Raw genomic sequence first — 123,444 nt, 5'->3', positions numbered from 1 at the left:
CGAAAGTGTCCCTTACCTCCGAAATTACCGAAACTTCCGAAATGTCCCAAGTTTCCTCCTCCACCGCCACCTCCAGAGCTACCTAAACTGCCCAAACTACCCAAGTGTCCGCGTCCTTGTCCGCCGCCTCCTGCACCAAAGCCGCCCAAGTGTCCAAAGGTACCTAAGATAGAATGTCCACCTCAAAAGGAATGTCCACCGCCACCACCCTGTGAGCCTTGCCCTTGTCCACCACCCTGTCCGCCACCATGTTGTCCACCTCCGCCACCTTGTCCACCCTGTCCAATACCGATGCCGTGTCCTAAACCTCTTCCTTGTCCGCCACCTCCCCCGCCTAAGATCTGTCCACCATGTCCACCATGCGCGGAATGTCCGCAACCTCCTCCTTGTCCACCCCCGCCACCGTGTTGCCCTTGTCCTTGTCCTGTACCACCTCCACCTCCTCCATGCCCCAAACCTTGTCTAAACAAACAATACAAAAAATCTGTGGTGACCGACTGTCCCAAAGGTGTTCCGTCTTGTCCCAAATCTTCCAATCCTAAGAAGAACCAAAAAAATAAAAATATGAAGAAAAGAAATCTATCCACGTATCACACTCCATCCAAATTTCTTTCTCGAAGAATCATTTCTAGAAAGTTCCACGTGTTTTCCATGCTGTCCGAGGAGAAAAAAGATAAAAAGGATATAAAAGATAAAAAAGATAGTTGCGCGAAAATGGCAGATATCTGCGAAGAGCAAAAAGATGAATGTGCTGTAACACCTTGCGAGAAAGAGAAAAAAAAAAAGAAGAAAGATGTGTGCGAAGGTAGAACGATGGCAAAGATGGAAAAAAAAAAAGAGCTTAAAGAGCAAGAGGAGTGTATAGAGAAATGCATTCCAAGGGGGAAATGTGAATTGCCCGATGCTCCTAAACCACCGAAAATGGATTATGGACCTATCGATTGTCCACCTCCGAAATTTGCCAAACCCAAACCTTGTCCAGATGTCCCGGAAACCAAGTTTGAGTACTCACCTCCGTGCGAAGAACGTGGGAAAAAAAGGAAGCAAGCCTGTATGCCACCGCCTATTCCAAAACCACCCACGGAACCGGTAATACTTTGCCCCTGTCCAGCTCCGCCAAAGTTGCCCGCTGGACCGTGTCCCTGTTACGATTTTAAGAAGCCAAAATTAGCCAAGCCTAAATTTCCACCATGTCCGAAGAAGGAAAAATACGTTTGCCAAGAATCTATTTTATGTCAATTCGATCCGATTTGTAAGAGGAAGCCGACCTGCGATATGGACAAGAGAAAGAAGAAGAAGAAGAAACCATAGGTAAGAATATTTTGCTATTTTTACTTTACCATTCATCATATGATGCATATTACTATGAATAGTGAAATGATTTGTTCTATTATCGAGCGTATCTATTTGTATATGTATTATCGTACGTATTCTTGTATCAACGAAAAATAAATGTTACATCATGTTTGATACATTAATATATGATACGAAGACATTAAAGATATACGATGATATGATACATATTTGATGATCAATGATATGTTACAAATTGAATACATATTGTTAGTAGCAACCAAAAATCACGTAAAATGAATATTTTAAAATAATTTTTATTACTTACACTATTCAAACAAATATGATACGTTGAGTGGATTTTATTTAAGATTGATATTCATTGGCACATATATTATTATTGTAGATTTAACATTAATTTTTTAAAATAATTTTTTTTGGATTTTGTTTTATATTTCAACAAGTCGAGTTGTTATTTTATTAACTATCTAACCTCCAAGAAATTTCTTATAATAACTGTTTAATATTCTATGGAATAATACTTTTATTCCATAATGCATAAATACTTAGATATTTGACACTTAAATATTTTGAATTTTTTTTGTATTTCATTAAAATTTTTCTTATGATAAACACATATAAGATAAAAATTTCGTTCACACTTTTTGTTTCGTAAAGAAAATTCTGAAAATTGCCCCCTGTTGATAAATTAAGGAATTAAAATGCTGAACTTATGGCGAGGCGACTATATGGATGACAACTTAAATCATATTGGATACTGAATTAATAATATTATTAATATTAATTATTTAATATTTTAATTTTCAGAGAGAGAGAATTTCCATATGGACATCAGATGTACATAAAGATGTACAGAATTGCAATTTCTCATGAGGTCTATCAGAAATTGATATTTCCTTTCACGGATCGATAGTCGTCAACGATATTTTCGGTCGTTTCGTTCGTCAGCTCTCGATCCAAGGATTGGTCGAGCACCAATCGAAATTATCCAACACGACGTCTCATCTTTGTGAACCCACTCCAACGATCCGTGGAACGGGATGCAGAGGGCGAACGAGTCGACCTGTTCGTGTATATTCTTTGTCGTGTACCTGACGTCGCGCTTTCGTCTTAAATTCATTCGTTGTGCTGCCGAGTCTTGTCACGTAAAGGCCCGACAATCGTGAGAAAGGTGAAAAGCCGTCGTGGAACGTGGCAGACGTCTCGAAAAATTTTTCGCCTGTTTCCTAACCTCTCTCTGTTTTTTTCGGACCGAGCATTCGAAACATTAACCTTTTCCGATTCGAACGACAACGAAACGAGCTTTGTTGGGTCACGCGACACTCGATATACATTCGATTAGATTTTTTTAAAGAAGTCCAAGTCTAAATTTGTATAGACCTTGTGAGTTAAGGGATTTACCGATTGATTTTTGCGGAGAACGAAGAGGAAGAGGGATACGAAGAGGAAGAGAAAAGGGATAGGCTCGGGAAAACGCAGCAACAGAATTTTTGAATATTTATCTTATGTGATTCGATCAAAATTTCCACGTACTCTAATCGCAAGGTGAAAGTTCCGCTAACGAGACCAAAGACAAATTGTACAAACATATATATCATACGTCAATAAATCCAGTTGTAGTTAAAATTCTTGCTTGTATCGGTAATTAAATTTTGAAAAAATTATATTTTTATTCAAATGAAGTGAAACTGATTATTATTACGAAGAAGTAGAATACCAAATGTAATAACAAATGGGATTCGATAAGCAACTCAACATCGATTGGTAAGTTTTTACACGAAACATTAAATTTAAATTTTTCAATTATAACGTAACAAAAAAAACAAGCGAAAAGATATAGATATAGACCGGCAAATGAGTGACGAAACATCGAATCGAGATATCTCGACGCGTCGCTTTGGTGGTTCTTTCTGTCACGCACACGACGCGGAAACCATAAATTCCTCGGTCGATTCAACGAATTTGCGAGTGTCCGATCGCGTGGGCTCGTCTGAGCAATAGACAGCGCGGAAGGAGAAATTGCCATCAAAAGCGGTTCGTTACAATAATATCGACATTTATATACGAGTCGGGTCCGGACAGAGGAAACGATAGATAGAGGGGTGAAACAGGGATGTAGAGAAAGGGAAAAGGATACATCGGGGTTCTTATCATTTTATTATTGGGGTGTGCAGCCCCTCCATTCCAAGAACGACGCTTTACTTTTACCTTCCATTGTTTGTCTCCCTATCGTAAAGGCTTAAGGGCTGTTTCCAAACGCTCGATTCGATTATCATCCAGTGGGTATCTCTTTCTTGTACGTTCGAGATCCGCCATTACATATTTTTTGCTCGTTCGCGAAAACGAATAATTAACGATCCATTTTTTCGTTTTCTATTTAGTTTTTTTTTTTTTTTTTTTTTTTTTTTTAATTTAATCAACAGATCAAAGATTTCTTATGCATTGATAAAAGAATACAGTAGCAATCATGATTGTACAATATGCAATAATAATTATATTTTGTAACTTTTGCTATTTTGAATTTATTTCATTTTTTTCATTTTATTCATTTTATTTATATTTAATTTATTTATTATATTGTATTATATCGTTTATTATAATTATAACTTTACAAACTTTGTATGGTTATAACTTCATTATATCCACCATGAATATCCAGATTGTATCTACAAATCACATATACGATAGATCAAATATATGAGAGAAAATATGATAAAAGTCTTGTAAGCGGTACGTGTAATTTAATTCATTTAAAAACATTCCACTTTTGATTCCATTCATGATGATTCTATTCATTGAATCAGTGAATACTACAATCTACAATTTAATGATCGTTCTATCAATCAATTTCCCTTCTAAAATTGTTATCGTGTAAATAACGTTAAAAGTGGCCAACAAAACAATGGTCAAAATTTCTTCCAATGAATCCTCTCGATCGTACGCGATCTCTTGGAAAACAAGACGACACTTTTGCCGATGGCTGTACCACGGGCAAATATCGCGAGCATTATCACGGACGTTCACCGTGATTGGTCGGATTCGAGGGTGTCCTCTCTTTTTCCTCCCTTTCGTTCGACCAATAAGTGACGTTTCCATTGGAGAAAGGGCCCGAAGGAAGGGAGAGCGAGCGAGATCGAGAACAGTGGGGTGAAAAGCGGTGCAGGAGGAAACGGTGCAAGAGGAGGAGGAGGAAGAGGAGGAGGAGGAGGAGGAGTGGGTGGATGGCAGAGGCGGCGGAGAAGGCGGCGGAGGGTGTTTCGGGTCGGGGGTGGTCGCGAGGGTGGAAGCTGCGAGGGCAGAAAATTCTACCCCTTGTGGAAGTGAGTCGAACGGGTCGAGGCTGCGGATGGAAACGAGCGGGATGGATAAACTTCGAAGCGAAGCGAAGCGACTGTCCCCGTGGCTGATGCATAATTCAGGAATCGTCACCGGCGAGGATATTGCCAATTTGGCGTCGATGAAAATACGATCGGATTTGTCGGCTACCCCAGAATGGCTCGTCCGACGTACATCCAGTGAATTTAACACCTTCGCCCAACGTGCCGCCACTGTACCGTGCGAAATTGCATCGGAGCCAATCGCCGGATCGCTCTAATATTCTCCTTGCTTTTCACGCCGTTCTCTCCGGTTAATGGCTTCCTGTAGGGGGCGCTTATCTAAACCCCGTTCTTCGAGATCGAGATTCGGCGTTACTTTGAAATTTGACAAGCATCGAAGAGAATTTGCCACCGAAGAGGTTTTTTCTGGAGCGGGGGAGTTGAAATGGAATATTCATGTTGAAATATCTACATGAATAATATTATTAGGTTGTTGTAGAAATAAAGTATGGTTTCTTGGCAATTTATAATAGAATTGATAAAATTTTGAGCGTTATAAAATTTGATTTAATTTGATTTATTTAATGTTCATTCCAAGGCAGTGTTTCTCAATCTTTTCGAAGAAACATTCTTTGTCTATATAATAGTTAAATAAATTGAGAATGTATCATATGTGATATTTCTATTTTTTCATCAATATGAAACAACAATATATAATTTATTAACTTCTTTTATGCCATGTTAGACGGAATTTTAAAAAACATCATATCTCTTAATTATAATCTCTCTCTTTGTGCTCTAAAACAATTTCTTTATTCGTTAATGAATAAATTAAATCAATTGAAGGAAAAAAAAGTTGTCGCTGCGATTCGATTTTACGATAGGCCTGGAATCTATTCGTATATTTAGAGACAAATCTTTCATGCCTGTTACACTGTTAATTCATTTTTTCCCCTAAAGAAGATTTCCATTTTCGAGAAACGCTTCCTTCTATCCTCTCTGATACTGATCGATGGAAGATTATCGGTTCTTCATGGCTTCCTCGTGAAGATTTTTCGAGGGTGTGTAGTGGCGGCTGGGGGATGATCATTGAACGTTCTACGATTTTCCACGGACACGGGGACGCCCGACCGCCATGAAATATTTATGGCGAGAGCACCAGGGTACAGCCACGATGAAAAGAATATATTCGCCGCCGATTCAATTTGTCAACGCGTCGTTAATTACGTTATTATACGATCCTCTAAGATTCTGAAAGCGTCCGTTGTCATCAATAACTCATAAATACTCGTCTTGTTCCGTTGTCTAAGCGGAAAATCCGCTCGAGGAAAAAGTTTTGATAGGATTATCGAACGATTATAATTTCTTTTTACGTGTTAATAATCGAGTAGAAAAAAATCGCAGGAAAAATATACATGATTAACAAGATCATCTATCATTGTTGCAATCCTTTTTTTTTGTGTATATTGTATTTAAAAATATCTTATGCCTCTTCTTTTTCACATAAGGCGAGAAAAATTAAAAATAATTAATAATTTTTATAATTTGTCATAGAACAATTATTCTAATATCCTTATGAAATATAATTCATAACGCATCTTCTTCTCTCTTCATGGAATGAGAATATCACTGATTTAAAAAAGTGATCGGTTGGTATTGCAGAAATCCATTGCACGATCCAATGATCCACTGTCTGTTGTATCTACCGGAACCTGAAACATTGACAATTTATCATTATCATAATCACTCTTTAAAATTACTTTTATCACACAATCTTAACACAAACATAACTATTTAAACCGATATACTTTAATTTCAACTTGTCTGATCTTTAAGAAATTCTATCTATATATATATATATTTCCACAATATAGATCGATCGGTAAAGTAGAAAATATCGACAGATTCGACGGATCAAGTGTTCTGTTATGCGGCTGTCGATCACGAACACGATTCCTCGTCGCTGAAAAATCGATAGAACCGACCGATTGATCGAGAAAGACGGTGAACTGGAAAAAGGTTTGATCGCAAATTTATTCGTCGGACAGAGTGAGGGCTCGGTGACTTGGCCAGCGGGCACGAGAAGGCGGGAAGAGACCGAGATTTATAGCACCGGATGCGCGAATACGGTAGAACTTCCTTGTATCCGGTTTGGCGAAAACTTTTCTCTGCGTACGCCTGTTCTGTGCTTCCCTCATTTTTTTTCCCCCCCTCCCCCTATATAGAGAGAACGCGCTTCTTTTACCCCTCCCCCTCGTTCGAATTTCTATCGGGAACGACGAGAAAAAGTTCGATAACGTTAGTAAGTAAACGTTACAGAATCCCTTTTAGTGAAATAGCGAGGTAAATATTTTATTAGAGGAAGGGATTTGTAATTAGTGTATGCAAAGGATGTTTGGATAAATTCAGCTTATCACGAAATTTAATTTCAAATGTCATTTTTATTACATTCTTTTTTTTTTTTTTCTTTTGAAGAAGAAAGTTTTAAGGGTTAAAAAAAATTTAAATAGGGAGATTAATTGGTTCGATATTAAATTATGAACAGCTATTAAATATATTAACATAAAATATTCACTCGAAATTGAGAGGGATATTTAAATATTTATCGTTATCTCGTCGTCGCATCGGATAATTCATTGTTTCGTTATAACTGCACAAATGAAATACTAAGAAAAGAAATCTTAATTCATAATCAAATTTCAACTTAAAATCTTCTCGTTTGAATTGAAAAACAAAAGGTATACGAAAAACTAGTAAACGATCAAAGCTATTTCGTAAACTATACCAATAACTACGGTGAACAGAGTCGTGAAAAAAAAAAAAAAAAAAAAAAAAATTTAAAAGATATCCTTAAAAGATCTTTCTTCACAGAGTGAAACGTTCGAGGGAAAGGAATAGAGTGGAGAAACTAAGAAACTCTCTGCTAGCTCTGATAAAATGGAGGACGTTTGTCCACGCTTACCTCCTCTTTTAAGGTTCTTGTAGCGTCTCGGAAGTACGAAATCTAATTTAAACTCCCGCCCGATCGCGCCGCTTTTCCTTGCCTTGGAAAATCCCTTTCCACGGCTCCTCTCTCCTCCCCCTTCTGTAAGCCGGACGCCGGTTTAAAAAGTTCCACGATCCGAGGAACCGATCGAATCACCTGGGACACTGGAGCACGGAGAGTGCTTGATTATTTTCACAAAAGCGGCAGCAACGGCGTTTTAAATTGCGTTTTAAAAGTCGTTGCTGCTTTCCTCCAGGGGTTGGATCAGGGGATAAAGAAGGGAGAGAAACTTTGAAACGTTTGATCTTTGCTTCCTCGTCGTTCCTTACAATTAAACAATTATCGTCGATCATCTGTCAGATTTTTCTTCTTCTTCTTTACAGTTTGAGCTTAAAACTGCTTGTTTTTAACCTCATCCCCGATATTCACGTCATCGTTAAACTTAGATTTCAATCTAAGTTGTTGATTACGTTTTAACAGTAAAAGCGAGTATGTATCTTGGAATCTTTTCTTAACTTTTTTTCCGTTTCAAAATAACGAATAAATTGACGAGATTAAGGCGACAACTAAGGTAAAAGTTACGTCACCAATTGAAGGTTGAAGAACCTTCCCGCAAAATACATCACGCAATAGTATCGAATGGCCTTTCTCCACGTCGTAAATCTATTACCCACGGACGTAATACCTTGTCAAGGAGGCTCTCGACCATTGCACGCCCCTCCTCCTCTCCTCTCGAAAAACTCGAGGGGAGATCGCACCCTCGAAACGTAACCGATGCGAGTGTCGATTCCTCGTCGGTCGTGGGACCGGCGCTCACTTCGCAGTCCACGCGAAGAAAGGGTGCGTTCGCCAAGAAAATTTCAAGGGCCTTCGAAACACTGGACACGTTATTCCCTCCATGGACGAGCTTGGAAGGGAGGCCGAAACTCGAGCGACCTGGAAACATCGAAAACGAGTGATTACAATCATGACAGAAATACAATACTTATTAAACCTCGATTTACTTTTCTACGTCAATTTTTCTCAACATCTTTTCCCAAATTCACGTTTCTCTTTCATTACATTATCCATACGCCTATACTTATCGAACTATATATATAAAATTATACCAGCCTCCCTCCCCAAGGAATATTCATCCATTCCACCTCCTCTCCCCCCAGCCGAGCACCGAAATTCGGCGGAGAAAATTTTAGGCCGATAGAGAGAGAGAGAGAGAAAAAAAGTGGCGTGGAAACCGCAACGTGGAAACGATCTAGGTCCAACGATCGAGGAGGTGGCGAAGTAGACATAGCACGGTGTGCGGCCGTTAGTCGGTGGCGTAGGAGGGAGAGGAGGTTAGCCGGGTTCAGGGGCTGTACCGTGGGCACGAGTCCCAGCCCATGCATACCAATTGACCGGTAACCTAACAACGGTTAACCGCAACCAGTCGACCCGCTGCTAATCAGAAAATCACGCTACCGCGGAAACCCCCAGCGGAGGGGTTGCAACGGAGGCTGCGAACCGGTTCGCCACTCTCTCTCTCTCTCTCTCTCTCTCTCTCGTAACCACCTCCTCCACCCTCTCGAATACTTTTACTCGCGGTGGCGGGGAGGGAGGGGAACCATGTCGGTTCCACCGCGCTTCCGTCACCCGTGAAACACGAGGATTCGGCGCGACCAGACGCGGCCTCGCTTGGGAATAGCGGCGGGTGACATCCCGCTAATTACGGGGTTAAATATCAAGGGGAGCCAACTATCGATTATCCAAAACTCATTTTCCACGGCCACGGATTTTTCCACGCGATCGAGGATTAAGGAGACACGGTTGGGAAAAGATTTTATTGGCGACCAGATAATGCTGGGAACGAAAATAAGTTTTTTCTCGCAATCTCGTTCGATACACGGTTAAATAAACCTATGTTCTCGGTGACGAAGGATAATTACAACAATCTTTTTTTAATGGGCTCCGATTACGCCTAAGCACATCTATTTATTACAAGTTAGGTGGAGCGTAAACTATATAAGAAATTGCCTTTGCAATACAACGAATCTTATCGAGCGCGGCAAAAATCTATTTAATAACCGATAGAACCGTAAACCGATGTTTTACCTCGTTTTACAATCGTACGTACACGAGTGATAGATTAACGATGCGTCACGGGAACAATTACAATTACACACCAAGGCCCAGGTAGTTTCCCTAAGCCGATAAGAATTACGATTACTTACGAATCCTTCGTGACAAGTCGGGGCCATTTTTCACCGGTTGACTCCGCTTTGACACTCGTCGACCCTCGCTCGGCCAGACCGTGTAACGCGCGTTACAAGAGGGTTAGGCAGAGGTTTGCGTAACGACCACCCCTTACGTATACCACCGCTGGTATCGAACGTGTGTGTACATATATATATATATATATGTGTGTGTATATGTATATACATACATGTATATACATAGGTGCGACGAGGATTCGAGGAGGGGTCGTAGTCGGTTACGGTCTCGGGATAGAAAGAGAAAAGTATCGCGCGATACTGAATACGACGTGGCAAAGGAGTTGGAGGGGTTGGAGAGATCGGGGGTTACAATTTCCCATGGATAATGGCACTTTGATTACCCCGTGACGCCGTGCGTCCTGTCAAGTGGCACGCCACCCATAAATGGCCAACGCGGAGAATGAAGAATCGTGCGTTCCTCGCGCGTGTGTACGGGGTGTCCCCGCGAGTTCCTGCTCTCGGCGATCTCTTCGAATGGAGAGGAGGGACCGTGGCCTAGCCTCGAGCGATCCCACTCGTTACTTGTTATTACAAATGGATTTTAAGTAAACTTGAATTCTTGTTTAATTCTTGTCACGATTTTTTCGAAGTGTATCATCTTGTAAGATTTGTATCAATATGGTCGCGAGATTATTCAACGAAAAGAACGTAATCAATAATTCGAAGGAAAAGGATTTGAGAAGATTTAATAATATATAATTATAAATAATACGTTTGAAAGCAATTTCGAAAAAAGCATTCAGAGTTTCCCTTCTACCGATCAGGTAGAGGAATCAAACGTAAAATATAAATACATTTCCTCCTTTTCTTTCTTCGTGTCGATACTTGCGGATCACCCGTTACGTGGCCACCCATCAGACTCGACCCTGCACTCGACCCTGTTAAATACACTATCGAAGAAAGATTTTCATTTCACGAAGCTCGAGTGCTTTGCTCGACGGTCCTCGAACATGCAACTGGTAGCGAGCGATTTGGTGGCGCAACTCGAGTGCGCCTTTTGTCGACGAGAGGCCTCGTTGAAAGGCGGCTTGGAAACGGTTTGGAAACGATCTAGAACGCGACGGAGGACGTTAGAAGGCCAGAGAACGTGACCACGTTAAATTCACGTTAATAGAACGTCGTATCGAATTGAATATAAAAAAAAATTTGACGTTTTGATCCGATTCTGATTATCGTTACTTTATTTTTTTTTTTCTTCTTTTCTTTTTTCCTTTGCGTGTACGTAAATTGACGTAATTCTCGGGAGAACAAGGAGGAAGAATCGGATTGCAAGAAACCGTCAAGCGTCTCTTCCGCGTTCCATCTTAAACTCGATCGTTTCCTATTCCGCACCGATTCGTATACAGATCGAGTTCAGTTCCATTAACGTCAAAACCGACACGATCGCGCCTTTGAAGAAATTCGCGCAAAAAACGCGATCCGCGGAATATACGTATCCAATTAGTTGGTACCTGTTATCCATTTTGGATTTCTCCTCGTTTCCTATTAACTATTATTTATTCGTTTATTTTTTATTGAAAATGGATCGCGATATCCAATATTATTACATAGTGGAAATTTTATAGAAAATATATATATATATATATATATATATATATGTATATATGTATATGTGTGTAAATTGGATACATTGATCCAAGTTTGTAATTTAGAGGAATTTTTACATTTAGTAACAGAGTCCGGGAAGAAATCAATTTTATTATTTACATACTTATATAAAAACTAGCGATGAGATCACGGATTTAATATTACACCTGTTATAAATACACCTGTGAATTGTGCAATATACGAGATATGGATTAAAGTTAAGATAAGATTTAGATTAAGTGAAGAAAAGAAGAAGAAGAAGAAGAAGAAAAATATAAATATCAACAATCAACCTCTTTTATTTTCCAAGGTTGTTCTCCTAACTAACAAAATCATTTCCTTTTTTAACTACTTCTTACTTTTTGCTTCTTACTTTACTTATAATGATAAAATTCGCTAAAAGAATTCATTACCTTTAAACGAAAACGCGTAGCAAAATAAAAGACACGTCTTCTCCGATAGATCTTCGAACAATGACCGTGAAAAAGATACAAGATAAATTTTCCAAAGAACTCCCCTCCCGCGAAAAAAATCCCGTTTCCCGCGATTTCCATCAGGTTGAGAGAGATCGTTGGAACGCGCGGACCACGAAATGTGCAACGCGGTGGCACGTGTCGTCACGTGTCGTTGACTACGGTCAAAGCCCGATTTACTCCCTCCCCCTTCCCCCCCCCCCTCCCCCCTCCCCGTCCACGTGTCCAAATGAGCAACACTTTGAATAATACTCACGTTGGCCCGATCCACGCCCTCGAATCCCCCACGGGCTACGAGGCAGCGGTGTCTCCCGCTATATATATATATATTCTGTAATGCATAAATCAAGCACCGGCAAATGGCATTCCTCCGCCGATCGTGTATTACCGCAACACCTCACCGGGTCCCTGTCGAATATTGGATAGCGCGCGGTTGAATAGCGCGGCTGGCTGATCGCGGTCACGTTGCCACCGGCAACCTACCTCCCCTCCCCTCCCTTTCACCCTGGCCTCGCGTTGCTACCTCGAAAGTACCGCGACTCGCAATTACGCGCCTCTCTTTGCCTCTCTCGACTTGCGAAATTGATGTAGACGTAGATGTAGACGGGCGGCGGTCTCTTCGATTCTGAGAATTTTTCTTTTCTTTTCTTTTCTTTTCTTTTCTTTTCTTTTTTTTTTTTTTTTTTGGATCGAGAGGTTAAGAGAGGATTTATTGAGAATTTCTTTGGCAATTCGAAGAAGAGATCGGAACAGATTGTGGAGGATGGTTATATTATCGCGTGTAAATGTTTGTTGTATGGATGTTGTCGAATACGTTCGATTCGAAGATTCGCGAGGATGCATCGCGTTCTTCCAAAGGAATGTGAAAGTTGAAGGATGCATGGTCGGTACGATAATCGAGTAAATGATCGGTTGCCAGAAAACGGTAAACCAACGAAAATCTCGCGGCACTGCAAGGCCTATTATTGCAGGTTTTACACTGGTATTATAAAAGATCCGTCCAGCGTTAGAACTATCGCGGATGAATTACAGTGTTTCGAAAAGGGAAGAAGAAGAAGGAGAAGAAGAAGATCAGCGCTTCGAATCCTGGATTCGAATCATTTCGTTCGCATATACGTTTTCGTGTTTCTTCCTTCTTCTTTTTTCCCTCGTTCGAAAGAGAGTTGTCCTTCGATTCGCAGCTCTTCTTCTTCTTCGTCGAACAATTTCACGTTTAATTCGAAATATGCATATGCGAGAATACGATCTCGAGGAATAAAGTGATTCAATTCATTTAAAACGAGACTTACTTACTTACTTACTTTATCTCTTGCTCAACGTTTCAATTCAACGGAGCGATTGAAAAGCGGTAATCGATTCGAGAAAAAAAAATAACGGATTTCCAATTCTTTCTTTCTTTCTTTCTTTCTCTCCGCGCTTTTTTCCTATCGGAAATTTCCATACGTCGTAAACGCGTCCAACTTGACTAATCGTTCCTCTGTCGCCCATCGCGACAGACGAAAATTGGAGCGGAGATAATGAACTTCCGATCACGCACAGCCCGCCGTTTTGCACACCGTTTCGTTATCTGCAAATGCCGCGAACGGGAATCAATCATACCAGTTATTCGAACAGGTACGATACGCAATATATCGTAGAAATACACCGATCGTTATTTATTTACGATTTTCAAGAAAGGGGAAAGAAAGGAGAAAAAAAAAAAAAAAGGAAATTATAAATTTCCAAAGGAGATGCGTTATCGGCGACGAAACGGAACGTTAGTTAAGCGACGACCGCCATTGACGAAAATAACCAACTTGTGCGCGACACTTTGTGCGCGACGATCAACGTCAGTCGTGCCTGGTGGCTCGATGAAACGACGATCCCGTTCGTTACGCCGGAAGCGAGGAGCACAAGGCAAACGAGGTGCATTTCGATCGCGCCCGTCCTCTTCGAAAAAAAAAAAAAAAAAAAAAAAGGAAGCAGCCAACCCCCTATTGACGAGCCTCGATTTACGAGCCCGATCCGAAGAGAGCCTTTCTCCACTGTCACTGGAATTCATCAACGTTACACGAGCCCATCCACCAGTAAAACTAACTAACTCCTTTCTCTTTATCCTAATAAATCTCTCCCTCCCTATATATTAAAATAGAACAGAGAAATTTCCAAACTCGTGTAAAAACTTTGCACAATCATTTCTCTCTTAATTCATCCTCCAATCGATAATATTTTCGAAATATTGCTTGTTTCTTCCTCGAATAATCGTTGAATATTTCCTTCTCTCTCTCTCGCTCTCTCTCTCTCTCTCTCTCTCTCTCTCTCTCTCTGTCTCTCTGTCTCTGTCTCTCGTCGATCGCAAGATGATCGACACACGGGAATTAATAACCGAGGCTCGTTTGAAATGTATCACACAGCGCGGTTTCCAAACGGAAACCAGGCTACGTAGCGGGCGCGAAACCCGATAGCCTGATTTCCGGAAACCGACTCTGCGGACCACACCTTACGGGAATCGTCAGAACGTGACTAGTATGGGAACCGAGTTTGGTCAGTCATGATATTCATGGCCTGAGACCACCTCGGGGCCAACACGGCGACCCGATACCGTTCTCTCTCCCTCTCCTCCCCTCTCTCTCTCTCTCTCTCTCTCTCTCACTTCCCGCGGTTATTCGATCTGAGGAATGGAGAATTTGAATATTTCGGAAAAAGAGATTCATGTATATTTTATTCTCTCTCGGTTTGCCGAAGAAGGAGGCCGTGGAAGGAGGGGAGGGGGAGGAGGATGGTCGTGGCGGCGTGTTGCCGGACGACACGGGGATTCCCCTTCAAAAGGATCATCGACGAGTCAACCTATGAAATTCAACGTTGCCTTCCCACCAGGGAAACGCTGGGAAAATTTCCTCGAAAATTTCCTCCGGCCACGGGAACGCACACCCTTTGGCGAAATTTCAATTCCGATCATCCTTTAACGCGGGATAATTGGATCATTTCTTTCCTCCTCCCCCCCTTGTTTTTAAAAAAATTAATTAATAGGGGGTCGAAGTGTTTTAAGAACGAAGTTTATAATCTTTTTGATAATCTTATTACTGTAATCTCTCATCGATTCAAGTTCGGTTCAAATATTCAGAAAATCGATAAAAAAACTCTACAAAATTTTATCTTCGAGTGTACATTACACCAATATCTAGTTCCAATCCCCTCGACTCTATCTCCACAAGATCTTTTTAGATCACAGAGAAATTAAAAGGGGAAATATTCGCAAAAATGGAATGGAAACGAACTCGACTTCTTGAAAAGCCGCGTTTTGAGCGCACCACCACAAGTGTGTTATATCGCGTGATCCACGAGAAAACAGTTGCGGGGGAATAATCGCGCGTTGCGGTTCCTTCCTCCGTCATGTGTCTCGGATGTCCGGTGTTCTTCTCTTCGCCAACTCCCTTCTCCCCCTCCTCCCTTTTGAATCGTCCGAGAGGAAATCACCGACGACGCCCGGAGCGGAGAAGAAGAAGAAGAAGAAGAAGAAGAAGCGAGCAAGCATCGGTCGGCAGCTGGCCGACCACCGAGATCACGAAACGCGCCTGCTGCACACGCGTGCAGCGCACAATGCGCTTCGCAACATATGGAGAAGCGGAACCGGGGCGAAAGCGCGTGCTTCCCCGCGCGAACACGAATTCGCGGTTTCACGATTTTAGGGCGTCGAGATTAACGCCCTAACGCGACCGGAACCGTCTTTCGAACAAAGAAAGACTCCATCTTTTTCTTGAACGTGAACAGCTATCCAGATAACACGAGTAGGAATATAAGAGAAATCGAAAAGGAAAAAGGAGGAAAAATGTTTTGATATGCGCAAAAGTATGGGTTGATGATAGAGAAAAGAAAAATATGTGTATAGGGTGGAGTTGAAGGTTGTTAAATATCGATCGATATTCGGCCCGAGAATGATTGGATCGGGTGTCACGCGATCGATAATTACGAGATCTCGAGAGTTTCGCGCGTGGAACGAACATAGGCGACGAGTTCTGGTCCTGCTGAGGTGAGGATATTCGCGTCACGCGATTCCGCCGATTGTTCCTCGATTGTTCGGGGCAAAACGGTTTCACGCTCGGCGAAATTTGAAAATTTCACGCTCGTCACGAAAGGGAGGAGAAAGGGTCGCGATGTCTCTTGTGGACACAGGGGGATATCGATGAAAGGCGGTTATGACAGGCTCTTGTTAGTTTTTCTGCGGACTGTATCTGTCGACTCGCGTCACGAGATCACGCTACCTTCGAGGAAGAATCGCTTTTTCCATTTTTTAAAACGATTTCTTGTTATTGTTTGGCGAGGATCAGCCGATCGCTGATGAAGACGATTTGTTTCGGTGTCACGCGAAACTTTTTCGAGAGCCTTCGAGAGATTTTAGCGCCACTTTGAAGTCTCGAGGATATATTCAAGATTTATATATATATATATATATTTCTCTCATCATTCATTTCCTAATCATTCGCAAGAATTTGTGTTTCGTGTATTCGAGATCGATCGATTGAAAACTTTCGATTTGCAACAAACTCGAAACTCGTTGTTTAAAGGGGTTCCCATCGAGGCCGAAATCTTTCGTGGAAAACTTTGGGATTGAGATTGAACACAGATATACAGTTCTCGAGTTAGCGGGAACGAAATTAGTTTTCCGCGATTTGTCGGGCGGACGGAATTAAAATTCATACGACGAAGCTTCTCGGCTCAAAGCGAGCCGATATCAACAGCTCTGTTTCCCTCAAAGGCGGCGAAACGAGTTGATTGTTCGCGCGTTTTAATGGCGTTCGAGGCCTCTTCCATCGGTAACCCCCATTACGGATTCAAAGCGTCCTCCTCTCTTCCGACCGCCAATTCGAGCTTTCCGCTCTTTTATATTCAACCGTTGCGAGAGACGACGCTGGTAATTGACACGCCGGACCCTCCTCTCTCCCCCCTCCCGTCCATCGAATCCGTCGAGGACTTTACGAGACCCATTATCCGTCGCTATGTTCCTTCAGCAATATTCTTGTGTTGGTTTTCTAGCTTGTTTTGAAAAAAAAAAAAAAAAAAGAAATAGAGAAAAATAGCAAATTACTGCTACACGATCGAAGATTCGTCGATGGAGGTGTTCATTGCCTATTAAGCGAGATGGCGAGGAAAGGAATCTATCCGCGAGGATAATAGCGAAGGGATCGAGTCGCGGATAGATTTAATATATCGTGAGAAGAAGAGTAACTTAACAACACTCATATTATTTCAAATTATATCATCAACGTTTCGTGCATTGTACAAGTAATTTTTAAAAAAATATTTCGAAAGTTCGAAATCGATCGAGATCCTTTTATCGAAATATATATATATATATATATATTGAAATTAATTTTTCATTCGATTTCCAAGAGTTCGTTACGTTTCCAAGTGTTGCGTCGTATACTTAATCCCATCGCTAGAAAAGTGATAACTACGGAGAGTTCGAAGAAAAACGAATTAACCGAATGATTGCGTTGGAAACGTTTCGATATTTTCACATCGATCGTGTAACGTTCAACCTTGAATCACCATTTCTCACCGCGAGCCGAAAAATTATCGCGAAAGAACGCGGAAAGGAAGGATGGATGGATGGATGGCGGTCACAGCAATTTGCGATCGATCATCATCGTTCGATCGATGAAATCGGTGGAGGAGGAGAGTGGCGAGGAGGGCTTTAATAAATAAATCACTACGATTCCCTCGACGAGTCGAGTCCTTGATTTCGTCCCTCGATTAAATCTCGAAATAAAACAATCTCGGCCCCGAGAAGGTCGCGGCTGAGTAATTCGACTTGTGTATATCTAATGGTGGAGGCAATCGGGGAGGAGATCTAAAGCTCGATCGCAAGCCGGCACGTGGCCGCGATATCAATCAGAAAACGACTCGCCATTATCACGGTATATTCTCGAAGGGGGGCGCGGTTTTCGTTCGAAAAGTCACGTGAAACACGTTTACCAAAAACGTGTTACGACGGTCGGTTGATATATAAAGCTCGTTCCATTTTCAAACGATTCTTCGTCGAAAGAATTTTGCATGCTGATAGCGTCACGAGAAAGCATAATAGGCGAGATAATAATCGGTAATAATAAATGGCGTCGAGCCGCAAAATTTTATTTTACTTCTTGCGTGTAACGAATCATCTCGAAACCTTGGCTCCGCAATTATCTTTCTCTCGCGAAGAAAAGAACGAAAAGCAAAAATCTCCATTATTAATCTGACGTCCATCCGACGTCGTTTTTTATCGAATAAAAATGATATTATTAAAGAGAAAGTGAAGACGACGTGTCAACCTTTGAGAAAAGAGAAAGGAAAAGAAAAAGAAAGAAAGAAAGAAAGAAGAGTTCGTTCAGCATTAAAATTAATAACAGTTTCAGGCGTGCGTTATCGTGCGTTATTATACCTGTGGCCAGGTGGCCAGCCGCATTCGTACCTTACCAATAGTTTGATTTCGCGTGACCGGCCGATATTGAACTGGATACACCCGTACAAATACAAAACGTGGTACTTGGCAGAGTACAACGTGCCTTCTATGCATTAGCCTAGGGCCGAGATTGTCCGGATATCCGAATACTAATTCGATTCGATGCTCGTCGTCGACCGGTTGCTCCGAGATTGGCCGACGGATATTGGAATCTGCGCCACGGTTACAACGGGTCGTCGCTCCCTTCAAACACGAATACCAGAAGGAATATTCTATTTCCAAAGTGGCTGCCAACTATTGGGATTATACGCACGATTGGAATTGCGGAATCTTGGTTTTTCCAAATGGATGGGAATTTCGTATCTCTTTCGTTGCTCTTTCGTTTCAAATGCTGGTAGTTTAAGATCGTTGATGATTCCACCGGAATTACGTTTTATAGTATAGTATGATATCCTTTTACAGGAAAGGAGATGGCGAATAATATAATATTTTGTAAATTGCGATAAAAGTTACCATTGTTTATCGATTAAATATTAAATGTTAACACGTTTGAATTTTGATTTAGATAATTGTTTTGAACAGATAAAAAGAAATATTTTAATCGTGAAAAATTTGTGCACGAGTTGTGCACGTAGCAAACGTTTTGCTTCCACGTTATTTAGAAATCTTCAGATTACTGGCATCGTTTTCGAAAATTTGTAGCTGCTTCCCATTACCGTAATTCCACGTAATTCCGAGGTTAACAGCCAGTTATTGAAGGTATAGTTCTACGTAATTTAAAATCTACTGGTAACCTGCTGCTAACCGTTGTTCTACATCGCTTTACATTCGCTCGCCTTCAAATCTTATTACACGACACACCAATTTTAAGAATATAAATAAAACACATTATATAATACATAAAATTATACATCTCGTCCGAAATTTAAATATTTAATAAAATCGTAAAAAGATCTTTCCTTGACCTAAATTCTCATCATCGATTATGCTTGTAACGCGATAAAACAAAACAATTATATTTTCTATTCCATATATTTTCTACCTTTCTACTTACTTTCAACTATATTATACTATAACCCGGTAAAAATTCTGCTTCAAATTAAATCGAAAAGAATCCTCTTACCCGGTTTCCATTTTCATTCCCTTGACTCGATTCTTTGTCCAACGACGGGCAGCCGCAGCGATCGCCGCGCAATTACGATTTTGCGATCGCGAGCACGCTCCCTTCCCCTCCCTCTCCCCCCTCTGTTCACGATCGAAAATGATAGATAGGCCGATCATAGTGGCTGTGGTTAAGGGTGCTGGTGTTGGTGGTGGTGGATCAAGCGGATATCTACGCCCTAGGATCACCGGTATTAATTTTTCAGGGAGGAGATAACGGTAAATTGAAGTGTACGTACCTGTGTGCACTTGACGAAACACACATACTCTCTCTCTCTCTCTCTCTCGGATCGCGCCATCTTTCAATCACTCGAAAGGTAAGATTCGATCTCAAGCCGCGTGAAATTGACAAAACGGATTCAATCTGCCTTCCGTTCCTTCTGTTTCTTTACTTATCGACGATTAAAAATAATAATAATAATAATAATCTCTCTCTCTCTATTCCGCGAGAGGAAGAAGACTGGTTAATGGAATAGGTTATGAATTAAGATAGTCACGATTTTCCTTCCGATAACGAATTGTTAACACAATCGGGGAAATAAAATCTATATATATCCTTTTTTATTATATACGTATTAAAGTTTGGTTAATTTTTAAAAATCGCAACGATGATCGAACGGGATGATCGCTTTTCGAATTATCGAAGCGGTAAAATTCCGCGCTAGATGAAACGTATTCACGATCTTCTTCCAGAGATTTTCTTCCCCGCGAGGGAGGAGGGAGGATACGATTGTCGAGGATTGGATTTCGAATTGCGGAGCGTGGAGAGTGGTATGAGTAATTGGCCCATGCCCGTAACGATCATGAAGTATCGGTAGTTGACGTTAATGACGCGAGTACGTTATCCCGTGGGCAGAGGCGGCCGCGGGAGCGTAGCAATTTCAATTTCGAATTGATAGTCAAAGAGGAGCGGATGATTTTTATTGCTGCGATAACTGCGAAACGATCGTAATCAGTCGTTGAATGGATCCGGGGATGCACACGCTCCACACGCTGGGGGATACCGATCGACGACTCGGAATGACGGGGCAATCAGGCCGCGAGCCAACGAGGGTGAAACAGCCATCGGAAACCGTGCTCGCGGATGCCATTAATTTTATGGCGGCGATCGCGCGACCGAAACCGAAACCCCCTCTTAGATATCTTAAAAAATATCTTCGAGGCTTGGATTTGGTGCGATTCATCATCAGATTCGTTTGAGGAAACCTCGATTTTCCATTTTCGTTCAAAGTTTTCGCGAAAATTGTATATTTCGTTTAACGCGAATTCGTTCGAATTTCAGATTTTTACTTAACGAATCGTCGAAAGTAGTATGACTATTGATATTTTAATTTTTATAAATAACCTCGAATTGAATTTTATTTCACGGAGGAAAAGCTGAAGTTTTTCGTCAAAGCTAAAAAAAAAAAAAAAAAAAAAATCTCTGGGGAAGGGATTTTCGAGCAAAGGCCTCCTTTATCGCCGCGATATCGATACTTATTCACGAAACAGCGTAATCTTAAACGAGGAGGGATCGTATACATCCTATCGACAAACGTTTCACCCAAGGAACGACCTCTCCTTCTTTCCTTAGAAGGGGAGAGGAGAATATCCCAGTGCGAGGCTTTGAGGAAGTATCGGGGAGGGAAAAGGTGACGTTTTTAGTGGTCAGCAACAAATTTCGTACGATTAAAGAGTCGTAAAGCGAGCGCGTTCGAGTCAAACACGGATATCCTCTTAAAGGAGTCCCCCTGGATCTAAATAGAGCCATGATTAGGAGAGATTAAGGCGAGGCCACAACCCGTTCCCCTCCCTCTTGAGATAACAAGAATGCCTTATACTAATCGTGTCCCTTCCTCCCGAAGATAGAGCGTTTTAGAGGGGGCCCGTCGTGGAAGGAACCCGTCCAACAAGAACAACGTACGTCCCACGTCCCTCGTCCCAACCGCGAAACGATCGATTTACACGCCACGCTTTTATACCCTCTTCACCTTAATTATATCGATTTTTATCCCAACATTTGATTCATTCTCGAACCCCTTTGCGAACAGTGACACGATCGATCTCGAAAATATATCCTCTTGTTCAAAATCAATTATCAATTGGAAGATCCCTCCCAAATGTAAATCGAAATAATCGTGGATTAATTAATATTTTGATTTTATTTCATTTTATCTATCTCTAACAATTATTTTTTAAGTTACGTTTTCCGTGAAATTTCTGTCTACAATAAATAGAATCTTGTATATAGGATGTCGAGAAAACGAGCTTCACTTCGAAGATTTCCCTTTTGTGTAATTTTTCTCACTTGAAAATCGGATCTTTTAAAAAATTCACACTCGTTTCACAACTGTTTCCACGCGTTGTCTAATCTCCATCGACGAGGTGGAGGAGCAATAAGAAGTAGGAGGTTATCCGAAATTTACGACACCCTTTGTCGAGGACACCAAGTCTGGTCGTCCTTTTTGGAAAAGTGCCCCACCATTATACCCACACTCGTCCTGAAACTCGTCGTCGCGCCCGTAACTCCGTTTCATCTACCGATTTACGAACGCTCGCTCTCTTATCTGCTTACACGTCGATTTACGGCCGAGCTCGTACCACGAATCACCGCGCCACGAGAACGAAAACGAAAATTCTCGTCACTTACCCGATTTTCCGACCCCCCCTCCATTGCTCTCGCTTGCAACAGGATTTTCGCAATACAATAAGAAGAACGGAAAAGGAGGAGATATCGCTCCTTGAGGCGATAACGAAACGAGAGAATAAATACTCGAGTCGGATTCGTATGGATCAAAAGAAAGATCTTTCCTTTCCCTCCCTCTCTCGAATCGCCTTTGATTAATCGCGATCCAACATCGAGTCGATATGAAAAATATAGATTTCCCATGTTCGTCTCTTTCGTCAGAGACTCGTTTGAAAGGACGTCTCTTAAAATTTTCCATTCCAACGATATTCTCCTTCGTCCTTGGAACGATCATCGTCCAAGAGAGAGAGTTTAATCTCTCCAGAGAGAGAGAGAGAGAGAGAGAGAGAGAGAGAGAGGATGTAAGGATCTGATAATAAGTGGCCGTAAGTTGGAAGGTATCTGGGAACGGCCGTATCCCATTCCTCTCGCATGCGTGTCGCGCGAAACGCATTATCAACACGACAGAGTTTCGTAATCTCCGCGTGCAGCGTTTATACTTTATAACGGCTCGTCCGGCATCGCATCGTTTACCGGCATGACAAATGGTAATCGCGCTTTGTTCGTTCCACGTCCTTTTATCTCGCCCCCCCTCCACGTAACCCCGGCCTTATCGCCGGGTTCCCGCTGTAATATTATTTCTCTGCCTCCTACGATTGTCTTTTGCCTGCCTGCCTGCCTGCCTGTGAACCCATTCGGACGACGTGTTTTTTTTCTTTTTTCTCGAACAAATTATTTCCCCATCGCCACTTTCGCCGAAACGAAAACGTCGAGGAGATGGATAAATAAATCTCTCTCTCTCTTTCTCAATTTTTCGAGGTGGTCCCTCGAAAATATTTTTAAATATCGTAATAATATTGCAATTTGATTTTATCTCGTAACTATTTTTCAATTTACCGTTTCCGTTAACGCAATGGCTTCCTTTAATAATAATTATTCGATTGAATTCTATATGTATATATATATATATATATATGTACATATAATCATTGAATCATTTAAGAGGGAATTCCAAATCGATATAAAAGACGTAAGAAGCAAATAATAGAAAAGAAGTGTTGAATACCGCTATGATATTTATATTTTATGTATCATCGGATTTATTTACTACTCTCCACAAGCCTGCAAATAAAAATTTGCACAAACGATCCACTTATTACACGATACACACACACACACACACACGCGCGCGCGCGTATACGCGAACGTAACTCGAATCTAGGATAGAATCGACTTACGACCTGGATTATATCCCCGAGGCTAGGCGTGATTCGCGTTTATCGCGGCCGACTCCAATTATCCCCGTGAGTCAAATCTTTAGCAGAGCGTGGGCGTGACTCGAGTTTTTAATTCACCTCGACCTCGAGAGAATAATTTCGGCAAGATCGTGAAGAACGAACGATTCAACATCAACGACAAAGCCGAGGATAAATCTCCTCGAAGGAGCTACGATATATCGGAGCGTGACCGATTCCCGTTTAAACGCGACACGAGACGGTAAATTACGATGGTAATTTATGGCGTTTTTCTTCTTTCTTTTTTTCTTTTTTTTTTCCTTATTTTGTTTCGACGCGGCGATCGCGAGTGACGAAATCAACGCGAGGTCGAGAGCAAATTTGTACGAGGCAGCCTCGCATAAATCGTCCCCCTGGATCACGAGAGAGCTCTTATATAAATGGGAACGATTTAGTCTAGCGGCCTCGTCGCCGGATATCTTAATTTCGTGTACATTTACCTGTTCGAAGAAAGGGCGATCCGAGGTGGAAAGCACGCGTATACCGCTTTATCTGGCCGCGTGGTCTTGTAGCTAATTTATAAGGCGAGTTAAGGGGCCGATACGGGGACCTGTTCACAAATTAAACGTCTCCATCCACCGGTATCCCTCGACAACAGGGATTCGAAAGAAGAAAAGGGGGGAGGAGGGAAAAAAAAAGGAAATTTTCTGAAATTTACCGAATTTCTTATTATCGTATATTATCCTCTTTTCTCTTTTGGCATTATTTTTCCAAAAATCCAACATTATTCAAAAAACGCTGATAAAAATTACATCGGTTTCCTTTAACGGGTTAAAAAAGCAAGTTTCGCAAGTTACGAAACGCGTTTTGTACGATCTAAACCGTTACACGGTGTTGCTTGGAAAAAGGGGAAAAGAAAGAAAAGAAAGAGAGAGAGAGAGAAAAAAATTGTGCAAACAGATTCCATCGAGAGATCCCAAAGGTGTTTAGTAACACGCGTGCGACTGCGAAACGGTTGCGCGAGCCACTCTCATCGGATTCGAACGATTTGCAACGGATTGAATCGATGCGTCGCCTTATTCGTCTTACGTAAGCCGAACGAACCGCGAGAAAATACGACTTCTCGCCTGTGGTAATCGAATCTAACACCGTTGTCTCTTTCTCTCATTACCGTTATTACCGTGTCGCGAACACGAGCTATTTGGTATCGTTGACAACGTAATCACAGCGATTTACCTTCGCTCGCTTTACTGATTTTCATCGATACTCCTCTCTCTCTCTCTCTCTCTCTCTCTCTCTCTCTCTCTCTCTCTCTCTCTCTCTCCCCTTCCCTCTCAGTCTCGATCCAAGCTGGATCGCGGCTCGAGGTCGCAGTCAGAGGAAATTCCATCCGTTCGTACGACAATACGAGGAGAGTTACACCAGGCCAGACGTTTAATTAAATAATTGCTGTGCGGGTATTTTATCCACCTACGACTTTTCTATTTCTCCTCCATGATTGTCCTTGGAAAAAAAATTTTTTTTCGTTGTTGATATCACGGCTAACGCAAACGTGGTTTAAGATTAGGCTTGACCCGAATGCGAAACGCGATTATTCGTCGCGTTTAAATTGTGAAGATTCTCGAGAGATTTATATTGGATCGTGAAATTTTATTTAAAAAATAATAGATGAATATATATGTATTTTTCTGTTGCTCGTAGAGTGGTTTTTGGTTCACGTAATGCGAATTGAATCGATCGAGGATAAATGTTATTCGAGGTTTATCGAGGTAATTTTTGGCGAAGAAAAAATTGTTATATGATATTGATCAATCGCGTGAATAATTTATAATCATGGTAATTCGTTTGTAAAATATTTTTGCGCTTCGCGAACGGATAGTTCGCTTTTTAAACAATATTTAAAATTTTTTTTTTCTTTTATTTTCAACGTATCTTTCGAAGCTAGTTCCGTTCATTATATATTTGATAATAACCGCAAAGATAAAGTTATCTTTGCATTTATTTTCTAAGTAAACATATTAAAAATATTAAAAATATGAGAACAGAAAAGTTCAAAATATCGATAAAAATTAATATATGCACTTAAAAACGAAGTGGGTGCTATTTGTATCGCCTGCAAACTACGATTTTAAAATGTTTACACGGTCAACTAGTTCTTCTTAGTACGTACAATTTGGACTAATATTATCGGCAAAATTTACAAGTCATAAATGCTGGTAAGCACTTATGACTAATGTAAATACAGCTTAACTCTTCTTCGCATAGTAATGCATAGTTAAAAAAAAAAAAAAAATATTCCTTTCGATATACATATGCGCGGCAGAATATTTCTCGATCCATCCTCCATCCAATAAAATCCTCTTCTTTTCGATAAATAATCGTTGCTCCTTTCCTCTCCTCTTCTCTCAGGACACCATAAAGTTTCCATATTCGATCCATCCTCCTCCGGAATATAAACCGATCAAATTCCTCGAATTACAAAATTTCGTATTAATCGAAATACTAATTGAACGTAACGATTCAAACGTCAACGTTTCAAATCTTTCTCTCTCTTTCTCTTCTCTTAGGATACCATAAAGTTTCCATATTCGATCCATCCTTCTCCGAATATAAACCGAACAAATTCCTCGAATTACGAAAATATTAATCGAAATAATAATAACGATTCGTCAACGTTTCAAGTCTCTTTCTTTTTTTCTCAACCTCTTTTCGATAAATAATCGTTGCTCCTCTCCTCTTCTCTCAGGAGAAAGTTTCCATATTCCATAAAGTTTCCATATTCGATCCATCCTCTTCCGAATATAAATCGATCAAATTCCTCAAATTATAAAAATATTAATCGAAATAATAATTGAACGTAACGATTCGTCAACGTTTCAAATCTCTTTCTCTTCTCTTAGGATACCATAAAGTTTCCATATTCGATCCATCCTCTTCCGAATATAAACCGATCAAATTCCTCGAATTACGAAAATATTAATCGAAATAATAATAACAATTCGTCAACGTTTCAAATCTCTTTCTTTTTCAAATCTCTCAACCTCTTTTCGATAAATAATCGTTGCTCCTTTCCTCTCCTCTTCTCTCAGGACACCATAAAGTTTCCATATTCGATCCATCCTCTTTCGGAATGTAAACCGAACAAATTCGGTTTATATTCGAATTACGAAAATATTAATCGAAATATAATTGAACGTAACGATTCGTCAACGTTTCAAATCTTTCTCTCTCTTTCTCTTCTCTCAGGACACCATAAAATTTCCATATTCGATCCATCCTTCTCCGGAATATAAACCGATCAAATTCCTCGAATTACAAAATTTCGTATTAATCGAAATAATAATTGAACGTAACGATTCGTCAACGTTTCAAATCTTTCTCTCTCTTTCTCTTCTCTTAGGACACCATAAAGTTTCCATATTCGATCCATCCTCTTCCGGAATATAAATCGATCAAATTCCTCCAATTATAAAAGTATTAATCGAAATAATAATTGAACGTAACGATTCGTCAACGTTTCAAATCTCTTTCTCTTCTCTTAGGATACCATAAAGTTTCCATATTCGATCCATCCTCTTCCGGAATATAAACCGATCAAATTCCTCGAATTACGAAAATATTAATCGAAATAATAATAACGATTCGTCAACGTTTCAAGTCTCTTTCTTTTTTTCTCAACCTCTTTTCGATAAATAATCGTTGCTCCTCTCCTCTTCTCTCAGGACCATAAAGTTTCCATATTCGATCCATCCTCCCCCGAATATAAATCGATTAAATTCCTCAAATTATAAAAATATTAATCGAAATAATAATTGAACGTAACGATTCGTCAACGTTTCAAATCTTTCTCTCTCTTTCTCTTCTCTTAGGACACCACAAAGTTTCCATATTCGATCCATCCTCCTCCGGAATATAAATCGATCAAATTCCTCCAATTATAAAAGTATTAATCGAAATAATAATTGAACGTAACGATTCGTCAACGTTTCAAATCTCTTTCTCTTCTCTCAGGACACCATAAAGTTTCCATATTCGATCCATCCTCCTCCGGAATATAAACCGATCAAATTCCTCGAATTACGAAAATATTAATCGAAATAATAATAACGATTCGTTAACGTTTCAAGTCTCTTTCTTTTTTTCTCAACCTCTTTTCGATAAATAATCGTTGCTCCTCTCCTCTTCTCTCAGGACCATAAAGTTTCCATATTCGATCCATCCTCCCCCGAATATAAATCGATTAAATTCCTCAAATTATAAAAATATTAATCGAAATAATAATTGAACGTAACGATTCGTCAACGTTTCAAATCTTTCTCTCTCTTTCTCTTCTCTCAGGACACCATAAAGTTTCCATATTCGATCCATCCTCTTCCGGAATATAAACCGAACAAATTCCTCGAATTAAGAAAATATTAATCGAAATAATAATTGAACGTAACGATTCGTCAACGTTTCAAATCTTTCTCTCTCTTTCTCTTCTCTTAGGACACCATAAAATTTCCATATTCGATCCATCCTCCTCCGGAATATAAACCGATCAAATTCCTCGAATTACAAAATTTCGTATTAATCGAAATAATAATTGAACGTAACGATTCGTCAACGTTTCAAATCTCTCTCTCTCTCAACCTCTTTTCGATAAATAATCGTTGCTCCTCTCCTCTCCTCCCGGGGCACCGTAAAGTTTCGTCTTTATTACCAGGTGATGTTGAGGGCGGATGATGCGGGAGTGGGGATGATTGATGCGGCTCGGTTATCGGGGACACGGACCAGAGAAGATAGTCGATCCACGGGTCTCATTACCGCGACACGGGATGCTCATATTATCGTCATTTTTATTAAACACCGCTCGTACATTTTCGCCCGGGCCAGGCCCGATAATGCCGGGGAAAACGTTCGATGAAATATTAGTCGTGTTCGACGACGACCATTCGCATCCTCTCCTCCTTGGAGGAGTGGGGAGGGGAGAGGCGATGATCGTTTCGCCGCGAAATCCTTCCATCGACACGCCGGCCTTTAAATCGAGATCCCAGGTTTTACGATTTTTCTTGGAACTATAGAAAAAGAAAAGAAAAGAAAGAAAAAGGAATTTGGGTATCGCGTGGAACGACATCAGGCTAAATAAGATACGAGATATTATTAATTCTATATATATATATATATAGACTGTTCAAAAATTTCTTTCCACGTTTATTCCAATGAATGAATCAGAATTCGCGAGTACATAGAAAGGAATTTGAAAAGTGACAAGTGGTCGAAAAGAGTATGTCGAAGAATTATTTTTTTAAATATTACTTGGAAGAAGAAGAAGAAGAAGAAGAAGAAAGTTGGAGAGGAAAACATGGCGTATCCACTTACGTCCAATTACGTAGTCCCCCTCCTCTCTGTCTAATCACGTCCGATCAAATTACGAGGTTAATGAACCCGATCGAAATTTAACGAGGGTCATTTTCGTCACGCTCCCCTTTCGATCGTAACCTCGTGGATCGTGGAAGACGAGAGAGAGAGAGAGAGAGAGAGAGAGAGAGAGAGAGAGGGAGAGAGAAACCAGTTTAAAGCTGCCGAATCGAAGAGCTGCGCGCTCGCCACGCTCGCTTGCCCTGTAATAATTGACCCGGCAACGCGTACAAACCGCACCACGGCGGACGAATGGATAATTAACCAACAATTAGGCTTCAGGTGTGTATACATATATATTATATATATATATATATATTCGAGCGCGGTTAGAGGGGAAAGAAGGAATAGAGGAACGAAAGGGCGACATATGGCAACTTTGCCATTATTCGCCGTACGAAATTGACGATTCATTCGGGGGTGCCGTGCTCGACTTACGTCCTCCTCCTCCTCTTTCTTTTTCAATTTTTCATATGCTCGTCCACTCTCCGTCTCGCTCCCCCTCTGGCTCTGGCTGTCACCCGCTGTCATCAGTCTTCCCCCTCCCCCATACTTTTTTCCATTATTCGTTGATCGTTCGGCCGCGAAAACACGGCACCACAACCCGTAACCGCAACTTCCTCGATTCCTGCCTTTCCACCGGTCTAATGCCTCTCTCATCGCTGTTCCAACGATCCGTGATCGTTGGTTAGTCGCGACTAACGACCAAGTTGAAAAAAGGTAAAAAGAAGGAAAGGGATTCGCGGACGACTCTTGGAAACTCGTTGGTTTAATGAATCTCGAATGCACGACGGTGGACGAAACGTTGCGTAATCGATCTCGAACCCGTGGTGGAGGGGCTGGTGGAGGGATAGTTTTGCGGCCGGTTGCGCCACCGAATATTCGTTATATCGGTATGTGGAGTAATACAAGCGGATGAAATAGAGTGGAAGCGGGGTATATAACGATCCCCCGGGTTATTTGCAACGCGATCGAAATATCGGTGGATCGGTTATAACAAGGGACACACGTTTCGCGAAATTGTTGTTTCATCGTTTTTATCGATGAGATTCGGGGATGATTGTCGACTCTCGTGATAATTTACCGTTAGAAATATTTAAAATATTAAATTTTACGCGGTATTAATTAACCCTGGATAATCTCGAAATATTGAAAATTATGTTTCTTCCTTTAGAGAGGTGTTCGAGAAATAGGAGGAGAATGGTAATAACGAGTTTCCTTTCGTCTGAATCCATTTAGCTATCGCGAAACGCTCAATTATATCCCACGGCCACGTATTATTATAATTGTTTATTATAATTGTTTTGCGTCATCAGAACAATCCTTCATATCAACATCGCGTCCTTAAAAAAAAAAAAGAAAAAAAAAAATACACATATATATATATATATAATTGCAAGAAACTATTTATTCTTTTAAATACAATTCCTTATAACGACGAACGAAAAAATAACGACATGCATTTTGACAAAGGATATTTAAAAAAATACCACCACCCTTTGTATTGTAACAATATCAAGAGCAAAAGTTTTACCTTTTTTACCGGTGGACAAAAGGGGGCAGAGGGCAACAATTTACCGACAACGACCGTGAAAATTCAAATTCGGAATCGCCGGTTACTCGCCGGTTGATTGGCCACGCTCGATTCGAGGGCAACGATGTAACGATGAAAATTTGGCAGATTCACTTTCGAAGCGAATTTTCCAATAATTCAATATAATAGCGGGCCGGGGAGGGGGAGGAGGAGGAGGGGGCCGGTGCATGGTAATTGGTGTTAACGAACACGCTCTGTCATTCACGACATCGAGAATGACTGCGGCCGAGTGGAGCGTTTCCGGCTCACCGGCCAACTTCCGCGGCAGAACAATGGGAGCGCTTAACGCACCGGCGAAAGTCGTTAGTCAGTGTTATATTCCGCATAGGTATGCGCGACGTGGCTGCCAAATGCGTTAATCTAATTTTCTGGGCATCGATTAACGCCACACGGCCAACATGGCCGATCCACCGCTGGCCGCAGCGGCGGATAAACGATCACGCTGAATCGTTGGAGGGAGGAATGGGTGGGGGGAGAAAAAAAAAAAAAAAAAAAAAAAAAAAGAAAAAATGGAAATACGCGGCACGAAGATCGTTTTTCCGCCAGAATATCCCGCGCACAACGTTGAACAGAGGAAACTGGCTCGAAACTGTGTGCTCCCCCATTTTGCGATCGGTTTGGAAAAAATGCAAATAAATAAATAAATAAATAAAGCGGTATTTATTTTCGAGGGGTGGATACGAGGAATGGGGGTGTCTTTGGGCTGGAAAAAAAATATTTGAATTTCGGGGATATTTTTTTTTTATCTTCTTTTTTCTTTACGACAAGGTAAAGGAGTTTTATCGAAATATAATTCGATATTTTGAAAAGGGTGGGGGAAGGAATGTTTCTTTCCAATCTTTTCATCAGTTTGATGTATTTAGGATAGGAAGGATACCTTTTCCTCCTTAATGATTTCTTAAAAAGAATCGATTTATATAATCAATAAGAAGAAACATATTTTACTTCTTTCTTACACGTTCTAATAACGATGTAATCTCCGTATACCTAATAAAAATTGAAAAATAACTAAACTAAAACACTTTTTCCCCTGTTTAACATTGATCATGGCTAAATGAAATTAGTTCCCCTTATCCGTTGAAAAATGACTCTCTCACATTCGCGTCGTTATTCATCCAATATATTATTATCGATAAATACCGGTAATATTCCGAAATAATTTTTCTTAACGTTTCCTTATCACCGAGCTGCGAAAAGCGAACAAATGAACAGAACAAACGAGCAGATCGACAATCTATTTCCATTTCTATCAATCAGATTTTTCAGAAACATTTTTAAAATGTTTTTCTCTTAGGAATCGATCTAAACTCTAAACATCTCCAAAAGAAATCATTAAAACGCACCATCTGTCTCCAAGATGGTATATAATTCCTGCCGAATTATCCTCGAATAAACGGGCTTCTTCGAATTCAACGATTGGTACCATTCACACCGGTTTCGTTTATTCGTCGATCTCAGCGCCACGGGGGGGGGGGGAAATGCTGCTGCCTTTTTATTCCCCCAACAAATTATCGTCCTTCGCTTTCTTCACGAAACCCCCCCCCCTCCCCCAACTTTTGAAAATTCGAAACGAGTCCGCGCGTGGGTGATCGATTTTTCGAAGGGAGCGCCACGGGCGGTCGTGGAGGAAGAGAAAGAAGGACAACGTGCCCCGAAATTAGTCGAAATTAGCGAAAATCCGCCGGTACAGTTGCGTGGAAGGTGGATCCAATTAGAGTTTCGTGTTTCGTTCGACCGGTGATGGCCCTCTGGCAATCTCTTGAAATTTCTTTTTAATGGCTCGCTTTTCTTTCTACATAGACTCTCCTCTAGTTCGTGTGTTACGTCACATCCGGCACGATTTACGAGGGAATTAAAACATCGACACGTGTCCTACGGTGTACCGTCGTTAACGGAGTTGACCACGTGCTTGTTTCGAACATTGTCAAGAAGAAGATGTCTTCTCGCTCGTTTGCCCCGTGTTTTTCCTCCTCCACTTGTTCTCGAAAATGAAAATGTTATATATATATATATATATATATATATATACGACACTCGACTGTGCATCGATTCCAATCCGATTGGAACGAGACGAAATTTTTATAGCTCGTCATTTTAATGGCGGAGAGCGATAGACAGACATTTCTCTAATTATCGAAAAATTGGAATCCATTTGTCGGACAAAGGCAACAGATAGTTGTTGATTCAATTTTCCACTTCTCCTCCAACATCATTTCTCTACAGATCCATCGTTAGGCGAAATGAATAACGTGGGATAATGTGGCAAGTTGACTAATCTCCTCTTCGTAAATATTAAAAACTCGATCCTCCAAAACCTTTCCATCCAATTACCATTTCCCCTTGTTCTCTCTCTGTCGAGAAAGAGAGCTGCACCTGTTAGAATCCATCGAAAACCGGGGCTGAAACCTGGTCGAAGGTGGTGGTTAGCGGCGTTTCGTCACCGAAATTGCCGGCATTTCCGAGACATCTCGGCTCGAGGCGAGGAAAATGGAGGGGACGGATAATTCGACAGGGGGAAACCTTCCGGTTAATCCGAGTGGCCGTCCACTTAAGAGGGCTTTTCATGCCGGTAATCGAGAAAATTGGTAAAGTGGAGGCGCGTATTGGAATCAAGGTAAAGGCGCGGTTGACAAGGGATCGTTAATTTATCGATCGAAATAACAGGCTTGTGCGTAACAGGCAAATCGTTTTTCTTTTTTTCTTTTCAAACGCACATCGAAATTATAATTTTACTTGCCGCGAACAATCGCTTTCGAATTTCCAAATTTCATTCATAATTAATCTTTTATCAAAAAAAAAAAAAACATCTCTCGTTTCACTTTCCCCCAATTTCCCCCGATTTCAGTTTACTTTACACAATCTACGCTTACTCTCGACGCTTAGTCATCGCCTCGAACAAAGGGCTACCCTCCCCCTCGACAATGGAGGCCGTCCGGCGTAAAGATCCTCCGAAAGAGAACAAAAGACAGAGAGAGAGAGAAAGAGAGCAGAAATCGAACAAAAAAAAAAAAAAGAAAAAAGAATCCGTGAAAATCGAATTAACCGTGCACGATTACGAATAACAAATCCAGCCGCGTTAATGAGCGTCGCCGGAAGCGTACGCGTGCACGCGAAGAGGGGGAATTCCGGGTAAGAGAGAGAGAGAGAGAGAGAGAGAGAGAGAGAGAGAGAGAGAGAGAGAGAGAGAGCGACACCTGCGGCCGGTTCGCAGCTTCCGGTTCGCCTGTGGGGGCACACACAAGCGGCAAAGGGGACAGAATGCACCGGTGGCGCGGAGCAGCGATAAAATCGTCTAATTGTTTCGCTAAGCGTATGCGAATGTCCAGCGACACGCACCATCGTCGTCTCATGCTTTCGTGTCCAAACGTATTTTTCTCTCCTTTCCACTCTTATTCTCTTCTTTCCTTTTCGTTATTTTATTTATTTATTTATCTATTTATTTTCCTTTTCCGCTCCTCTTCCACTCCCACGACACAAGAGGATCCAAGAGAACAAAGAATCGTAATCGTATCGTCATCGCAATAAGAAGAATGGCGCAGATCGTCGAGCAAACGAAATCGTTCCTTTCCGCGGCTTCCTTCGAGATTAATTCGCTCCGCAGACCGTAATGCGTATTGCAATTAACGTAACTATGTAACCGAGAGTTAACCTCTCTCTTCCTCCCCCCCTCTTCCTCCTCTTTTTTGTACCGCGCCAAGAGTTGCAGAAAACAACAATGCGCCTCTCCTCTTAATGACGATAATTCGTCAGATGATGATAATTGCCGGAGATTATAATATATATATATATATATTCATAGGAGGTTGATACAATATAATTCAAAAAGGGTACGTTTCGATCGTAAATAAGTTATTCTTCTCTTTCCATGCACACGCATGGATGATATATCTTTCAGAACGTGTAACTGAAAGCACGTACGTACGTATGTTTTCTCCATCAGGAAAGACCAAGGTATCCCTTGATTTTTTTACCGATTTAAAATTATGCAATATGCGATAATGCAAAAAGATTATTACTATATGTAGATATACGAGAGTTGTTTTTTCAAGAGATCTAAATATATATATATATATTTATATTTCGCACACGATATTTTCTTTATTATTTCAACGTGTATCTCTTTGAATCATTCTGTATATATATATTTATTGCATATTCCGTATCAAGATCTTTAGATGGAAACTGAGGTACGTATGCGAATTCAGAAGTATAAATGTTTCCCGAGGCGGTTCGACGCCGATTCAACAGCGATAAAAGCGCAACATGTTTCAATCGCGAAACATAGGTGTGTGCGTACGTGAAAGAAACGTCGGTTTAATTACGTTAAATCTGATGTTATTAATCCAAACGTGTTGCGCTAGCAGCCGCGCCTCTTCGAGGGAATAGTAGTAATAATAATAATAATAATAATAATAATAATATTGTAATATTTTCCTGACCGGTAAGAAGAGTGGTTTCAACGCGTTGGTAAAGGTGGAGTCGTGGCGAATAATGGTAGGAAATTGTTGTGGCGTTCTTCTGACCGGACGTTGGAGAGCGAATCGACGCGTTAAGCTTGGCAATAGAACGGCTGAAGCGGTTGAATTTCAGCGTACGTAACACAGAAACGTTGTTATATGTATAGTTATCTCCGTTTGGGATTGGTTGGAAAAAAGAACCGGGCTCGATATCGAATCAATTATCTTGAACGATCTCGAAAAATATCGAGATATATTGAAATAAAAAAGAAATTGTATTAGTGTATATTCTAAGATTAATGGATCCTAGTAATTTGAATTAGTAGTTATGCTATTATTTGCGTTATTTGATAACGCTTAACGCGATGTTGAAAATACACGAAGGACATTGAATTTTATTTTTCAAACGGAACTCCCCTTCATCATCCCCTTTATCATCCCTAAAACGAAACGGAAGAATCTATTGACGATAATTTTATTATCCACGTAGAAAAAGAAAAATCTTACGATCAAACGTAAATAAAATTCCAAGTATCGTGTTAATTGCAGAAACTTTTTCTCAACGCTTCGAAACATTCATTCGAATAATAATTGGATTCAATTAAGATGAGCGTTTCGAATCGACCAATTATCACAGATTATTACAACGTAAAAGATTTTTCCTTTCCTCTCCGACTGCGTCAATCAACGCGCGATAATCAATCCTAGGGATAAATCGCGATTTCCTAGGGATACCCAAATCGAAAGGACGAAAAAAGAAACCGGTCGAAGAAGAAAGGGGAAAGAGAGAGACAGAGAGAGAGAGAGAGACAGAGAGTCACGAAGGGCTCTCGAAACATAATTAGAAGTTGTATCTCCTTCTCGTACGCGATAAAACGGACGGTCATTATTTCTGTGTTTAGATAATCCGGCTTGGATGGACTTTCTCCCATCATGGGATCAGCGTCCTCGTACGGGCGACAACCCGACGACGACCATTTAAATGGCGTCTTTAAGAATCGTCTCTTAAACAGCAATTTAGTGGACAAATTATGGGGAAAAGTTGGAGAGATGCTGGAACGAATAGGTCGAGCGGGATGCGACCGTCTCTTCGCGATAAGAAACGTGATACTTGGTAAGTACTTGATTAATTCACAACACGTGGATTTTTATCCGATTATATTAATTTGGTTAAATGAAACGTTCGTTTCTTCCTTTTTTCTTCCAGACGTTTTTTCGATTAAACGTGAAATATCTCGATGATAGTTTCCAACCAACGACGGCTTGACAACCAATTTTATTATTCCACGCTACATTTGTAATTATCTTCGTTTGCTTCAAACGTCTTATCAACAAAAGAAATATAAACGAGACTCAATGTATCTTCCTTTCTATAAATGATAAATACAAAAAAAAAGAAACTCTATTATCTATCCAAATTTTTTTCCCTCCCCTCTCTCCACACACCAACCTCTTCAACAATCAATTTTTCGAAACGAAAAATTCAAAGATTTCTCGTATCGTTTCGATAGAATTACGATCCCTGCTCGAACGGGTTCTCTCGAAAGCAGCCAGCAGCAGCCTTTCATCGCGAGCAGACGCATCTCAGTTCCCATGCGATACATATATATATATATATAAAGGCGGCGGCGCGTTGTATTGTAAAAATTAAACGACGTTCACGCGATTGATTATCGAAATTACATGTCTTTCGTTCGGGGCGGATTTTCAATGGACGACGACGACGAAGCGGGGAGAGAGAATAGGCACATCTCGATCGCACGTAATTGTACGCGATTCAACACGGATCGATGGGGATGGATCCTCCGCTCCGTGGAGTCCGCTCGAGGGAGGGCTTAATAAGTCGTTTTCGAGAGATAATCCGAGGCGGGTGTGTCATTTCATTTCTTCTTCGTAATTTCGTGCTCGGTCGCGGCGCGGAATGCCGCGTAGATGAACACTCTCGGCCATCGTGCATCGTGCACCGCCTAGATACACCCTCCCCCCCCTCCTTCCCTCCACGTACCCGCGCGAATCATCTCTATTTCTATCCTCCCCCTCCTCTCTTCCCCAGCGATTCTCAGCTCCAACAATTCTCGATAAATTTCAACGCTTTCCTCCGATTCAAACTCGAGGATGAATTATTGCGTCGATTGTGTATTGTTAACAGCCTTCTTTCGATATCAAACGTGTATCTCTTCTCTCTCTCTCGCCAACGAAGGAACAGAATGACATCGAAGGTTTCCAAAGCAAACTTTTTCCCAAAGAGGAATCCTCGAGGTTTGAGAAACGCTGGCCCCCCGTTTTTCCCTCGCCCGGGGCAACGAGATTACACTCATTCAGAGATTTCGGACGGCCCGTCTTTTTTCCCTCCGCCGCTCAATGGGCCGCGGTCTCTCGGCTGGATTTCCGTTTCTGGCCGGGCGACGAAGCGGCGAGTCGCTCGTGCCCGCGGGGAGTCTTTCATTCACCTTCCACACGCGGGAAGGGAACCGGCTAACCCAGGGCGGAAGGGGCGAGAGGGAGGAACCTGCGGCCAGGCACGGTTGCACCACGAAATTAGCTCGTCGTGTACCTGTTTTGTCCATCCTCCGTGCGTGGGACGATTCCACGATTCTTTACCTGGCGCCAACCGATCCTTTTCCGTCCTTGGACGGAGCGCGCGCCTTAATTGACAGGATGCAACTCCGATCGTGAAATTCCGCCTTCGATTTCGAAGAGATCAAGTGTCTTGAACCAATGTCTTGTTTGGGTATCTTCGATCGTAGTAACGTAATACCTAAATTTCTTTTCAAACTTCAAAAAAGAAGGAAAGGAAACGTTGCTTCGATACCTTCAAAGAGAAACCTTTTGAATATATTAATCTTAATATCGTGCGTATATAAACTACTGCTCGAATGAGATATTCTCGCGAATAAACGGTATTCGTCTACGTGAATATTTGAATTTTTTACGATGCGAGATTCTCGTGCGACGTTAATTAATAAAATAATTTTCTTTCGAGAATCGAGTCAATACATGTAATACGATGTTCGAATCGGAAGATGGAAGCGGGAGAGGACAATCCTCCCCGGCGCCTAATTACTCGGTCGTAAAACGAGCAAATTATTACATCCACGCGTTCCCGCGTCCATCGAAGGAACATCCATTACCGGAGATCCCCCGTAATAACATGTCGTCTTGGAGGATGAATCGTGGTCAGTCGGATAAAGCAACGGGTTTCGGTCTCGCGGGGCGAACGGAATAAGAAGGCGAGAAGGGAGGAACGATATCGAGGAGAGGTTGTTCGAGGAAGAGATAAAGCGGCCGAGCTTTCGAGTCGGAAAGGAAAGGAACGCGAGAGAAGATGGGGGGGAGGAGGAGAGGCGGATAGCGCGGAGGAGTGGTGAGGGGGAGGGGAGAGGGGCGATTCAAATTAAATGCCGTTGAAACAAAAAATGATCGAGTAATGACAGCGCGCCGGGCCTTCAGCGCGGTGGCTCCGGTATCTTTGAGGCGAGGTGGAGAGGAAGGGAGGACCGTGTGATTACCCATCGACCAATAGCCGTGCTCAGAGCGGCCATCATGGCCCGTGGAAGACGTGCAATCACGCGGTTCTCCAGCATCTTCCACGGCGGCCGCGGGATGGGATGGGACGGGATATTTTTCGTCTCTCCGTGTACGGCACGCGTGAATCTTCTTCGATCTGGCTAACCAACAATGTATCACCCGTGCCTCCGGAACGATAATACTTGGCCTCGAGAGATAATGGAGAAACGGAACGATTCGAAATTATAAATTGGAAATCGTTCCGAGTTTAAAACTCTCTCTCTCTCTCTCTCTCTCTCTCTCTCTCTCTCTCTCTCTCTCTCTCTATCTTTATCTCTTTGTCTGGAGAACGATTGCTTGCTTCGAAGAGAGAGAAAGAGAGAGGATGGAGGAGACGAAACGAGATACGAAGTTTTTTTTGAAGAAGAAAATAGGATAACACGGGAATGCAAAATGTTCGAACGCGTTAATATAAAGATAATCGCCGTTTTCTAAATCTAGAAAATATTTTAAAAGCGTTAATTTCTATAATAATGATCGACGAAAGGAACGAATTTTCTTTCGTGACAAACAAAAAAGTGTTGCATGGCGATTTATAATCGGTGTACCGTTGCGTCACGGTAAGGATAAACTAGGCCTCGAGAAGGGGACGACACGTTTTGGTAAAGGTGTAACACAGTTGCGCAAAAGCAAAACTAGATAATGGCCGCTTTCACGTACCGTAGCCTCGCACGGCGGTTCGGCGAACGTATGTAATTTAACAAGTACGCCTTATCCGACAGCCATCATTGATGAGCAGTGAGCCCTATAACGTTAATTATTTTCACGGTTCTCAAACTCGTCTTTTTAAAAAACCCTCTCTAACAGGCAACGCTGGTTCATAGAAATTGGTTCGAGGTTGCTCGGTAATTAGCCTTGCCTCCAAAGAGAAGCCATTGCTCTCAAAACTACTTCTGCTTACGGAGAGAAAAAGGAAAAGAAAAATTTAATTTCATCGTATAATATAATATCATAACGATATCAAACGTTACGAAATTACGGGCACGCATACACACGATATATAACATATCGTAACATCTCGACGACGTAGCAAAGTCACAGAGATCGAAACAACACCCGCAATTAAACTCGACTCGATGAAAACACGCGGTAGCGTCTCAATCGGGAACAATTAAGTGTAATGAATTCCAAAGGTACGAGCATGAAACTCGCGTATTTGCATGATACATTGCCGTGGCACGATGCGCGTCGACTGAGAACCGGCAATTTATGACCGCATATTTTTCTTTTAACGATAACGCTTAAGCTCCTCTGTGTAATTGCATCCTGTACGCTTAAGCCCTGTCCACACACGCGGATCAGCTGTTCGTCCAAGCGGCGGCCATATTGCGATGCGCGCGCAACGCGTTTCAAACCCTCGGTCCTTCTCTCTTAACCTCCCGTAAACTCTCCTTGGTCCCCTCCTTGTTCCCTTTAACGCGATACCCTTCTTTTTTCTTTCTTCTTTTTTCTTTCCCCTCCCCCCACTATCTACGAATGATCGGCCGACGATTTCACTCGGCTCTCGTGTGAAACGCGGATAATGACGAGCAACCGTCGAAGGCAGGAATAGCCGCCGCTTAATAACTCGTTAATTATCGTTTTAGGAAATCCGCGCGCACATCCAATTACTTTACGTAACTCCCGCGCCTTCATTTCTCCGTTCTGGTCGCGGTAATTGGTTTAATTGCGTTTCGCAAACGGGAGAGGGAAAAGAGAGAGAGAGAGAGAGAGAGAGAGAGGGAGGGAGAGAGAAGGAAATCTGCTTGAACAGATCAGAGAGGACAAGAAGAAAGAGGACTTTTATCGCTAGATTTCCATTCTTTGGATATTTAAAGAGAAAAGTATGTAACAGAAGATTGCTTTTTCGATTTCCTCGGATGATTTTCTCGATCGATATCGACGAGTGGATATATCGATCGCGCTCGCACACTTCCGGTGAGCGTGTGATTCGCTAAAAATTCGTTTTGCCCGCGATTAATTACGAATGGAGCAATGCGTTCGTAGGAAAAAAACTTTCTCCTTTGATTTCTCCTCGATAAAAATGGAAATGGAATCGCTAATTATCGCGTGTTGTAACGAAAAAAATTAGTAGAATGGCGAGGCGAATTTTTTGAAAGGCGAACGTTGTGGAAATATCAGAGTTTTTGTTTATCTATAATTAGATTATTTCTAGGTTTCCGCTTCTGTTTTTTAATTGTTAAAAATTGTAAAAAAGAACAAAAGTTCTTAAATAACGACCCAATGCTACAAAGATACTCTACTCGATAAGTAAATTTATTCAATAAAGAAATATTATAGATATTAAATTTCCATTTTGTAGCATCAGGTCAACAATTATTTTGATTGTACTCTAAAACAAAAGAATATAAATCAATCGAATTAATTCGAAGCAACGAACGAAGTTAACCTAATAATTATTATAAGAAATTTCGTTTAATTCAACGTAACATAATAACACGAGAAAATCAGATCGAAAACTGTTTCAGTTCCAAACGTGAATAGATGAATCGAATTGATAAGTTGATTACTCGAATCAACAACGAAAATTAAAATGAAATTATTCGAACAAATACCGTAAAAAAGTGTAGAAATTTCGATCCAAACATAACATCTAAAATAGAATAACACGAGAAATCAGATCGAAAACTATTTCCACTGTTCCAAACGAGAACAGATCGAATTGATAACTATTACTCGAAACAATAACGAAAATTAGAACGAAATTAATCGAACATACATTATAACCTAAAACAACAACGCGAGAAAACTGCACACGTCAAAACAGATCGATCCAATTGATACGCGAATTAACGAAATTAATCGAACATAAATATTAATCGAAGAAACTTCGTTCAACATAACCTAAAATAACAACGCAAAAAGTTTCCACTTCCAAACTTCCAGAATAGATCGATCGAATTGATAGCCGAAATTCGTTTCAATTACAGCAACGAAAATTAGAATTTAAAAATTATTCGAATGAACGGACGAGAGGAACTCGGTGAACGTAAAATAAAACAAATCCTTCTCTACCACGAGTTTCCGTAAACGAACGAAACGAAGGAATACACGCGCGCGCATGCGCGTGCACTTTACTCTTTACTGGCGGGCAATTAAGAATCTCAAGCCGCCTTTTTTGATCGCGATTCGCCGATCTCCTTCCTCCTCCCTCGACGCATCACGCGATCTCCACGCGGATCTCGTGTTAAACATCATTTCAATATATACATATATATCTTCTCCTGGAAAGGTTTTTTTTCGTTAAATCGTTAAGTCGTTTTCTCGTAAGAATTTTTCATATCACACGATCCTGTGCGATCGTGGTTGACGCGTGATCGTTCTCTCTCGTAATCGTGCCCCTCTCGACTCGATCGAACCAACGCCACCAGAGAGTTAATTGGCTTCCAGGAATGGCCGCCAAGGGGTGTGCGGGAGGCGATACACGTTATACCCGGTTGGAAAAAATATTTCAATTGGCGTGGCGGGCAGAATGTGAAAGCGACTCTCATTCCATTCCGGGGAGGAAAAACTGCGGGCCGTCGTTCTTAAATTTCGAATGCGGGGACAGTTATTACTTGCGCCCTGATTCCATCCTGGAAAACACGTACGATTTGAGAATTTGCAACGGATGTGTTTGCAAACGATCTTGGATCTCTATTATTTTCCAATGAAATAACGGGATGAATAAATAATAAATTTCGATCGGAATGAAAGATCGAAGCGTTTTGCTCGAACAATTGTTGTGTTACTACGTACGAGAATCTAGTTCGAGGAGTTCGTTACGGTGATTTCTATTTTGAGATCGATTGAAAAAAAGTTGTTATGAACGAAAGATTCATGAAATAAAAAAAAAAAAAAAAAATAAAACACACGTGTCGTATCGTTTTTAACGCATCGGAACGTTCAGAATTTCGCCCATCCGTAACGAACGAATATTATTTTTCCAACGCTCACTTTTGACTCTCGTTCCACGTAAGCGTATCTATCCTCGATCGCAATGGAAAGTTTCGACAAATAATCGGATTAGAAATTTCTAAAAAAAAGAAAAAAAAAAAATAACAACGGAACCAAGAAAGGAGGAACAGAAATTTCTTCTGCAAATTAGCAACTCTATAATAGTACTTGGCCTCTTAATTAAAAAAAAAAAGGAAAAAAAATACAGAACATGTCAACTCGTGTACACGTAATGGGCATTGCGGTTGCGTTATTATTATTATTATTATTATTATTATTATTACTATTATTATTACTATTATTATTATTATTATTATTATTATTATTTCTTTTTTTAATAACTCCTCGATCCATATTCATGGAGAAAAAGAAGGAATGAGAAAATAAAATTAAGAACATACTTTATATATACATATATATATATATATAAATATGGCCGTGGTTGGATAAGATCACTCGTATTTAGCAACAAAATCGGCGTGCAATGCGAAAAGTTTTTCACGACTGCCGTAGCATATAATGAAGTATAGTTACTTCCTGACATCAAACTAATTCGCCGCCATTACGGTGATTTATATTATATGAAATTGCCCGGCCAAGCTCTTACGCCAAGCGCGATTCAATTCGCTATCACGCATTCACCAAACCATGAACGCACGAACGTTCGATAATGACGTGAATCTGCAGCTTTGACCAGCGAGAAAGAACACCGATTGCCGTGAATTTATTTCAGTTTTCGTTCGAAACGAATCAGCCCTCCCCCTCCCTCCTTCGTTCGTTCTCATTTTTTTTTTTTTTTTTTCTTTTTATAAATACTCGATTAATCCCTTTATTTTCCATTCCTAGAAAAAGTGTTCGACCAACACTTCGAATGGAACGAGTAATACGACGAGTTTTACAAGAAATTGTAGCATTATTGGTATTATTGTTATTACTACTACTATTTTTTTAATGGACGAATAAAAAGGAAAAAATTAGAAAGGAAAGGAAATGAATTGATATGAGAGTGTAATTACCGCGTAAATGAAAGCTATATAAATTATGAAAATTATTGCAATAATTACGGGAAACAGGAAAGCTCGAATTATAAATATGAGAACCTCTAATTATGATAAATATAAAATTATATTTATAGACTCGTGTATGTACCGTGTTATTTTGAGTAACACTCGCCGCGATGCGCGAATAATTATTACCAAATCGTTCGATCCGTTTCTTCTTTAGATAGATATATTTATTCCATTTCAGGAAATTATTTCGAGGAAATAGAAGAGAAGAAGAATAAGACAACTTCCACTTCTATTTTTTTCCCCTTCTTTTTCACGTGTCACGAATTACAGAGAGAGGGAAAGAGTCGATCCTGGGTACGAAACGGAGCGGCGCGAGGAGGGAGAGCGGAAGTCGGGCGACGTCTCGCCAGTTCTTTGGACAATGCCTCGACGAAGGAAGTAATTCGCCGAGGACTTAGCCCGTGGCGGTGTTCAGACTCGGCCTGTTCGCGGCCGTGCTACGCGCGTAGGAGGCATTGTCTTGACAACTTAGCGGTTATTTTACACGCTGTTAGCTCGGTAAGCTAGCCACGAGTTTACCGCTGTTTCTATGCTAATCAGCCGCTATCCAAAGACGGACGGACGGAGCCGAGGCGCTCGTGTGCTCGAGTTAATACGGAAACTCTTGGGCCAAACTTCGCCCAAAAGGGAATAGTTGCGCGCATCCAACTTCGCCTCTCCGAAACCAAGTCGTCTCGAGTCGTCTTCTTGTTCCCCGTATTAAATTTGGATTTAAACATGGAACTCGATGAGGAGGCGAATAATTTCCTTTTTTTTTTTTTACCAAAATAATATCGAAATATAACATTTAAAAAAAGAATTCCACTCGACGATCGGTTTCTCGATTTTCCTTGAACATCGTATAAACGCAAAATGGTGGATACAGGATGATTCACCAGACGATATTATCACGTTGTTATTTAACGGCAAATAAAAAAAAAAGAGAAAAAACAAGAATTTTCTTCAAACAAACTTGAACAGTTTGGAAGAAAGAATTATTATTAACAATTAGTATCATTAGTTTTTTTTTTTTTTTTTTTTTTTAATAACTCGTCGTCGAGAAATATTTTTTTAATGCCTATAATAATAACAACGATGCATCCGTGAATCACTCTGGGCACACGTATATAAACACAGGGCACGTATTGGTATACTACTCGTTTTACACCGGTGTTACAGGTAGATAAGTACAAGCAAGTTTCCTATATTAGTTTAGTTGGTCGGGATTAGCTGGCTCACCCTTGCGAGCGGCATACCTATAAGGTTGCCGCGTTTCACCGCGCCACAAAGGCAACTTTAATTGCCACAATAATATATGCGCGGGGGCATTTGCATCTGTACCGTGCCGCTGCCTCGTAATTGTATATTGCCCTTCCGTTTAATTTCCACTTTTACGCCAACCCTTGACGCGCGCTCCAACCACTAATAATAATAATAATAATAATAATAATAATAATAATAATAATAATAATAATAATAATAACGATATCCCCGCTGCACTTTTCTTTCCTTTTTCTTCTTTTTTTTAATCCGTGCGTTTATCAGATCGAACAGATCGAAACCTCCAGTTTTTCCAGTTTTATCCAAGGGGTAAATTTTTCCGTATCGTCGAAAAAAAAAAAAATTGCTCATCGATATGCAACGTTATATAACCTCTTCGAGGCATCGCTTCCTGGTACAGATTGCGCGCGCACGATCCAACGTGATCTTTTCCCTTCAACCTTTTCGTGTAGATCGACGATACGTAGGATACGATGGCGATGGGCATGCGGCGGAATAATGGTGGAATCCGATCGAACACAACCGACAATTTGCATGTGTTGTGTCTTGAGGCTGCTTTTTAAGGGAGCAACGCTCGGCTCCTCGGCGCAAACTGACTCCTCCACTTCGAGAATCGCGTGCAGAGATCGCGAACGATGATGGAAAAATTGGGATGCGTGAAAAGAAATTCCATCTGTGCATCTGACTCGACCTCTGCATCCCTCTCTCCATTTCTTCATTCACATTTCAAAATAGCTTCGAACAGCTAGTGATGTTACCGAGTTACCCTCGAATCGCGTCACTTTTGGAGGGGGAGAGGTATTGTTACGAGTTCGATACAAGGAAAATGTTATCGACTCTTCGTCCAAGATGACATTGTGAAAATTCTTCGTTCGATTTTTATTTTTTTTTATTTGGACGAAAGTTTACTCGATCGTTACTTTATCAATGAACGATTTGGAGGAGAGATGATAAATCTTCGAGCGTGAAAGTTAGTAATCGATCTTTACTTTCGATCCTTCGTCGCAATAAAGTTGATCGATTTGATTGCGTTTGGAGAAAAAAAATTCCTTCTCCCCCTCTCACCTTCCGATCACGTATCGATCCGTTACCCTCGTTATTCCAATATTCCAATCCCTTCTTCGTTAAAATTCCCTTCGAGATAAAAAAAAAAAAAAAATACACGAAAGGTTGGAGGCCAAAGCATCCGAGGGGAGGGAGGGGAAGGGAGGTGAAAAAAGGCCGGATCGACGAGACGCGACAAGTAACAAATAATAATCTTGGTCGAGGAGGGAGGAGGGGAGGGGGGGGGGGAGAGCCGCCGTTGTTCCTTCCTTTTGTTTCGAAAATTTCCCGAACGATGGATGCCCCTCCCCCTCCCCCTCCCCCTCCCCCTCCTCCTCGTCAAAGTGCGGTGCCGCCACCGGACGTGCGTGTCCCGCGGGATCAATGGATTTCGCGGCCGTGGAACAAAAGGCGGAATGGAGGGACGAAAGGAGGAAGGGAGGGAGGGCGAAAAACGGGAGTAGATCCGTCGAGGTAGATAGAGCGCGCCTGGCTTGTTGTCGTTGCGGACGTACTCCCCCTTTCTCTCTCTCTCTCTCTCTCTCTCTCTTTCACTCACTCTGCCCGGGCACCCGTGAAAAATAACGAAAATTCAGGCCGGGCCCCGCAAACCGATTAAGCCCATTATACAGTTTTTATCAGCATGAGAAAGATCTAATAGCCCTCCCCTCCCTCCTCGTGTGCGTGTGTGCAGTGGGTGCACGCGCCAAGGTGTAGAGACACATACACACACACACACACACACCCTCCCCCTCGATGTGTCATACCGGCCGCCGCGACGAGCCTCTTCGAATATGGCGAGGTTCATGGGGAGGGGGAGAGGTATTGTTACGAGTTCGATACAAGGAAAATGTTATCGACTCTTCGTCCAAGATGACATTGTGAAAATTCTTCGTTCGATTTTTATTTTTTTTTATTTGGACGAAAGTTTACTCGATCGTTACATTATCAATGAACGATTTGGAGGAGAGATGATAAATCTTCGAGCGTGAAAGTTAGTAATCGATCTTCACTTTCGATTCTTCGTCGCAATAAAGTTGATCGATTTGATTGCGTTTATTAAGATTTCTCTTATTGCGATCCGAGAATCGACAGGCGAGTATGGATATTTCCAACGCTAGAAACATCGATCCTATAATATCTACGCGCTTTAATACAGTAATAGTATCGACGAATAATTAATTATCTATCGTTAATTCTATCGAAAGCTCATAGATTTTTCTAGCTTCTTTAATGTTATATATCAATTTATAAAACGAGAGGAGTGTGAAAAAAAAGTTTCTTTCGTACACAGAAACGTTGCAATAATCAGCCCTGTCCATCTGTATAATCCATCTGTATAATCCATCCATATAATCCATCTATATAGTCCATCTATCGTTAATTCTATCGAAAGCTCATAGATTTTTCTAGCTTCTTTAACGTTATATATCAATTTGTAAAACGAGAGGAGTGTGAAAAAAAAAGTTTCTTTCGTACACAGAAACGTTGCAATAATCAGCCCTGTCCATCTGTATAATCCATCCATATAATCCATCTATATAGTCCATCTATATAGTCTATCTATCGTTAATTCTATCGAAAGCTCATAGATTTTTCTAGCTTCTTTAACGTTATATATCAATTTATAAAACGAGAGGAATATGAAAAAAAAAAGTTTCTTTCGCACACAGAAACGTTGCAATAATCAGGCCTGTCCATCTATATAAAACGCGAATATCGCATAAAAGAAGGGAGGGTGGGCGAACGCCTGTACGTAACAGGCGGAACACAGGGTATATATAACTAACGAGAGCCCCCCTCAACCCTCTTTGCTTCGGCAACACCTGCAGGAAATCACAACCCCCGAATGCAAATATTATCTTAATTGCTATAGAAAAGTACCGCCATTACGAGGAAACGCTTTTCTCTTTCTTTCATTCTTTCCTTCTTTCTTTTCAGCTTTCAGCGGTCGCGTAATAACGACCCCGTCGAGATTAACTCTGGGCAAGGGGGCCGCGCACCTTTCGAAAAGCAAACCTCCCCCCTCTCCCTGAGAAACCGCCCCCACAGAAACGATGACTCGGTGGAAACGAACGGTGCGAATAATAACGGTTTCGATAATAAATTAATCCTTCGTGGGAAAAGTTGCAGATTTTTCCCTTTACCCTGATTAAATTAATAATAACGGTATAACAATATTTCGAAGGGGATATAATTTTATAATCGGGAAAAAATATATAGAAGTTCGTGCAATTCTTCTCTCCAAATGATTTTATATGGAAAAGTGGAGGAAAAGGCGTCGTTTCAAGGTATCATACGGAAAAAAGTAAAAGGAAAATTTTACGAACGATCACCGTTTCCACAACCATCGTTCCCTCGTTCGAGAGAGAACGATGAGGATGGATACGAGTCCTAGGGTGGGTTCGGGAGACGCAAAGTGGCTCTTACATTCAAGGTTTCAAGGTTATCTAGCTCGCTATCAATGCAAATTGCCGGTAATGGAGGCTCTTAGACGAAATCGGATACGTACGGGAATAAGGGAGCTCGCGTTTGTCGGTTCTCTTTAATCGTCTCACCTGCACGATTGTGTCGTCGAAGGAAAATCTCGAGATGTTGTCGAATGCGTTTGCGTGTCGAGTTTTAGAGGAGCCTTTAATTGAAAAAAAATAAATAAATAAATAAAAATAAATAAAAGAGGAGAAAAAGTGATTTTCTTTTATTTCCTGTTATTTCTTTCTCTTTCTCTCTCTCTCTGTTCGCTTATCACGATGCGATCGATGGTTTATTAAGTTTGGCGAATTCGTTTCAACATTCGCGATGACGAATTATCGTGGTATTTGGCAAGCTCTTTGGGCAATTTCCGCCGCGGTGTGTATCCTGTCGATACTGATTCTCTCTTGTCTTTAATTAATTTCTCTGTAATGCATACACCAGGGAAATACTTGGGCTCAGCTTGCGTGTATAAGTGAAGAAATTTGTGGCAACGTTTATTCTTCGCTCTTCGAGATCCTCGAATCGTTGCGGATGTAAATTGGATGTAAAAACGATTTTCTTCTCAATTTTTTTCTCAAGATCTCTTTTAATTCTTTAATTTTCAAACTATTTACTTTAAACATCGCTTACGCGAGGAATCTCTTCTATCAGAAACGATAAATCGTAAATTTTAAACGACCAAGAATCCCTCGTTTCGTTCAAACTGATCGAGCAACCGCGCGTATTTGCACTGAAATCGCAACACCGTTCCACTGATCGATAACCGCATCGTTAACCGTAATGTAGCAATTTTTGCACGCGATAAACTCGCGGGTTTCGAATTGGAAAATGGAACGTTATACTAAAAAAAAAAAGAAAAAAAAAATCCCGTTGAAAATCATCGAGCCGTTCGTGGCGATTCCCATCGGTAAAGACACGTAAACGTTCATGCGCTTGCACGCAATTTGCATAGGCGAAACGCGGACTTACAGAGCTTCACCTTCGATTAACCCACCGTTTAACTCTCCAATCGTCTCCAACTCTCCTCCTCAACGTAGTTTTCCTCTTTCGTGCGCCAAATTTCCTCTATCGGCACGGGAACCGATCACAGTTAACCGAGCAGTTAACCGTAACAAACGTGCACGCGCGCGATATACTCTTGCTTGCTTCGAGAAATACTTAAGAAAGAAAGAAAAGGAAAAAAACGACAAAAGAAACGCGACACGTAATTTTTTTGGGGAAAAAAATTTGAGAAAAAACTCGAGAGAGATTACACCGATACTTAAGAAGAAAGAAAGAAAGGGAATTCGAGTCAATTCGAGATAAGATAAAACTCGGTGGAAAGCAAAAAAAGAAGAGGGGGGAGAGAGAAAAAAGGCGAATCGAAGGACGAATCGAAGAGAGAAGGTAAATCGTACGCGATGCGCATGCGACTTATGGAAGTTTAGCCGTTAACTTAACCGGCGTTTACCTTAATCTAAGATCTCGGCTCTGGCCTGCCGCGTGCACCGCTCGCTCGGTATAATGTATGGCCGTATGAATATGCATCGGACACGGTACGAGCTACGACTACCACCACCACCACGCGAAACGCGTACGCGCGACGACCCTGCTCTGCTCTGCTCTCGTCTGCCAACGAGGAGAGGCCCGCCGCCTCGTCCGTTTGCTCACGCTCCGTTTCCACGATCCACGAACCCTTCCCCTTTCCCCCTTCTCTCGTGTGTTTTATTTAACACTCGGTTTACAACGGTGTGCGCCACGTTGATTACCGTGCGCGGCGAGGGAAAAGAAGAGAAAAGAAAGGAAAAGAGAGAAAGGCGAAATCTCGCGTCGAAGAGACACTCGAGATCGTGGCGAGCTCGACTCGAACGGTAAACGGCGGTAACGACGTCGTATCGGTAGGGGATCGAAGCTGGATTGAATAAAGTCGTGTTGATTGATCGTGGTTGCGGTGCTTGCGGTCGCGTTCGCAATTAATTCATTCGCTCGCCTCTCGGTTTAACGCTCCGTATCAACGTGCAACAAATCTCGCGTTGAAATATTCCTCGCATTCAATTTCCAAATTTTAGATCGATCTCCTTATTGCCGATCGAAAATTTTATAAATCGGAATGCTCATCGAGATCGAGATCGATGATTGCGATTCGTATGATTTTTCCTGCTATTCAAAATTTACCTTATATATATATATATATATATGTGTGTGTGTGTGTGTGTGTGTTTTATCTCATCGATCGTAACGCGTATATTTTCTAAACACGTCCACCACGGAGAAAGAAAATCAAACGTCTCTAAACACGACGTTTTCCTCGTCCCTTACCCGTCCTATCATAACTCACCACCGGGGACAGGATTTGATTTTTCTTTTTTTTTGCGGGCGGGAACACCGCGCCGGCTCGTGCTGCGCGAGGAGGAGGAGGAGGAGGAGGAGGAAGGCGCGCGCGTAGGAAGAGCGTGCAGGTTGCACAGCACGCGCGAAACACTGTTAACCGAGCGTGGGAGTAATTTGTGAGCTCGCGAGTACGTTTCGTTGCGTGGCGGCCGATACCGGAGGAAGCAAGTGGAAGGTGGATCCTTATCTCCGGCCGAATTTTACGACCGTTTTAAAGGATCGTTAATTTCAGACCGTTTATCGCCCGACCGCCCCGCGGGATCCCCCTCCTTCCCTTCCTCTCTTCGAGGCGATCGTCGTCGCGATTGTCGATACAATAAAACGCTCTCTCCTCGATCTTGGCCCCGTTTCATGCAATTAACAGAACGTTGACAATTGTTTTAACATCGTCAATACGATGTCTCTCGATTAATTGAACGTTGACAATTACGAGTTTACTATTTTAATCTTTCTCTCTTCTTCGCTGTGATACGATACGATACAATTTTTTGGATCTTAATCGCTCTTTCCATAGAACGTTGACGATTGTTTTGACATCGTCAATACGACGTCTCTCGATTAATTGAACGTTGACGATTACGAGAATCGTTAATCGAGTTTACTATTTTAATCTCTCTTCGCTGTGATACGATACTTTCAATGGCCTTTCCTTTCTTGGATCTTAATCGCTCCTTCGATAGAACGTTGACGATTATTTTGACATCGTCAGTACGATGTCTCTCCATTAATTGAACGTTGACAATTACGAGAATGGTTAATCGAGTTTACTATTTTATTATTTCTCGATACTCTAAGGAGAGAACGATCTTTTTCTCTTCGATACGATACGAGCCTTTCCTTTCTTAATCGTTGCTTTGATAGAACGTTGACGATTATTTTGACGTCGTCAGTACGACGTCTCTCGATTAATTGAACGTTGACAATTACGAGTTTACTATTTTAATCTTTCTCTCTTCTTCGCTGTGATACGATACGATACAATTTTTTGGATCTTAATCGCTCTTTCCATAGAACGTTGACAATTGTTTTGACATCGTCAGTACGATGTCTCTCGATTAATTAAACGTTGACGATTACGAGAATGGTTAATCGAGTTTACTATTTTAATCTCTCTTCGCTGTGATACGATACTTTCAATGGCCTTTCCTTTCTTGGATCTTAATCGCTCCTTCCATAGAACGTTGACGATTGAAATTGGTCAATCTCGTCGATATGATTACAAGAATGGTTAATCGAGTTTACTATTTTATTATTTCTCGATACTCTAAAGAGAGAACGATCTTTTTCTCTTCGATACGATACGAGCCTTTCCTTTCTTAATCGCTGCTTCGATAGAACGACTATGAGAATGATTATTATTACTCTTCTCGCGAGCTGGATGATTTTAGAATAGATTAATTTCTCCAAGTTCGATCCCGGCGAACGAATCGGAAGAAGGAGGAGGAGGAGGAGGAGAGGGTGCAGCCGGGCGTGAAGAAGCGCGGTTAGGTTGTTGAATTTTTTAAAGCCTCGAGAGCGAATTAACATGGATACACCATGTATCGCGTTAACAGGTTAGACAAGTGTACCCACGTGTCGGTTTATTAAATATACATGAGAGTCTCGCCGTCCGTGGTGTGGAAGGCCAAGTGAAAAGTTAAAAGCGTTAAAACTGTTTTCATCAACTTGCAATTAACCCTCGGTGAATCTTACGCCTCCTCCTCGGAAAGGTGTTTTAAAAAAAAAAAAAATCCCAAGCGAGTTCGAAAGAAAGGAAAAATTCACTTTTCGCGCGAATCAAACCTTTTTCTTTTCCTTTTTCTAGAGACCGCGCACACTTCTAATAAACTCTAACCTGATAACCCGATTTCAGATTGGGTTTCTCTCAGGGACGAAAAAGAAAACGTTTAATGAAATAAGTTCACAAATCGGTCGTGAAAGCTGGTTTACGATCGGATAAAAATCCTTGAAAGCAGCCACGCTTCCGGCAAATCGCGTCACGAAAGGTCGTTTCGTTCCGAATAACTCCAAACACCTAGTTGTCCAATCTTTCTCCCCTTCCCCCTCGTAAAACGCGATCGATACTCGATTCTTCAAAATCGTATTCCATTCGACCAATCCTTCAATCGTGCAATTGCTTAAGAAAACTTTTCAGAGTTTTTTCATTTCTCTCGATGGACGCGTATTTAAAAAGACACGAAGAATCTCATTTTCTCGCAAAAAAAAAAAAAAAAAAAAAAAAAAAAAAAAAACTCTCAACGTTGAATCGAGGGGCTGTAAACAGATAATAATAATAATAATAATAATAATAATAATAATATAATAATAATCTCTCGTCGATTAAGAAACACCGAGTTCGAGAGATAACAAACAACTCTTGACGATTTTTCCTCCCCCTCTTGTTGTCTGGAATCATGGAAAATGACGGAAAAGTCATTGTTCGCGTTCGGCCTTCTGTTCAACGAAGCCTCTAACCTCGTGACTAATTCTCATGTTCCTTTAATGAGTCGACATGAGGCGCGCCGAGAAAGAGGAGGAGGAGGAGGAGGAGGAGGAGGGTGTTGCACATCCGCAAAAGGGCAGTAAAGCCGTAGGTGCAAACCGAAGGGAGGAAAAGCTAAGCGTTCGCCTTTCTTGCCGCGGTGGCCGTGGTTTAAATCGTGTCACGGTTTGATGGTCTCATTACAGGCTCCGTTAACCTGTTTCTTTTTCTTTCTTCTCTCTTTTCTTCACATCGAGCCGACGTCGTTCGCCTTTATTCGTTTCGTACAAATGTGGGGGAGGAAAGGAGGAGGAGGAGGAGGAGGAGGAAAAAGTGGAAGAGGGAAAAAAAAGGAGAGAGGGGGGAGGACGTTGATATAACGTTTCGTTATTCTTTTCTACGGCGTGTAATAATCGTCGCTTAATGGTAACACGTCACGCAGCGTAGTTAGCGCGAATAGCTGAGCACTTAACGACGGGAGCATTTCCTAGCCCGCGATTCGGCCTCGTAATTTGTTCGATAAAGGGAGAGGAGGGGTGAGACGAGTTCGTTCGAAGCTCGCAATTTTTTCTCCCTCGAGGCTTATTCAAGCGCGATTACTTTTACACTTATTCAACTTATTTAGATATATTTATGTCGAAAACGGAAGATGGAAGAAGAGAGATTCTCTCGTATCTTTGTATTTCATCATCATCTCAGTGTTTTTTGGAGCGAGAAAATTGATTGTTTTAAAAAAATAAATAAATAAATAAATAAACGATCGAGCGTCAACGGATACGAAGAAAGAATCCTTACAAAATACTAGCTTTATCTATAAATACTATACGATACGTAATGTATCGATTAATTCGATCGATTTTTTTTATATATATATATATATACATATATATTAAACTCTTCTATCCTACTTTCAAACACACGGTGTACGTAATCGCGTTGTCACAGCACGCCATATGGGGGTCTCGTTCGCGTAAATACGCATCCGCCTATCGGCTTCCACCGCCCCTAATTAAATGATGCCACCCTAATTTCTATAATTCTTCCATTTCGATTCACCGCGGTGTGTCTAATCCGATTTCGTTCGTTCGTTCGTTCGTTCGTTCGTTCGTTCGTCGACGATACGAGGCGAGCGCTGTTATAATTATTCCTCGACGCTTGCGCTCATTGTTTCCGAGCGTGAACCGTATTTTCACGTTCGAAACGCTCCAATAGATTCCAGAAAGAGCATTCACACACACACACACACCGTACGTAAATTGGAGCGGGCATAGTTGGCAGACATCGAGAGGGAGAAGGAGAGAGGGGGGACGGAGAGAGAGAGAGAGAGAGAGAGAGAGAGAGAGAGAGAGAGAGAGAGAGAGAGAGGAGGCTTTGAAACACCTTCGAACCAGATGGTCGTTAGATCCGATTCACTGATCCACCGGTGGTGAAATTTTTGGTGGTGTTGGGAAAGTTTCGTTTTCCTTTCCTTTTTTCCCCCTATCTCGTTCCAATCACCACTTTTCTTTCGCGAAGACGACGCGAGAAGAATATCGGAAATTTTTCTTATTTTTATTTTTTCGCTCGCGAGAGAACATCACTTGTCTCCTTTTCATCATCGATTCTTTCGAAATTCAAAATACGTAATTAAAATTAAAACGTACGAAGAATTAGAACGAGAAATTAAGAAATTGTGCAAAAAAATTGTCCTAACCCATTCTTCTTATCATTACCTATACGTATCTACCTAAGTTATTAATCTTTGCATCGATCGAATCGCCCGATAATAATCGTTTCGAGTCAAATCGTAACGCGATATTTTAACCGATATTAGCCGAAAAGCATTCGAGAATCGGCCTTAAAATCGTCCAACGGGGGGAGGGGGAAAAACGTTCGAACTTGGGAAAGTTCGTTTCGTGCGGAGCGAAGAGTAGTAGAATCATCCTTGGTCCGCATCCTTGACGACCCAAGTAGAAGCAGCCGAACGGATCCGCGGTAGAAGGACCACCACTACCATCATCACCACCACAACCACCACCACCACCATCACTATCACCCTTCGTCCTCGATGCCTCTTCAACCCCCTTCCAGGTGGTCACGTCTCTCCTCCTCGAGCGAGGAGGAGAGGAGAGAACGAGAGAGCTCCGGTGGAAGCTCTGGAAGCGCGCTTCGTATCAATCTCTCTCTCCTCCTTTCGAACCCCTTCTTCTTCTGCCCCCCCTTCCGTCCCCTCCTCCCCCGATTCGGTCGGTTCTCGACCCCCCTCGACCTCCCTTCGACACCCCTCCATCCGCGCTCTCCGCGCTGTTCCAAGCGCGACTCGGCTCTCGACTCCTCCCTCCCACCCGGGCCGCGCTATAATGAAAGATATTAACTACAATTTTATATCGAATTACCGCTGAAACACATTTCAAATTAGTTGGGCGTAGCCGCGCCACGTAGCGGAGGCGCCGAGGTCCCCGTTACGCCGATTGGCCGGCTCGTTAGCGCCGCTCCCCCCGATTGGCCGCGAGCGGGCGGCGGTGGGGGGAGCAGGGGGCGTGCCGAAGTGGCGATATGGCCGCCCAGGAACGAGGAACGGAGGCGGTCGGCGTCCCGTTCAGTGCGAGCAGATCAGTCGAGGCAACCCGATGCACAACGCACGCCTCGGCCTCGAACCGATTCTACACGGGAGACGATTCTCGACAACGATCGATCAATCCTTCATCACTCGAAACGATCTTTCGCCGCCGCGCGTTTTCTTCCCGTCTCCAATTATTCGCCGCGAGTTCGACGCATTCCACGCACCAATTTTCGACCATTTTCCGCGCGCGCGCGCGCGCGCGTTTCTTCCGATAGAAGAGAGAGAAAGAGAGGGAGGAAGGGAAGGAGGAAGAGAGGGAGGGAGGAAGAGAGACAGAGAGAGAGAGAAATCGAAGGCTTAATTGAAACGAAATCCTAGGCTTCGTGGATCGATTAGCTTCGAAAAGGGGGGAGGAAGGAAGGAAGGAAGGAAGGAAGGAAGGAAGATGTCACCCCCCGCCTCCGATTGGACTATCGTTGCACGGTGAACACGATCGAAAGTGACCAACAAATTTTGTTTCCTCGCTTCGAAGAAAGGAAAGAGGACAACAGAGTTGTTTTCGAAGAGTTTTCGGTGAGAAGAGAAGAGAAGAGAAGAGAAGAGAGTATATATAACCGGTTCGGTCTGTGCCTCTCCGTCCATTAATCGCGGTGCGACACCAGTGATTAACCGGTCGGATGATCGAGTGTGCCTCGTCCAAGATCCCGTGGAATCGCGTCGTCTTCGGCCACCGGTTCCATTAAGGGGATATCTCCTCTGGAACCTGGATCAGAGCGCGGAGAAGTTGGAGCCGTCACAGGGTGTTTCGTATCGTATGTGTACGACGGATTATCGTTGTTATCGTCATCAGGCCACGCGCTGTCGCGTGAAAAAGGGAAAGAGAGAAAAAAGGGAAAGAAGGAAAGGAGAGGTCTCTTCTACATTCGTTGTGAAAGGAATAATAATTGATAATTAAACGAGGAGGAGGGGGAGGGGTTGAAGAGGGGCGAGGGAGGGGAAAAAGCAGAGCGGAAATGGCCGACGAACTGGCTGTTACGCGCGGCAATTATGTTAAGTGGCCAATTAGCAATTAACCAAGGAGGCGAGCGGAGCGCCCCTTAATTGCCGGCAACAAGAGGACGACGACGACGACGAAAACGACGACGAAGAAGAAGAAAAAGAAGAAGAAGAAGAAGGTGGAGACGTGTGTGGAGGTGGAGCGAGCGCGAGGCGCGTCGGTCGCCATTTATTATTACCCCGATTTTTTCCCGTTCGAGAAACGTTCGCGAAACGAGATCATCGCGACATCGCGTCTTCCCGCGAAACACGAACGGCGTGAGTTTCGTTGACGTTAGAGAAGAGAGAAACAGTGTGATAATAATTATTATATATTCGTGGATCGGATATCGAATATCGAACAGCGAGCGAGGATAGGAATGACACAGGGATGTCACGGGTAAAGGGGGGCGAACAGGGACAGGAGAGGAAAGAAAGGTGTTGGAAGGAGGGAAAATAAATAAGTGAAGTGAAGAAGAAGAAGAAAAAAGAACAAGAAGAACAAGAACAAGAGGAAGGAAAGGTAGGAATAGGCGGAGGGATTTCGAGTTTTCGGAGTTGGACTTTGCTACGCCCCGTCAACCGTCGGCAAGATTCTGTCTCCCAGGTATCGGGCGAGTCCTGGGGTGGCGACAGAGGCACCCGCGGGTGGCCGTAGCCCGAAGGAACCACCTACGTGTACCGTGATGACCGTCCATCACCACCAGAACCACCACGTGGCGGCACGTAGCGGCGTCACAGTGGCCAACAGCAACGGCCTCAACCTGACCAGGATGTCCGGCCTCGAGGCCCACAGGCTGGAGAACATCGTGGAGAGGAACGGAGTGAGCGTGGAGCGTCTCTCGAATGGGCTCGACTCGAGGAGCAACAATCACGCGGGCAACAACGGGTTGGAGCGCGGGGACGCGTCCTCGACCACGATGCCCCAGAGGTCCAGATTCATGATCACCGACATCCTCGGCGGCGCGTCGAGCAAGATGCACCACCAGGCCGCCCTCCAGAGCCAAGAGCCACCGGCCAGCCCCCCGTCCACGCCCAGGGACCTCAGCGTAAGGCACCAGTCGAGGACATCGTTGAACAACAGCAACCTCGACGAGGATAGCGACGCCAGCCATCACGATGGCGCTTCCGTTACTTCCAATGGTAAGCGGCCTGTCGTCACGTATTATCTTCTCATCCTTCTTTTCTCCACAACGAATCCTCCGCCTCGCTTAATTGACCGATTACTAGACGTAGAGGGTAAAGGGATGGGCTGCTAGGAGGGGGAAATAGGAGGGAAAGAGAGAGAGAGAGAGAGAGAGAGAGATGGTTCGTTCGTCGCACGCACGCTCGCGTGGACTTTCACGAAGGTGTCAAGGACATTTATGGGGGCGGATGTTAGGCTCGGCGAGAGAAACGATACGAAATGTGCGCGGGAATCAGATATTTCCCGGGAGATACAAGGGTCTTTCCTCTTCCTCGCCTTCACATCGAACCGACATAGTTTAGGGATTTTAATGGCCCGAAATTGGTCTTCGGCTCTCCAACGCTTTAATTATGTTACCCTCATTTGTTCAACTCTCTGCTACACCAGTGAATCCAGTCTTCCTTCGAGGGGAGGCCACCAAGTGAATCTTTTACCTCGCAGGTTTTTTTATCGATTCGTATTCAAAGTGCCATTTCACTCTGGAAATTTCACTCGAGGAGATTAATAAGTTCGTTTATCGAAAGAGAATCTTTTAAAACGGATATTCGGAGGAAGAAACGAAATCCCAACAACGCTTTCCCTTCCATTCATTCCATCATTTCTGGACGAGTCTATCCGCGAGTTTATCCTCGGTCCTCTCCTCTTTAATTGGCCGATGCTTCACGGCTATTGACCCTTGAGGACGGTCAGCATAATAATATGTAGCATCGTGATCGATCTGGCTTTCGAAATTTCACGGAACGCGGCGGTTTTTTTCTCTTCTTCTTCTTCCTTTTTTTAAAACGATCCCAATACGATTTTTCCGTCCCTCGGTCCCCTAATTAGAGGCCGCCATCGCGGGACTTTTTTCGAGATTTTAATGGAATATCCCCAACGATCATTAACCAAGCTCGCCACTCACGTTACGACACTTCCGCCCGTTCTCGTTCCTTTCTTTCCTCTTTTAATTCAATCCGTTTTAAAACTCGTAACTCGAGATCCTTCTTTATTTATTCCTTCGCTAACCTGTCTTACTTAATTCTCAATCGTAATCGCTCGAAAGAGGTATTATTCCTGTTTTCACTATTATTTCACTCGAAATTATTGATCGTTTAACCAAAACTCGTCGAAGGGGAAGAATATTACACTTGGTTCAATTCGTTAACGACAAAAAAAAGAGAAGAGAGAGAGAGAGAGACAGACACTCCTCCATTTTTGATTGCCACATTGACAGAGAGAGAGAGAGAAGGGAACGCCGTTGGTTAATCCGCCAATCCGTTCTCGAGACGATTTCCAACGTCAATTTTCAGCCATCAGCTTTTTCTCCTCTCCTCTCCTCTCCTCTCTCGCGTGTAAACACACATTCCCTCCTTCGTTCCTCTTACCATCATCGTTGCCACGATGTTTTCCTTCCTCGAGGCTAACCTCGTACTTACTCACTTTTCGTAATCGGCTTATTTTTATTCGTAAAAAAAAAAAGGAACAAGGAAAGAAGAAAGAAAAGGAAGAAAAAAAGACATTAAGAACAATTACGCGCATGACTACGGCTACGTGATTAGAGGCACTAATACTGCTTCTGGCTGTGAGAACCAGAGGAATTGGCCGGCGTTTTCCTCCGCGCGCGCAAAAAAAAAAAAAAAAAAAAAACAAGAAAAAAACGGAAACAACGTCTTATCCCGCTTCGAACAATTATCCTACTCGCGAGTTTCTTCCCTCGATATCGATCTCGAGAGTAAATCAAACTGCCTGTGCGATATAAGACAAAGAGAGAGAGAGACAGAGAGAGGTCATTGCTCGTGCCAATTCCTCCCTCCCCCTTTCGATTCTTTTAAAATTTAACCACTGGATGGATGTGTACCACGCTTTGGATAATCTTTCTAAATTTATTTCGATGATCGACAATGAAAATTTTAAACCGCCTCATAACGATTTGGAAATACGCATCGAAAATATCTTAGATTACACGCATCCATTTCAAATAAATCGCAACAATGGCGATAATCGTTTACTATCGATCACGTTATTCTATCAAGTTGAACGTAAATGCAAATTTTCGTGCATCAACGTATTCTAAAGAATCGACTCACGAGTCGATTTCTTTCTAATGTCGAGGCATCCTCGAGAAATCGATATCGTGGCGTTTTTCTTTCCTTTCGATCGAGTAACGACCGTTATCAGTTAACCTCACCCGTTGCCGAAGTCGAGGAATTAACGAAGGCCAATTAGAAGGAGTAACGCCGTTTGCAATTACAACGACCGTACACGGCGATTCTTCGACACTACCCCCTTTCCCTCGGCCGAGAATTTCCCTTCTCTTCTGAGGAAAGAAGGGAATAATGATGAAAATAAGACAAACTTCCTTCGACGATTGTTTTCAAATAATATCTCGTCTCCTCTCTCGAGGATTACGTGACGATTATTAAAAAATAGGATAACGGGTGTCTGATATGAACAGGAAAGGGGAGTGGAAAAAAAAGGGGAGGGGGAAGGGAGTATATTCGTTGACGTCGAGTTGACGTTATCTCGTGCAGCTGTTTTGCGCGGGCGCAATCTAATCTAGCAGGAGTAATTATAGGTAACACGCGGCGTTGTCCACCTTGCTCGTTCAATCCAATAAAGAATTAATGAAAGCCAATTAACCGAGAGGAGGTAACGCCGTCGTCGCTTAATTGCCGTCGGACACGCTTGCGCGACGCCACTTTGCCCGACCATTTTCCTACGTATCTCAATCGTAGATTTTTTTTTTTTTTTTTCCCTTCTTCTTCTTCCGACGAAACAATCGTTGGCGAGTTTTTCTTCCCCATTCATATCTCGTAAATTTTTAACGACAAGGATGGGGATCTAATTTTGACCCCCAACGACACGGGACACGTTACGCGTTTATTCTTCGCTTTTTCTTTTCTTTTTTTCCCTTCGAAACGGCTTCCAAGTTTGAAAATTCGCTCGACGAGTCGAAAGGAGATATCCATATCGACGTTGAACTCGTGGCTCAAAATATTGAACGAAACGGGGGGCGAGAAAAGTCAGAGAGAGAGAGAGAGAGAGAGGAGCGTTTTTCGAGGCGCGTGTACAAATCGTTTGTAATCCGCTTACGAAGCCAGCATTCGTGCCCAAGACTCTCATTGTTGGCCAGGAAGGGGGCCAGTTTCACGCCCTTACTTAAAGGCAACTTTTCGCGCGCGACTAATCCGAGAACCGGAAATGATTGGCAACCGTTTAGATCTCGGCGCGGATTAGGAAATAATTCCACGAGAACGTGAAGAGTCGAAAGCCTTCCTTCTCTCTTCTCGTCCTTCCTCCATTTTCTTTCTTCTTCTTCTTTTCTTCTTTTTTTCGCGCCCCGTACGAGAGGACAAACGAGAGGGCCGGCTGTCACCTCTCTATCCGCCAAGGATTAATCCCGTGCACCGAATAATCGAGGGTCTTTTATAGAAACGTCGAAAAGGGTGAAATCGGGCGGCCCGAGGACGAGGTTGAAATTTTCGAAGGGGGGGGGGAAAGGTGTTCGAACGGAGAGTCGAGTTAAGTGAAATTTCTCGTGGTCGAAAAATTAAGGGAGAAAAAGATCAAGGGTGTAGTCGAAACGAGATCGTGTTAAGATAAGGAGTAACTTTAAATTCTCGAGAGAGAAGAGAAAGGGGAGCGATAACTTTCTCCTTTATCTCGTTTTAAGCTTTTAAATCATTTACAATATTCCATTTGTGATATGCATTTTCGGCATGCAAATCTCCTTCAAAGAAATTTCGTGATTCAATTCGATCGAGATATTTTTATGGAGAATATCTCGAGAGAATTTTTTTTTTTTTTTTTTTTTTTTTTTTATCCACGACTAATATCATTATACGCGATACTTGGCCGGTAAATAAAGTACGAATTATCAGGTTAGGATTTCCTAAACATTCCATAGCTGTCGCACGACAGTCGGCTGGCTACTACACCGCTGTCGTTGGGATTCGCACGCTTCGTTTTCAACGTTCCCTTAACAAGATTCAGGATCGGAAATCCTCTTAACCACCTCGTCCCAGCGTTGACAGTGGTGACCTCGCTTTGCCGCTACCATTAAAGAGCCAACGTTTGTTTATTGCATTTGAGAAATTGTACGACTGAAAGTAAACCGATCGTCTAGACTCGATACTCGAGTAGCCAAAGTAAATCATCCATAAGAACAATAAATGGAAGGAATCCGATATCCATCGACCATCGGGAAACAATTCAATCATTTCTTATATATATATACATATTTTCTACGCGTTTCCAATTGTTTAACACCTCTTCTAAATCGTGTAAAATTTTATCTCGACGAGAGAATTCTAAATTTCCAACTATTTAGTTTGTTTCTTCTTTTTTTCTTTTTCGAACAGATGTAACGCATGCAATCTTCTACGCGTTCCCAATTGCTTAACACCTCTTCTAAATCGTGTAAAATTTTATCTCGACGAGAGAATTCTAAATTTCTAACTATTTTGTTTCGTCTTCGAGGTTTCTTTTCTTTTTTCTTTCTCGAGCAGATGTGGAAGGCGCGTAATTTTCTATGCGTTTCCAATTGTTTAACACCTCTTGAATTTCTGTAAATCGTGTAAAATTTTATCTCGACGAGAGAATTCTAAATTTCCAACTATTTAGTTTGTTTTTTCTTTTTTCCTTTTTCTAACAGATGTAACGCACGCAATTTTCTACGCGTTCTCAATTGTTTAACACCTCTTCTAAATATCTATTCTAAATATAAATATAATATCTATTCTAAATATCTTAAATATATCTAATATCTTAAATATCTTAAATCATATATAAAATTTTATCTCGACGATCCCAATTGTTTAAATATCTATTCTAAATATAATACCTATTCTTAACATCTCTTGAACCTCTGTAAAATTTTATCTCGAGAGAATTTTGAATTTCCAACTATTTAGCTTGCTTCTTCTTCGAGGTTTCTTTTCTCTTTTTCTTTCTCGAGCAGATGTAACGTGGAAGGCGCGTAATTTTCTACGCGTTCCCAATTATTTAACACCTATTCTAAATATAAATATAATAATATAATATAAATATAAATATAATAAATATAATATAACCTATTCTAAATATCTTAAATATCTTAAATCGTATAAAATTTTATCTCGACGATCCCAATTGTTTAACACCTCTTCTAAATATCTATTCTAAATATAATACCTATTCTAAACATCTTCTAAATCGTATAAAATTTTATCTCGAGAAAATTTTGAATTTCCAACTATTCAGCTTGCTTCTTCTTCGAGGTTTCTTTTCTCTTTTTCTTTCTCGAGCAGATGTAACGGGCGCAATCTTGAATCTTTCTAAATCGTGCAAAATTTTATCATCATCGAGGCACACTTGATTTAAATAACGACCTATTTACTTTGTTTCTTTTCCGAGCAGATGTAACACAATCGCAAAGCGCAAAGGCGCCGTCACGATGGTTGCACTTTCAAGGCCACCGGATTCATCATCTTAGAGATATCTTAAATTATCATTTAAAAGAAGAAATATCCGTGGACGATTTCCAAGGATCGGTTCATTCCATCCGACCAAAAATGAGATCGTTCCATTGTTTCAAACAGCCAGCCACTTCGCCACCCGTTTCGAGTAATCAATCATACTCCCTTCTAATCTAGGATCGGCCGCTTTGTAAACACTGGACACGCGCGAATTAATCCTCTAATATCTGCGAGAACCTCTTCTGTAACCCCAGAAAGAGACAGAGATATTCTCCAAATCCGAATATTTTCAATTGCTCCAATTACGAGTTGAAATCTAAAATTGTTTCTCCTCCTCCTCCTCCTCGAGATCAAAATGGACGTGGAATTCTCGCAGGAAACGAGTATTCCCCTCCCTCCGTTCCTATCGAAGCGATCCTCGGTTAATTCGCCCGCCGGCGTCTCGCCGTTTGCCCAAATTTCCTTCCACGTATCAACCACGAGCGCCAATTAACACGCGAGCACGGTCACGAACGCCTTGGCGCGCCCACACAATCACGAGATATCGATGTACGAGCGAGTGTGTCCACCGAGTAGAAGTGCACGCGAGTGGTGGACACGTGTACCCTCCCCCCTCCCCCGCCGGAGGGAACTCGGTTGACGAGTGCTCCAGGAGGCCACTTGGCGAGTCGCTAACACGACTTTCGCGTGACCGAGGGAAGGACCTTGGCGAGGACCGAGTTTCGGCGTGGCTGGAACGAGCGATCGACCTTCGATTATTATTCCGAATAATTCGACAATTTTTTCGCCGCGGGGGGGACAACACCGCGTTGCTTCTTCCGTTTAAAGTGTCCATTGACGAAGAAATATTGAGAATATTGAGAAAGAAATATTGTATATTTTCTTTTGTTATTTATTACGTTAGTAGGATATGTATGGAGAAAGGATATCTTGTGACGCTAGTGGTGATCTTTAATTATTTTGTTGTTAGAGATAATTCTAGGAATCGATCAATCTGTCGCTTTCAATTTCGATATATATTTGATTAACATTCAATTCGCAATAAGCTGCGCTCCACACTTTGTTCCCCAATTTCTCGGTTCAATCCTCCATCTTGTTCCTTCGATCTCCGCGTCGCCATGTTTTTCCTTCCTTCTTCCATTCGATCGAAATTTGAGAGAGAGAGAGAGAGAGAGAGAAGAAAATACACTTTTTCTTGATACATCTAGATCGCTGATCTAGTTAATGGCACTATTTAGATTCTTACGTAGATTGTAATCCCCTCCCCGTTTTATAGGTTAACAGATCGATAGAGATTAATTCCTTCGATGAGAAGAAGTAGGTTTACGCATTTTCGATGTATCCAAATGCTTAACATTTTTACCAATCACTCCACCACTTGGGTGGATTTATGTAAATTTTCCAGATCGAAGAGGAGGAAATATTACTATTACCATTATTACTAGTATTACTAGTCGGATGAAAATTGTATAAATATACGTAAAATTACGTAATCATTTATTTTTTTTTTTCTTTTATATAGTATATTCCATCTGGATCTAACAGGTAATTCTAACATAAAGGTTAAAAGATCGATCAGAGTTTATTAGCACATAGTTAACGACATTCGAAACGATATATTATAGCAGAACCGATACCGGTTCATAACGATAGGAGAGGAGAAAAATATGTGCGGTCGATGGAAACTGCGTAAAACTTCTCCGGTGTCCTAGCTAATTACTTCGGAACGATCATGCATGGTGCAGTAGTCGCGTATCCCTATTCACCGGCCACGCGGAATGCGCCCGATGAAATTCGAGAAACGCGCCTCGTTATGCACCCCGCGAAACCTTAGGCTCGCATAATTCGATCTGACAGTAACTCCCGATTGCATTTTTCCCTATAATGTTTCCACGCTAAGACAGATCATTGTACAAACCCGACACTCGACACCTCCCCGTCCTTATTCGTTCGGATCCCTTTAAAAACCGCCGGGAGACTTTATATTAACAAAACAGCTCAACAGCCCCTTCATACACGCGCATTAATAACGTGGTGCGCCTTTCGTTCCAACGATTTTCGAACGTCAAGAGTGAGCAGTAAATCTGTGTCTCTTCTTCTGTAATTTTTCTTTTTCCTCTTTTCTTTTTAAATTTACATAACATTCGCAAAATCGTTTATCGTTATTCGTTCGTTACTTATATCTCTGGGCGGGTTTAAAAATTATTTCGAACGAGGTTATTTGATTTCTCGATTTTTGACGAATGACAAGTGTTGAGAAAAGAAGAGGAGGAGGAGGAGGAGGAAAAGGATGGGATACTAATTCGGCACCGTAATAGTTTGTTTTTCAAATTCTCGCCCCCTGGAGTTTGTCTCCCCCCTCCCCTGTCCGGGGTGAGTGGAAATAGAGTGGGCAGGCAATAAAACGTTAACCCTATATAACATTATCCCCCGATGTTCCCGACCCCCAAAGGTGGCGACACGGTAACACAATACAGAAGAGGGGTCAGATTCTACCCCCATCGGGGACCACCGCCCTTGTACACAATGGGCGAGAGGGTGAGAGAGCGCATGGCAAACTATAAGAAAACGCGCGACAGGGGTGTGCGACTCGAGTCGAGAGAAAGCTAAATTCCTAAACGTTTCCCTTCCCACTCAACCAAATGCCACGTTTGTTGCGAATAACGAATGCGGTTAATAAATTCGTAATCCTTCAATTATCAAAGGGACAAGTATTTTCTCTCTCTCTATATCATTTGTCAATAATTGATAATAAAAATTTCTTCGATTAACATTATTGCAACAAACGTGTAAATCCTAATAAGAATTAATGGATATCAAAGGTAAACTATTTTTNACGCGATCGACTAAACGGTTTCCGATCTTTGGATAGCTCGTTGTTAACGATCGCCCATTTACGACGAGAATAAAATCTCGTCGTGACGAGGGAAACTCGTCGACTGCTCGTGTGCACGAGCAGAGTTTCGAGATTTAACCCGGACAGATCGTAAAAGCAACGATAATAAAAGTTTCGCAAACCGTTGCTTCGCTTCGCTTTATGGTCCGTGGAGGATAGAGCTAGGGAAGAAAGACGGGAGGGGCGGAAAGGGGCGTGTGGGGGCGGCGCGGAAGGGTTGGAGAGGTCCTCCATTGTGCGCCGGTAGCCACGATTTCATTCGCTTATTGCTTTATTTCGTCGCGTAGTTACTCCGCGGGTAACTAGTTCGCAGGTGTGCGTTTTTACCCGCGGAGCTCGTTGTTGTAAACGCGCGATAACGTTAACGATTCAACGAGGAATTCACGCGAGGAAACCGCAAAGTAGACAATCCGCGATACAAAAAACGATCGCGCCTAATCTTTCTTAATTTTTCATATCTCTCAACGTTTTTATATCCCGTTAAGATAAGATAACGTTTACGCCTTTCTCCGATACGTACGCAAATACGAAGAGATAAAACGAAGAATTATTTACAATGAATCGCATTACACCCATATTATACCTACGCGTTGTCGGATAATTATCATCGATACAACGAAAAAGTAAGAAGAGATATAGTAATAATCGATGTAACACAAAAGACGAACGTCTTTTACCGATGAATTCAATAATCCCATAATAGAGGTACCGCCTATAATGTAATTTATACCCCCCTCCCCGGACAATCTAATCGAAACTCGAAAATTCCCCGAGACCAATCCCACGATGCTTCCGAGCAAGTAGTAGATTTAATCGATAACGTTGAAAAATAACGCGTGGTCGCTCCCCCGAGGGGCAATCGTAATCAACCCGCCCGAGTTATGTCCGTTCCGCGGTAATCGCCTGTACATCCTGCAGGTGTCGCGTTTCGTTGTAAAACGCGGCCAAGCAACATTTTTGCCCTGGACTCTCTCTCTCTCTCTCTCTCTCTCTCTCTCTCTCTCTCTCTCTCTCTCTCTCTCCGCCCGAAGACGATACCTCGTGGACGTGCTGGCACTAATTGCACCACGGAATAATTGCTCGATAAACATCCTGTTAATCTCACTTTTATGTTCCATACATTGTAGCTGTGTAGCACGCGAGGGCCTCGTTTTCCCTCTCCGTTCCACGCACACGAAACACGACAATTTCCACTCGCCTCCTCCTCCTCCTCCTCCGTATATCCGGTATATATACACGCCTTTATATTATTATTCCACCCTCCCCCCTTCCACCTTCTTTTATATCCATTACGATGCAATTACGAAACGCGACTCCGTTGCGACCATCTATCCGAATTGCGCGCGATCAGTAAGTGGAATTCGTGGAAACAATCTCTCTTCTATCTTTACGCGAGATAGTTCAACGCGAGTTCCTTTTTTCTTCTTTCCTCGTATATTGTAACGGAATATTTTGTCGATATTCTTTTGACGCAGTATTATTCAGAATTTTTTCGTTTTCCAAGATTAAGAGAGATCACGAGATCACGTTATCGTTACGTTATAATAATTGTAACCGTGGGTTTTAATATCGATAAATTGTTGGAGAAAAATAAAAGAAAATTAAATTTCGAATATTCCACACATATCGTAAATAATACAAAGTTTACGAAATAATAATCTAGAAGAGTTTCGATCCCCTCCCTCCCTGAAAGAAACTCACGAAAACAATAAAGTTTATGGAAAATACGTGGACAGCATGGAGTATAACAAGATATACGGTGTTTGTTCCAAAGTATCTCGGAGGAAGGAGAAAAGAAGTGTACACGAGACTCGTGGCATCTTGTAACGTAAGAGGTAGTGGAAAGAAGTCAAAAAGAAATACTACCGTCACCGTAGACAAGAAAGAAAGAAAAATGAATCCTTTCGGGTTTACTTCTTGAAAAGTAGTAAGAGAGAGAGAGAGAAAGACTCCCTACTTCATTTTTCATCGAATTAAACCGATGATCGATCGGAAAGAGACGAGGAAAAATATAAGAAGAAATATAAGTGAGATCGGCCCCTTTTCACTTCGACAATTTTGTCATACGTTTCAATCCATACGCGAAGAAGAATCTCCTTCGAGAGCATCGACTCCTATTACCAGAGGATCGAGAGGAGAGGGAGGAGGAGGAGGAGGAGGCAAAGTGAAACGTACAAAGCTGGGGGACAAGGCTTGGTATAAAGAGGAAGATACGAAGCTACGTGTCGTGGGAGTAAGCGGTGGAAGAAACGTGGAAAAGGCAGCTTTTTTCTTTCTTTTTTTTTTTTTTTTTACGGAGAAAGAAGAGAAGGAGACTCCGTTTCGCGATAGTTCTCGAGTTACTCGAAACTCTCTGCTGTTTCGAGAGAAGGAGAGCGAGTTGAAAAAGTTCCAACATCGCGAAAGTGTTGTTGGAAAAAAAAAATTGAAGAGAGAGAGAAGCTACGTTGGTCGAGACCCAAGCTCTAAGTGTATCACATAGTAAATTTAGTTTTCCAACCTCCGTTTTACCCCCTCCCCTGCCTCCATCTGTCTCCGCATCCCCCTCGCTCATCCCGCGACTCGACCTCCAAGTCCAGACCTCGACGATGAAATTCCTCCGCGAGCTTTTCCTGAGGGATCGTCGGCCATCTTTCAACATGGCGGACCCAGGCCCCTGGATCCGTTCGAGCGAATCTGGCCGATCAAACGGAGGCTAAGAGCCACGCTTTCGTTCGAGTTAACTCAATCCACTGCCTCTCTCTCTCTCTCCACTATCTCGCTCTTCTCCCTCCCACTCTTGCAACAACACGTCGTCCCTCTCCAACGCGCTTCTATATATATATATATATATATATATCTCTCTCTCTCTCTCCTTCTCGCTCCATACCCCCTCCACCGCCACCGCTCTCTACCACTCTCGCCTCCTTCCCCCTTTTTCTTTCCTCTCCCTCTTACTTACTCGCATCCCTCCACCCTGTTTTCTTCCGCACCACCCACGAGAGAGACCGTTCCAATCGATGAGCTCGCGACAACGGTCCTTTAGACAGTCCTTTTTAGAAGGCCGCGCGGCGCAACGTCTCTCCCGTGGGGGTGCACGAGGGGAGGGGGGAAGAGAGCGATCGGTCCCCCGACGGGGATTCCCTCGAACCTCGAGATCTTTCTCCTCCTCCTTCTTCTCCTCTTCCTCCGGTTTTACACCGGAACGGATACCCTTTCCACTGTAATTCCGCCGTATCGCCTTTTTTCCTCCTCCCCCCCACGTCGATTGATAATAGATAAAATTTAGGTAGGTATGAAACGCGTCTCTGAAAGGGGATATCCTCGAGAGAGGGAGAGAGAGAGAGAGTTGATATCCAGGATTATGGAAAGTATTTGTATCGTAATATTCCTCTACATATTTTTATCATAGAATAATCACAAACGTTGATTATTTTTATTCCAACTTGTTTGAATAATTGTTTCGTATAATTTACTTTCTCTCTCTCTCTCTGATCTTATTTCTCGAATCACGAACGAACGCTTTCTTCAACGTGGAGGGAAATCTTATAATTCGAATTCCAATCCAAAATCTTGGAACGCGATAGCCTATCAATTCTATCCACTGAAGCAGGAGCGTGTTTCCACCAAGGAGAGGAGAGGAGAGGAGAGAGAGAGAGAGAAAAAAGGAAGAACAAAGGAGGCGGCCCGTTAACGAGATTCGCGGGGAGATGAGTGGAGAACTGGGGAGGGGAGGGGGAGCAAGGCGACGCGTGTATCGGGTGTAATCGGTTTCCTCGGGGAATCCCACCCTCTCCGTGGGTGCCGGCGAACCGGAGGGATAATTTGCGGCGTCTCGACGCGGCTGCGTGGTCCAATCCGCGATACCAGCCAATCGGCTCACGGCTGCGCGGACTCGAGCACGTAGAACAAAAGGATCTCCGCCGATAGAGAGGAGAGGCGGCCGTGATCGCCATGCAGGGACCGGCAAAAACCGTGCTGCCATCGATTACCTCCCCTTTACGAGGCCCGATAAAACAAACTCTTTGAGGAAGATCTTCGACTCTCAGTCTCGCCTTTCCCTTTAATTTTTTCCTTCGTCCCGGCTTAAAAAGATTTCAACGATTATGACAACGAAATCTTTCGAACGGAAGATGAAAGTTTTCTTTATATTCGTAAAATTGAATTCGATTAATTGGGACGATATTTCGATCTTAAAATAAAAGGGAAGGAAGGCTTACTCTTTTTCTCCGCTATCGCGTTTTCCTATATTTTTTTCCTTCGTCCCAGCTTAAAAAGATTTCAACGATTATGACAACGAAATTCGCAGAATTGAATTCGATTAATTGGGACGATATTTCGATCTTAAAATAAAAGGGAAGAAAGGCCTATTCTTTTTTTCCGCCATCGCGTTTTCCTTTATTATTTTTTTTTTCGTCCCGGCTTAAAAAGATTTCAACGATTATGACAATGAAATTCGAAAGTTGAATTCGATTAATTAGGACGATATTTCTATCTTTTGTTGGATAAAAAGGAGGGAAGGCCTACTCTTTTTCTCCGCCATCGCGTTTTTCTATATTTTTTTCTTTCGTCTCGGCTTAAAAAGATTTCAACGATTATGACAACGAAATCTTTCGAACGGAAGATGAAAGTTTTTCTTTATAACAAATTGAATTCGATTAATTGGGACGATATTTCTATCTTTGGATAAAAAGAAGGGAAGGCCTATCCTTTTTCTCCGCCATCGCGTTTTCCTATATTTTTTTCCTTCGTCCCAGCTTAAAAAGATTTCAACGATTATGATAACGAAATTCGCAGAATTGAATTCGATTAATTGGGACGATATTTCGATCTTAAAATAAAAGGGAAGAAAGGCCTATTCTTTTTCTCCGCCATCGCGTTTTCCTTTATTATTTTTTTTTCGGCTTAAAAAGATTTCAACGATTATGACAACAAAATCTTTCAAATGGAAGATGAAAGTTTTCTTTATATTCGTAAAATTGAATTCGATCTTAAAATAAAAGGGAAGGAAGGCCTACTCTTTTTCTCCACCATCACGTTTTTCTATATTTTTTTCTTTATTATTATGACAACGAAATCTTTCGAACGGAAGATGAAAGTTTCTCTTTATATTCGTAAAATTGAATTCGATTAATTGGGACGATATTTCTATCTTTGGATAAAAAGAAGGGAAAGCCTATCCTCTTTCTCCGCCATCGCGTTTTTCTATATCTTTTTCCTTCGTCCCAATTAGTCGAATTCAATTATCAAATTAAAAAGATTTGAACGATTACGACAACGAAATTCGCAAAGTTGAATTCGATTAATTAGGACGATATTTCTATCTTCTTCGTTGGATAAAAAGGAGGGAAGGCCTGCCCTTTTTCTCCGCCACCGCGTTTTCCTTTATTTTTTTCCTTCGTCCTGACTTAAAAAGATTTTAACGATTACGACAACGAAATGTTTCGAACAAAAGTTTTTCTTTATATTATAACAAATTGAATTCGATTAATTGGGACGATATTTCTATCTTAAAATAAAAGGAGGGAAGGCCTGTCCTTTTTCCCCCTTTTTCTCGCGAAAAATCGAAAAAATAAAGATCGAATTCAATTTATAAAATAATAAACGTTCCACCGTTAAACCGTGTTTAATTGGAATAATGGGTCCAAGAGAATATATGTAAAATATTGCTATCACGCGAATTCAATGTCGCGAAATAATGCGAGATTTAATGGAACATTTGCGATATTTTCCAGGTGGCAAGGAGGACGATCCAAAGAGTTCCTCGTCGAGCACGCTGAGCTCGGCGCAGAGCAAGAAGCAGAGGAAGGCGCGCACGGCTTTCACGGATCATCAGCTTCAGACCCTCGAGAAGAGTTTCGAGCGGCAGAAATATCTGAGCGTGCAGGACAGGATGGAGCTCGCGGCCAAGTTGCAACTGACCGACACCCAAGTGAAGACGTGGTACCAGAACAGAAGGTAGGATCGACACAATCGAGGAAACTTATGATCCGTTTCACAGATCACTGCCCAGTGAAAATAGGGGGATGGAGATATAATCTTTGAGAGATTCGTAAACAACCTCCTCGCGATCAATCCCTCCAACGACACGATATTGATCGAATAATAATAATATCTTCTCGAATTTTATTCTTTAAAATTCAAAAATAAGACGAAAATTTCCTTTGAGTGAAATTTGATCGCTTCGCTCGAAATTGGGTAAACGAATATCGAAGAAGAGCTTTGTCTCATCAATCTTGAGAGAATTGAGATTCCATTTTCTCGAAGGGATTGAATTTCCTTCCTTCGAAATCGGTTTTCGCAATTTAAAAAAAAACTCTTCCCAATTAATGATTATCTATGATCTTGCGTAACAAACAAATTCGACAGAGAATCCTTGTTCTTCGTCAATCGAGATTGCCATGCAACGGGAAGAAACGCGCGGATCGATAGCTGGTTGTTTTACACAAAAGCGAATCGGAAGAAATCGAGATCGAGATCGATTACTCGGTGCGTGTCAATCCAAGGATGCGGTGCCCCTCCTCCTCCTCCGGGTTTGGGCGAAATGTAGTGGCGCGGCGGCAAAAATGTTTTCGTGACAGGCCGTGTCGAATTCGTAAATGGAAATCGCGGCGGCCAACAAAGGGGCTGTTTACGTGGTTAAACGCAAGGATCGCGGAGAACGTTTCGAAAGTCATGTTTCCTCCCTTCCCTTGCAAACGTCGAAAGGCGTATTGGCGTAATCACGGCGGCGTGAACGATGATCCTTTGGAAAAAAGGAAAAAAAATCTCTTGGGAGGGGATTTTTTTTTCATCGAGATGCGAGTAATAATTTCGACTTTTGGAAAGATCGTTCACGAGCTTTACCTCGTTTCGAGAATAAATCGAGAATCAAACGATTTATTTGGATATTTTAAAAAGGGCGAAAGAAAGAAGAGAATGTTGGAAAATTAAAAATTTCGATGAATTCGATGGAGAGGGGAAAAAAGAAAGGGAAGGGGTAGGAGACTCGATTTTTAGGATCTTTAGCGGCATCCTTTGTATCCGGACGACGGTTTCCACCGAGTCATTCAGTGGCGCCTGCAATTTCGTCTCGATACTTCCCTATCTTTCCTCGATCATCACGCTCGTTAGTCACGAAGATCCAGTTATTTAACATCGAGCAAAAAAGAAAAAATTAAGAAGATCCCGTATTCTCTTTCGATTCGAGGGAAATTTTCGAAAAATTCGCATTCCCATTTAACAAAAAAAAAAAAAAAAAAANNNNAAAAAAAAAAAAAAAAAAAACAAAAGAAAAAAAAAAGAAATCTTCCAACTATTGAATAATCCTCTCAAAAGCAACGAAAGAAGAATTCTAATCAAAGCGAATTCGATTAAACTCCACTAGCTACTTGAATTTTAATACCGAGTCATTGAAACAAATCCCTTAATCCCTCCCTTCCTTCCTTCCTTTTGTCTTTCCTCCACCGAATTTTCCAGAGAATGTAAATTTCCCTGTACAAAGGAATATTTACAGTGAGACCCCTTCGCAAAGAAACCCCTTCTCTCAACCTTTTCTTTTTTCAAGGGTTGAAAGTGCAGCGAGGAACGCGCCTCACTTTCCACGAAAAGAAATTTCGTTCCAAAATCTAAAATTTCCTCGAGAAATGGCTTCACGCCGATTTTCACCCCGTTGTTAAGGGTCCCTCCCTCCTGGGGTGATTAGCCTCGAAACACCCACAACTGATGACTGCGCGACTTCTGCGCCCCCGTTCACCTCGGACGGGCGGCCGATCGGCCGCTCAAAGAAGGCGAATCGTTAATGAGAATCTCCCAACCTCTCCTCCTTGGAGACGAGGTTGGAAAGGGAGAAAAAAGAAGAAGAAGAAGAAAATAAAAAACGCCAAGGGGGGGGGGGCAAAGTCTCTAAACCGTGCCATTAGACTGTCAATTACCGTGGCGACCGTGCTCCGTTAATGACAGACGTCCAAAAATCGGCCGTTTCGACATTTCTCTGGCTACTATTCAGTCCCTCGAATCTAATTGCGACCGGCCTCGAATCGTTTCCCATCTAGCGACCGAAATCCAACCCCCGATCTAACCTGTTAATCTTCCCCCCTCGAATCGTTACATTTAAATTGTAGATGATACAACAAAGAGATAAATACCTTCACGATCGTATCTCGCGTGGTTACGAAAACAAGAAGAAAAATACGTAATTTCGCAAAATCCGATCTAAAAAAATCCAATTTCTCCACGATATTTATTTCCCTTCTCAACAATGATTCTTAACCGTTTCCAACCGTAATTGCTGAGAAAGAAAATGTATCGTCATACCGACGATCGAATCGGGGGGGTTAATTAATCGAGGAGAATGACGATGACGACGATGATGATACGCGTGCCACGATTATCGCCGTGAATTTTCGATGAGAGAAACAGAGAGAGAGAGAGAGAGAGAGAGAGAGAGAGAGGGGATGGTAGGAGGGAGGCGCAAAAAGACGGGGAAAATTAGTGACGCTTCTGTCAGCCGGCTTCTTAAGTGCCCGCTTAAACTTTTGTTGCTCCGTGTACACGCTTCGCCTCTCGAGTGACTCGGCGCCTTCTCGCCGCGGAGGCGCCGACCACACCTCGGGCGCCACGACGGCCGAACGGATCCCCCGGCGAGTCCCCTCTTCTTCTGAACTATCGCCTATCAGGTGTGGGGTGGCCAACGACTTTTCAACAGCGGACTTCATTGCCGTTCACGCCACGAATTTTTAAGTAAATTTATTCGCGATCCGAGCGAAGGTCAACGAGTAGCGGTAGCAGGCGAGGGATGCGTTTAGAGAGATGAATGGCTCGGCGATGAATTTCTTCAAGCGTCATCTTAGGAGAAGGAGGAGGGGGAAGGGGAGGAGTGACAAATGACTTTTCAATGTATCGATATACACACCCTTTCCTTTTTCTTTCGTGAATTTTTTATCGAAGCGATTTTTCTTCGCTTTCGTTGTAATTAAAAGGACGTGATCAACAAGGGGTTTTTAGGGTTTTTGGGGATTCCATCTTTTCCCCTTTGGATTAGATTTTTCAATGGATGGATAATTTATTTGGAATATGAAACGAAAATATTGCCACGCTTTCTTTTTCTTATGTCAATAAAACGATTCTTGTATTAACTATTAATTGATAACAAATATATTTAAATTTCAGAGGAGTTTAACATTAAATCGAAGCGTGCCGATACTTTCGTACGATGAAAAATTTGTTGGCGAGCGAGTTTCGATATCGGCGTAATTTCGACGCGTATGCACTTACGTCGGCCATTAAAGACGAAGTTTCGAGTTCGATTCAGGAGATTCGGGTGCGTGAGAGGAAACGTTCGGATGCCCCCGGGACGTGACTCGTAATTCTAGAGTATTATGCGGTAGCTCGATGCCGCTGCTATCCACTTTGCCTTACGTTTTTCGAAATCGTTACCCCTCTCGTTCTCGCCCTCTCTTTCACTCCTCGAATCTCCCCTCTCGCGAAGAAACCGACCTCCGTTTCGATCTCGAAACCATTCCACCGATACCTCGGAGAACGATGGAGCGATGGAAGTGTCGAATTTTCATCCGAGTTTTTCTCTCTTTCACTCTTCGAAGAACGAATCTCTTCTCGCGAAAAAACCAATTTCCGTTTCGATCTCGAAACGATTCGACCGATACCTCGGAGAACGATGGAGCGATGGAAATGTGGAATTTTCACTCGAGTTTTTCTTTTTTTCACTCTTCGAGGATCGAATATTTTCTCGCGAAGAAATATATCAGAGAACGATAGAAATGACGAATTTTCATCCGAGTTTTTCTTTTTTTCACTCTTCGAGGATCGAATATTTTCTCGCGAAGAAACCGTTTCGATTTCCGTTTCGATCTCGAAACTATTCGATCGATATCTCAGAGAACGATAGAGCGATGGAAATGTGGAATTTTCACTCGAATTTTTTCTCTCGCGAAGAAATATATCAGAGAACGATGGAAATGACGAATTTTCATCCGAATTTTTCTTTTTTTCACTCCTCGAGGATCGAATCTTTTCTCGCGAAGAAACCGTTTCGATCTTCGTTTCGATCTCGAAACTATTCGACCGATATCTCAGAGAACGATAGAGCGATGGAAGTGTCGAATTTTCATCCGAGTTTTTCTCTCTTTCACTCTTCGAAAAACGAATCTCTTCTCGCGAAAAAACCGATTTCCGTTTCGATCTCGAAACGATTCGACCGATATCTCAGAGAACGATGGAGCGATGGAAATGTGGAATTTTTACTCGAGTTTTTCTTTTTTTCACTCCTCGAGGATCGAATTTACTCTCTCGCGAAGAAATATATCAGAGAACGATGGAAATGACGAATTTTCATCCGAATTTTTCTTTTTTTCACTCCTCGAGGATCGAATCTTTTCTCGCGAAGAAACCGTTTCGATCTTCGTTTCGATCTCGAAACGATTCGACCGATATCTCAGAGAACGATAGAGCGATGGAAATGTGGAATTTTCACTCGAGCTTTTCTTTTTTTCACTCTTCGAGGATCGAATCTACTCTCTCGCGAAGAAATATATCAGAGATGGAAATGACAAATTTTCATTCGAATTTTTCTTTTTTTCATTCTTCGAGAATCGAATCTCTTTTCGCGAAAAAACCGATCTCCGTTTCGATCTCGAAACAACTAATATATCAGAGAATAATAGAACGATGGAAACGTTAAATTTTCATCCAAATTTTTCTTTCTTTCAAGGAAGAGTGTGAAAAGAGGGAGTTAATTGAAAGGTTTCGTTTCGATGATCGAAAATTGCATTGCAATGATCGTTTTCGAAAAGAGTGAAAAAGAAGAAGTAGAGGGAAGAGTTCGAAGTGATTAGATTACCTCTAATCTGGATAGACATGACGTCGATTCGTCTAAACGGGAAAATACATAAAATTCCAACGGGATTAACAAGGGTTAAGGCCGGCAACTAATTAAAGTAGTGAGGCTTCCTCGGTGATTCGTTCGATAAATCCAACCACGACCTCCATCCTAAATCCATCGCGGATACATAAATCACGAGTCGAACGAGTCGCTCCTATTTCAATTAGAACGCGAAGCGCGATTTCTAAACGATTTCTAAACCTTATTGCTATTGGAATTTGATGCAAATTTCACGCGATTGGAATTAGAATTTTTAGAAGAGATTCTCTAGAAAAGAAGGTGAAAGAAGAAAAGCCTACAACAATTTCATCAACGTTCTTTCGAGGACTATTCTTATTTCCCTATACATATAGGTTCGACAATCTTCGAGTTTTCGACATCTTGGTTTATCAAGCAAGGATTGGCTCAAATACCAAAACGGTCGCGTGTGCGCGCCGTTTATGGATGCACCGAGTCGATGCACGATCGTGCACGCAATTAGCCGATAAACGGGGAGCGAGCAACGGTAACGAGTCCTAATGACTTCTAAATAACAACCGACTATGTTTGCCGCGGTGGAGAAAAAGTGGCGTATCGCTTATCGAGGAGTGGACGAGGCAATTTGAGCCGGGGCAGTGATCGATTTCGCGGAAAACACGTACGCCACGAGGAAATCACCGTGACTCGGGTTTTAAATGGTCGATCAGGGATTTCAGGAACGGCGTAAATACCGGTCGGTGCGAGCGTTCATCACGAGTGGTTTTTCGTTTCGCGATCTTGTTTACTCTCGTTTTGTTTATCGGCATTATCGCTACTACGCTGATTCGAATTTTTCCTAGAATCGTTTCTGGAGTATTTGTTTATTTTCTAAGACGCGTAGCGGATGAATCATCGCTTTGAAACGCGTTCAAACGTGTTTTGGAATATAATTATTCGTAAAGAATTAATATTAGCCGAAAATGTGAATAATTTTGTTATTATACGTAGATGTACATGTAGATATGTATATCTATGTATAATCTTTGATTTCTAAGATTTTTCGCAACAAAAAAAGAAGGGAGATATTTGTATCGCGTTAAAAATTTAACAAACTTCTAAAATTCGACTTAATTTTTAAACTATAGTAATTAAAAGTCGCGCGTATATAAAAATTGTTAACAATCCATGTGCTCGCCAATAGATTCGCCAAAAAAAAAATTTAAAAAAAAAATTCTTCATTCTTCTCTGGATCATCCAACTTGATCGAAACTAATCTAATCTAATCGAATCTAATCGAAAATTAACAATTTCTAAACTACATTAACTAAAAGTCACGTATATAAAAATTATTAAAAATCCATGGTCGCCAATAGGTTCGCCAAAATCAAAAAAAAAAATCTTCATTCTTCTCTGGATCATCTAATTTAATCTAATCTAATCGAATCTAATCGAAAATTAACTTAATTTCTAAACTACAATAACTAAAAGTCACGCGTATATAAAAATTATTAAAAATCCATGGTCGCCAATAGGTTCGCCAAAATTAAAAAAAAAAATCTTCATTCTTCTCTGGATCATCTAACTTGATCGAAACTAATCTAATCTAATCGAATTTAATCGAAATAAAACTTATTTTCTAAACTATAATAACTAAAATTCGCATGTATATAAAAATTATTAAAAATCTATGTCGTCGTCAATAGGTTCGCCAAAATCAAAAAAAAAAATTCTTCATTCTTCTCTGGATCATCCAACTTGATCGAAATTAATTTAATCTAATCGAAATACGACTTATTTTCTAAATTATAATAACTAAAAGTCGCGCGTATATAAAAATTATTAAAAATCCATGTGGTCGCCAATAGGTTCGCCAAAATTAAAAAAAAAATTAAAAAAAAATTCTTCATTCTTCTCTGGATCATCCAACTTGATCGAAACTAATCTAATCTAATCGAAATACGACTTAATTTCTAAACTACAATAACTAAAAGTCGCACTTATATAAAATTTGTTGAAAATCCACGTGATCGCCAACAGGTTCGCTAAAATTAAAAAAAAAAATTCTTCATTCTGGATCATCTAACTTGATTTAAACTAGTTTAATCCAATCGAATTTAATCGAAATTCGACTTAATTTCTAAATTATAATAACTAAAGTCGCGCGTAGATAAAAAAAAAAAATTGTTAAAAATCCACGAAATCGCGAATAAGTACGCCGTGTAGTAAAATATTACATCGTGTTCATGATCAATGGTATTTAACATTGGAATTAAAAAAAATCTTCATTCTTCTCTGGATCATCTAACTTAATCTAAGCTAATCTAATCTAATCGAAATTCGACTTAATTTCTAAACTATAATAACTAAAAGTCGCATATATATATAACAAACGAATTGTCCACATGGTCGCTTCGTCCTTCCTCTCTCCTCTCTCGGATCGCTACAACTAAAAGATTGGAATGTTACCACTTCGGACGCGATAACATTCTTCACCTACACCCTACTAGCCGAGAGAATCGTTTTTAAGCGAAACGGAATCTTTCGTTACGCGTAAAGAAGACGAAACTATCGCTAACTCGACGAATATACTAGAACACGAATCCTGGGGAACGCAGAATTGTCCTACGGCTTACTAGAAAATCCTTCACACGGTTTTGCGCTCGTTATACACCATCAACGTTAAACACCATCGACCGTGAACACGATGTAATATTTTACTACACGGCTATCTCGACCCGTAATACCTCGTACACGCGTTGGATAGAAGAACGATACGCGTGTATAACACAGCACAGCCCTAACGATAGAGATACCGAGGCGATAATAAGATACCGATAAAAAAAAAGGAAATTAAAAAATTACCCCCCAACACGCCACGAGTAATCCGAGTAATTTCCATTCTTAAACACTAATTAATACTAATTAATACTAGAATTAATACTTAAAAGATGTTCCCTTTCTCGAAACGGGTTAATCTTCACCAACAGGAATACAGCGAAAGCACGAGTTGAACCGCGTGGGTGCAGATGGTGGTTGAAAACGAATGCAGGATCGAAAAAAAGCACGATGAGCGTTAAAAACGGAAAGAAAATTTCGCGACGCGTAGAAATAAGACGACGATGTTAACGGGACGGCGGATATACTACGACTAAATTTGGAGGACGACCGTATCCCGAAACTTTGTTTTGTTTTTGTACGCGTATCGAAGTCGAGCCCAAGGAGAACGAACGTTCCCGTACCGCGTTTGTATACATTCGTACGGTTATTAAATACGTATCGCGTGTGTATACATACGTACGGTTATTAAATACGTATCGCGTGCGTATATATACGCATTAATAAATACGTACCGCGTATTTACGTACGAATCGACGTAATGATTGATCGTATATTAAAATTCAATTGTTTAATGCGTCATTTTTTTTTGTATTATTTTTTATATAAATATACGCAAAAATTATTCAAGTATTAAATTATTTATCATCGAAAAAACGTTGAATCTTCCTTCGATCTCGGTGATTTTTTAAATATCGCGTCGTTAAAGTTATAAAGATTTATTAGATCGTTCAGATTAGATTAAATCGGGGTAACAGTTGAACGAGTTTTTTAATTTTGATCTTGAAAGTGAAATTAAACAAGCTTAGGATCAAAGTGAATTGATAGATCGAACGAAAATCCATTTAATCTTCGTTTTATATCGGATTTGGATTTAAAAAAAAATCATCGAAACTAGAGGACGATACGTTTTCAAATATTTACGGATGTTTTTTAACATTTCGATCTTACACATATAATATCCAGATCCGATCTAACTGCTTTTTTACTTGCAGCGATGAAAAAAAAATTTCCAAAAATTTCACGAATAAATTTCACAAATAAATCCATAAATCAATCATTCCCCGCTATGATAAATGCTTCGAACGAACACTTTCCGTAAATCCGTATAATGCGTAAAAACATGTAACGAACGAATTTTCACCTCGCTTTCGACACTTTATATTAATCGTACCGTTACATCCGTGTTACGAATTAACGAATCAATTAGTCGAAACAAAGTAACGGCGCAAAAGGACATCGGCAAACGAGGAGAAAGTTCTCGTTAAATATAGCAATTACCTAAACCGTCCTATGTTTAAACATGTTTCCTCGCCTCGAGGGGATCTGTTAATTAAGAGAGACTGCGAGCAAAAAGCATTTCCATTGAAACGGTAAATTAAGTGCAAATTTTACCGCGGGATTTATGGAAAAGGAAAAAGAAAAAAAAAGAAAAAGAAAAGAAAAGAAAAGAAACGGCGTCGAGAGAAATGCGTGGAAGAAACGGTGATTTTTCTCCGCTTCTTCTTTCTTCTCTTTCTCTTTTTTCTTTTTTCTCCCCCTCCCTCTCTTTCTCTCCCTCTCCATAAAAGTGGAGGCGCCGTACGTACGTAACAGCCGTATGGCGACACATCAGCCAACGCCGTCGTGATACATCGCACATCGTGAGAATCCGGCTCCGTTGTTTCTTGAGGCTTCTCGACACCAGCCGGAAGAACACACGAGCTTCCCACGCCTCCGGTAAACCGCTTTATAACGGATCGTCTTGATTTCTCCGGCTAGTCAAATGCGCTCGTTTCGAGCCGATCTTTCTCCCCTCTCCACTCCTCTCGCGAGCAGAAAAATTCGTGTCACGAAAACCAGGTGGTTGCACGGTTGTATTTGTATCGAGCGTACGTACACACGGTAGATTTTCGCGAGCCGTGGAATTTCGCGAAACAGGTAGAAAAAAAAAAAAAAGAAACGAGGCTAACCAAGGAGGGTGTAACGATACATTTGCATGCACATTTGTCGGCCTTTATGAGTTAACGGGGTTATAACTACGTTTCCACGTCTAAAAATACTGTAACTGGCACGGCAATTTCTATACAAGAGCGTGGGCTCTTGTATATACATATATATATATATATATAGTTTTCTTTCTAGCTCGTTACCTCTCGATCATCGTTTTAATCCAATGCGGTTTTCGAAGAGTCGGTGGTTAGAAATTTGTCGAACGTTAAAAAAACGCGTGACAGGGAATGTTAATTCGAACCTTTCATACCATCCCTTTGTACGAGAGAGAATCGACACGTATATCTATCCACAGGAGGAACATGTGTTCCAACGGGGCAAGTCGAGCAAATAATAATTTGAAAATATGTCGCCCTATTCTATTAGCTCTCTCTCTCTCTCTCTCTCTTTCTCTTCGTCTGTCGCCATTATATTGTCGCAAACCGAGGTTGGTTGCATTAGTGTCGCCGAGGACACTGTAACCGCAAAACCACCGACCGGTCCCAAAACACCATTATAAATGCATTAACTCTCTCTCTCTCTCTCTCTCCCTTTATCCTCCCCCTTTTAACCGCTCGCGCAATTCTTTATCCATATATATCGTTCTTTATCTTTATCTTATAAATTCATTATCTTTGTTCTTATAAATCGCCGTGTAATCGTAAAAAAATCGTACGAAGACACGTACGTACGTTTCGTCGAAATTTTCCTCCCTCGTTAAAAAAATATATCGAGCGTAATATATTAATTATCATTAATTATCCAAAAGAATAATTTTATTATTAAACGTTATATACGAGAGACGAGATATATATATATATATATAATATGCAACCGATCGAAGGAAAAACCAGTTTCCCAGAGTCACGAGAGGATCGTGAACCGAGGTTCCCTTTACCTCGTCGACGATCATTAAGCCCTGGATGGAAGCGATCGTTACACTTTTCTTAACACTTCACCCCTCTCCTCCTCTCCCTCTCCCTCTCCCCCCGTTTACCGTACGCTTTATTCGCAACCCGGCTCTCGAGGACGATAAATCAATGACTCTTGCTCTTTCCGCAGCCACTTCCGACCCCCTCTCCCCCCTCTCTTTCTCCCCGGTTCACCGCCGATACAAAGAGCCGGCACAGCAATTAAGGGTGTTTTAGAGTGGCTGCACTCGAAAATGACCGGCCACCCCTTGCTTGCGTGCACGCGGTGGGGGTATTAAAAAACATTACTCATCATATAATCGCACGAGTGGTTTTCATTGCAACTTGTCGTCTCCACCCCTCCCCTTCTCACCCCGACGGTATCTCTGCTCGGTTTACAACACGGCTTCTCCCTTCTATCCCTATCTATCTATCTATCTCTCTCTATCTCTCGTTTGTCGGTATAGCTCTCCATCTCCTTCTCGCCAACGGTGGCAGCGGAAAAATGAGAAATGATCGCGCGGCTCCTCGATTCGAGGAGAGGGGCCCTGTTTAAAATTCATGAACGATTTTACTGCTCTCCTACCCCCCCTCTCCCCTCAATCTCCCCACAAAAGAGGCATATCGAGAGAGAGAGAGAGAGAGAGAATGTGTGGCCCACATTTCGAAACGATCCGCGTGTGTGCTGGATAAAAGTCGAGAGACAGGAATGGTGGAGAGAGAGGGAGGGAGAGAGAGAGAGAGAGAGAGAGAGAGAGGTGTACAGCAACCCCACGAAATATATTAATTGTCGAATTTTCCGTGCGAGTTGCATATCCGTTAGAGACCCCGCTTTGTCCCTTGCCAGCCACGGATCTCCTGATTATTAATTACCCTGACAACGAACTTTCTCATCCCCCCACCTCACTCCTCCCTCGCCCGAAACTCGCCGCGGCCTCGTTTCGAAGGTTTCACCTTTTTTCCTCTCTCTATTTTATTTTTATCTATTTTCATCTCGTTTCTTTTTTTTTTTTTTTTTTTTTTTTTTTTTTTTTTTTTTTTTATTTTATTTTATTTAATTTTCATCCACCGTCGCCGGTTTGTTTTTATGGAAAAACGTAACGAATGTCCCCCTCGACAAGGGGGAGGGGAGGACTCGTTAATTATCGCCCCGAATTCCGAGCGGCGAGCGAATTCGTCGGCTTTTAATTGAGTGGACGGGCGTGCAGGCAGGGCTGATTTATCATTGTGGATAATCGTGGACGTTTGACGTTGGCTGCCTAGCCACAGAAATTTTATATACAATCCGATTCCGCTTCTTGTTTCGTGGATGGAGATTTTTTTTCTTTTTTTTCTAATTAGCCAGGGGCCTAGGTAATTAAGTTCGCGCGTGTCGGTTGATCGATCGACCGTTACTGGAGCATGAATCCATATTAAATGGAGATCGATTACGCGTATAACTGCCGTTAATTATTAACGAGGAGGTGGTAATACAGTTATTAGACGACAGGCTTTAATAATAATTTTCGAGGAAAGAGCGATTTTTCTTTTCTTTATATATTTCGTGCTTAGATAATAAAATCGATTCCTCTAAAGTATTCGTTTAAATCACTTTCATATTTATCCGAAATATAAAATTCCATATCCTATATAATCTCGTTATCCTAATAATTTCCACATAGCGAACATCGTTTCGATGTATCGTTTTCGTAGGCCGTTTAAAACCCCGAAAACACCGCGGAATAATTTAATCGAGAGACAATAGTGTAACATTACGTTTACAGTAATAACAAATAACGAGTTTAAATACTCGTTATCAAATACTCGAAGAGAGAGGTAAATCACCACGTGTCGGCTCGTCGACGCGAGACTATAATTTTCCTCTCCGCTCTTTAATAATTATCCAACCGTAATTGGTTCAATCGAACCAGTGTGTCATCATCGTCGTGCATGCTTTCCCCCTACGCTTTTTCGATCTGAATAAAAATAATATCGATGAAGGAGAGGATAATAAAAAGACAAAAAATTATCGACGAATCTCGAGACACTCGCGGGAAAAAAAGAGAAAGGACGGTTGATGCTACAATCTTATTATTATTATTGCGCTTTTCTGTACGAGAATCGACGAGTTTTCAAACTCTTCGTACATCGAAAGGGGAGAAGGTAGAAGTTCCCTCCGAGTAATAATTGCGACGTGGAAAAGCATGGCACGAAATCGCACGCTTTTCACCCCCTCCCTCCGTAGTCGGAAACATTTTCTTATCGGTGATTGGGATCGAACCAATCCTACTACCCTTTTATTTTACAAATGATCGCAATTTTCCTCGAGTCATCGCGCCGCATCGAAACTTACATCTGTGTGTGTATAAAACCCTTATCAAATTTTACTTATCAAGAAAGGTCTGTTTTTCGTAAGAAATTTATGATTCTATTATTATTATTTGTCGAGATACATACGAATCTTTTTTTAAGAATTTCTCTAAAGAAGATGTAAAAATTATTGTCACTTAATTATTCGTATGTTATGTAATTTTATCGTTTCCATTTCCTCGACGAAACGAAGATTTTTCGCCATTTTAAAGACGTTTAATCATCACGTGGTTCATATTCAAACCGTAGTATATTATTATTCGGTAAGAATTTTGGAAAGATTTGCACCGGCACACCTCTAAACACGTCTCTAAAGCAGTAGGCGCGCGTGGCATGATACGCGATGATTAGGCGGTGAAACTCCATGGGCTATTTGTTAGTATAATAAGCCCGCCAACAGTGTGGCCAACCTAACCACTTGGCGGCACGCCACCCCGTTTTAGCGTAATTGTCCCAGATCGAGATTTACATACGCGAACAGAGATTGGGAGGCGATCGAACGAGCAGGGGTTCGGATTCGAAGAAATCGTAAAAAAAAGAAAAAAAAAAAAAAGGCAGGAGAAATTTTTATTCCACCCTTCGAAAGAGTGGATATAGACGAGGGTGAACTAACTGAACGACACTGTGAAAAATTTTACCAAGCGTATCAAGGATATCTAAAATAATTTGAAAGTAAATTTGAAAGAGAGAAGGGGGAGGGAGAGGATCAATATAACTTTTGAAATTGTATCCTTGCGAAGTTGTAATTATCGATAAAAAAAAAAAATAGTTTAAATAGAAGTTTTCTTAATTAACAAACTTCCACATTTACGTAAAAGTTTTCGGTGCAAATCTTGTAAATTCTTACAATTTCATCTTTTTATACATATCAAAATTATCTGGATAAAAAAATCTCGTAACGCGAGTTTCTTTCTGATTAACAAACTTTCAATTCGCAAAGTAAACACTCGTTTCTTTTCCAACTTCAATTTCGTAACCGTAAAAGTTTCCTTCAAACGGATCGATAGGATTAAAAAATATCCACCAATCTAGTAAGTAAACTCAGAAAAATTTCGTTTACCAAATTTTCTCCAAAATAATTCTCAATGAAATAAAGCATTCACTTTCAAATTTCCAAACGACATCATAAGATATAAAATCTCTCTCTCCCTAAATATAACAGAAAAAAAAATAAATAAATCGCCTTAAAAATTAACCCCTACATACTCAATAAACTGGAAAAATTTTCTGCAAAATAATTCTCAATGAAATAAAACATTCAAATTTCCAAACTTTCGAACGACATCATAAGATATAAAATCTCTTTCTCCCTAAATATAACAGAAAAAAAAATAAATAAATCGCCTTAAAAATTAACCCCTACATACTCAATAAACTGGAAAAATTTTCTCCAAAATAATTCTCAATGAAATAAAACATTCACTATCAAATTTCCAAAAGACATAATAAGATATAAAATCTCTCTCTCCCTAAATATAACAGAAAAAAAGAAAAATGAATAAATCGCCTTAAAAACTAACCCCTCCATACTCAGTAAACTGGAAAAATTTTCTCCAAAATAATTCTCAATGAAATAAAACATTCAAATTTCCAAACTTTGGAACGACATAATAAGATATAAAATATCTTTCTCCCTAAATATAACAGAAAAAAAAATAAATAAATCGCCTTAAAAATTAACCCCTCCATACTCAGTAAACTGGAAAAATTTTCTCCAAAATAATTCTCAATGAAATAAACGATTCAAATTTCCAAACTTTCGAACGATATCACAAGATTTTCTCCAAAATAATTCTCAATGAAACAAAACATTCACTGTCAAATTTCCAAACGACATAATGAGATATAAAAATCTCTCTCTCCCTAAATATAACAGGAAAAAAAGAAAAAAAAAAAATAAATAAATCGCGTTAAAAATTAACCCCTCCCCCCCCTCCATTCTGTTCGCAGAACGAAGTGGAAGAGGCAAACGATCGTCGGCTTCGAGATAATGGCGGAGAACAATTTCGCGGTGGCTGCATTCCAACAGTTGTACGGAAGCGGGGCAGCGGCTGTCCCGGCGCATCCCGCTGCCGGACGATACTGGCCTTACCCGAGCGCCCACGCACTGCCCGCGAACGGCCTCTTTTACCAGCAAGCGTCAGCGGCGGCCGTCACCTTGCAGAAGCCACTTCCGTACAGATTGTACCCACCCACCATGATCCTGGCCGGGCCGAGCAACCCCCTCGGATCTTTGACCGCGAGCTCCAGCCTGTCCAACCTGAGCAACTACTACAGGGACAGCCCGGAGATGGGCGAGGGAGGGAGGGAGAGGGAGGGTAGGCAGCAGAGGGACAGAAGCAAGAGCCCCGTGTTGAGCGACAGGTCCCCGCTGATGAAGGAGGAGAGGCTTTACGCGGCCACGATGGTGCAAGCCGGGTCGAGCAACACGGCCACCCTTGGAGGTACCTTGACAGCGAGCTCCAGCCTGTCCAACCTGAGCACGTATTACAGGGACAGCCCGGAGGACGGGCGGGAGGGGATGGGCAGGGGGTCGAGGCAGAGGGACAGGAGCAAGAGTCCTGCCGGGTTGAGGGAAAGGTCCCCGATGTGCAAGGACGAGAGGTTGTACCCGTCCCCGATGCTCCAGCCGGGACCGAGCAACACCAGCGTGGCATCGTTGACAGGTTCCGGGATGCAGAATTTGGCCGGTTATTACAGGGACAGTCCGGACATGATCGAGGGAAGGGAGAGGGAACATTTGGGGAGAGGAGCGAGGCAGAGGGAGAGGAGCGCGAGCCGTTCGCCGAAGAGGGAGGACAGCCCTCAGAGTATAAGGGCGGACAGTGACGACGAGAGTATACACGATATCTAGGATAATGAACGAGGAGGATGGAAGATGAAGGGTTGTCGTTGAGAGGAGAGGGTACGATCGATCCGAGAGGAAGAAAGTGGAAAAACTCGCTCTGGAGATCCTTTCCTTNTTTTTTTTTTTTTTTTTTTTTCCTTTCTTTTTCAAAAAGTTGTGGAAAGTTGTGTGCGTGCGTGCGTGCGATATCTCGAGAAAAAAAATGTTCGAGTGTTTCTATTATGTTGTTAGAGGCAGCCAATCGACGAGAAGATATAGTCTTTATAAAGAAGACGCGCGCGGTGATTTTTTTGTAGCAATTATACTCCGTTCTAACTAACCCAACTTACTTGCGTAACCGCCAACAGATGAATGTAATGGAAGAAAAAAAACAAAAAAAACAAAAAACGAAAAAGAACAAAAAAAAAAAAAAAAGAAAGAATATTATTTCTCGTCGTCGATCGTTGAAAGAAAAAAAACTTTCGCGCGCGAAAGCTCGCGAAATTCCACGCCAACGACAAGTATTGCGCGAAAGAAAAGAAGAGAAAAAAAGAAAAAGAAAAGAAAAAAAGAAAAAAAAAGAACGGTCGATTTCGTGAGGTGGAGCAGAGGAAGTGACATTGCACGGGACGTCCGGGATTTCCTAGATAATGAGAATGGGCGAAGAGGAAGCGTTATGTGGTTAACCAAAGTTTCGCGATTCGAACGATTTAGCGAGCCGAACGTTACGCTGAGACCAGTATTCATACTCCTAATAATCGTCATATACCGATCGTAGAGATCGAAAGGGATCGAACGCGGATCGACGCTTGATCGACGACGACTCGACGGATTTATCGCGTGTGCGTGTGTGCGTGTGTGCGTGTGGATGCATCTGTTTGTACGCGACGTAACGTAAAAACGCCAAAAGGAAACGATCGACGAGTGGATCGAGCGTCGTTGAACGACGCGAGCGAGGTTAACAAATGAAAAAAAAAAAAAAAAAGAAAAAGAAAAAAAGAAACGTTTTCTGAACGTTTTTTTCGCGGTGTAAATAAAAAAAAAAAAAAAAAAGAAAACTCGTTCGTCCGGTGAAAAAAGGGAGGGAAGGATGAAGACGAGGGCAGACCTCGAGAATCGAGAAGGAGTCGCGCCAGGGAACGAGGCGATCGCGCACGAATCTGCGATTAATACGACATTAGAGAGGGGACCTTTGCCTGGGGAAAGGGAGGGGGGAAGGGATACGAAATGACACGAAATTACACGCGGTCGAAAAGAGTGAAGCGTAGTTCTCGAGACTAGTATTTTTCTCCGTTATTCTCCCCCATTTGGGGAATATCGGTCGCGATCTTGCCTCGATCCTTGCCTCAAAGATCTCGTACGGATGCGAATTATTATCTCTATCGCGAGTAAAATTCGAGAGGGGGTTGATCCGAATGCAATGCTCGTGAAACTTTTAAACAAAAGAGAAGAGTTGTTTGGCTGTTGGAAAAATTGGCGGAAAAATTTCGAACGTTGCATTCGGAGGGAGCATTATAGAATTGTAAATAGAATTATAGGATTCGATTCGCGCGGCGTCGATTTCCATTCCATTTCGGCAGACAAATGTTGTAAATAGCTAACGTTTGATGGGATGAGATGGTGTATCAGTAAGGTTGAACAGGTTGGTCGATATCCCGTTAAATGGAAGCCAACCGTGATAACAAGATATTCCAGAAGTATTTTTCAGATTTCAATATACGTAGAATGGACAAACGCGTCGCAACGCGTGTTTGAATCGTCGAACTTTTAGATAGATAGAGTTTTTAAAAATTAATAATTCAATTAGTCGAATTCGACTTGGAATATGTCCAAATTCGACAGAATATTCCAAAGTTCGACGCTCCACGCGCGATTGCCGCGTTGTTCACCGAAATGATGAAATACCAGTATTACGAATACATAAAATTAGGCTGTAACGACGAAAAGAATAAAGGTGTAACGACATGTAAAGGGACACGCGTTAGAGGAATGACGGCGTTGTTGTGTAAAAACCGTCGGGACGCATCAGAATCAGTGGGTCTCACGGTATCGTGCGACTTAACGTTAAGTAATGCAGCAAGAAGTATACATAGTAATAAAAATCATGCTTTGTAAAATAATGTCTGTATAGCGAGAATTATTATATGGAAAATATATTATACTAAATTTAACGCTCAGTCTCTCTCATTCTACTTTTCTTTTCTTTTTCTTCTATCTCTTTATTTTCTATCTTAACGAATTATCCCCTTCTTTCTCTTTCTGGTGGCACGTTCGTTATATCAGATATTTATCATTATACGAGCGAGCATTATTATTATTATTATTATTACATTATTTCGATATGAAGGGAAAAAGCGCTTGCAAGCATTCGAGATTCGTCGAAAAATCGTCGTTATTTTTATTACCATTATAATCCAAAGATGGCGGGGTGCAAAGCTTAATCGAATTCTCGAATTAACACTTTCTTCTTCTTCTTTTTCTTAATTCGCGAAATTAACGACGAGCCGGAAGCAGATCGTAGATTAAAGTTACTACAACTCGGTCGTTAGGTGAAAATGAAAGGAAGAAGAGGCGTGTTTTCTTCGCTGTGTTTCCTCGGAGGGGAAAAAAATTTGCAACTATTAAAAGGCAAGCCTCCTTGGTCGCTTAGCTATCGATCCTTTTCCCCTGGCCACTGAATTGACCTTTGAACGACGAGGGCCCTTCGAGCCCTTCTTTCCAATGTTTTTCACGCGACGATGCATATTTCAAGAGACTCGCGATCGGGTTAATGCCTGAACACACAGAGATCGTGTACTGTTTGCTCATTTGCATTCCCATTTGCATACGCGCACTTATGTTAAACCGTTTGATCGCGTTTTGCAAGCAAACGATCCAAAAAAAAACACTACACTAATCGTGATAGTTGAATAACGTAAGCTGTTTCGAATTATTTACCAATAAGTCTGCGAGAAAAGAAATAGAATTATCTTAAGATTTGTTTCAATTTTTCGAATTATTCAGAACATTGTTAATTTTTTATTATCGCGAATTTCTTATTTCCCTTTAATAATCGAACGATCTTTAGATACATTAACGATGATGAAAAATATTTATTAACTTCGAGTTTTATTCGAGTATCGATATAGATATACAACAAAACTTTATATTTATCAATTATTTTTCACAATTTTTCATCTCGATTCAAATGGATATATACGAATATTCTAAAAATGAGTACACAGTAGATATGCACTAATCCAGATTAAAACGCAGTGAGCATATTGACCTCCCCTATTCGACAGTTTAGTTTATGATAAACAGACTGCGAATTTTTATGCAAATTTTTAATTGAACGTGACGTAGAGAAATGGAAATTTTATTTAAATATCGAAACAGTTATATAACTTTAATAACAAGAGGCAAGATATTTATCCCTGCACTGACGATTAATCCCTAAACTTATCCAATAAATTAACTAAAATTAATAAATAACATTATCCAAAATACACATTATTGTTAATAACTTTTCCCAAACAAATCAAACAATACGAATTATCGAAATTTTGTTCCCGATCCGCGCGAAGGAATCGCAAGAGCGTAAAACAATTATTATTATTATTATTATTATTATTATTATTATTATTATTATTATTATTATTATTATAGGAGAGGGAAGGGGTGACCGTCTCCGTCTCCGTTGCCGTGTTTTCGGGGCCCGGTGTGTAATTTGCCAGGGCCTTACGAGCCGTCGAAGGCGAAACCCGGGAAGCGTGACAGCGTGGCCGAGGCTTTAATCGCGTTTGCTTATTTCCGGTGTTGGTCAGCCGACGCTGCAATTATGTAGGAGCGAGGCTCGAGCGCTAACTGCTGCACAAGGGCTTATTTTATTCCTATTAGGGTAAAACGGGTAGCGGCGGGAGGAGGAGGAGGAGGAGGAGGAGGAGGAGGACGCTCGTTCTCCTCGTGTATCCTCAATTACGTGAAATTAATTTCGACCCCATTAGCGGTGGCCCGACGATTTTTCTCAACGTCTCTCCCCCTCGTTCATATTCGATACATAAAAGAGAAAAACTCGTAAGTAACTCCTTTCAAGTTTTGTACTCGTGTAATTGTAATTATGATGTTGAAGCGGGAAATTATTCGAGATATTTGAGATATTTCGTTGCATTGGAATTGAATTTTTAATTTTAAAAAATTATATTTATATTATCATGTTTGAAATTTCCCTTCAGAGAAATTATCTTTTAAACTTCTTACGATGATTTTGCAACGAGGAATCTTAATAAATCTTAAATACATTCTTTCGGTGAAAGGATGCAGTAATCTTGATAAGGAAAGTGAGATGTTCACTTTTTTTTTTTTTTTTTTTTTTTTTAATTCTTTTACAATATTTTTCTTCCCACCGATGCGAAGGATGATAAATTTAGAAAATTATCCACTCCTCGGTGAAAGCAATTATTTCTCGTCGAAATTCGAATAATTTTTAATTTCACAGTTACACGACAGTTACACGAAGATGGAAGAGACAAAATTTAGAAAGAGTGCAATCTCGATACGAAAACGATGCGATGAAAACGAGGAAATTATCGTAATGAAAGGTTCATTGATTACATTTATCTTCCATCGAAATTGAAATAATCAATATCAATCATCTGCTTACTTTCTTATTTATATTTGATAAACAGGAAGTCGCGTCGAAGGAGGCAAAGATTCAGCCATTAGATAGAGCGTTAACCGATCCATCGGTGAAAGGATGCATACGAGGAAAAGCAAAATATTTATTCTTCCTTTCCTTTTCTTTTCTTCTCTTTTTTCTTTATTTCTTTCTTTCTTTCTTTCTTTTCCCTTTTTTATAATACTTTCTATAGAAGAAGGTTCGTGTCGGTGGAACGAGCGTCACTTCCGTGGGACAGGGCACGAATGCAACGTTGTTAAATATCGCGCACCGAACGTGTGCCTCGTAAAATGTTTTAAGAAACCAGTGCGCGCGCGGTTTGCATAATTGCAGACCGTGGCCGAGAACGGATGCGCTTATTAGCTGAAAGCTGGTAGGAAATCACAGTTTCATTTTTTCGCGCGGTAGTTGGTTTCCCGAAGGTACACCGCCCCAATGGAAACCGAAGAAGAAGAAGAAGAAGAAGAAGAAGAAGAAGAAGAAGAGGAGGAGGAGGAGGAAGAAGGGACTGGCGAGAGAGGATGTGGTTAACCCACGGTCAAATCGAGCTTTTGCCGGGCTTCTGCATCCTGAAACGGGCGACAAAAGAGAATCACCGGAACAAAAGTACGCGAGTATACTCTGCCCCCGCATCCTGTCCGCTTTTGCCCTGACTTCTCGATCGAAACGAGGCACGATCTGTAGGTAAAAGATCGCACACCGATCGATTCGATCGTTATTTATTGATAGATATAGTGCAGATTTTTTTGTGGAGAATATTTTAAATATTCAAAGATGCAAAGAGGGTGAAGAAATAATATAGAATATTACAAAATAATATTTGTTGCTATATTGCGATTAGCCAAGACTAATGCAGCGAGACAATGTAAAAGACATACATCATCGTTAAGCACGTATGAAAGAAAATTTAATTATATTTTATTATTAGCTTATAATGCGGGCACAAAGCACATATATAAAATAATTAACTTTATAAACTTGGACTTTTTTTTCTCTCATTTACGTACAATCCTTAGGAATTATGTAAATGAGAAAGAGGATTATTAGCAGTATACATATTTGTTAGATCATGAGTATTTATAAACAGTTCTTTCGATTAATTAAAGAACAAGTAGATTAACTTTTAAAGTCTTGTGTGTAAATAATTTAAGGAAATATATATATATATAGTGAAATTTCATGAATATTTTTATTAGAACATCGAACGGACAATCTTCAAATATATCTAGCACGAATGCAACATATGGAAATTGATTATAAGAAAGAAAAAAAAAAAAAATATTGTAATCTATTATAACGTATAAATGAGTCTGATACATACGTTAATTGCGTGTGCATGACGCTTATCGAAATCCCAATTTAAAATACATACTTTTTTCCACATTGAAACCGGTGTTGCTGTTCAACTGAAATTACAGTTTATCCCGTCATTAAATTGAGCGAAATAAAGAAATAAAGAATTAAGGACCGGCGTCGGGCCAAGATCAATCGATTATCGGTCCCACTATCTTAGAAATACAATGTACATCGTTTTACCAAGAATCGACGCCTACTTAATATTAATAACGCGTCCCTTGGAACACAAGGTAAGAGAGAAGCGAGAAGAGAGCAATTAACCGGTGGGCATTTAATAAAATGCAAATAACCGGTCGAGGCGATCGATTATCGCGGATAGCGGTAAATAAAGTTATTTTCGCGACGTCGCGGATCGAAACAGAGTTCCATCTTCTTGTATTACGCGAGGAACAAGGTAAAAAGACAAAAAAAAAAAAAAAAAAAAAAAAAAAAAAAGAAAGAAAGAAAAATACAAAAATACGAAGGGTTGGAAGGAGAAAGAGAAGAGAGAGAAAGAGAGAGAAAGAGAGAGGGGGGAAAAAAAAAAGAAAAAGGTGGATCGAGGTAACAGCGTATAATGTGTCCAAAAGGCACCTGCCTCTTTCGAGTTTACTATCTTCCCATCGAACGGTCTCGAGAAAAGGAGCTAGACTCGAGTTAGCCGATCTTATCTGGTTTCGAGACCAGCGAACCACTTATATCGTTAATTGCTCCCACTTCCGGTCCCCCCCTCTCCCTGTTCTACCACCTTCCGCCTCGCGTTCTCCCTCTATCTCACTTCCACTTGGTTCGTTTTATCTGTCCGATGCACGCGCTTGCGCGTTTAAGAGCACGCATTATGGTTAAACTTCGGAAAGAGGCGAGCACACGGAAGCTTGTATGCCCTTTTAAGCGGCCTCGCGTAAAATGGACGTTCGACTGGTGTACAATGCGCTTAATCGCCTCGCACGAATATTATTTATCGCATTTTACTCGGTGGAAATCGATATAATTGAGGGGTACTTAAACAGGGAAATCGGCCAACATTGTTGGCATGTAAATTGGCGGTACACGATGTTACCTCTTGGAATAGAGGTTATGTACGTATATATATATATATACGCTAACGTAATTAATTGAAGAATATCCAATGAACTCCTTTTACGCGGTCTCGGGGCGAGCTCGAGTGTAAAATCAGTATGGAGATGACGATTAACCTTAATTTATGCCGGATTTTACGAGGGTACGTTAAACAGTTAACAAATTGGCAGAAAAGTTTTCGTTATTTCGCAGATTTTGCAACTCTTTCCACCGATATAACGAGTATGCTACAGTGAGCTATAATGATTCGTGAAGAATAGGCAAAGGAACAAGCAAAAGTTGCCTTGTTGTATATAACGTAACAGCATATCAGACCTATCTGATTTTTGTTAGATATTCATAAATAAATAATAACTTGTATCAAATAAGAAAAATATTTTAAATGTTTTCATTATTTATATCATATTGTTTTTTAATAAAAATATAACTAACATAGAAACTAATTTCTAAGTAAAACAATAAATTATATCGTACTTTGATAATATATTTATAAAAAGATGCTAATTTCTTTTTAACATTTGAATAAAAAAAAAAAAAAAATTCAATTGATAATAATAAAAGGTGAGAAGAAACAACGCGATTAGCCACGATTCGCGTCGTATAATTAGTCGCCAAAATGTCGAATGCCGGCATGCGGCATTCTTCTGATGGCAAATGTGTTAACGATCTTCTCTCAACGTCACGGAGATTCGTCGAACGAGATTAAGACGAAACCAGTTGGTCGAGTCAACGTGACAGGAGCGAGCCAACCGGTGGACGAGAAAAAACCGAGGGGATCACGGGAGAAGCGTAATCGCACGGTTGCAAACCGCTTACTCGCGTAAACGCGCGTGTGTTCGAAAAAAAAAAATCATTCTGGCTCTCACCTCCTATTTCCAACGTGTACGCGAAAATTGAGCGTAATGTCGAACACGGATTGCCGATAAATTGGCCTCGAACCGGATATCCCTTTCAAACGAAAATTCGTCGCCGAATATTCTTCCACTTTGTAAATATTTGCGGTTACATCAAAATAATATCGTGACATTCGTATCTTTCTATTAAATTAACCGAAACAGTTTTAATCGTTCAATTTATTTCGGATGATTATAAATGAAAAATTTTGACCGAATGATATAGTAAATTTCTCACTCAAGAAAAGTGAAACGTACGTCTATAATTCATCATTAAAGACGTACGATAAATTATGACACACACACACACACACACATATATATATATATATATATATATAGGTATACAGATATGGAAAGAAAAATAGAGAGATTAAAAACCGTGGAATCGCGATGTTTATCGTTTAATCGAATCTTTTAATTGCGCACCAGTTTCAGAAAGGATACGTGGCGCGTGCAGGTGTACGAGGAGTGAAAACGATATAATCGATGGTAGCTTGTCATTATTGAGTATCGTATATTATCGATGTTCATCAATACGCCATACGAGCGAGATTTGTCGCTTGCATCGTTACCCATCCGATGACAAATCATCGTCCAGTATCCGCGACGAATTCAACGCAATACTCTAATGTTATTCTAGTTATCTTCGTTAATCCTATGAGAAAAAACTTAATATCTAACGAAGATATACAAATGAAAATAAGAAACAAGAATATATTTCTAAAAGGAATTCCGATTAATCTTTATTTCTCTTTATAACAATATCTAATTAATAATACTTAACTAAATATGCAATATTTATAATACATATAATATAACTAACCATGTTACAATGGTATTAAAAAGTGTTTTCTTCTCCTTATACATATCAATGACAAAAACATCATTTAACCTAAAAATGAACTTCAACGACTAACCTGCCTGAATATACGCAATACCTAATGATAATACGCACAATACAGAATATTTTAACAATATCTAATAAACTAATTTTACGAACTTTAAACGTTTATAATTGCTCGTTAAATTTTTTCAACGTAAAATAAACTTCTGAATCCATATAATTTGATTCCTATATTTCCTATCCTATTCCTATACCTACATGTATAACCTATTTCTATAACCTATATATTTTAATCTATTCTTATAAATTATATACTTATTTTATATCTCTTACCATATTATTCGTACAATCTTTGGATTTTACGTTGAACTCAGTGTTATTTCTTATCATATATATCGCACAGAGCAAAAAAAGAAACAGAAAAAAGTAATTCATTCACCACTTTTGAAATAATCGAAACGTAGCCTCGTGTTTCTTCGAGCGGTCACTCACAACGTTCTATCTGATACGGCCATATTAAGGTAATGAATTATCGTTGTCCAATCTTGATAAATGTCCAGTGTTTAACCAACATTTTTCTCGCGTAACCCTCACACAATTTGCGTAAAAACACGTACCCGTGCAAATAGCCGCCATATTGCCTAAATGAAAGACGCATCACCTTGTATCCGAGATAAAGAGGGCGCGGTAGCTTTGAACACATGGCCTGGTCCCGCGCGGGAAATTTAAATATTATAATTAAGAGGAAGTTCTCCACACTTGTAATCGAGACTCATAAGCCTAAGCTTCTTTCGATTATCGTTTCGGTGGGCGAGTTTCGAGCATATGGTTGGACAATTACCACGCAAACTTCAAAAACATGCCGGGACACGCCATTCCCATCTTATCTTTCTTCTCGATCCCGACCATTTTTGGGCCCGTCCCATCTCCGTCCGTTGAAATTCTCCTTCCAAGATATAACACGTTCCTTGTAACGTATTTTTCGAATCAACGCCGCCCGTGACGGAAAAAAAATATTGTTTTACAGAATTCTCTCGGTCAAAGCGTTTTCTCGTGTCGAGACTAATTGTTCCGTGGGATTCGATCGAACGGATAAAGACGGGATTTTTGTACGAGTGTCAAGTGAATACATCAGAGATATTTATATAGATACAATACTGTTTTTTAATTTTCTGTAAACGACTTTTAAATGTTGTATTTTGTGCCTACAAGTAAGTACATGTTTAAAAATAATCTAAATGCAACGTATCAACTATGTTTGATATAAATAAAATTTTAGTTTCGAACAAGATGAAAATTTAATAAATCGCTGAATTATTTTTTTATATAACAATAAGAATCATACAAAAACTTTGGAAAAACTATGTTTAGTTTAATCTCTAGACTCTCTAAAAATATTCCACGAATATATATATATAACACCCTGAATATATATTAAAACTACACTTTTAAAATAAATTTACTTATAATAAAACCTAAATAATATATAACCTAATGCTAGAAAGTAATCGGCAACGGAACAAGCACCAAATCCAAACACTTCTGATACCTTACAAAAAGAAAAAAAACCTCATTTGCATATACATACTCTTACTCTGGACAACAAACGTACACATCTTACAACTTACTTAACCATTCTTCCAACCAATACGAAATCCCTTCTTAAGGATGAAAGCCGACATTAGAGAAATCGGGATTACAAGCATACACTCGAAGAAATTCCACCCGATAACTTCGATTCCAGATTATGGAGTTGAGTAATATCCTCGGCAACCGTTCGGCAGTCAGCACCAAGACAGAATCATTACTTAACCCGATACAAAGAGCGCGCGGTGGGTAGAAACTATAAGTACACATTGGATGGTCACAGTTTACGTGCGTAAACCCGAGGTCTCCAGCGGCGGTAAATTGATAAAGTGGGTGACAAGTCGTTAAATCACTGGCAGGTACGGTCATCGAGATGCGATTGCATGTGCAGTCGCACTCTCGCGTGTGCGCGAGAACGGTTGCTAGCGGAAAGAGGGAGGGGGCGAGGGAGGGGGGGAGGAAGAGAGCGCAGGGGAGTGGAGCGCGAGGGAGGGAGGGAGGGAGGGAGAGGGGAAGAGTGGACACGGCAGCGGCGGAGTGGGGAGAGGAGGAAGCGGGAATCAGATTTAGCAATCGACGATATATTTCAACTATCAACATTTTTGTAACTTATCGTTTTAGCGCGGTGGGAACATTTGCATACGCGTTTCGTAAATCATTTATAAAATACGCGGCCGGGAATTTACGACTTTCTCTCGCGACTGCTTTATGAACGTTGTTGTTTCTTTTCCCTTTTTTTTTTTTTCTTTTTTTTTTTAAATTTCTGAGGAACAAATTCGCTTCGTTAAGGGGTAGAATTTCGCGTGGAATACATCAAACGCGAGCAGAAGGTGTATACACGGTTTGCTATTTGATGTCTAGTCGCAACATCTGTGCATCTGGATAAGAACTCGTGGATAAGTGTCAGATATCGATCGTTCTTCGAAATAAAATAGAAATAAATTCGAAAATTTATTTCTATTAAGAAGAGAAAATAAGGAAATGCTTTTAACGTTGTTTCATTAGATTCGTGGTTAAAATTGATACGTCTAAAGTGAAAGCAACGATTTGAAATCGTTACTAAAAACGCAAAATCAAAAAATACTTGCACGAAAATACTTGCCCCATCTTTACATTACATTTATGGAAATTAGTCGGAAAATATATGCAGAATTTCGTTCGTTTGTTTGAGACGAAGTCACGAGTCAAAATCCAGCGTGGGTCGTCGTCGTCGTCGTCGTCGTCGTTTCAGGAAATTTCGTTGCCTTGAGAAGTGGCGGCGAGCTCGATAAATCCACGGCATGAAAGGGGAAAGTGTGGCGGCAGGTGGAATTCAGTGAGAACCGCTTGTGAACACGGATTGTTTACCTGGCTGCCTTCCTGCGGATGTCGCGATTGGTGTAAGTCTAAATCACTGCCCATATTTTCAGCCCCCTTATGCGTGTCGTATGACGACGCAGATACATACGCTTTCTCTTCCCTCCTCTACTAACACCTTCGCTTTCAACCGAATTTTAAACGAAGACACATACAAAACCGTAGAACGAATCGTTGTGTGATTCTTTTCTCTCTATCAAATCGTTACGACTTCGAACGTCCCACTTTTTTTTTTTTTTTCACCTTTGTACATATATTTCCTCCAAAGTTCCTCTCGAGAACGAAGGTTTCTTCGCCATCATTTCTTTTCATTTCTCTCTCTCTCTCTCTCTCTCTTTCTTTCTTTTTTTCTTTTTTTCTCGAGAAAAGATTACTCGCGGAGCAATTCCACACGGGGGCATTTGAAGAAATTAGCAGGTGTGTCGCTTAAAAAGCCGGCACAGCTGCCCTGGAACGTAGCTAATTTTTTTTTTTTTTTTTTTTCCCTACCTACATTCTCTGTCGAAACGCAAGATGGAAACGGATTCCTTTCCTTTCAAATTAACGAACAATTACTATCATCTTAAGAGATGACTCGGCAAACGGATTCAAGATCGGTGATATTATCCACCGAAACGGCTTCCGGGGAACCGACTGTGAAAGAGAAGACAGAATTTCTAATTTCTAATTTCTTTTCTTTCCTTCCTTTATTTTTCTTAACGCTCGAGATTCTCGAAGGGCAATCAAATACGTACGAAGTTTCGATCATAAACTCTGATATTAAACTATCACTCTATTTGGTCATCGAATTAAGATGAAATGGATTTTCTCGAAAAGAGAATCGATTCGCTGTTCGATAATCGAGGATGAAATCAAAGGATGTGTTGAGACTGTATTGAGAGCTGTGGGGTAGGGATCGGGGATGCGGTGGGAAGCGGTTTCTGGGAAATCGAAAGGCGAAGGTTCAAAAGTCGGGCGCACGATGATGGATGAAGAATCATTTAGAGAAGAAGCAGTAAGGTCTTGCGGGGAGGACTATTAATTACGACAAAAGGGGCCGCGGTTTGGCATCGAGTATATAAGCGGCGGGACCTGAAAAGAGCGAACGATTAGTTACTTTAACCAAATTATCTCGCGGACAATGGGGCCAACAGGTGAGAAGTCTTCTTTTGCTTCGTGTTTCCATTCCGGAAGATCGTTGCCCCGGCCATAAGCGTGATTGGAAAACACATTAGATCGTTGAAAATATTTCAACCTCTCTTTCCATCCTCTACAATATACCTTTAAAATCTTCCTACATTTCTTCCTATATTTCTCCATACGAAATGAAATAAGCGTTAAAGGAAAATTCCACACGAAAACGATGCGAGTGATCGACATCAACAATCGGATGGAGAGACAAAAATGATGCTACCAAAATCGGTAGTCAAATCGAGGGAGCAGTTTTGAAGAGGCGGTACGTGTTATCCAATATGTAAGATGTCGTGGCATCGAATCGTTTCAAGTCGTGCTCGTTTCCCATTGTGCCTCTGAGTGGACAGGATGATCGTCGCTCATTTGTTTCCTGGCGGCGATCGCCGAGAGAGGGGCAGCAGCGAGCAGAAGCAGCAACAACAAACGAGAGCGGGAACGGGAACGACGATGACAGGAAGACGGCAGACAAGGCTGGCTGTAATTTCATACGTCAGCGCCGAATATTAATTCGAATTCCTCCCTTAGACCGCGCCAACGAATCGAGGGGGCAAGCGGAAGAGGAGGGGGAGGCGGTTTTTGTCCGGTAAATGAAATATCTTCGGTAGCTGGGCGTCCCGGGGCGATCGAGTTCGGCTTTTGTACCCGCTGTTGGATTCTTCCATGGGACTCCCCGTAGAGGATAAGTGGAATCATTTCAACGATCCACGAGGATCGAGGCCCTCGACTATCCTCGAACTACCGAACTACCGTCTCTATAATAATTGCTCTCTCTCTCTCGTTGATCTATCTCGAAAATTGGATCGATTTTTAATCGAGTCTCGTTCCCTCCCTGCTTCTGGATTGAAATCGGGACGTGAAATAATTTTCGTTCGATCGCGATAAATTCGATGTAAATTCGATTTAATTAAAAGCCTTCCCCCTTTCCTTCCCCCCCTCAGATCAAGATGCCATCTACGAGAGGGACGATCGCGATCTCTCGTTTGAAAAATCGTGTCGCCCTCGAATTCAATTCGAAGCTTATCGAGAGGAGAGCGAATACTCCTCTCCTCGCGATAACGAGGCGAAGTGGAACGAAGGAGGAGGGGAGGGAGAGCCGCAGCTGTCTCTCGTTCCTTCCTTCCTTCCTTCCTTCTTTCCTTCCTTCTTTCCTTTGGAGGAGGTGTTTCACGCACTCGAGACTCCTCTCGAGTTTATACGGTGTCCGGTCGTTAGAAGCAAACCCAGATCGCGGCAGATATCAGGAAAGCAACGTGCGTACGTACACCGCCAAAAGAGAGGGCGAGAGAGATAATTAAGGCGGTCCCGTGGTAAATACTTTCTCGTGCAAGGCTCTCTTATATATATATATATATATAGCGTATCGAGAGCGGTACGTATCCCGTGACACATATTGATGATGGTAGCACTGCCATCTTTTAACTACTACTCCCCTCCTCCTCTCTTTTCCCCCCCCTTTCCACCTTTTTCTTTTCTCTCCTCCGCCTGATACATATTTTCGAGAACGACGAGGATAATAATAATAATAATAAAAAAAGGGAGGGAGGAGGATCGAAGAAATCGTAGAATGAACGGGGATTCGTGAGGATTCGAATTTTCTGTGAAGAGAGAGAGAGAGAGAGAAAATTGTTTATTCTGGTCTATGACGGGGCATCACTCCCTATTTGTCCCTGTTGAGGCGAGCAAGGCGAAGAAATAAAGTTTAATAGAAATCTGCATAGAAGAAACATCAAAACGATCGTAAAAAATATGATTAATTGGAGAAATAATAGTGGCACGCCGTTGTACGTTAAATGCTGCATCGTTATATAATACGCGTATATATATATGTATATATATGTATAGAGATAAGCGTATAACATGATGACACGTATTGATGATGGCCGGCAGCTAGCGTCCTTCCTTCGCTCAAAGCGGTTCCAGTGCCAAGGGAGATTCTCGTCGAAGGAACAACACGATACCGTTGGATGGGAGGAGACGGTACTAAGAAGACAATTTGGCAGCGTGCCGGTTGTTAATTTTAATTACAAAAATAACAGGGCAAAAACTTTCGCGCCCCAATCCAATTCCTGGAGTCGAGAAGCTCTTATAAACGAGCAACCCTCCCCCTCGACTCGAGAAACTGTGAATTACGAATTTTGCATCGAGAGCCCCTGCCAAGCTCTTAAAGCCAAATGTTTTGCGAACTATTAGCACATTTGCCGCCATTTTCTCTTTTCGCCGTTATTCTTTCTCACTCGCCCTCATCGTGTCCAACCTCTTTGGTGATTCTTCTTGATTTTTATTATTGAAAATATCCATATCTTATTATATACCATAACATAACAAGTTTCGACGCGTATTCTTTCTTTCTTAATCTTATTCTCGAAACACACACAATTCTTATTCTCGAAATTAATCTATAAATTATATATTACAACTCCTTTCTTGCGTTTGAAATTAAATCGCGTCTCGTTGATCGTTTTAAAGTGTGAGAAATTTCGAGGTTATGGCTCATTGGACGGCGGTCGTCGCGCCATCTGTGGACAAACAGGAATCCCCCCCTTCCTCCTTCTCTCCATTAGCAAAAGAAATTATTTTCTTCGAAAAGTATCGGCTTGCTCTTGTCCCCGATGTTAACGCGTAAGGTTGATCCTTTGAAGGATCCTCCGACGGGTTTTCAGGCAAGTTAAAGGACGCTCGCAAGCTGCACAAGACCGGCGAGGAATAATTTGTCAAACTTGTCACCGAGACAAGCGGCGCGACCATGGTTTCGCCTAATGAAGCGTCACGAAATTCCTCTGCGAAACACATTGACGATTTATCCGGCCCATTGCACCCGACTAGCGCGTTATGGGAACGGTCTTATTTCACGGGGCATTATGACAATTCTTCCCTCTCCGTTCCGCCGTTCCCTTTTTGCAGAAATTTTCGCGCGGCCGCGCGCAACCGAATCATACTCACTCTCTTATTCTCCGTACACCGATCACGTACCACCTCGCTTAATATACGATAAATTTAAAACGCTGCCTGATCGAAGGAATTTTTTTACGATCGCTCGTACCGATTATAAAAATTTGTAATAATTTAATTTCTTAATTTTAAGAAGAACCATTTTCTAAAACGATTTTTGTAACGAAAAACTTGTGAAACGAATCCAGGGGAAAAACGAAGCTCAAGAAACAAGTGGGTAACTCTCGTCTTTTAAAAAATCGATTATAATCGATTCGTAAAAGTTTTAATTTTATTTTCGTTCGTCATGTTCGAGGCTTTTTTTAAAATTCTCACGTAACGAAATGAATGGACAGATGAAATAGGTACAGATACGTTATATATATTTTTTTTTTTTTTACGAGCGAATAAAAATGTATGAGGACGTTGTAACGAGCTCTGCTTCTCAAGAACGCATCTTCTCGGGCTATTAAATTAATTACTGTCGTGTTCTAAAGGGAAACGATGTTCCACTTAGCGTACCGCTGATCGCTTCTTTCCGTGGATTTTTAATTAACAAACGCTGAATTATGCACCGCCTTAACGCACGAGGTGCAGTTAGAAATTAATGGCGGCCCACGTTAATTCGCTAAGTCAATAGTGTGAATTTCCGACCGCATAAGGACAGTAAGATAACCCGACCGATGTTCAGGCTTAATTGAATTAATGGCCGCGATTAATTAGAACTCACTTCCATTTCGCGAGCAAGCCAGATACGAGGAACGAAATCTATGTTCCTCGATCGAAAATTTCGATTCCGAATATAAAACATCGAATTATTCTATTTTTCATCACGAAACTCGCGTTCAAACCTTTTTCTAATTCAGTTTATCATTTAACGAATAATTATACATACGATTTCCAAGTAATTAATTAATTTGCCAGCGCGAACTCTCCGCGATTGCTTTTCCATATTTTCGAGGGACCAATCATCATTAAAATCAGAATTTTAAAATAATTACATATTTCCTTGTGGAAATATCGACGATATTTTGCCACCGACTGTACTGGACTGTATAAATAAATAAATAAATAAATAAATAAAAAAGTCTTTTAAAGACACTTATCAAATAAATAACGGACGCATAAAACGCATGAAACAAGCCAATGATGCAACGCTAAACCGCCGCGATGGTTTGCGACGCGATCCAACAAAGACACCGTTCCTTGTCGACGCTCGTTTAACAAGCAAGCCAAAGCAGCTGGGCCTAAGTGAAATTAATTGACTCCGATAAGTTAGCATACAGATAGCGGGCCGTGAAGGCGAGTAGCACGGGCCACCGCCCGCGTACGGTTCTCGCGTGCGTTACACGCGTGTGCGTCGGGCGGGTATGGTATGGGTGCACTATCCTGGTCGCCTGCATAAAAGGCCAGGTCTGCACATTGCCTTTATGATGCAAAGAAGGCCAGCATTAGCCGGCTAACAATGGCTCGACCATCGTACTCCTCTCTCTCTCTCTCTCTCTCTCTCTCTCTCGCTCTCCTCCTCAACCCCTTCGGCGCCCCCGCGGCTCTTACAGTACTTTTTTTTACTTTTTTCTCCTTTCTCTCTCTCTCTCTCTCTCGTTTCTCCTCTGGTAACAGGCTTGTTAAAGTAATAACTCTAATTACACACCTTCGTACGAAATACACCTTCTCACACCTTCCTTTTTTTTGAATGGACTCGGCGGGCAGAGGAGCTCGTCTCGAGTTCCTTCCCCCCTCCTCCCCCTTTAGCCTGTTCCATTATATTCCGTATCGTGGCCGAGCGGATTCGAGTCGAAAGTTCCTGTTACCTGTACAGTCGCATCCGGTGCGAAATAATGTTGAACGTAACGCGCGGTTACGCGCATAATTTGTAATAGCGTTTTCGCGCGGGGCGAAAACTAGGAGGGGGGAGGGGAGGAAGGAAGGAGAACAACACCCTGATCGTTCCCTTTCGAAGGGAAAGTACACGGTGCTCGCTCAACTATCGATAACTATCGGAAAAGGGGGAAACGCGATTAGCCGAGAGGATAATTGAAAAAGGATGATAGTTATTTATGGTTGAGAGTTACGCGTGTTAAATCGCGGAAGCGAAGATGTTGCAGGAAACATTTTTCATATACATATATATATATATAAATGTACAGATAGAGAAGAATATCGGATGAAAGTGGTATTATCGCGAATTTAATTTATTAATTTTATTCGATGTCGCCTCGATTTACAACTTGCACTCGAGTTCAAAAAGAGAAGGGGGAGTGGCAAAGGAGGAGGCACCAGGAAACGGGAGGGGGGGGGTAAGTAAACGGAAAACAAATTCGCGTTTTTGAATCTAATTAAGTCGAGCTTGAGTAGAGTCTTTTGGTGGTCGCAACGATAACACTTTGCCTTTTGCAATGCGGTGGCGCGGTTGCTTAATACCGCATGAGCCACGCCCCCTAGCTGCGCCCCCTCATCCCTTCTTCGTTACCCTCTGGCCAAACCCCACTTCCATCTATCGCGCCGATGCCCCTTTTGTTTCGCGGTTCATTTGTCTTTCTTCCTCTCCCATCCTCCTCCACAACCTTTTTTCCTTCCTTCGCTCTTCTCTTCCCTCCCTCTAGGTCCTTCCTTCTCTCTCTCTCTCCCTCCCTCCACCCTCCACGCCGTCTCGCGTCCGTGGCTCTTTTCTCTCTTTTCTGGCTGGCTGACTCGGCCCATCCCGATCTCTCCCAGGGTTCTCCAGCGACGCTGCTCCCATCCGTGGTCGGCGGGCTCCTAGGTCGCCCCCTCCTTCTCCCAGAAAGGACCATAAAACGATAAATTAAACCGCAGCCGGAGGATAAGAAGGACCGTAAAGGCATCGTTCACGGCGCACCGCGCATTATTGCCGATCGATGAGGAAGATGTCACCCCCGACGAGACAACGTTCGGATTTACGGGTATGGGATATGTAACCTCTCTCTTCCTCGTGCAAAGGGAGTATACTTTGAATTGAGAGTGCAATTTTGAATGATCGATTAAAAGTAGATAAAAATTTTTTAAAATAAATGTTTACGTCGAATCGTAAGAATTTTTCGATTTGGAAGAAATGGAAGATAATTGTGGAAGGAAAATTAAATTATATCGTGTATAACGTGAGGGGTTAATTCATTCGAGACGAAGAGATTCGAAGAAGGAAATAGGAGGCCGGTTGTCGTAAAATTGTCCATAATTGATTGATCACGATCGAGATATAGGTCGTCGTCGTCGTGAAAGTCTATTCGGGCCCGAACGACATTGCCCGTAATTGGACGATCCATTCCATTTGAGTAACAACGGAGAACACGTTTCAGGTATTTTTCCACCCGATATCGTTATTGTCTGTCCCAACCTCCCTCGCGAAACTCTCCTTTCGTAACGGAATACGATTCGTGGAGCGTTTAATTTTTCGGCCCCGACCAATCGAATCACGGATAATGACCGACCGATAATAATAACAACAACAATAATAATAATAATAATCTTAATGTACACGTTCACGATCGATCACGATTCTCGAATCGTTTCCAATCGCGAGTTCGTTACAGTATTTTCGCGGATACGAAATGCACAAACTCGCCAAATTAAATTAAATCAAGCGATTTCGCAACGATTCGCTTCGTTAACCGCCGGACGCTTCGTCTTCTTATTAGGAGGCAAAAAAAAAAAAAAAAAAAAGAAACGGCAGAGATCGAGATTTCGAATTTCAAACCGGGATTATACAGGGGACAAACGGGTAGGATATACCGGCATACCTTCTCCCAATGGTATCATTATCATTGGTCAAAACGCGAAGAATTATATTACCCCATAATCGCGAAGAAACGATCCGTGAGTGAGACACTTAATTTTCGCCGATTTGGCGGTATCAAACCTTCGTTCCGGCCCTCGTTTCGAGATTGATAATAAGGATCGAGGGAGGTGCCCTCCCGATCGTTGGCCGTCCCGAGACGACGACACACGCGGATCGGATCGACAATCACACGAAGAGGAGAAGAGGAGGAGGAGGAAGAAGAAAGAAACAGCTTTTTTCCACGAGTCAAAACGCGATCGGTGGTAATTACGCGCCTCTCTCCTTTGCCCTTAATAACGACGGAACAATCCATTTAATTTCCAGGGTCTCTCCCCGGCTCTTTCCTCGGTGCGAGGGAGGACCGAGCAGGGGAGGGGGCCGTTGAAATGACAGTAATATCGTTGCCTTGCGGTTTTGTGCACCGTGGCCTGATTATAGCCCACTTCCGCCGCGTAAACAACGGTCTCGGGACAAACCTCTTTAATGGCCTTTACCCCTCCGCAATGGGCAGCTGAGACTTGTGCACTACCTTGTGGGGGTAAATCGTTTCCTATTCCTCCAACTTCGCTCAAACGTACACGCAACAATTCCCGATTCTGTACCCCCTTTTGCGCCTTTTGTGACGAATCAACTGTTTCTCGTGATTTATATTGCAACAATTCCCTGCAAACTTGCCACCATTTGTGAACCGGTAGATTTAAACGGGTGGTGTTCAACATCCGTGTCCGATTAATCTCGAGAAATCGTAGAGAATAAATAATAATTATATTTGGAATTTTAAACGGGATGTATATTTGCTCCATCATTTATATCGAATATTTTCTCCATCGAGGATATATATCTTCTTCCATCTACGTCGCGAGACCTCTTATCGATCTCTTGAAACGAAAGATCGAAACGACGAACGCGCGTACAAAATCGTGTCATCAAAAAGAGGGGGGAAAAAAAAAAAAAAAAAGAAACGCGAGGCCGACAATTAGCGATTTCAATTTTCCTCAGGATTGTTGCAGCTGCCTGTCTAACGTCCAATTACGCTTAGCGGTAGTTGCTGAGAAACGACGAGATGACGCGTCCTCCTCGTGCAAGGGCACGAGCGCATTCCGCGTGGCGACGGGCTTTAAAGGTGGCGTAGCACGGGATAATGAATTGTGTTTCGTTTCAGTTGGCCCGAAAGGTATAATTCCGGGTGTGCGCCCGCCTAATTAGGCGGGGAGACATCTGTGGAGGCCAGCGGCTCTCAAACACCGCCTCGACAATTATCCCGCTTTGCTTATATTAATTGAATTTACGGGTCGGTCGGTTTTTAAACGTGACACCCGGTAAATTAAAAATCGCGGCAATTGGCGGTCTCCCGTGAAATTTATTTCGGGTCGAAAAGGGGTGGGGGGTAGAAAGGTAGAGAGAGGGAGAGAGACCGTGTTTCGATCCTTATCCGCGAAACAGCGATTCGAAATTGCGTTAAGAACGAGATATTCGTGATATCTATCCTTGTGCGTACGATGAAAGATAAATAAGCATCCATCCGTGCTTCGTCTCGTTATTTAAACCACGCGTCGAGGCGCGGTTCGGATGTATCGTGGGGTCTTAGATTTCGTCGAGATGCCGGTCGAGAACCGGTATCGCTATCACACGTCCCCTTCTCTCCCCCGAAAATACAGATGAGTTAGGGTCGATAATGATACAGGTGGAACGTGATATACGCGTACGGAGTTTAATAATCGGTAACAAAGTCGCTTTTGCAAGAGCCGTCATCCTTTCTTCCTTATTCAACTTTTATTATTTCTTTCTCAAAAAAAAAAAAAAAGAAAATATATGCGTACTTATATCAATTCGTTTGTCTAGATCAGGATTTAGAACTAAAGAATCGATAGACGCATCGTTGTAAGCGACCTAACTATTCTGTCTTTCTCTTTCTCTCAGCCGTCTATCTCTGTAATTTTGCACTAATCTCGCGAGGAGAAAATGTTATCCCCCCCCCCCCTCTCCCTCGTGATGCCAATCGTGAACGTAATCTTTCTATCTATTACAGACGACCCGGCACACTGGCGTTTCTATCCACGCGAACTTTTGATCTTGCTTACTATTACATCACCACGGCGAGGGGGGAGGAGGGGGAGGAGGATCGAGCATGCCGTTTCTCTCGTTGAGAGGATCACGTATCTTCGGCTAAAGTAAAATTCTAGCGTGGTTTTTCGTTTGATTTTTCACAGTTATTGTGAGCTCGCAGGTGGAAGGCGTTATTTTCCACTTTTGCCGGAATGTAATCTTCTGCTCTATCGCAAAAAGGCCGGTTTGCGCACGGTGTACGTGTCCCTGTTAATGCGCGCCACTCTTCTGATCGCTAATATCGCTTCCCACATGGAAATGTGAAAGTATTTTCATTAGTATAATCGAATAGCTGGCCTCAATTTAGATAGATTTTTTTTTTTTTTTTTTTTTTTTTAATTTTTTTTATTTCTTCTTTTCTTTCAATTCCAAGTTGCTTGTACACCACACAACACGTGGATAATTTATCGGATATATACCCAACGATAAAAGTTTTAGAATAGGGAGAGATAAATATTGCGGTTGTAAAATGATGATTACGTTTTTATTGAGCGAGGAAAACTAAAAGTTATGGGTACAGTCGATGGCAAAAGAATCTTGCGCGCGTTATCTCAAGAGGGAATTCATTAATTTTTATGCGGAATATAATGCATTTTTCATACACCGTATGAAACTTTGAAAATATTTTATACGACAGGGATAACGAGGCGTTAAATTAAAACCTAATTGTTTCGATCTAACGAAGAAAAATTATTGTATTGCTCGATAAAAATATTTTGCTCTTCGATATTAAAAAATAAATTACAATCGAATCGTTTTCGTTAATTATCCGGATCCGAATAATTTTGTTTTGAACGATGTTGAAACATTGAACGAGTTACGAACAGGAGTTAGATACGTAAGCGGGCACGCGCACGGCTCGCAACTTATGGAAATTAAACGGAAATAAAGAAAGAAATGAAATCGTAAAGAAAGAAACAGCTGAATTACCTTACGGCACCGTTGCCACGGCTCGCGAAGATGGACCTTCGATCTTATCGATCCAACGTTTATGCATGGATCCGCGCAGGTGTTCGACTCCCTTTAAAAGTAATTTACGACCGCTATGCCATACCAATAATAAATACCCCTCCCTCCTCCACCTTCCCGCTGCAGTAGCGACCACGCTGTTTTTTTTCTTTATCTAAAAATATTAACGCCATTCCCTTCGTTCGTCGTTGACCAAAATTAAACTCGATCCGTCCGCAAACAAACTCACTCTCACAACTCTCTCCATTGTCTCTCATTCAGTTTATCGAGTGGTGGGAATGTGGCTATACATTATTCCGCATCTTAGCCGAACGTTTCTCGGCCGCAAATGATCTCCTCCTCGGTACATTAGACCAGTTACGGCAAAGGCATTGTCACGAAACCCGCGTTAAAATCGTTTATTCGTGAAAAGGAGAGGGACGGGCTGGCCCCGTAAGCCGTGTGACAAATTGGGCGACCGTTAACCGGACGGAGAGGGCGCAGAAGAATCTGTGGCCGTTCGAATCGAAAATTTGCAATCCTTTATTTAGTCAACAAGCTCGAGGGACACTCGGTTCCTCCTTTTGTCGACACGACACCCTCCATTAGAGGCGAACCAACAACCCCTTAAGGGCGAATTCACGCTACGTCCCCGAAGAGTTTTCTCGCTCGAGCTCGCCTCGATCTCAAAGTGATTCGTAACGGACCGGGCGAAAAAGAGTTTTCCTCTCTTTCAAATACAATTCTCCCCGAGATTAACCTACTCTAATGGCTCTTTTCTTCCAAATTCTCCTCGCGAGGCAACGCTCCTTTCTCCTCATATTTCTAGCATTGTTAGATCAAAGCATTGTCGTTTCCACCATCCCGAATATTTCCCGTTTCCATTGGCATTTAACGAGTATATAACATTCCAGAGAACTATTCCAACCAAACGAATTCTTCCCCAACTAACTAATGCCAATTTTCTTCGATTCTACTCCAAATGAGGATATTCGTCGATCGAAGCACGAACGGTGAAAGATGGAGCTTTAAATCTTCATAGGACCTTCCATGAGCCGCTAATCGTTGGGGACAGGCCGACACTCGTCTCGTTTCCCTCGTGAAGAGGAGGCGAGGACGAGTGTGCCCGGTTTCTCCTCCCTGCGATCTCGATATCACGATTTCACGTTTACATACGTGTGCCTCGTCAGGGGATCACCGGAGTGATCGCACTGGCCCGATCGTGTTACGGGATCCCTGTCCCTTCCAGTTCGTTCGGCCAGATTTCTTGCATGATCGCACCCGAATTCGGACACCTTCCTCCCTCCCCCTCCTCCTTCGCGTTCGGCTACGATGTATATTAATGATTCTCGTTAACTCGCGTGCACGCCGATATATATATATACATCCCCTCGATTCGATCGTTTCACATTTTTCTCCACCTTCCTTTCGCGTATATTTATTTTAAACGATTCGAATAATTTTTCATCGTGATAACGAAGATAGGATGAAACGTTCCTCCTCCACAAACAGCTCAATGATAATCGAAATTCGTTCTTTACCGGATAAAGAATTTATCTTTATTCCTCCAATTATATTATCGAGTAGTTTGAAAAAAATTTTTTCTTCTGTTTTTAAGTCCCTCGATTATCGTCCGATTATTATCTATATTATTTCAGACAGACATCTTCGAATTTTGTAAGCGAAATGATATACCCTCGATAATACTCCAACGGTTGTTGCGAAAATTTCCTCCTCTCCCTCCTCTTCCCCCGATTCCACGTAATCCAAGTATTTGACGAACGCAGGGCATACCGTGGAAGCCTCTTACAGAGTTCCACGAGTTCATCGTTTCGGAAGAGATACGGTGGACCTCCCACGTTGGAAATACGATACGCGGACGACGGGTGACGATCCCGATCACTAATTGACCGTACCGGTCCCGGCGATGATCTTTAAAAACACCCTGCGGATCGTAATTGTTCCAGACGTGAGACACCGTATCATCCTAATTTAATAAGCCACGGCCGAAGGTGTAATCTTTTCTACCTTGGGGGAAAAACGTTCATCGAGACATTCCGACAATCAACTAATTCGATCGAATTTTCGACGATATCGATATCGGTTTCCATTCGATATATAATTCGTATCGATATCGATCTAATTTTTCGAAAAACTTGAAGTTTCATTATAAAAATCGTAATCTTCTATAAAATATGTAAATACCAATTATTTGTAAATATTATTACGAGATAGATATTTATGAAGAAATCCAATTAGCCTCGTATGCATCCTCCGCGTAACATTCGTGAAAATTCAAAAAGTATCCATCCTCTAATTATTCCAAATAGGTTAATGAAAAGAATAAGAAGCGTAAGATGCAAGGACGAGTTTCGAGAGGAATTCAATTAACCTGGCTGCTCCCGTGGCGGAAAAGAGGTGAGAGTTAAAAGTGTTGCCGAAATTATCCGCCGTGGGAACTGGAAGATATATAATGCGAGAATACGAGACTCCCGATCTTCCTTCTCCTTTCCTCTTCTCTTTCTCTTTTTTCCTTTCCTTCTTCTTCTTCTTTTTTTTTTTTTTCTTCTTCTACGGGAATCGAGGTCTGAAAGGAATTCGACGATTGTTTTCTAACATAGCCGCACGGATATTCAACACGGTAGCAGAAACGGTCCGAACAGCGCGAATACCACGCAATCACGGCGAATTACTCGACTGATTGGATCGTTTATGCTGATCCTTTGATCTCATCCTCTCCTCCTCTCCTTCGATCATATATATATATATATATATTCGTTCGCGATGCGGCTAGCCATTGGTCGGTGGTTCGGCTAGAGTTTACCTTTGGCCAAATAAGGACGGAATAAAATAAGGAACGATGCCCGTTCGTGGATCGGAGCTGCGGTCAGGGACAATCAGCCTGGCGAATTACCCGATATGATTGCTACTGAAATATTCTCGCCGACAAAGGTCGAAACTTCTTCGTTCATACGTGTGTACAGATATCGGAGAGGCGATGTATGTGTATGTGTATCTCTGTTTGCACAGCCAACTCTGTGTTCCAAGTATCGAAGCGAATAAGAAAAATGAGACGCGATAATTATGTTGTTGTATATACCGAGATCGAAACGTGTTCCTGGTTAGCGTAGAGAGTTATTTATTTTTTAAGAGGGAAAAATTTTTAATTTAAATCGTACGTCGAATATTTCTTTTCTAATTTTCTTCCCTTTTTGATTGCACCTTTAAGGGTTGATTTTAAAGATTAAAGTACAATATTCTCGTTAATTTCTATAATATAATTCGAATAAATTGAGCAACAAAGATTCTTTCAAATGATCGTCTCACTATAAAGAAAAATAACTCGTTATTTTCAAGATTGAGTAATTAGTTAATTTAAATCGTACGTCGAATATTTCTTTTGTAATTTTTTTCTCCTTTTGATTGCACCTTTAAGGGTTGATTTTAAAGATTAAAGTACAATATTCTCGTTAATTTCTATAATATAATTCGAATAAATTGAGCAACAAGGATTCTTTCAAATGATCGTCTCATCGTATCGAAAAATAACTCGTTATTTTCAAGATTGAGTAATTAACTACTTCCAATCGAACATTTTCCAAACAATCTCAAAATTTGAGATTGAATTTCAACTCTCCTCAAAGTTGAGAGAAAACTGTTAATCATCGTATATATATTCGAATAAATTGAACAACAAGGATTCTTTCAAATAATCGTCTCATCGTACCGAAACTCGTTATTTTCAAGATTGAGTAATTAACTACTTCGATCCAATCGAACATTTTCCAAACAACCTCAAAATTTCCTTCCTCTCCCTATGAGATTGAATTTCAACTCTCCTCAAGAGTTGAGAGAAAACTGTTAATCATTTATTATCGACGATAATAAAAAAAATCTCCCACAAACCCGCGACAAACGCATGCATTTCTGCGCACAATTAAGAACAGATAACTGTATCAGTTACTGTATCGTGCATTAGCCGGTATTGTCAGCAACGTGTTCATGTATACGCTTATGTATAACCACGGCGACGTGAACGTGTTCCCTCGAAGAGGGGGGGGGCAGGTGTGGAGAGGAACACGCCGATTAAGGAGGTGTCTATGGGAATTTATGCCCGCGTTAATTCACGGCATAACCGTAGTGCGGGGTTTCAACAGAAGATACAGTCCTTCGTTATAGTCCTTTGCTCTCGTTTAACTGCGGCCAATAACGAGCCGGGGCTTGGCGCGGGGGATAATAAAGCGGGGACGATAATGACAGCAAGAAGGGAGCCCATTATCTCTTATCGTCATCTTCGAAACGCGCATTCCCATTGTCATGCACTGGAAAATTGCCCCCTCTTCCCCCACCCCCCTGGCAAAATGTTGGAGAAACACGAAAGGGAAGGGAAAAAAAACGAAGGTGTGCACGCTCCTTTCCTCTCCATTCTTAACGCTTTCGCGTGTGTCTTCTTCTCTAATTTGATTTTCAGCCCATCTGATATTCAACCGAGACGTTCTTTTCCTGGATATCGATTCGTTTTGTGTTTTACATGGATCAGGGGAGTGGATTCACGTATTTACGTTTTTTTTTAAATATTTTTCCTTCCCTCTTTGGGGATAATGGACACGACGATTAGATCCACATTATTCGAAAAAATTTGTTAAAAATACTTTGAAATGATAATCGCAGTTTTTCGAGTTCTAACATCTGTCAGAAATATATTTATACTCTCACTTTTTCAATAAATTTCAACTATAATATATATTGTGATAATACGAAATTCACGTAATTATTCCTAAAATACCTGTCCAATTATCTCTCGAAATTACATAATATAAAAAGGATCGTTATACGTTCTTATATTATATTTCGTTCTTTTGAAATTTTCATAGGGAAAAGAAATTATTTCTTATTTGAGAAACGATTATTTTTATTTTACGTTTCTATCTATCATTATATACCACGCGAAATATCTATTACTTCACATTCACTCTCGAAGAGCGATCCTTCCACCTACGATCGAATGTACGACAGAGGACAGAGGAGAAATTAGCGTGGTCGCAAACTTTAAGCGGGGAAACCCCGCGGGACGTATTATATAGGACGCAGAAGTATTGGCCGTGATGGTGGTTGTAGATGGATTCGCGGCGAAGTCGGTGCGGAACGACGGCAATTAATAGCGGGTGCCTATAGGGTGCCTGCGGAAGTAAAAATAAAATGGCACGAAGCTCGCCCCTTTGGCGGCACTACGGCGGCCGAGTCATTAAGCGGGCGGGGGAGGGAGGGAGGACGGAGGGGGAGGAGAGGGCATTGTATAATATCTCGTGCGTTACCGGCGTATGCGAAGTGGGCGCATGCATGCACTACTGCCTTCTTCCTCGCTCGCTCGAGAAAGGCACGAGCCGAGCAACGAAGTTTCTAATTGGCCGTGATCGGTTCGTGTCTCGTTTGTTTTTTTCTTTTCTTTTTTATTTTTTGCAAATCAGAATTCGAACGAACGACGAATTCTGTTGAATTGTTGGATTCGATCCAACAGTTGAATGATACGTTTGCAACATCTTTTTTTCTTTTTTTTAATATTTCACATTCGCGCAGATTATTCTCGATTAGGCTGGGAAAATCTGGGGACATCCTGTATAATGAGGATTCCGTCTTTAAAAAAAAAAAAATTAATTTTTATCCGATGCGGACGCGAGGAATGTTGATTTGACAGGCGATCCAAGACGAATCGTTCGAAAATGATCGAGGGACAGGGGTACGGACGAAATCGAGGACTGATCAGCCGCGATCACGCAGCCAGCCTCTCCACCTTAATGAAGGTAATTAAGTTTTTCTGCATCTAGAAGTCACCACCGCCGCGCGGTTGATGGATGCTTTGCCCGATCTACACGTAAGTGGTAGCATGCAAGGGGAGTAGAGGGGCCAAATAGACCGAGAAGACGAATGAAAAATTAGCTCTTCGAGAGCGCGTTTTTGCCACGACCCTTCGTCACTCCCGGCGATTTTATTCCCGCCTAAGGTGTATCGCCTTCGATGCACTCGTTGCACCTTAGAAACGGAACGACCCCCGGTTGTCTAATCCGATAAATTACGCTTTACGTGCGGGCCACGGATTTAAAAATCATTCCGATTCCAATTTAATACAATCGGAGAAATTTTTTTCGATATTTTTTTCCCCGTCTTGTTTCTTTTCGAGGTAAAAAAAGAACTAACTATTCCCATGAAACGAAAATAAAGTAAATACTTTCTATAATTAGTTTCTAATTGACTCTCTTTTGTAATATTCAAATAACTTTAAGATACAGAAGATAAAGTGAAATTTGAAAAATTAACACGATTTTTATCCTTTTATAATTTGTAATTTCGTGGAAATTGAATTATAGAAATATGAATGGAACTACAGTGGAATTATGACTAACGGTATTATATGATTCGAGGATCATTTTGATATTTCTGTGGAATACAGCAATATAATTATATTAAAATAAATAAATATTACAAATAGTAAATTAAAAATCAAAGTCATCCTAATCTCCTAAAAAGTACTTATCCTGTTGGTCACCCTCTAATTTTCTATACTGATAGTTCAATAGATTTATAGAAAATAAAATTTAAAAAATTATCTTTTCATTCAATCATCATACTATGGATCCACGATACATATCTACTTCAAAGAGTTAAGAAGAATCAATATTTAATGAAAATGAAGTTATGCATTTTTCTGTATCTTACAAAATTGAGAGCGCGAAATTATAAAGGCCATGGATGATTATTGCGTTGAATTTTCAAAGGGAAAAGGGTAAATCGATGAAATTCACCGGCGTAGTCCGGATGAACCGACGAGATCTCAATTTAGCCGGAGTTGCTTTCACTCGAAGAAAAGATTAAAACGATTACCACGGAGATTGAGGAACGAGATGGACCGAGATACGGTAACGGAAAGAGGAAACGATCGGCCACGAGAAGTTGATAGCTGGAATTCTTGTTAGTCGATTGCATCATTAGCGAGAACCAAGGGATAACAAGAGAAAAAATAGCTTGGTGAAGAGCAACGCGGGTTTATTTTATATATATTTGTTGTTTGTTCCATGCGAATTTTTTCATACTTCTTTTTGAATACTTGTACGGAATGATTCATAAATGCATATATCCATAATTTAAAGAATGAATTTATGGTTGGTTCCAAAAATATCTGCTTCTTGAATATTTCTTATTTAGTTTTTAATTATAAATTCTATTTTCTTTTGTAAATTATTCGTAACTCGTTACATTCATTGTACAAATATTCAAATATGAATTAAATAATTTCGATGCAATAGAATCTTTTTTTTATAGATAAACGCGTAGAGATTATACGATATATATTCTTTTAAATATAATTTTTAATGCGCTATTTCCTATAAAAAGTATCAAACATAATTTATATCTAGAAAAATCATCTATGTATAGTATCTTTTTTAAGCAATGTTTAAACAAAAAATAACTTATGAGTAATTCTCATTTATAGGATAAAATTAGACACCCTATATATTCACGCAGGTACGTGTCGGTATGCAGATCGGTGCTGTTTTATCAATCAAACATAGCTAGAAAACTACCTGCCGTAGTAGAGTTCGAGGAACTCACTAGAAAACGCACATTCATCAAAATAGCAATGTTAAAATCATGTTGGAAAGTTACGGGAATATATATTAGAGATGTATAATTTCAAAGACACGCGTAAATTTTAAATTACGACAAATTTGCATGATAAATATAGGTAGGTAAACGCCATCGCGCGGAAGTTTATTTCCTCGTGAAACGGTATACGGTTTACAAATATGTCGTATGACGTACCTCGATCGACGAGCAGAATACCCCTTCCTAGCAGAGAGGAAGCGATGAAGCCTGATCCTGGTTGGAGGGATCGTAAAAATCTTGGGTATTGCCGGATCGACGAATTCATCGATGAGATCGAGCCGACGAGTCGATGTAGGGACCGGTTAAAGACGGAATGCGGTCTTGCCGCAAGAAAGACTTTGTAACCGATCAGCCAATCGACTCTCTCACAAGCTTGCGCAATGCACCGTGGAATGAGACACAATGCGCCGATGCACTACCCTCCTTTCGAACCGTCTCTTTTGGAAGGACCATGATGACCACACACCACGAATCTTTTACGATATAAGTTACTCTAATAAAGACTTTCCACACTTTCTTTTAACTCTTGTGATTCGAATATGAATCGTTTTTGGCACAATTGACCAATTGGTGGTTCACAATCACGTTGATTAAATAACGAAAAATTATTAGGTTAGGATTTCGCTTTGAAAATCTAATTGTAATTATGAATAATTATTTGTTATAAACTTTTGAAATAAAGGCAAAAATTAATTTTGATAAACAAAAGATTGTTATTAAGAAATCACAGGGAAGTTTTTTCTGCTATAACACTTGTTTAATCACACACAAAAAATTAAACAACGTAAACGGTTTCAATCTACGTCCGCCATATTTTTTTAACTAAACGCCACCTATTATATTGTTCTCCATCTATTTTCTTCTTATTTGAATGACAATTAAAATTTGAAAATCTTTGAAAATACAAATAATTAGACGAACTTTTTAATCAAAAAGTCAAAAAATTTATCGAGAAAGTAATCAACAATTTTTCTATCGAAACTAAGTTTTTAAATCGACGTTACTTAAAAGATAATTTAAATTTAATTCAAGATAAGTTTGAATCTATCATATTTTGATGCAGATACCATATTTCAAAGATAAATTGTAAAATATCTTTCGACAAATGTCAGATTTCGACAGATTATAAAATCTCGAGCGTAAAACAACTTTCGAACGAAAGATTTTGATTAATCATATGGAATTCGAACAGAATCAAATATCCTAGTATCGTAGAAGGCTACGATGTTAATTCCTGTCATCGGAGACACTGTAATCGATCGGAAATCAAGCCTCTAGTGTCGTTTGCGTAATCTTCGAAGGCTAAATCCACATATAATATGTGGCAAGATGCAGAAATGTTAGTCTCCTTTCTTCGTTTCTCCTTGTCGATCGTGGCCCCCTTTTCATCGTTGGGGCGCCTTACATCTCATACGGCCCTGGCCACACGTTACGGGCTTCAAACCACAGAGCCTAACGTTCCCATATGTATCATATGTTCTGTCCTACCGTACACTGTCACGCGTACGCACACCTATGCACGCATGTCAATTCTCACGCACTCGTGCACGCACATCGACCACTTAACTTTTTTATAAAACAAAAAACATCAGAATTTCTGCTTCAAAACAATTAGATTGCGCCTTCAAAAGATTTTCAAGATTGAAGGAATTATATTGTCTTTAATTGATGAAAATCTTATCAAATTTTTAGTACGTAATTTATGTAATATATAATTTTTAAATCAATTTATTTTACGAAATATATAATTCATATTCACAAAATATTCTATTCTATTTGCTATATCTTTTATATATTTGTTTCAATACTTGAAATGAACGAATAACATTATTGATATAAATTTACGTAAATAATAAAAACCTAGCATACATAACAATACTTACATAAAATTTAAATGATTTTAAAACTAGATATAGGAATATTATATTATGTAAATTGATTTATTTCTGCATTCACAGTGTTCATATTACCTAACCTATTACACACGAACCCAATAATTGAATGACCGTGCGAAGTTTTAAAGTCTTATCGTACTTCTCATCACAGATGATAATCTTAAAATTCCACTACCAATTAAATTTAAATCTATTCGTACACGAAATTATAATTTCACAGAGAACGATGTGATAAAAGAGAAATGAAAGACATCGCGTCGGACGTAGAGATACAGGAAACCATTGCGGGGACATACTCTAACTGCTATAGAACAAGTTGCGGTCATTGCGGCATTATATTCGTTTACTTTACGTTAATCATGGCGTTTTATGGTAATTCAATCGCGTCTTTCCCGTGCGTCTGTACACTCCCTTCTGTCACCCGTATTAGTTCACAATCTTTCATTCTGCAATCGATCCTTACATATACATATATATATATCGATACGAGGAAAGGATCGTGCATACCGGTAATTCGATCGATCTCAATCGATAGATCGATTGGCCGTCGTAAGTTGCCCTCGGCTAAAATCGTGGCTCGTCGATCAAAACCTTGTCCCCATGTAAGGAGAACCGATTTGTTCGTTAATAATCCTTCGTCGTTAGTGCTTAATTAATGCCTCTCATAATTAGCCTTCTCTAGGAGAAGAATAATCTGTTCTTTTTCTTTTCTTGTTTTTTTTTTTTCTTTTCTATTTAATAATCACTCCTCTATCAACGATTAACCGGTTCTAACCCCACTTCTCCAACTTCGACCAGAGTTTAATGTCTCTTTGATCTCGGCTTATTGGCTGTTTACGATATACCAAATGATTTACGATCTTTAGAACCGTATGTCATAAATCTTTCTCTTTCTCTCGGAATAGAGCGCGCAATTTTTCTACGGAGGATCAAACGATTCGACTCGCTCGCGTTAACGCGCATCGAGCCGTGTTACTTTTAATTGTACACCGTGAGCTGAAATCGCGCTTGTTACCGCGTCGTATAACGGGCGTACAACGCCCTTTAAACAAGCTCTAGCTGCCTCTCGGACGGATAATTCTTCTAGCGCACGTGGGTAGAGCATTAAAGAGCTTGATCCATTACGGGTAATCACTTCTGACAGTATCGTGGCGGACAAAAGTCATTGCTCCTCCGAAGGACTGGCCGAAGAGGTTTTCTTGAATATTTTTCGACACATAATACTCTGGGCGGTTAGCTCCGTGCTCGCTCCATCAACTTCGATCAAATCCTGCAAGATGGAGAGAAAGAGAGGTCTCGAGGGTCTCGATAATAAGCTTAGACATCATCTCTCTTCGGGATAAGGAGGAAAGGGAAGTGTATGACCGGGGAGAAAGAGAAGTTTTGTGGTTACGTCGCAGTTAAAATGTTTGTCGTATAATTTCTCGGACGAACGATAGATGATACTTTACTTTGTTTGTAAATCAAGAATAAAAAGAACGATTTTATCGATGTCGATACGTTTTGGGAAAAAATTTGAAGAATAATGACCGGATTGCAATTTTTTATGCAACTAATATACGTTTAAATATCTATTCAACTAATGTATAGAATATATAAAATATTACATTTGTGTATTGTAATTTTCGTTGCAACACAATAATAGATTATAAGAATAATTTTTTCATAACATTACGTTACGTACCATTTATTTAAAGGAAATTAATTTGTAATTTGAATTTTAAAATTTCAAGTTTTTGAGTGAGAAAAAAGGTAAAAGATCGATTGGTTTTTCATATATGTATAAAACATGAAAGAAATCAATACCTGAAGGAAAAAAATAATAGAAAGAAGAAGACAAAGAAGTTGGAAGGGAAAAGGAGGAAGCCAATGATATTTTTGTGGTAGCGCAAAGTTAAGGCCGTGGCCGCAGAGCAAACGTCGGTCGGCCGTAATCTTCGGTCAATTTCCGAGCAAGAGGCAAGCAATCTCACTGTGCAAACAAAAAGGTGGCCACCGTGGGGTTATCTTTCGAAAAAGGAACGAGATGAAAGGAGATGGAAAGAATCACTGATCGACCCTTTGTCGGCCCTTCAACCGAGAGTCTGTTCCAGTGGCAATCGCATCGATAATTTCACTTCGTTTCTCGACTACCGTACAAATCCCCCTTGTAAATGCAATCCTAGTATCCTCTTCTCGTGTAACCTCTTCCTCATCCGATTTTTCTAAAATTCCCAACACTTCCACCCCGCACGTCCGTCTACGTGGAATTTTCATCCACTCCAATCACGTAAGATAATCTACCATGTTTTTGCCGTGAGAACGTAAGATACAATGATTCGATGGAGAATATAAATTTATATTCTTTTTGTTTTGCTCATCGAATTATCTAGTCTAATGTTACCGATCATTTCGTCCATTCAAATTAACGATCATCCATCGAATCGATATCAAGAAGAAGAAAGAGGATCGCAAGAAACCTATGTGAAATAGAAAAAAAGGGTAAGTATATGCTGTTTAACACATTCAATGCGGATAACATGAATATATACCTCATGGGAATTTTCTATTCTACATATAGAGATCCTGTCACCAGTATGTACAACAATTCTGGATTTCATTGTATTTTTCACCATTTTATAACAAATATCAGAGACTTGCACGATTGTGGATATCATATTGAAAACGTTATAAGAGATAGTTAATCTAGCTTAATGTGATCTGAAGAAAAAAACAATTATAAAAAAAAATTAAAAGAGAAATATTAGATAATTTCATGTAAAATAAACTGTATAAAAATAAATATTAAATATAAACTTACAAACAAAAAAATAATGCAATAAACCTTTGAGAAAAATGAGTTAATAAAACTATGTTAAATACTACCAAGGAGAAAATGGAAGGAAATGCAGAGAAGATAGTTGGTAGGTAAGTAAATTGCCATAACTTCGATGCAGGCAATCAGTTTTCCATCATGACTCTATTACTGGCCGATCTAATTAATGCCTCAGAATTTTTCTTATCGAAAGCGGATGATTCCGTGGAGAGTGTAGGGTTAAGACATCGGTCGATCGATCTTTCCATGCGCCGGTGAAAACAAATGAGCTTCGGACAGGCCGAGGTTCGAAGCGGTCCTTTTGAGGCCCTTTTGATGCCCGGCAGCTCTTGGGTCAGGCTGCGCCATTCACGGTAGCCGTTCGGTCTCCTCTGACCCCCGACACTTTTCTTATTTCTCTTTTACCCTTTTTTACATCATCCAGCCGACCATCGCCTCATTCCCTACTGGAACACCGTAATGAACCTAGCGGAATGGACAATGGTCCTGCTACGTCCTGATGCCTCTCGCCACCAGAAAGG

General features: G+C 41.1%; 2 protein-coding genes and 1 long non-coding RNA gene across 4 annotated transcripts; 2 read left to right on the top strand and 1 right to left on the bottom strand.

The window, feature by feature from the left end:
* Positions 1-6,149: 6,149 nt before the first annotated feature.
* On the bottom strand, positions 6,150-118,483 carry LOC122712675. Of its 2 annotated transcripts, none has more exons than XR_006346383.1 (3): positions 11,867-12,044; positions 8,303-8,553; positions 6,150-6,343 (listed from the first exon to the last, which is right to left on the bottom strand). XR_006346383.1 is itself a non-coding variant. In XM_043932481.1 (3 exons), exons 1-3 carry the CDS (start codon positions 118,476-118,478, stop codon positions 6,266-6,268), a joined length of 438 nt encoding a protein of 145 aa, XP_043788416.1. In that variant the 5' UTR covers positions 118,479-118,483; the 3' UTR covers positions 6,150-6,265. The 2 variants fall into 2 exon arrangements, 1 of the variants encoding a protein (XP_043788416.1); XM_043932481.1 differs by lacking the exon at positions 11,867-12,044 and adding an exon at positions 118,370-118,483.
* Positions 34,885-36,176, top strand: LOC122712676. Its single transcript, XR_006346384.1, has 3 exons — positions 34,885-34,993; positions 35,762-35,973; positions 36,067-36,176. It is a non-coding gene; the product is annotated as an uncharacterized LOC122712676 (long non-coding RNA).
* LOC122712674 (homeobox protein B-H2) lies at positions 56,578-89,995 on the top strand. Its single transcript, XM_043932480.1, has 3 exons — positions 56,578-57,762; positions 71,851-72,073; positions 86,969-89,995. The coding sequence occupies exons 1-3, from the start codon at positions 57,306-57,308 to the stop codon at positions 87,870-87,872; spliced, it is 1,584 nt and encodes a 527-aa protein (XP_043788415.1). The 5' UTR covers positions 56,578-57,305; the 3' UTR covers positions 87,873-89,995.
* Positions 118,484-123,444: the final 4,961 nt, after the last annotated feature.

This window comes from Apis laboriosa, unplaced genomic scaffold (genome assembly GCF_014066325.1).
Source record: "Apis laboriosa isolate Shangri-la unplaced genomic scaffold, ASM1406632v1 scaffold204_cov149, whole genome shotgun sequence".
Taxonomy (NCBI): Eukaryota; Metazoa; Arthropoda; class Insecta; order Hymenoptera; family Apidae; genus Apis; species Apis laboriosa.
Note: the sequence above shows the minus strand (reverse complement) of the source record. Positions and strands in the feature narration are given on the sequence as shown.

Excerpts from the sequence above, each read along its gene's own strand:
- LOC122712675 (XM_043932481.1), bottom strand. The coding sequence starts at position 118,478 with ATGAATTCGTCGATCCGGCAATACCCAAGATTTTTACGATCCCTCCAA. Across the intron at positions 8,554-118,369 it reads TATTCTGCTCGTCGATCGAG|GTCGCTCGAGTTTCGGCCTC; the intron begins GTACGTCATACG and ends CGATGTTTCCAG. Across the intron at positions 6,344-8,302 it reads TCGAGAGCCTCCTTGACAAG|GTTCCGGTAGATACAACAGA; the intron begins GTATTACGTCCG and ends TCAATGTTTCAG.
- LOC122712674 (XM_043932480.1), top strand. The coding sequence starts at position 57,306 with ATGACCGTCCATCACCACCAGAACCACCACGTGGCGGCACGTAGCGGC. Across the intron at positions 57,763-71,850 it reads CGCTTCCGTTACTTCCAATG|GTGGCAAGGAGGACGATCCA; the intron begins GTAAGCGGCCTG and ends GATATTTTCCAG. Across the intron at positions 72,074-86,968 it reads ACGTGGTACCAGAACAGAAG|AACGAAGTGGAAGAGGCAAA; the intron begins GTAGGATCGACA and ends TTCTGTTCGCAG.